At 50.4% G+C, this 144179-nt stretch overlaps 1 protein-coding gene across 6 annotated transcripts; it reads left to right on the top strand.

Moving 5' to 3' along the window:
- Nucleotides 1–47333: 47333 nt before the first annotated feature.
- On the top strand, nt 47334–143485 carry LOC140388218 (aminoacylase-1-like). 6 transcript variants are annotated; one of them, XM_072472021.1, is made up of 15 exons: nt 47334–47502; nt 67875–67992; nt 91155–91219; nt 92654–92758; nt 92852–92946; nt 101653–101729; nt 113618–113707; nt 114255–114311; nt 114655–114728; nt 115765–115814; nt 123483–123627; nt 136083–136151; nt 140313–140392; nt 142654–142714; nt 143036–143467. In XM_072472021.1, the coding sequence occupies exons 2-15, from the start codon at nt 67905–67907 to the stop codon at nt 143198–143200; spliced, it is 1221 nt and encodes a 406-aa protein (XP_072328122.1). In that variant the 5' UTR covers nt 47334–47502; nt 67875–67904; the 3' UTR covers nt 143201–143467. The 6 variants fall into 6 exon arrangements, with proteins under 6 accessions (XP_072328122.1, XP_072328119.1, XP_072328120.1 ...); XM_072472018.1 differs by lacking the exon at nt 47334–47502 and adding an exon at nt 59055–59536 and having other exon boundaries at nt 114255–114293; nt 143036–143485; XM_072472017.1 differs by lacking the exon at nt 47334–47502 and adding an exon at nt 59057–59536 and having other exon boundaries at nt 143036–143481.
- Nucleotides 143486–144179: the final 694 nt, after the last annotated feature.

The following is a 144179-nucleotide window of genomic DNA, read 5'->3' as shown; positions in this document are numbered from 1 at the left end:
CTCGATCGCTAAATTGCCCCTTCCCCAAAACGTTTCAGCCCTCCGGTCATTTTTAGGACTGGTTGGCTACTGCCGAAACCACATTGACGGTTTCGCCAGCAAGACAGCACCCCTCTCAGACCTCCTAAAGAAAGGAGCCCCCTGGGAGTGGCTTCCGCAGCATACGGATGCTGTGGAATCATTAAAACAGGCGCTCATAGCCGCCCCCGCACTACAAGTTCCAGACCCGCTTTCCCCTTACGCAATAGAGGTAGCGACCACAGACTGCACCCTTTCAACCGTGCTCCTGCAGGAACGGCACGACCAGCTAAGACCCGTGGCTTATGCCTCCCGGATTTTAGATGCTGTGGAGCAGGGGTTTTCAGCCTATGAGAGGCACCTGCTCGCAGTTTTCTGGGCAGTCCAGTACTTTTCATCCATTACCGGACTGAACCCCATCACCATTTTGACTGAGCACACCCCCACCCAACTTTTACTGGACAGACGACTTAAGGACGGTACCGTCAGCCAAATCAGCGCAGCTAGGTGGACCCTTCTCTTACAAGGACGGGTCATCACAGTAAAACGGACAAAGACCCACACATACTTAGAGGACAAAATTTATGTGATCCTTCATAAATCAGCCAACAGGGCACAAGCGGACAGCTGCAGACAGAACAGTGTATTCGGCTCTGGGGAAGTCGGCCCAGATCGATACCTGCAACCATTAGCAGCACATCAACCCAGACATCTGCAGTTTAATCGGCTATCCCCGGGAACAATTGCAACAAATTAGCAATTGAAAGCCGATCCAGACCTCTCGGCGCCAGCAGTGGCCGAGACAAAGAAAGGTGAACGACCACCCCCCGATCAAGGAATCACCCCATTATTGGAGCATATCGAAACCAAGTCCAATCACTTGGGACCAGGGTCAAGGTCCGCCCCGAGAGGCGGGAAGCCCCTGGGAACTATAAGAGTAAGGGGCCAAGTTCAGATCGGCCCTTCTCTCCCATCTTCTCCTGCTCGCAACCTGTGCAAGAACCATCGACAAGAAACCGTAAGTTTGACTCCAGCGATCGCTACCCGATAGAGACTCCTAGCCATCGACCTGTATCAGCCTTTGAATCCCGCAGGCCAGACCCAATTCGATAAGCCATTCGTTTCTCTGACCTGGTGGGCCATTCCCAAAGTTAAGTATTGGCCAGTAGTGATAGGTAGTAGTCTAGAAAGTAGAATTATTGTATAAGTATTTATTGCTGTATATAATAAATGACCATTGATTTTACTCTTACTAAACGGTGTGCTGTCTTATTAATCATAACTAGAGCTTGAACCACGTGGCGGTATCAGAAAGATACCTGGCGACTCGTGAGCAAAGGTGACAGAATTAGAGCTAATAAAACTAAGGCTAATAAGAGCAACATTTCCCAGCCCTTGAGTGGGGTGATTTGTGCAGCGGGAATATTCACTTATTTGCTTTTGTTTTAGATTCCAGTTTTCTCTTCACATAACAATAATAATAATCTTTATTAGTGTCACAAGTAGGCTTACATTAACACTGCATTGAAGTTATTGTGGAGGCTTCCGGGTGCGGCGATGACCATCTAAGTCGCACGTTTCGGCAGCTCCCGGTGGAACGGACTTTTGGGCTCTTAATAGGAGCCCCATCAGCAATTTTAACGGCAAATAACACTGTGTGGTAATCCAGAAGGGATTCCCCCCTGGACACGGATGGAAAAAAGAGAGGAAAGTAGCCGGATTGCGGTGGATCCTCTAGAGCAGCGGCCAGGCAGGCAGGCACAAAGCAAGATGGCGTCGGAAGGAGGCAGCTTAATATGGGGCCCTGACCAACAAGAGTTCCTGCGGCGTTGCGTAGATGAACTCAAAAAGGAGATGAAGAAGGAGCTGTTGGCCCCGATATTACAAGCGATTGAGGGGCTAAAGGAGGAGCAAAAGACCCAGGAACTTGAGCTTCGGGTCGTGAAGGCAAAGGCTGCTGAGAATGAGGACGACATACAGGGCCTGGTGGTGAAAACGGAGATCCACGAGGCACAACACAAAAGATGTGTGGAAAGGCTGGAGGTGCTGGAGAATAATGCGAGGAGGAAGAACCTAAGGATTCTTGGTCTTCCCGAAGGTGCAGAAGGGGCGGACGTCGGGGCATATGTGAGCACGATGCTGCACTCGTTAATGGGATCGGAGGCCACGATGGGTCCGCTGGAGGTGGAGGGAGCCTATCGGGTTATGGCGCGAAGACCAAGGGCTGGAGAAATACCTCGAGCAAGAGTGGTGAGATTTCTCCGATACAAGGACAGAGAGATGGTCCTCAGATGGGCAAAGAAAACTCGGAGCAGTAGGTGAGAGAACGCGGTGATCCGCGTATATCAAGATTGGAGTGCGGAGGTGGCGAGAAGGAGGGCAAGCTTTAATCGGGCCAAGGCGGTGTTGCTAAAAAGGAAGGTCAAATTCGGAATGCTGCAACCGGCAAGACTGTGGGTCACACATCTAGGGAAACACCACTACTTCGAAACGGCAGATGAGGCGTAGACATTTATTGTCGAGGAGAAGCTGGAGTGAGCAGGCCAGAAAAAGAACGTTTGGGACAAAAGTGGGGGCGGGGGTGAATATGTGGGATGAAGGGGGGAAAAGGGGGAAGAGATGACTTCCCAAGCTGTTAAACCTGCGACCCTGTAACTTCTCTCTCTTCCCCATGTCGTGGGGGAGAGGGTGAGGGAGGGTGAGGAGCTGAGGGCGCCGGCCATTGGGGGCGGGGCCAAAAGGGAAGCGCTTTGTTCCCGCGCTATGGTAATCATGGCGGGAACAGGGAAGCAGGAAGGAGGGGACCTCGCACAGTGTGAGCCGAGGTCACGGGGGGAAGCCGAGGTCGGCCAGAGTTTGCTGACTTCTGGGAGCAACATGGGGGGTGCAATTACGCTAGCTTGGGATCTAGCGGGGGGGGGAGGTGTTAACTGGGTTGCTGCTGCTGGGGAGAAGGGGGAGCTGGTATGGGGGGGGTGGTCGGGGCGGGGGGGCGCCGCCTGGGGGGGATACAGCTACGTGGGAACCGGGTGAGGAGCTGGATTGAAAAAGGAAATGGCTAGTCGTCAAGGGGGGGGGGTAAAGAGCCACCCAACCCGGTTGATCACGTGGAATGTGAGAGGGCTGAACGGGCTGATTAAGAGGGCACGGGTACTCGCACACCTAAAGAAACTTAAGGCAGATGTGGTTATGCTTCAGGAGACGCATCTGAAGCTGATAGACCAGGTTAGACTACGCAAAGGATGGGTGGGGCAGGTGTTTCATTCGGGGCTAGACGCAAAAAACAGGGGGGTGGCCATACTAGTGGGGAAGTGGGTAATGTTTGAGGCAAAGACTATAGTGGTGGATAGTGGGGGCAGATACGTGATGGTGAGTGGCAAACTGCAAGGGGAGGCGGTGGTTTTAGTGAACGTGTATGCCCCGAACTGGGATGATGCCAATTTTATGAGGCGTATGTTAGGACGAATCCCGGACCTAGAAGTGGGGAAGTTGGTAATGGGTGGAGACTTTAATGCGGTGCTGGACCCAGGGCTGAACAGATCGAGGTCCAGGACCGGAAGGAGGCCGGCTGCAGCTAGGGTGCTTAAGGATTTTATGGAGCAGATGGGAGGAGTAGATCCCTGGAGATTTAGTAGACCTAGGAGTAAGGAGTTTTCGCTTTTCTCCTATGTACACAAAGTATTTTCACGAATAGATTTTTTTGTTTTGGGAAGGGCACTGATCCCAAAGGTGACGGGGACGGAGTACACGGCTATAGCCATCTCGGATCATGCTCCACACTGGGTGGACCTGGAGATAGGGGAAGAAAAACAACAGCTTCCACCCTGGAGAATGGACATGGGATTATTGGCAGATGAGGGTGTGTGTTTAAGGGTGAGGGGGTGTATTGAAAGGTACTTGGAACTTAATGATAATGGGGAGGTACAGGTGGGAGTGGTCTGGGAGGCGCTGAAGGCAGTGGTTAGAGGGGAGCTGATATCTATTAGGGCACATAAAGGAAAGCAGGAGGGTAGGGAAAGGGAGCGGTTGTTGAAAGAACTTCTGAGGGTGGACAGACAATATGCGGAGGCACCGGAGGAGGGACTGTACAGGGAAAGGCAAAGGCTACATGTAGAATTTGATTTGTTGACTACGGGTAATGCAGAGGCACAATGGAGGAAGGCACAGGGTGTACAGTACGAATACGGGGAGAAGGCGAGTAGGTTGTTGGCCCACCAACTGAGGAAAAGGGGAGCAGCGAGGGAGATGGGGGGGTGAGAGATGAGGAGGGAGAGATGGAGCGGGGAGCAGAGAGAGTGAATGGAGTGTTCAAGGTATTTTACGAAAGACTATATGAAGCGCAGCCCCCGGACGGGAAGGAGAGAGTGATGTGCTTTCTGGATCAGCTGGAATTTCCTAAGGTGGAGGAGCAGGAGAGAGTGGGGCTGGGAGCACAGATTGAGACGGAGGAAGTAGTGAAAGGGATTGGGAGCATGCAGGCGGGGAAGGCCCCGGGACCAGACGGATTCCCAGTTGAATTCGATAAGAAATATTTGGACTTGCTGGCCCCGCTACTGATGAGAACCTTTAATGAGGCGAGGGAAAGGGGGCAGCTGCCCCTGACTATGTCAGAGGCAACAATATCGCTCCTCCTAAAGAAGGAAAAAGACCCGCTGCAATGCGGGTCATACAGGCCCATTTCCCTCCTGAATGTGGATGCTAAGATTCTGGCCAAGGTAATGGCAATGAGGATAGAGGATTGTGTCCCGGGGGTGGTCCATGAGGACCAAACTGGGTTTGTGAAGGGGAGACAGCTAAATACAAATATACGGAGGCTGCTAGGGGTAATGATGATGCCCCCACCAGACGGGGAAGCGGAGATAGTGGTGGCGATGGATGCCGAGAAAGCATTTGATAGAGTGGAGTGGGATTATTTGTGGGAGGTGTTGAGGAGATTTGGCTTTGGGGACGGGTATATCAGGTGGGTACAGTTGCTGTATAGGGCCCCCATGGCGAGCGTGGTCACGAATGGACGGGGGTCTGACTATTTTCGGCTCCATAGAGGGATGAGGCAGGGATGTCCTCTGTCCCCATTATTGTTTGCATTGGCGATTGAACCCCTGGCCATAGCACTGAGGGGTTCCAGGAAGTGGAGGGGAGTACTTAGGGGGGGAGAAGAACACCGGGTATCTCTGTATGCGGATGATTTGTTGCTATATGTGGCGGACCCGACGGAGGGGATGCCAGAGATAATGCGGATACTTGGGGAGTTTGGGGATTTTTCAGGGTATAAACTGAACATGGGGAAAAGTGAGTTATTTGTGGTGCATCCGGGGGAGCAGAGCAGAGAGATAGAGGATTTACCGTTGAGGAAGGTAACAAGGGACTTCCGGTACCTGGGGATCCAGATAGCCAAGAATTGGGGTACATTACAAAGGCTTAATTTAACACGGTTGGTGGAACAGATGGAGGAGGATTTCAAGAGATGGGACATGGTGTCCGTGTCATTGGCAGGTAGGGTGCAGGCGGTTAAAATGGTGGTCCTCCCGAGATTCCTTTTTGTGTTCCAGTGCCTCCCGGTGGTGATCACGAAGGCTTTTTTCAAAAGAATTGAGAAGAGCATTATGAGTTTTGTGTGGGCTGGGAAGACCCCGAGAGTGAGGCGGGGATTCTTGCAGCGTAGTAGGGACAGGGGGGGACTGGCACTACCGAGCCTAAGTGAGTACTACTGGGCCGCCAATATTTCAATGGTGTGTAAGTGGATGGGAGAAGGGGAGGGAGCGGCGTGGAAGAGATTGGAGAGGGCGTCCTGCAGGGGGACTAGCCTGCAAGCAATGGTGACGGCGCCGTTGCCGTTCTCACCAAAGAAATACACCACAAGCCCGGTGGTGGTGGCTACATTGAGAATTTGGGGGCAGTGGAGACGGCATAGGGGAGGGACGGGAGCTTTGGTGCGGTCCCCGATAAGTAACAATCATAGGTTCGTTCCGGGGAGAATGGATGGGGGATTTGGAGCATGGCAAAGAGCTGGGGTAGTACAACTAAGAGATCTATTTGTAGATGGGACGTTTGCGAGTCTGGGAGCGCTGACGGAGAAATATGGGTTGCCCCAAGGGAATGCATTTCGGTATATGCAATTGAGGGCTTTTGCGAGGCAACAGGTGAGGGAATTCCTGCAGCTCCCGACGCTGGAAGTGCAGGATAGAGTGATCTCAGAGACATGGGTGGGGGACGGTAAGGTGGCAGACATATACAGGGAGATGAGGGACGAGGGGGAGATCATGGTAGATGAGCTGAAAGGGAAATGGGAAGAAGAACTGGGGGAGGAGATTGAGGAGGGGCTGTGGGCTGATGCCTTACGTAGGGTAAACTCATCATCCTCGTGTGCCAGGCTAAGCCTGATACAATTTAAGGTGTTACACAGGCGCATATGACTGGAGCACGGCTTAGTAAATTTTTTTGGGTAGAGGATAGGTGTGCGAGATGCTCGAGAGGCCCAGCGAATCACACCCACATGTTCTGGTCATGCCCGGCACTACAGGGGTTCTGGGTGGGGGTGGCAAAGGTGCTTTCGAAGATGGTGGGGGTCCGGGTCGAACCAAGCTGGGGGTTGGCTATATTTGGGGTTGCAGAAGAGCCGGGAGTGCAGGAGGCGAGAGAGGCTGACGTGTTGGCCTTTGCGTCCCTTGTAGCCCGGCGCAGGATATTGTTAATGTGGAAGGAAGCCAAACCCCCGGATGTGGAGACCTGGATAAACGACATGGCAGGGTTTATAAAGTTAGAACGGATTAAGTTCGTGTTAAGGGGTTCGGCTCAGGGGTTCACCAGGCGGTGGCAACCGTTCGTCGACTACCTCACAGAAAGATAGAGGGAATGGAAAAGAAGTAGACAACAGCAGCAACCCAGGGGGGAGGGGGGGGGGTGGGGGGAGGGCGGGGGGGGGAATCGGACGGACTCTCAGGGATGTTATTGTATATGTATAGGTATTTGGTATATGTAATTGTATATTGGATTGTATTTTTGGAGAGTATTTATTTTGGACAAGGCAGTTGCCATTTAGTTTTGTTTTTGTTTTTGTTTATATATTACTTATTTATTTGTTTAAAACTGGCCACTGTTATTTATATTGCTTTATTGTTGTGTAAAAGAAACACTACGTATTGTTATGTTTGGCCAAAAAACTTGAATAAAATATATTTTATAAAAAAAAAGAAGTTATTGTGAAAAGCCCCCAGTTTCCACACTAAGGCACCCGTTCAGGTACATAGACGGATGATGCACTATCAATTACCACAAAGACGAGAGTAGTGGAATAATCGAGGTTTTACTGAGCAAAGATGTTGTGCCTCCTGTAGCTGGAACCAGAATGGCTGCAGCACCGGTGAGCACACACATTTATACGCCGCCTACTGGGCGGAGCCAGCAGGCAGGGATTTACCCATGTACCTCTACTATACGAGCAGTGCCGTAATACATGTAATATACTACTAGTGGTGACTACCACATTCACCCCCTGTTAAAAAAAGAGTCCAGCAGGGGTGGTGGAAAACAATACAAGTTAAGTCTGTCGGGGGTCTTGACCCTCCTCTGCGATCGCCTCAGTCCTGGTGGTGATGTGGGCGCCGACTTGGTCACCTGTGACTCCGGGAGCGTGTTGTCCTCGTCTTCGTCACCCCTGAGTGGAACCAGTGGGAGGATGGATCCTACTGGGGCGGGGGCTGCGGTGAGGTTCGCTGGAGGGAGGGTGAGTGGCGCAGGGGTGAATGAGGCAACCGGGAGGGGGGGGGGGGCGGTGTCAGGTCGGGGGTCGTGTGTGGGGATCCAGTGGGTGGCAGGTCCCGGAGGGAGACTGTGTCTTGGCGCCCGTCGGGGTGTGCCACGTAGGCGTACTGCGGGTTTGCGTGTAGGAAGTGGACTTTTTCGACCAAGGGGTCCGACTTATGGGCCCGCACATGCTTCCGAAGGAGGACGGGTCCAGGAACTGTCAGCCATGTTGGGAGCGAGACCCCTGAGGTGGACTTCCTGGGGAAGGAACACACGTTCGTGAGGGGTCTTGTTAGTCGCGGTGCAGAGGAGCGGCTGGAAGTAGAGCGTGTCGGGGAGGACCTCCTGCCAGGTGGGGACCGGGAGATCTTTAGACCGCAGGGCCAGCAGGACGGCCTTCCAGACCGTCCCGTTCTCCCTCTCCACCTGCCCGTTTCCCCGGGGGTTGTAGCTGGTCGTCCTGCTCGAGGAAATGCCCTGACTGAGCAGGTACTAACGCAGCGCATCGCTCATAAAAGAGGATCCCCGATCGCTGTGGATGTAGGCGGGGAAACCGAACAGAGTGAAGATGCTGTGAAGGGCTTTAATTATCGGGGCATGGGATGGCGAAAGGGAACCGGGAATACTCATCGACCACGTTCAGAAAGTACGTGTTGCAGTCGGTGGAGGGGAGGGGCCCTTTGAAGTCCATGCTGAGGCGCTCAAAGGGGCGGGGCCTTCACCAGGTGTGCTCAATCTGGCCGGTAGAAGTGCGGCTTGCACTCTGCGCAGACCTGGCAGTCTCTGGTGACGGTCCTGACCTCCTCAATGGAGTAGGGCAAGTTGTGGGCCTTGATGAAATGGAAGAACCGGGTGACCCCCGGGTGGCAGAGGTCATAGTGGAGAGCCCGGAGTTGGTCCACTTGTGCGCTGGCACATGTACCTCGGGAGAGGGCATCTGGGGGCTTGTTGAGTTTACCGGGGCGATACAAGATCTCGTAATTATAGGTGGAGAGCTCGATCCTCCACCTCAAGATCTTGTCATTTTTGATCTTGCCCCGCTGTGTATTATTAAACATAAAGGCGACCGACCGTTGGTCAGTGAGGAGAGTGAATCTCCTGCCGGCCAGGCAATGTCTCCAATGTCGCACAGCCTCCACTATGGCTTGGGCCTCCTTTTCGACAGAGGAGTGCCGAATTACGGAGGCATGGAGGATGCGGGAAAAGAAGGCCACGGACCTGCCTGCCTGGTTGAGATGGCGGCCAGAGCGACGTCCGACGCATCGTTCTTGACCTGGAAGGGGAGGGACGCGTCGACCGTGTGCATCGTGGCCTTGCCGATGTCTGCCTTGATACGGTTGAAGGCCTGGCGGGCCTCAGCCGTCAGGGGAAAAACTGTGGACTGAATGAGTGGGCGGGCCCTGTCCGCATAATTAGGGACCCACTGGGTATAGTAGGAAAAAAACCCCAGGCATCGTTTCAGGGCCTTGGGGCAGTGGGAGAGAGGGAGTTCCATGAGGGGGCGCATGAGGTCAGGGCCGGGCCCTAGAACTCCATTTTCCATGACATAGCCAAGGATGGCTAAGCATTTGGTGCGGAACACGCATTTCTCCTTATTGGTGAGATTAAGGAGTTTGGTGGTCTGGTGGAATTTTTGGAGGTTCGTGTCCTGGTCCTGCTGATCGTGGCCACAGATGGTGACGTTATCTAGGTACGGGAAGGTGGCCCACAGCCCGTACCGGTGAACCATTCAGTCCATCTCTCGCTGGAAGACTGAGACCCCATTAGTGACGCCGAAGGGAACCCTAAGGAAGTGATAGAGGCGGCCATCTGCTTCGAATGCAGTGTATTGACGGTCCTCCGGGCGGATGGGGAGCTGGTGGTAAGCGGACTTTAGGTTCACTGTGGAAAAGACTCGATACTGCGCAATCTGATTGATCATGTCAGACCATGTACCGATTGATGGTCTGACTGTAGTCAATGACCTCCATTCTTTACTGCTACCACTTGAGCTCTCCAGGGGCTGTTGCTGGCCTCAATGACCCCTTCCTGCAGAAGCCGTTGGACCTCCGACCTGATGAAGATCCTGTCCTGGGCACTGTACCGTCTGCTCCTAGTGGTGACGGGTTTGCAATCCGGGGTGAGGTTCACAAACAGGGAAGGTGAATCGATCTTAAGGGTCGTGAGGCCGCATACAGTGAGGGGGGGTAGGGGTCCACCGAATTTTCAGGTTAGGCTTTGGAGATGGCACTGAAAGTCCAGGCCGAGTAACAGGACGTAGAGCCGGAAGTTGCTGAACTCTACGCCTTGGACGGTGAGGGTCGCGATGCAGTACCCCTGGATTTCCACGGAATGGGATCCGGAGGCCAGGGAGATTTTCTGGGTGACAGGGTGTACCGGGAGGGAGCAGCGCCTTACCGTAGTGGGGTGGATGAAGCTCTCTGTGCTCCCGAAGTCAAAAAGGCAGGTCGTCTCGTGCCCATCGATCTTCACGGTCGCGAGGTTGCGGGGCCGGGACTGATCCAGGGTGATGGAGCCACGGAGCACACATGGTGGGTGGCATCAAAGATGATGGTGCCCACGGGCCGCACGTGTCTTACGGTGAAGAAGATGGTGGTGACCGTGGGTCGCACGTGGGGAGTGTAGGAATGCCGGGCCTGGAAACAGCGGCGACTGACCGAGCCTGGCAAACAGAAACAAAGTGTCCCTTCTTCCCACAGCCGTTGCAGGTCTCGCTCTGCGCCGGGCAGCGCTGCCTGAGGTGTTTGTTTGCCCGCAAAAATAGCACTTGGGCCCCCCAGAGTTGGCTGGCAGGCTTGCGGTGAGCTGGACTCGGCAGCTGGTGGGGCCCACGATGCCCACGAGGGTGCCGCGCGGTCGGGGGCGTAGGACTGGACATTACAGGAGGCCACTTCTAATGAGTTAGCGAGCTGCCTAGTTCCCACAAGATCAAGCGTGGCCCCTTCCAGTAGCCGCTGGCGGACGTACGCAGACTTCATGCCCGTAACGTAAGCGTCTCGAATTGAAAGTTCGGTGTGCTGGACTGCCGAAACTGCCTGGCAGTCACAGTTCCTACCTAGGATGTGCAGGGCCTGCCAGAAATCGTCCAGAGACTCCCCGGGGAGTTGCTGTCTCGTGGCCAGGAGGTGCCTGGCGTACACTTGATTGACTAGTCGAACGTAATGTCCCTTCAGGAGCTCCATTGCTTCGGAGGAAGTGGGCGCATCCCGGATGAGAGGAAAAGTGTCAGGGCTCACCCGTGAATAAAGGACTTGGAGCTTCTGCGCGTCCGAGGGTTCCTCAGCGGATCCTCAGAGGTAGCTTTCGAAGCAGGCTAGCCCGTGGTCAAAGGCGGACGTAGCGTTGGCTGCGTGAGGGCTCAGCTGCAGGCGATCAAGCTTTAAATTTTTTTTTAAATTTTAAAATAAATTTTAGAGTACCCAATTCATTTGTACGGGCAGTGCCGTAATACATGTAATATACTACTAGTGGTGACTACCACAGGGGAGAATTCAGAATGTCCAATTCACTGAACAAGCGCATCTTTCGGGACTTGTGGGAAAAAGTCCTCCAGAACACCCGGAGGAAACCCACGCAGACCCACGGGGAGAACGTGCGGACTCCACACAGACAATGACCCAAGCCAGGAATTCGAACCCGGGACCCTGGCGCAGTGCTAATGTGCTGCCACAGATCCAGTCAATTCCATTGTTTTTTCAGTAAATTGAGAGTACCCAATTCATTTTTTTCCGATTAAGGGGCAATTTAGTGTGGCCAATCCACCTACCCTGCACATCTTTGGGTTGTGGGGGTGAATTCCACGCAAACACGGGGAGAATGTGCAAACTCCACACGCCCACAGAGCCGGGATCGAAACTGGGACCTCGGCGCCGTGAGGCAACAGTGCTAACCACTGCGCCGCCGTGCTGCCCCGAATTCCACTTTATTCCGTAATCTATTGTAACTTGAACGTGATCTCTGAATAATTAGATTGATATTCCTTTCTCTATGACACTCCCCACTTGCAGATCATCTCACTCAATGTCATTCAAAATAACATTGTGCATGGACTTAAAATATTCTACAGCTCTCCAATCATCTGTATTCATCTTTTGGATACTCCTCACCAGGTTTCATTGCTACCAGGCCCTTACTTGTTACTTTCCAAATAATTTACCCTGTCACTTTATTTTTTCTCATTTTGACAGGTATTGGTTTGCTTGATTCTATCCCAATTATTTTAAAATCTGTTTCTCTATGGAATATGTGTCAGTGCTTTGATCAGTTAGTGGTGTTGTTTCACTCTATTGGCCCCATTAACCATTTCCTGCCATGATGTTTGTCAAGTAGTGTGCATGAAAGGGACCTGCTCTTTAATGCATAATGGCAAGGAGTTTCAAACCCTTGAAAGGGTATATTTTGAACTGGTTTCCTGCCGATTAATTACTTTACACGTAACTCATCTGCACACTTACACAGTGCCCAAATGTCATACCACACATTCTTGAACCTTTTGTGATCTTATCAAAATATCTCAAAGTCGTTGCTTATCTCTCCACGTATGGTATTGACGCCTTGGGTGGTGGCCAGCATATCAAACTGTTGTTCTCTTAAGTATAAGCATAAACAAAGACACAAGCATTACCAAGAGAAAGTATATCAATTTACTAGCCTCCTCTAGACTTTCCCCTTCATATCAATGCCACAGGACACACGGCACTGCGGCCGCCTCAGTGTCACCCCAGCCTGGGGCCACCCAATCACAGGACACACGGCACTGCGGCCGCTTCAGTGTCAGCCCAACCTGGGCCACCCAATCACAGGACACACGGCACTGCGGCCGCCTCAGTGTCACCCCAGCCTGGGGCCACCCAATCACAGGACACACGGCACTGCGGCCGCCTCAGTGTCACTCCAACCTGGGGCCACCCAATCACAGGACACACGGCACTGCGGCCACTTCAGTGTCACCCCAGCCTGGGGCCACCCAATCACAGGACACACGGCACTGCGGCCACTTCAGTGTCACCCTAACCTGGGGCCACCCAATCACAGGGCACATGGCACTGCGGCCACTTCAGTGTCACCCCAACCTGGGGCCACCCAATCACAGGACACACGGCACTGCGGCCGCTTCAGTGTCACCCCAACCTGGGGCCACCCAATCACAGGACACACGGCACTGCGGGCGCTTCAGTGTCACCCCAACCTGGGGCCACCCAATCACAGGACACACGGCACTGCGGCCCCTTCAGTGTCACCCCAACGTGGGGCCACCCATACACAGGACACACGGCACTGCGGCCCCTTCAGTGTCACCCCAACCTGGGGCCACCCAATCACAGGACACACGGCACTGCGGCCGCTTCAGTGTCACCCCAACCTGGGGCCACCCAATCACAGGACACACGGCACTGCGGCCGCTTCAGTGTCACCCCAACCTGGGCCACCCAATCACAGGACACACGGCACTGCGGCCGCTTCAGTGTTTAATCCCAACCTGGGGCCACCCAATCACAGAACACACGGCACTGCGGCCGCTTCAGTGTCACCCCAACCTGGGGCCACCCAATCACAGGACACACGGCACTGCGGCCCCTTCAGTGTCACCCCAACCTGGGGCCACCCAATCACAGGACACATGGCACTGCGGCCGCTTCAGTGTCAGCCCAACCTGGGCCACCCAATCACAGGGTACACGGCACTGCGGCCCCTTCAGTGTCAGCCCAACCTGGGCCACCCAATCACAGGGCACACGGCACTGCGGCCCCTTCAGTGTCAGCCCAACCTGGGCCACCCAATCACAGGACACACGGCACTGCAGCCGCTTCAGTGTCACCCCAATCTGGGCCACCCAATCACAGGACACACGGCACTGCGGCCCCTTCAGTGTCACTCCAACCTGGGGCCACCCAATCACAGGACACACGGCACTGCAGCCGCTTCAGTGTCACCCCAACCTGGGGCCACCCAATCACAGGGCACACGGCACTGCGGCCCCTTCAGTGTCACCCCAACCTGGGGCCACCCAATCACAGGACACACGGCACTGCGGCCCCTTCAGTGTTACCCCAACCTGGGGCCACCCAATCACAGGACACACGGCACTGCGGCCCCTTCAGTGTCACCCCAATCTGGGCCACCCAATCACAGGACACACGGCACTGCGGCCCCTTCAGTGTCACCCCAATCTGGGCCACCCAATCACAGGACACACGGCACTGCGGCCCCTTCAGTGTTACCCCAACCTGGGGCCACCCTATCACAGGACACACGGCACTGCGGCCACTTCAGTGTCACCCCAACCTGGGGCCACCCAATCACAGGACACACGGCACTGCGGCCGCTTCAGTGTCACCCCAACCTGGGCCACCCAATCACAGGGCACACGGCACTGCGGCCGCCTCAGTGTCACCCCAACCCGGGCCACCCAATCACAGGGCACACGGCACTGCGGCCGCTTCAGTGTCACTCCAACCTGGGGCCACCCAATCACAGGGCACACGGCACTGCGGCCACTTCAGTGTCACCCCAACCTGGGCCACCCAATCACAGGGCACACGGCACTGCGGCCGCCTCAGTGTCACCCCAACCCGGGCCACCCAATCACAGGGCACACGGCACTGCGGCCACTTCAGTGTCACCCCAACCTGGGCCACGCAATCACAGGCACACGGCACTGCGGCCGCTTCAGTGTTTAATCCCAACCTGGGGCCACCCAATCACAGGACACACGGCACTGCGGCCCCTTCAGTGTTACCCCAACCTGGGGTCACCCAATCACAGGACACACGGCACTGCGGCCCCTTCAGTGTTACCCCAACCTGGGGCCACCCAATCACAGGACACACGGCACTGCGGCCCCTTCAGTGTTACCCCAACCTGGGGCCACCCAATCACAGGACACACGGCACTGCGGCCCCTTCAGTGTTACCCCAACCTGGGGCCACCCAATCACAGGGCACACGGCACTGCGGCCGCTTCAGTGTTACCCCAACCTGGGCCACCCAATCACAGGGCACACGGCACTGCAGCCGCTTCAGTGTCAACCCAATCTGGGGCCACCCAATCACAGGGCACACGGCACTGCAGCCGCTTCAGTGTCACCCCAACCTGGGCCACCCAATCACAGGACACACGGCACTGCGGCCCCTTCAGTGTCACCCCAACCTGGGGCCACCCAATCACAGGACACACGGCACTGCGGCCCCTTCAGTGTCACCCCAACCTGGGGCCACCCAATCACAGGACACACGGCACTGCGGCCGCTTCAGTGTTTAATCCCAACCTGGGGCCACCCAATCACAGGACACACGGCACTGCGGCCGCTTCAGTGTCAGCCCAACCTGGGCCACCCAATCACAGGACACACGGCACTGCGGCTGCTTCAGTGTCACCCCAACCTGGGCCACCCAATCACAGGACACACGGCACTGCGGCCACTTCAGTGTCACCCCAACCTGGGGCCACCCAATCACAGGACACACGGCACTGTGGCCGCTTCAGTGTCACCCCAACCTGGGCCACCCAATCACAGGACACACGGCACTGTGGCCGCTTCAGTGTCACCCCAACCTGGGCCACGCAATAACAGGGCACACGGCACTGCGGCCACTTCAGTGTTACCCCAACCTGGGCCACCCAATCACAGGACACACGGCACTGCGGCCCCTTCAGTGTTACCCCAACCTGGGGCCACCCAATCACAGGACACACGGCACTGCGGCCCCTTCAGTGTCACCCCAACCTGGGCCACCCAATCACAGGACACACGGCACTGTGGCCGCTTCAGTGTCACCCCAACCTGGGCCACCCAATCACAGGACACACGGCACTGCGGCCGCTTCAGTGTCACCCCAACCTGGGCCACGCAATAACAGGGCACACGGCACTGCGGCCACTTCAGTGTTACCCCAACCTGGGCCACCCAATCACAGGACACACGGCACTGCGGCCGCCTCAGTGTCAGCCCAACCTGGGCCACCCAATCACAGGGCACACGGCACTGCGGCCACTTCAGTGTTTAATCCCAACCTGGGGCCACCCAATCGCAGGGCACACGGCACTGCGGCCGCTTCAGTGTTACCCCAACCTGGGGCCACCCAATCACAGGACACACGGCACTGCGGCCCCTTCAGTGTCACCACAACCTGGGGCCACCCAATCACAGGACACACGGTACTGCGGCCCCTTCAGTGTTACCCCAACCTGGGGCCACCCAATCACAGGGCACACGGCACTGCGGCCGCTGTAACTTCACCCCAACCTGGGGCGAACCAATCATAAGTCACACGGCACCATGGCCGCTACAGTGTCACCCCAACTGGGGGCCGCTCGCCCACTTCTCCTTCCTATTTTTCTTCAGCTACTGAAGGACATAATGGTCTTGCCCCCATCCTTCCTACTGGCCTCTTAGTCTCTTCCTCGTGTGCCGCCTTAACAGCGACTATCTGTTTGGAATATGCCTCACTCCGGATGTGGTTTTTCATCATAGCAGCAAGCACCACAACTGCCATTTCTGGTCTATTCTTACTCTGTCCTGACCACCAATCGTTTTATTCGGTCTCAGGTGATACTGGATTGCATCCTTTCTCCATCATTTGCTTCAGCAATTTTTTGTATTCTACCAACACGGTCTGTATTCTCCTGCCTTCAGCTCCCCACTTGGGATCCTTCATCCATTGCTGAGTCCTCTTCTTGGCTGACATCCCTCCATTGCGCTGCCCTTAATGTATTTTCTTATGCACAATGTTTTATTTACTCTGATACTGGTTTGGTGTGATACAAAAGTCTGACTTTGTTCCCCAGCCATTTTCCCTTTACTTTTTATGCGCGACTCATAACTCAGCGTTCCATATGTCTGGCGCTTCCTACTTTAAAAAAATTTGTTCCGATCGCTCAATTATGGATCCGGCTGCCTGATATGTGCTTCCTCTATCTACTGGGTGGTAAATAATAACATACTCACCCACCCAGGAGATGTATCATGTTGCTGGATTCCGGTGAGCGATCCTGCTCGGAGCGCCAATTATGTAGGGCTATTCAGAGGCTAAGTATTGAGCTGCCTTTCACGAGGGGGTCCCCCTCTTAATTAGAGCTCAGCTAACACCAAGACTCTTGGAGACAGCATCTCTAGTAAAGACACTCTTTATTTGCCAACATATAGTGGGAGAGCAATATGGATCAGATTGACTCTACCTTACATTGCTTTAGGTTCAATAATTTTACAATTTTCAAACATCAGTAGCCCTGCCTCAGCTGGACTTGATCCAATCATTGTGGCTATAGATTACATACATTGACCAATAAAATTGTTTTTTGGCAACCTGGGGCTGCCTGACTAGCTCACGCACCTGTGGGGCCTTACGCATGCTCTTCTGATATTTCGCAAACTTGGAGATGTAAGGTAGGACCTGCACTACAGGTTCGCCGGTAGCTCCTGCCGGCTGGCTCCGCCCAGGGAGAACTGTATAAATATGCATGACCTCCAATGCCCTGCCATTTCGCCAGCTGCAGCAGGAGGCCACGCATCTGACTGTAATAAAGCCACAGTTGTACCCAACTTTAGTCTTTGTGCAATTGATCGTGCATCAATTTATTACAGTCAGATTTTCCACAGAATGGATATCCGAATTAAGCCCGATCGCCTGTAGTTGGATCCGTACTCGCCCGACGCCAGGAAGGACTTTACTCACTGGCTAGCATGTTTTGAGGCTTACATCAACGCGGCGGACCCCGCGCCAACGGAGGCTCAGAAGATAAACGTCCTGTACTCCAGACTGAGCTCCAGCGTGTTCCCGTTGATCCAAAAGCGATGTGTACTCTACCACTTCCGTAGGGTCCCTCTCGGTGTCACAAAGAACACTACACACAGAAGGCGAACATGCTCTTCGCCAGGCATGTACTTGCCACCCGCTCGCAACTACCTGGTGAATCCATCGAAGACTTCTGGCGAGCCCTAATTCCACTTGTCAGGCCGTCACGGCCACCGAACACTCGAATCTCCTCATGCGCGATGCCTTCGTGACGGGGATTGTGTTGGACTGCATCCGAGAACGATTGCTGGAAGGGGCCACGCTCGAACTGGCGGAGATGAAAACCTTGGCGCTCTCCATGACGGTTGCATCCCGTAACGTACAATCGTACCTCTCCCGTCGCACTGCCCACCCCTTCTACCCCTTCCTACACCGTCCATACACGGCCTTCGAGGCGGACGGTCGCCTCTACCACTTCCGTAGGGTCCCTCTCGGTGTCACAAATGAGGTCTCGGTCTTCCAAAGAGAGATGGACCCGAATGGTCGACCAGTACGGTTTGCGGCCACCTTTCCGTACTTAGATAATGTCACCATCTGCGGCCATGACCAGCAGGACCACGATGCCAACCTCGATAAATTCCTCCGCACTGCCACTCTTCTCAACCTGACCTACAACAAAGAGAAGTGTGTGTTCAGCACGACCCGGTTAGCCATTCTCGGCTATATAGTCCAAAACGGACTTCTCGGGCCCGACCCCGACCGCATGCATCCCCTCATGGAACGTCCCCTCCCCCACTGCCCCAAGGCCCTCAAACGCTGCATGGGGTTCTTTTCCTACTACGCTCAGTGGGTCCCAAACTATGCGGACAAGACCCGCCAACTCATTCAGTCCACCCAATTCCCCCTTGCGGCTGAGGCACAACATGCTTTCGCCCGCATCAGAGCAGACATCGCCAAGGCCGGGATGCGCGCAGTGGACGAGTCACTGCCTTTCCAAGTAGAAAGCGACGCTTCAGACGTCGCCCTTGCCGCCACCCTAAACCAGGCAGGCAGACCCGTGGCATTCTTTTCCGGCACCCTTCATGCCTCTGAAATTCAACACTCATCCGTCGAGAAGGAGGTTCAAGCTATCGTTGAAGCTGTGCGGCATTGGAAGCATTACCTGGCCGGTAAGAGATTCACTCTCTTTATGGACCAACGGTCAGTAGTCTTCATGTTCAATAACACACAGCGGGGCAAGATCAAAAATGATAAAATCTTGCGGTGGAGAATCGAGCTCTCCACCTACAATTACGAGATCTTGTATCGCCCCGGTAAACTCAACGAGCCCCAGACGCCCTCTCCCGAGGTACATGTGCCAGCGCACAAGTGGACCAACTCCGGGCCCTACACGACAGCCTTTGTCACCCGGGGGTCACTCGATTGTACCATCTGGTCAAAGCTCGCAATCTGCCCTACTCCGTCGAGGAAGTAAGGACAGTCACCAGGGACTGCCAGGTCTGTGCGGAGTGCAAGCCGCACTTCTACCGGCCAGACCGTGCGTGCCTGGTGAAGGCTTCCCACCCCTTTGAATGCATCAGCGTGGATTTCAAAGGGCCCCTCTCCTCCACTGACCGTAACACGTATATTCTCAGTGTGGTCAATGAGTACTTCAGATTCCCCTTCGCCACCCCATGCCCCGATATGACGTCTGCCACCGTCATCAAGGCCCTCAGCACCATCTTCGCTCTGTTCGGTTTCCCCGCCTACATCCACAGTGACAGGGGATCCTCATTCATGAGCGATGAGCTGTGTCAGTTCCTGCTCAGCAGGTGTATAGCCTCCAGCAGGATGACCAGCTACAACCCCCGGGGAAACGGGCAAGTAGAGCGGGAGAATGGGACGGTTTGGAGGGCCGTCCATCTGGCCCTACGGTCCAGGAACTTCCCAGCCTCTCGCTGGCAGGAGGTCCTCCCTGACGCTCTGCAGTCCATCCGGTCATTATTGTGCACCGCCACTCATAACACACCCCACAAACGTGTTCTTACCTTCCCCAGGAAGTCCACATCCGGGGTGTCGCTCCCGACTTGGCTCGCTGCTCCAGGACAGGTCCTTCTCCGTAGGCACGTCCGACTCCACAAGGCGGACCCCTTGGTGGGCAGGGTTCACCTGCTCCACGCCAACCCTCAATATGCCTACGTTGAGTTCCCCGACGGCCTCAAAGATACTGTCTCACTCAGGGACCTGGCACCATCAGGTTCCACCCCAACACCCCCCCCCCCCCAACAATGCACCCCTCGCCCCCCTCCCCCACCTCGCCGCCAATATTGACCCCACCAGACCACCCCCCCTTCCCCTTTTCCGCACAAGAGGACGAAGAGGACTTCTACACGCTCCCGGAGTTCCCCGAGGACTGGCCAGCATCAGAAAATGTGGTGATCCACTGTAATAGGAGAGGTAAGGTAGGACCTGCACTACAGGTTCGCCGGTAGCTCCTGCCAGCTGGCTCCGCCCACAGAGAACTGTATAAATATGCATGACCTCCAGTGCCCTGCCATTTCACCAGCTGCAGCAGGAGGCCCTCGCATCTGACTGTAATAAAGCCACAGGTGTACCCAACTTTAGTCTTTGTGTAATTGATCGTGCATCATCCACTATCCTTGATGCTTTATATAAACAGCCCTCTTTATCTTACTTCTGTCTCTGAATGGTACCATTGTCTAATTAGTCAAGGTTGTTTGGAGCTGGGGAGAAGGATTATTTCTGCTGAGCTGAGTAGCCTGCATCCTGTGTGTGTCTGTTCTTCCCAGAAATGTGTTCAAATCTAGTTGGTTAAAGTCCCATCATGCCCTGCGTCAATTCACTATTACCAGTGCCCATACCCAGAAGTGTGTTGTCTGCTACTCAGGTTTATGTTTATCCCCTATTGATCCTGTCAGCCTTGTTCATTTAACAGTCTCAGTATGGAAGTGTATGTTGACTTACATAATACTGTCTTTAAACATTTATCAATCTAAGTATAGAGGTGTATGCTGAGTTATATACTGCTGTGTCTTTCTTACTTTAATCTAACGGTCTGTCCTCTAAGCTCCCTTTCAACAGCTATGCCCGTGTTCGCATCATGTGACCCCCACCCATCTTCCTGTGTCTGAAGCAAATTTGTATAACATTGACTTCAAGGCTTGGAACGTTCAGCTAGTCCTTCTGTGAATGATATGCAGACACGATGGGCTGAATGGCCTATTTCTGCACTGTAGGGATTCTAAGTTGTTTCATGAGGATTGATGTTAAACTTTTACCAAGGTTATTATTTCCTCTGGTACCACCAGCAGTGAAAACAAATGGACCAGACAACCAATGGTGTTTGGTGTATGGATGCTTCTCAAAGGAAAGGCTTTAGCGAATCGAGGAGCACAATCACAGACAACCAGTATATATTTGTATCCTGAATTGCTGGTTTCTAGGGGGTCCCACAATATCCATGCCTATCCCCCAAAATTTTGCGTCAATAACAGGTAAGGAATTTAAAGGAACACCGTGAGGCCTGCAAACCGGTTTTGTTTTCAGTTAAACTGTAGAACTGTTGCTGTACTTTTTAACATCAGTGTCAATGGATGGCCAGTAAAAATGTGCACTGAGTGGCACAGATCAGTCTTTCTCTGCCCCAAATGCCCTGCTCATGGAATCGTGTGCATCAAATGTAAGACAAGGGATCTACAGGTCTCGGGGATGACCATGCGGTTACTTTGGTTTCTGGCGTGGTATAAGATGTCTTTGGTGAGATTGTACTTGTCCTTACTGGCAAAATCTGGCTGACCTACAGGGGAACCATCAATCTCACACACACCTGCTCAGATAAAGAGGCTAAGGGTGGGTCTGACCTTTGTAATTATAAGGAACCTTTCTTAACTCCTTGTGTGATCCTTGTGTCCTTTTTAATCCCTATGTTGGTGGCTGTTTTTGCTGGCTGTTTTTAAAACTACAGACTTTTGGTTTTGAGCTGAAAACCAGCCGCAAGCTGCTATTTCAACTGGCCCAGGCACACCCCTTGAACCAGTGTGCTGTATGGCATAGTTCTGTGATGTCATCTTGATGGACTTGGCTAGCTGCGAATTGTCTCTTCTGGAAATTTGAGAGTTATTCCATTCTTGATCTTGATTGGCGGAGCCCCTCAGAAGTTTCTGGAACAGAAGGTAGTCTCCATTTTATCTCAGTTCTGTGAAAACCTAGGAAGCAGCAGGAGCTGATTTAAACAATCTCTCTGACAGCTAAGGTTGGTGATTTTAAAACATTCTACCCAGCCAGGCCTGTGAAGATTTAACTCCTGATTTAAATGTTGTAGGCAGTCTCTAGCCAGGTCTGTGAGAGCCTAACCTCTGTTTGGAAGACTGGGGAAGGCATGGTGTTGATAGCTCTCCCCTGAGATCTCTAGAAGTATGGAAGCAATGGCCTTTTACTTTCTCTTCATTAAAGTTGATCTTGATCTGCAGAAGACAAGCATTCCAGAAGCAGAGTGGACAAAAATCCTTCATTAAATTCTCAGGTAGAGAATTCTGTGAGAGTCTCAGTGAGACTGAGGTCAGTGAAGTGAAAGTGACTCTCCGGAGGAAATTCTACAGCCTGTGAGTTCTAATTGGAAACAGCCCAGACTTTATGCAGAAACTCACATCTGCAAATGGGCCATTAAAAGGCAATTAAAGCAACAATGGAACAATCAGATCCATCACATCATCTCCTAGACGAAATGGCACCAAGCCCTTGCTCGGAGCCCTCCCAGGATTGGCCACTGAGTGCCCACCCAAAATGTGATGTGGGAGCTCCTGATTGGATGTGACCGATCAGAGGGTGGAGCCCTAAGCAATTGATTGACAGTGACCCAGAAACTGCACACAAAAGGGGAGGGGAAAACTCAAGCCGATTAAAAGGCTGCGCAGACATCATTTCTTTCTTTTTGGACCGCTCTTGCGCCTGACATCTGACTGCTGCACAGCTACCGACACCAGCCAAGTTCAAGGGCCCGCGGCATCCATCGAAGGACGACAATCAAGCACAAACAACCTACCTGAGTTCCAGCCGACAGAAGTTAGGAAACAGATAAGGCCATATCTACCCTATACCTGCCGGTCATCTGGAAGTTAAGTTAAGGTCATTTAAGTGTGATAGTTATAGTCTTAGTATGCATGAATGCGTGATTACTTAAGTAAATAACCTTGGGTTTAATAAATGAACTCTGATTGAACTGAATTACTTGTGATTATTTGTCCACCATACGGGTTAAAACACACACTGTGGTTATAAAAGCGCAACATTTTCTGGCAACACTGGTGGAATTTGATTAGAAATAACTTTGTTACTCCGAAGGATCCCATAAAATTTATTAATTAGTTTAAAAGCAAAAACAGGGAAATCGCGGATTTTAAAGGTGCCCACCAGTCCAGTATAATACACCTTAGCAATTTCCCGACCCAGTATGGTAAAGCCTATCAGGACACACAACGTGCTGTCTCAATAAGAGAGGATGCCGAACATAAGGTCACTCAGCTAGAAACGAAATGTGCCAATTTACAGGCAGCTTTAAGAGTGCTACACCAGTGCACCAAGGAGCAGAGACAGGTTAGTGCTGACCATGTCAAAGTCAATATTTTCCCGCTTCTGTAGTAGAAAGATACAACACACTCGTTAAGACAGAATAACAAGCTTTATTTTCGAAAACAACTGCATGCAGTAATGGCTGAAACTTGAAGTCAGAGAGCAGTCAACAAAACTGCTCAGTCTTTCACAAGTTCCGCGCTTTCGCGGAGAATTAGCTCAATATTTATACATTATCTTTATCAAGATTATGTGATAACAGTATGGTCAGGCGTTTGATCGGAAATACAAACGGAAGCAAAGACCAGACCATGTTTGGTCATATCACTCATACCATTGTTTAGTCCTTGGAAGGAACACTGAAAAGTCAGAATAGACTTGTTTCTTCCTGAACTTATCTTTGTTTTAAATTCCTACGGCCCTGGGTTATGACGAGTTCATTTTATCAGGAGTTGCCGAGGTCCGGTGTTTTGGAATGGCTCGACCTGCGCTGATCTTTTCAAGTTATGCAGAGTTGGCCTACGGCCATACTAGTCTGAAAATGGTTGGGGCAGCATTCTTTACCTGGGCCTGGTGAGCTAGAATGAGTAGTTTCAGTCTTTCTTGTATTGTATCAAACCTTTTGACCAGTCTTCCCATTGACCAGTTTTCCCATCATGCCATTACTTAATTCGTACCATATCACAACCATACTAAATGCCAGCGAGAAACAAATAGACTCAAATCATTACTCTCAGTTCAAGAGGGCTTTATGTGTACCTTCGGGACAGTAGAAACAGAGGAAGAAGAGATGGCAGATTGGACAGAGTTATAAGAAAGTGCTAAAATGTATGTTATACAAACTGAGAGTCGAGAGCAGCCACCGCCACCCGCAATAATAAATGCACCAGCTGCACCCGCAGCACCGGTTGCACAGGTTACACCGGCTGCACCATACCAACCCCCAGTGAGTAGTGAGGCCGTCCCGGTGCCTATGAATCCGGTCACTACCGAAAGAAGGATAGGGAATGCCTTGGGTCCTGCTATCACCTACGCCACCCCGCTCACAGTGACCCAGCTGAGGGCCGCGTGTAATAAAATTACTACTTTTGAACACACTGCTTTTTCGAAGAGGTTCGACACAAACCACAGGTGTGAACTCCGTATTGGACAAATCATTGAGTTTTGGAAGTGTGCACAAACTGCATGCGAAACTAACAGGGCAGGATAGGGTAAACTCTGCAAATTTGCACGCAGATTCATAGGGATTTGGGCCAGAACATGGCGATAAGCCGTACCCGTTGTCCGATTGACACTCATCCCCTTGTTCTAAAATAAAAGAGAGGAAATGACGGCTCAATTGACAGAGGAAGATAAATTTGTCAGCATGGTAGCACAGTGGTTAGCACAATTGCTTCCCAGCGCCAGGGACCTGGGTTCAATTCCCGGCTTGGTTCACTCTCTGTGCGGAGTCTGCACGTTCTCCCCGTGTGTGCGTGGGTTTCCTCCGGGTGCTCCGGTTTCCTCCCACAGTCCAAAGATGTGCAGGTTAGGTGGATTGGCCATACTAAATTGCCCCTTGGTGTCCAAAATTGCCCCGAGGGTTGGTTGAGTGGGGTTACTGCGTTATGGGGATAGGGTGGTGTGGGCTTAGGTAGGGTGCTCTTTCCAAGAGCCGGTGCAGACTCGATGGGCTGAATGGCCTCCTTCTGCACTGTAATTTCTATGAAATTGAGATAGAAACAGAGGTAATTGATATGACAGAAAAGTGTCCTGTACGGGAGGATGTGTTAAGAAAATATTTAAAAGGGAAAGATTGGCCCCTATGGGCAAATTTCTGCGCGAACACCGAGTCAGGTCCTGGGAAGATAGGACAAACTTGGTGGGAAGATTTAAGTCAGGTATATAAAAAAGGTGTGCCGAAGTACAAAACGCCAATGGCTGTAGTGTGCTGCTTGGCGCAACTGCAAGGGACTGAGGAGGTCCGAAAGACTGTCTGCGGATAATTAATAGAGGGAGAAGAGGAAGTTAAGAAACTAAAAGAGGAACACCTGGGGAAAATAGCTGCCAAGGACAGGGAAATCGCGGATTTTAAAGGTGCCCACCAGTCCAGTATAATACACCTTAGCAGTTTCCAGACCCAGTATGGTAAAGCCTATCAGGACACACAACGTGCTGTCTCGATAAGAGAGGATGCCGAATATAAGGTCACTCAGCTAGAAACTAAATGTGCCAATTTACAGGCAGCTTCAAGAGCGCTACACCAGTGCACCAAGGAGCAGAGACAGGTTAGCGCTGACCATACTAAATGCTAGCGAGAAACAAATTGACTCAAATCATTACTCTCAGTTCAAGAGGGCTTATCTGTACCTTCGGGACAGTAGAAACAGAGGAAGAAGAGATGGCAGATTGGACAGAGTTATAAGAAAGTGCTAAAATGAATGTTATACAAACTGAGAGTCGAGAGCAGCCACCGCCACCCGCAATAATGAATGCACCAGCTGCACCCGCAGCACCGGTTGCACAGGTCACACCGGCTGCACCATACCAACCCCCAGTGAGTAGTGAGGCCGTCCCGGGGCCTATGAATCCGGTCACTACCGAAAGGATAGGGAATGCCTTGGGTCCTGCTATCACCTACGCCACCCCGCTCACAATGACCCAGCTGAGGGACGCGTGTAATAAAATTATTACTTTTGACCACACTGCTTTTTTGAAGAGGTTCTGCAGCAGAAGATCATGTACGGGTTAGATGAGAGAGAGGAGGTTAAATTGATAGTTAGGAGCCTTAGTCAATCTGTAAGACCAGCTTTACCATCGCCCCAAAATGTGGGAGGGGGTGCTAACCCCCAGTACGCCTACGTGGCGTACCCCGACGGCCGACAAGATACGGTTTCCCTATGGGACCTGGCCCCCGCTGCCATTCCAGCTGCCAGTCCCACCATCCCCTCCACCGCAGCACCTTACAGGAGGATCGGTCCTTCCGCCGGCCCCGCCTAGACCCTCCCACCCACCGACGCCCCCCCGCAGGCGCTCCCTTCCCAGGTCAACCGTTTTCCCCACCAGCGCCGTCTTGGGGTGCCGAAGCTGCCATGGAGATCGAAACCACGCTCCCGGAGTCACAGACGCCCGAGCCTCCACCGGAGTCACCACCGAAGCTCCGACGATTACAGAGGACGACCAGGGCCCCCGATCGACTGATTGCTTCATTTTAATTGTAATCTGTAAATATAAACCATCAAATGTACATAGCTATCAGACTTGTAAATAGTTACTAAACACTGTACGGAGGTATTACGGCACCTCCATAACTAATTATACCATGTTGCCATGTTTTGTAATTTCAGGCCACCACCCCAGCCGGACTCTTTTTTAACAGGTGGTGAATGTGGTATTATAGGTATTACGGTACCTGATAGGCTATAGCACCATTTGAGGAAACTGTATGCTTTCTATTGGTTAAAATGTACGATAGCTCCGCCCTGATAGGTGGGGTATAATAACCCGTGCCGCCCCAGCAGCCTTCATTCTGTACCTGAGCTGCTGGGGGAAACATCTAGCTTATTAACGCCTTCAGTTGGACTACAACCTTGTTTTAGTGGTCATTGATCGTGCATCATGTAGACAGAGGAAAGGGGAACATCCGACTGCCTTTGCCGGTCGCCTCTGGATACATTTTAAAGCAGTATTTGGGGAGTTAGAACATGCTGATTTAGATGCTGCTGATAACACCAAATGGGCCTGCACTTTAGTCTCACACGCCACTGAAGCAGATAAAAAGGCTCGTGTAAACTTTGACCCAGCAGAACAGACACACAATGAGGCATGGGTGCTTAGATGCTTATCTAGAGCATGGGAATGGTCACTGCAGGAACAAACACACTGGACTGGCCAAGAAGGTACCATGAACCCAGTAAGGGCTAGTCAGGGACCCAGATGGAGAAACGAGGTAAGAGGGGAAGTCCAACACCCAAGGGAACAATAGTCGAGAGAACCATACCCCAGGGAGCAATATCCAAGGGAACAATATCCAATAGAGCCTGTTCCACCTCACATGCCCCGGGGTCATATTGCAACTGTGGGCAGTCAGGACACTTCGCCCGAGATTGTAGGAGACCCCCACCACCATATACACGACCCCCGAGATAACCTGGACCACCGGCCCCACCAGCTAGACCAGCCCCCAGAAATGAAAGAGAACACCTCTTCATTTTTCTTTCTTTCTTCCACTCTTCTTCGGTCATACTATACCGACTCCATATGCTAGTTACACCCCAGGCCAAATGTGATTGCGACTAAGAAATATATAAAACTGGCCGCCCTAAAATTCAGCTTGTTAAGCCAAACCTCAACCAGACATGGTTGTGCTAAAGGTGGAGATGGGTCGAAGACAGTTTCCGACCACTCTAAGCCTCGGCCAGACAGGCTGTGAGAAAACGCATACTTAATTTTTTTTCCCCCCCGTGTCATGTTATTCACCCTGGGGTAACATGGACTGCAACAGGATGCAGATGAACGGTAAAGCATACACCAAACGTAGGCGTTGGTTCAATACGATTTATTGAACTTCTGTAACAATGCACACAGCTGGCTGTGGGTTGACACTCTACTACTCTAAGTGTACTAACTCTAACTTACTAGACCAGACTAGCTCTGATCCACGTGTAGAAGGTGCTGACTGATATATACACCCTGACTGTCACTACAGTTGTCACTCGTGTGTTTTATAGTTGGAAGCCCCCCTCTGGTGTTCTGTCTGGTGATTGGTTGTGTTCTGTTCTGTATGCTGATTGGCTAACCTGGGTGTCTGTCACTGCCTGTTTTTACCTCATGATGTGCATGGGTGCATATTATGACATCGCCCTTTTAAAAAAAAAATTGTTGGTTGCTTAGAGCATATACGTCATATTTACAGATATCACTATTTACAGCAAATGGTGAGTGAATGCACATGTACATGTAAGGTTCTAGCGTGCAGATGCACAACAATATGTACAAAGGATATATTTATAAGTCCAATCTCTGGGTCTGGCGTCGGATCCTTGTCGACCGCCTGAGAGGTGGAGGTGGGGACAACGGCGCCTTGACAGGCGGGATTGCAGCCAGATTGGTGGCCTCGTGGAACGAGGTGTCCGGAAAAGGCAGTACGACAGCTGGGAACGTGAGAGCCGGTGGTGGGCAGGCAAGTTTGCGTAGTGCCCTTCTGTTGCGCCTGACAATGGATCCATCAGCCATGCGAACCACGAACGACCTGGGAGCAGCCTGTCGAACAACAACAGCTGGAGCTGACCAGCCTCCACCAGGCAACTTGATGCGAACAGCATCTTCCAGAGAGAGCACTGTAAATTCTATGATAATCTATGATATCTATGGTTTGCACCACCTAATGTGAGGACGGTACATTATAGATGAACCCCAATAGAAGCATCCTATTTGGATGTAACAATCAAAGGGTAATATACAAAAAGCCCCAATGGGACCTCATAAGATTTCTATATTAGCACCACCAAAAAAGGGGATGGGAGGAATTTTCAAATGAAAGGTGTCCTGAAATTGGATGCTTAGCAAAAAGCCCTGAAAAAGGATTGGGAATTGGGCAAAAATGCCCCAGGACACTCACACAGGGTAACTTGGCCCTGTACAAAATCAGGACAGGACCTAAGCCAGCCCCAAATACCCCACCATCTATTTGTCCTGAAACCACCCCCGGACCCCGAAACAGATTGGTACTAAAACCCACAGGGAAAATCCTGTACAATAACATCCACCACGAATTGACCTGTGGTGATAGACATAGCTGGGACTCGACTACCAGAGTGGTGCTCCCGCCAAATAAAATGGCTATACCTCTACTTGACTCGCAGGCTACTAGGACGAAAGGCAGGGACAGGTGAGGAATAGGACAGAGTAAAGAGGGGACTGGTAGATGATGTAGTGACAGTAGACAAAACAGGGATCTCAACCACTAACCCCCCAAAATCGGCTTACTGGGATAGTAAACTTAGACTCCTGACCCGACAGGTCAAATAGACTCAATCCACAAACCCAATCACCAGGATGCTCAGGGAAAACTGACTACAAGGTAACTGCGTTAGGAGTACAGACCAAGATCATGACCCAAATCATAAAGGCAGAATTAGAGGACAAAGACAGGCAGCATAAGGACTCTTTGCACCGTGTATGGGCAGATGATTGAACGATTAAAACAGAACTTAGGACTTCTGGTGGCGGCCATGCGCGGGTAGGTCGTGTTTTCGGCAGCTCCCGCCACTAATGGACTAATGGGCCCTTTTAAGGAGCTTTGACGGCCCCTTTTCGATGCAAACCGGCGGGCAAACAGCGCTAGAAGACTCCCCACAGCAGTTTATGGAGGGGATCAGGAGCAGGACGGCCAAACAAACGACCAGCGAGAAGCAGCAGGAACGGGCGCGGGATCAGAAATGGCGGCTGGCTTGGATCAGGCAGCATGGGCCCAGTGGTCGCGGGAATAGCAGGAGTTTCTTAGAAGCCGCTTTGCTGACCTGAAAACGGAGATGCTGGCCCCAATGAAGGCCTCTATAGAGAAAATGGTTGAGACCCAGAAAATGCAGGAGAAGGCGATTGAGAAAAAGGTCTCGGATAACGAAGACGAGATACTGGGCCTGGCCGTCAGGGTAGAGGCACACAACGCCCTACACAGGAGGTGGCAGGAGAGGCTGGAAGACCTTGAAAACAGGTCCAGGAGGCAGAACCTGTGCATTCTGGGCATGCTTGAGGGTGCGGAGGGGTCGGACGCGAGCGCATTCGTGACCACATTATTGGGGTCCCTGATGGGGCCAGAAGCATTCCCTCGGCCTCTAGAACTGGATGGGGTGCACAGATTCTTTGCAAGGAAGCCCAAAACGAATGAACCGCCAAGGGCCATGGTGGTACGTTTCACCGTTTCTCAGATAAGGAACGAGTCCTGCGATGGGCTAAATATGAGCGGAGCAGCATGTGGGAGAACAGCGTAATCCGCATCTACCAGGACCTGGGAGCAGAACTGGCCAAGAGGCGAACTGGATTCAACCGTGCTAAGGCGGCCCTCCACAGCAAAGAGGCGAAGTTCAGGCTGCTGCATCCGGCGAGGCTGTGGGTCACGTATCAAGATCGCCACCATTACTTGATACATCGGATGAGGTGTGGAATTTTATCAAGCAAGAAAAGTTGGACTCGAACTAAAGGACAGCCACACTGGGACGTTACTCTGGTGGGGATGGTAATTGGCGAGTAGCCGGAGGCAACGACATTATGTTGTCTCCTCTTATTTTTGTTTGTTCCCTGTTTCTTCGGCCATGTTTTCGGCTTTTGTAGAACTCGGCCACAGAGGGAGGGGGGGGGGGGGGGGGGGGGCCCTACACGTGGGGCTGCTCTCCTGGCAGCTGGAGCCGTTTCTTTTGTGGGGCCGGGTTTGCGCCCGGGGTTTGTTGTTTGTTTCGCTGGGGGGAGGGGGCGGAAAATGTTCTTTGGGGGCCGTTGAAGCTGAGAAGTTGGGCTTTCCATAGGGGGGGAGGGGCCCACAAAATGAGGCGCCTGAGTAATCGGAGACAGAGGCGGGAGCGGCCAGCGTCAGCATAGGTCAGCTGACTCACGGAAGCATAATGGGGGGAGAGCCAGTGTCAAGACTTGGGGGTTTGGGATCACGGGGTTGCTGGGGGGAGGGGGGGGGGGGGGAGAGGGGGGAGGGGGGGATGGGGTGCTGCTTGGCTGACAGAAAAGGTGCCAACTTGAGGGAACAGAGGGAGAGTCGGGGGGGGGGCCTCCAGTGGGAGGGCTCAAGTAAGCGGGGGACGCGGGCTCGTGGCTGGCCGACAAAGGGAGATGGCTAATCGGCAGGGGAGGAGGGGCAGCTAGCCCCCATGCAGGCTGATTACGTGGAATATGTGGGGCCTGAATGGGCCGGTCAAGAGGGCTCGCGTGTTCTCGCACTTAAAGGGGCAAAAGGCAGACGTAGCCATGCTACAGGAGACGCACCTAAAACGTGCGGGCCAAACAAGATTGAGAAAAAGGTGGGTAGGCCAGGTGTTCCATTCGGGGCTGGATTCAAAGACCAGAGGGGAGCAATCCTGGTCAGCAAACGGGTGGCTTTTGAGGCAGGGAATACTGTGGCTGACAAGGGGGGCAGATACATAATGGTTAGTGGGAAGCTGCAGGGGTTCCGGGTGGTGCTAGTGAACGTTTACGCCCCGAACTGGGACAACGTGGTATTTATGAGACGCACGCTGGGTAACATTCCAGACTTAGACTCACACAATCTGATCATGGGGGGTGACTTCAACACAGTTATAGACCCTGTACTGGACCGGTCAAACCCCAGGTAGAACAAGCGACCAGCGGCAGCTAAAGAACATGACATACGAAGATCTCGACTGATGCCAGCCGGTCCGGCATTGGGGCGGTGCTCCTTCAACGGGACGACACTGCATCATGGGCCCCGGTCGCCTATGCCTCGCGGGCCATGACCCCCACAGAACAGCGCTATGCGCAGATTGAGAAGGAGTGCCTGGGTTTGTTAATCGGCATAGATAAGTTCCACGACTACGTGTATGGTCTCCCTCAGTTCACCGTGGAAACCGACCATCGCCCCTGGTCAGCATCATACAAAAGGCCCAGAAAGAGATGACCCCTCACCTCCAGCGCATTCTGCTCAAGCTCCGGAGGTACGACTTCCAACTGGTCTACACCCCGGGAAAGGACCTCATCATCGCGGATGCCCTATCCAGAGCAGTGAGCACACCGCCCGAATCGGGGGGGTTCGTATGTCAGGTCGAAGCGCATGTGGCCTTCACATCGGCCACTCTGCCAGCTAATGATGCAAGTCTGGCCCGTATTCGCCGGGAGACTGCGGCTGGCCCCCTTCTACAACGTGTGATGCGCCTCATGACGGGAGGGTGGCTCAAAGGACAGTGCCCACAATTCTACAATGTCCGGGACGACTTGGCCGTCATTGACGGCGTCCTCCTAAAGCTGGACCGGATTGTGATTCCACACAGCATGCACAGGTTGGTCCTCGAACAATTGCACGAAGGCCATCTCGGGGTTGAGAAGTGCAGGCGGAGGGCCCGAGAAGCTGTCTACTGGCCGGGCATCAGTGACGATATTGCCAACATGGTGCTCAACTGCCCCACCTGCCAAAGGTTTCAGCTGGCGCAACCCCCTGAGACGCTTCAGCCCCATGAGTTGGTAACGTCCCCCTGGGTGAAGGTGGGTGTGGACCTTTTTCATGCGCTCGGCAGGGACTACGTCATCATAATTGATTATTTTTCAAATTATTCAGAGGTCGTACGCCTGCACGATTTGACATTGTCAGCTGTCATCAGGGCATGCAAGGAAACCTTCGCTCGCCATGGCATTCCGCTTACCGTCATGTTGGACAATGGGCCCTGTTTTGCGAGACAAGAATGGTCTTCTTTTGCCGCTTCGTATGGCTTCACACACGTGACGTCCAGCCCTCTGCATCCCCAGTCAAATGGCAAGGCGGAAAAGGGAGTCCATATCGTGAAGCGGCTCCTCTGCAAGGCTGCTGATGCCGGATCGGATTTCTGTTTAGCCCTGCTGGCCTATCGCTCGGCCCCACTGTCCACTGGCCTCTCGCCAGCCCAGCTGTTGATGGGTCGCGCCCTCAGGACCACTGTACCGTCCATTCATGTTCCTTAACCCGGCCATGCTCAGGAACTGCAGAGGATGCGACAGCAGCGTGCTCAGCAGAAGGCGGCACATGACACTCGGGCAACTGATCTTCCTGCCTTGGCGCCTGGAGACAACGTCCGCATCCACTTACCAGAGAGTGGCTGGTCGGCGACTGCCGAAGTTCTCCGCCACGTGGCTCCCCGCTCGTTCCTGGTTCGCATGCCTGATGGCTCCATTCACCGGCGTAATCGCCGGGCTCGTCGGCTGCTTCCGCGCTCGCTACGTGATCATGCGCCGGTCCCACGCCTTCCTGTTATCCCTGATGTCGACTTTGTGGAGCTTCCTGCCACTATGCCTATTCCTCTATCGCCTGTGGCCAGGCCCATTCCTCAGCCGGTGGATCCTGACCCACCCTTGAGGCGGTCAACCCGAATTCGTCGCCCACCTAATAGACTGGACTTATGAGCCTGTTTGCACATTGGACTCACTGAATTGTTATGCAACAATGTTAATGTGTTTCTCTTTTTGTCGTTACAGGAGTTCGTTTTCGATATTTGATGATTGCACTTGTTTTGTTTGTGGTACAACCTCGTTGCTATGTTGCACCTGACACCTTCCTATGTGTATAGTTTAGCCTCATGTACATGTTGTAGATATTGCACACACATATTCAGCTGCACTCAGTACACACCAATATTTATTATCACATAGGCACATATTCTTGTAAAAAGGGGGATGTCATGATATTCAGATAAACATATCATGGTGCAAACACACATACACACTGATGGACAGATCAACGGACCAATCAACACACACGCAACATCACAGCCAATCACCAGTGAGAGCACACGCACTATAAAACGGGGAACACCACAGTTCCCGCGCATTCCAGCAGGAGACAGCTCAGGGCACAGAGCTCACAGCGTGCCACTCAGACATAGACCATGTGCTGAGTGCCTCTCTAAGATAGTGTTAGGGCTAGGTCCACAGGTTAACGGGCAAATTACGAACCACAGTCATAAGTTTACAGATGTTGTTATTAAGAGTAATAAAACAGAGTTGTACCATCTACAACCGTGTTGGTTCGTCTGTATAGCGGAAACACACAACACGACAGAACTGAGGGGATTCATGGAACAGGTGGGGAGCGTAGACCCGTGGAGATTCGCCCGACCGAGGGCAAAAAAGTTCTCTCTCTTTTCCCATGTCCGCAAAGTCTGCTCCCGCATAGATTTCTTTGTGATGAGCAGGGCGTTGATCCCCAGGGTGGAGGGGACAAAATACTCGGCCATTGCAGTCTCCGATCATGCTCCACACTGGGTGGATTTGCGTCTTGGGGGGGGAGAGAGGTCAACCCCCACTATGGAGGCTGGATGTGGGGCTGCTAGCAGACGACGAGGTTTGTGGGCGGATAAGGGGGAACATTAAAAATTACATGGAAACTAATGATACGGGGGAGGTAGCAGCGTCCATGGTGTGGGAGGTCCTGAAGGCAGTGTGTGTTCTGATATTAGGGGTTGTATGGCAGAACCTGCACTACAGGTTCACCTGGGCCCCTGCATGATAGCTTCGCCCAGGAGCCGGGTTATAAATATGCGTGGCCTCCAGCTCGCAGCCATTTCGCCAGCTGCTGTGGGAGGCCACACATCTGATACTAATAAAGCCTCAGTTTGGATTCAACTTCGTCTCCAGTCAAATTGATTGTGCCTCAATTTATTAGTATCAGATTCAGAAGACGGACCTCCGGATTAAACCAGATCGCCTGCAGCTGGATCCACACGCAAGCGACGCCAGAAAGGACTCCAGCACTGGCTAGCTTGTTTTGAAGCGTGTATCAACGTGGCGCCGACCCCTGTTCCAGAGGCTCAGAAGATTCAAATATTGTACTCCAGACTCAGCTCCAAAGTCTTCCCGCTGATCCAGGATGCGCCCAATTACGCTGATGCCATGACTCGACTCAAAGAAAATTATGAACAGAAGACGAACACACTCTTCGCCAGACACGCGCTCGCAACACGTACTCAACTACCTGGTGAATCAATCGAGGACTTCTGGAGGGCCCTGATCCCACTAGTTCAGGACTGTGACTGCCAGGACGTTACAACTAAGGAGCACTCAGATCTCCTTATGCGGGACGCTTTTGTAACTGGGATTGGGTCTGATGTTATCAGGCAGCGGCTCCTAGAAGGGGCCACGCGCGACCTCGCAGAGACTAAAACACTAGCGCTTTCCATGACGGTCGCCCTGCGCAATGTCCAGTCCTACGCCCCCAACCGCGCGGCCCACTCCTCCTACGCTTCATGGGCCCCACAGGCAGTGGGGGCACTACCCACCCAATACGCCTGTGCTACGCGCCAGCCAGTGATCTCCGTGGGGGCCCTGATGCTATTTTTGCGGCCAGCAAAGACACCCCCGCCAACGCTGCCCGGCCCGCGCTGCCCTTTGTAAGGTCTGCGGGAAGAAGGGCCACTATGCAGCGGTGTGCCAGACCCGCTCAGTGGCCGCGGTAGCCCCCACCCACCCCCGGTCACGGACAATGGGCGCCGCTATCCTCCTCTCCTCCCCAGGCCATGTGCGAGCAATGGGCGCCGCCATCTTCTCCCCCGCACAACACATGTGTTTCATGGGCGCCACCATCTTGCTCCACCCCCGCAACGTGCGTTTCATGGGCCATTTTGTAATCCCCAGGACCTCCGGGCGCCGCCATCTTGTCCACCCCGCAGCACATGGAGACCAACGGCATTTCAGGACCCCGACTCAGCGGCCGCCTCACTACCCGACGATCAACCACGGCTCGCATCCATGGCAATCGACCAGTCCAGTCCGCACACTCTGACCAACGCATCCACCAGCGTGAAAGTCAATGGCCATGTGTCCTCCTGGATTCCGGGAGCACCAAGAGCTTTGTACACCCGAATACGGTAAGGTGCTGCTCCCTTAAGGTACACCCTACACCCTACCAATCAAAGTATCTCCCTGGCCTCCGGATCCCATCGCGTAGCGATCCGGGGGTACTGCACGGTCACGCTCACAGTCCAAGGCGTAGAGTTCCACGGTGTTCGCCTCTACGTCCTCCCTAACCTCTGCGCTGCACTGATCCTCGGCCTGCACTTTCAGTGCAACCTCCAGAGCCTGGCCCTTAAATTTGGTGGTGGACCCTTACCACCCCTCACTGTGTGCGGCCTCGCGATCCTAAAGGTCGATCCTCCTTCCCTCTTTGCCAATCTAACTCCAGATTGCAAACCCGTCGCCACCAGGAGCAGACGGTACAGCACCCAGGATAAGGCCTTCATCAGGTCCGAGGTCCAGCGGTTGCTTCGGGAGGGAGTCATCGAGGCCAGCAACAGCCCCTGGAGAGCTCAATTGGTCGTGGTTAAGTCTGGGGAGAAAAAACGAATGGTCGTGGACTACAGCCAGACCATCAACAGGTACACTCAGCTCGACGCGTACCCCCTCCCACACATATCTGACATGGTTAACCAGATTGCACAGTACCGGGTCTTCTCAACGGTGGACCTGAAATCCACTTACCACCAGATCCCCATCCGTAAATCGGACCGGCCATACACCGCCTTCGAGGCAGACGGCCAGCTATATCACTTCCTTAGGGTCCTCTTCGGCGTCACCAATGGGGTTTCGGTCTTCCAAAGGGAGATGGACCGAATGGGCGACCGGTACGGCTTGCGGGCCACGTTTCCGTATCTAGACAATGTGACCATCTGCGGCCATGATCAGCAGGACCACGACGCCAACCTCGCTAAATTTCTCTGCACCACCACTCTCCTCAACCTCACGTATAACAAGGAGAAGTGTGTGTTCCGTACAAATCGCTTAGCCATCCTCGGCTACGTAGTCCAGAACGGAGTTCTGGGGCCCGATCCCGACCGCATGCGCCCCCTCATGGAGCTCCCCCTCCCCCACTGTCCCAAGGCCCTCAAACGCTGCCTAGGGTTCTTCTCGTATTACGCACAGTAGGTCCCAAACTATGCGGACAAGGCCCGCCCACTCATACAGTCCACTCATTTTCCCCTAACGGCTGAGACCCAACATGCTTTCGCCCGGATCAGAGCTGATAAATTGCCAAAGCTGGAAGGCACGCTGTAGACGAAACACTTCATTTCCAAGTAGGAAGCGACGCATCGGACGTCGCCCTTGCCACCACCCTCAACCAGGCAGGCAGGCCTGTGGCATTCTTTTCCCACACCCTCCATGCCTCCGAAATTCGGCATTCATCCGTCGAAAAGGAGGCCCAGGCTATCGTTGAGGCTCTGCGACATTGGAGGCATTACCTGGCCAGCAGGAGATTCACTCTCATCACTGACCAACGGTCGGTAGCCTTCATGTTCAACAACACACAGCGGGGCAAGATCAAAAATGATAAAATCTTGGTGGCGAATCGAGTTCTCCACCTATAATTACGAGATTAAGTATCGCCCTGGCAAACTCAACGAACCCCCAGACGCCCTATCCTGAGGTACATGTGCCAGAGCACAGGTAGACCGACTCCAGGCCCTGTATGACAGCCTTTGTCACCTATGGGTCACTCGGTTGTACCACTGCATTAAGGCACAAAGTTTGCCCTACTCCATCGAGGAAGTAAGGACGATCACCAAGGACTGCCAGGTCTGCAAGCCGCACCTCTACCGGCCGGACCGCGCGCACCTGGTGAAGGCCTCCCGCCCCTTTGAACGCCTCAGCGTGGATTTCAAAGGCCCCCTCCCCTCCTCCGATCGACACACATATTTCCTCAGTGTGGTCGATGAATACTCGCGGTTTTCCTTTGCCATCCCGTGCCCCGACATGATGTCTGCCACCGTCATTAAAGCCCTTAATTCTATCCTCACTCTGTTCGGCTTCCCCGCCTACATCCACAGTGACAGGGGATCCTCATTCATGAGTGATGAGCTACGCCAGTTCCTGCTCAGCAGGGGTATCGCCTCCAGCAGAACGACGAGCTACAACCCCCGGGAAAACGGACAGGTAGAAAGGGAGAATGGGACAGGATGGAGGGCCGTCCAGCTGGCCCTACGGTCCAGAAATCTCCCGTCCTCCCGCTGGCAAGAGGTCCTCCCTGATGCACTACATTCCATTCGCTCATTACTCTGCACTGCTACTAACAGTTCACCTCATGAACGTCTTTTTGCCTTCCCCAGGAAGTCCACATCCGGGGTATCGCTCCCAACTTGGCTCACAGCTCCGGGAACCGTGCTTCTCCGTAAACGTGTGCGGCTCCACAAGGCGGAGCCGTTGGTGGAAAGGGTGCACCTGCTCCACGCAAACCCACAGTACGCCTACGTGGCGTTCCCCGACGGGAGGATACCGTCTCCCTCAGGGACCTGGCACCAGCAGGTTCCACCCCCACACCACCCCCGTCGCCCCCCTCCCCACCCCCGCCGCTCCCATCACCCCCCCCAGGACCGTCCATCCTCCCCCTGCTTACCCCCGTTGATGAAGAGGATTTCGGCCGCTCCCGGAGTCAACTTCGACCATGACAGCACCACTTTGTCGATCTCAAAGGACTATCAAGGCGCCGGACCGGCTGAACCTCTGACCGGCCCGCCCGATGACCAGAGACATTTTTTTTACTGCTCTGTAAATATTAAAGATTGCTAATTGTATATAGTTATCCACCACCCCCGCCGGACTCAATTTTAACAGGGGGTGAATGTGGTAAACCACTGTGTTCTGATATTAGAGGTTGTACGGTAGAACCTGCACTACAGGTTCACCTGGGCCCCTGCATGCTAGCTCTGCCCAGGAGCTGGGTTATAAATATGCGTGGCCTCCAGCTCACAGCAGTTTCGCCAGCTGCTGTGGGAGGCCACACATCTGATACTAATAAAGCCTCAGTTTGGATTCAACTTCATCTCCAGTCAAATTGATCGTGCCTCAGGCAGTTATCAGAGGAGAGTTGATCTCTATCAGGTCTCATAGAGAGAAGAAAGTAAGAGTGGAGGGAGATAGGATAGTCGGGGAGATACTCAGAGTAGACAGGAGTTACGTGGAGACTCCCGAGAACGGGGCTACTGAAAGAGCGCCGGAGGCTGCAGGCGGAATTCGACCTGCTGACCACTGGGAAGGCAGTAGCACAGCTGAGGAAGGCCAAAGGGGCTGTCTACGAATACGGGGAGAAAGCGAGTAGAATGCCTGCGCACAAACTTCGCAAGAGGGAGGCGGCCAGGGAAATTGGGAAGTACGAGATAAGGAGGGCAACACGGTCATAGACCCAGAGGGGGTGAACAAAGTCTTTAGGGCTTTTTACGGTAAATTGTATGAGTCAGAGCCCCCGCTTTGGGGGGGGGGGGGGATGACGCAATTCATGGACCAACTGAGGTTCCCAAAGGTGGAAGAGGATCTGGTGGAGGGGCTGGGGGCCCCGATAGAGCTGGAGGAGATGGTAAAGAGTTTTGGGGACATGCAGTCGGGTTAAGCCCCAGGGCCGGACGGCTACCCTGTAAAATTCTACAAGAAATTTTCGGAACTGCTGTGCCCACTCCTGCTAAGGACCTTTAATGAGGCCAAAGAGAGAGGGACCCTCCCCCCTACTATGTCACAGGCTTCGATTTCGCTCATCCTCAAACGAGAGAAAGGTCCGCTACAGTGTGGATCTTATAGACCGATATCGCTCCTGAATGTAGATGCCAAACTGCTGGCCAAGATCTTAGCTGCTAGGATTGAGGACTGTGTCCCTGGGGTGATAGGGGAGGATCAGACAGGCTTCGTCAGGGGCAGGCAATTGAACTCCAATGTACGGAGGCTCCTAAACATCATCATGCTGCCCTCAGAGGGAGGGGAGGCAGAACTAGTGGCGGCAATGGACGCGGAGAAATGGGAGGACCTGTGGGAAGTGCTAATAAGGTTCGGATTCGGTGAGGGGTTCATAGGTTGGCTCCAGCTACTGTACGAGACCCTCGTGGCAAGTGTGTGCACGAACAGGGTGAGGTCGGAATACTTTAGGCTCCACCGGGGGACAAGGCAGGGGTGCCCCCTCTCCCCGTTATTATTCGCCATTGCGATAGAGCCGCTGGCTACAGCGCTGCGGACTTCAAAGAACTGGCTGGGGTTGGTTCGGGGGGGGGACGAGGAGCATTGGGTCTCGCTTTATGCGGATGATCTGCTCCTGTACATCTCAGACCACTAGAGGGGATGGGGGAGGTCATGCAGATTCTGAGGGACTTCGGCAATTTCTCGGGGTACAAAGTGAACGAGAAGAAAAGCGAGATGTTGGTGATCCAGGCTAAGGGGCAGGAAAAGGGACTGGGAGAGCTTCCGCTGGAGTTGGTCGAGAAGAGGTTTCGGTACCTAGGGATACAGGTGGCTCGAAAGTGGGATGCCCTCCACAAGCATAATCTATCTCAGCTGGTAGAGCAGATGGAGGGGGACATCAAAAGGTGGGACATGCTCCCGCTATCTCTAGCGGAGAGGGTGCAGACCGTTAAGATGACAGTTCTCCCCAAATTCCTGTTCGTCTTCCAGTGCCTTCCCGTCTTCATCCCTAAGTCCTTCTTTAAGCGGGTGAACAAGATCATCTCGGGATTTGTATGGGCAAATAAGACCCCACGAGTAAAGAGACTGTACCAAGAGCGCATTCGGCGGTGGGGAAGGGGGGGGGGGGCTGGCGCTGCCGAACCTTTGCAGCTACTATTGGGCGGCTAACATAGCCTTGATTAGGAAATGGGTATTGGGGGGAGGGGTCGACGTGGGAGTGGTTAGAGGCGGCCTCATGCAAAGGTACCAGCCTAGGGGCACTTGTAACGGCACCTCTGCCGTTCTCACCGGCGCGCTACTCCTCAAGTCCGGTGGTGGCGGTGACATTAAAGGTCTGGGGTCAGTGGAGAAGATACAGGGGGTGGAGGGAGCCTCAGTTTGGACCCCGATATGCAACAATCACAGATTTGTCCCGGCAAGATAGATGGAGGGTTTCAAAGCTGGCATAGGGCAGGCATTAAAAGAATGGGGGACCTGTTCATAACGGGACCTTTCCCAGCCTGAAAACGCTGATGGAGAAATTCAGTTTGCCCCCTGGAAACGCTTTCAGATACCTTCAGGTATGCGCCTTTCTCAAAAAACAGGTGGTGTCGTTTCCGCTGCTACCCCCACGCAGGATACAGGATAGGGTGGTCTCTGGCACCTGGGTAGGGGAGGGGAAGGTGTCGGACATCTACCAGGAACTTCAGGAGGCGGAGGAAGCCCCAGTGGTGGAACTTAAGGACAAATGGGAGGAGGAGCTGGGTGGGGAGCTGGATGCGGGCCTGTGGGCGGACGCCCTAAACAGGGTCAATTCCTCTTTTTCATGTGCCAGGCTTAGCTTAATCCAGGTTAAGGTAGTGCACCGGGCACACATGACGACAACAAGAATGAGCAAGTTCTTTGGGGTTGAGGATAAATGTGCGAGGTGTGCGGGAAGCCCAGCGAACCACGTCCATATGTTCTGGGCATGCCCGGCTCTTAAGGGATTCTGGCAGGGATTTGCTAAGGCAATGTCCAAGATCTTAGGCACGTGCGTGGTGCCGAGTCCAGAGATAGCGATCTTTGGTGTGTCAGTCGATCCGGGAGTGCAGGAAGCGAAAGAGGCCGACGTATTGGTCTTTGCCTCCCTAGTAGCCCGGAGTCGGATCCTTTTAATGTGGAGGGACTTGAAGCCCCCGAGCGTGGAGACCTGGGTGAGTGACATGGCTGGGTTTCTCAGTCTCGAGAAAATAAAGTTTGCCTTGAGTGGGTCCATGGCGGGGTTCTCTCGGAGGTGGCAGCCGTTCCTCCACTTTCTAGGAGAGCAGTAAAGGTCAGCAGCAGCAGCATCCCGGGGGGGGCGGGGGGAGGAGGAGGGGGGTAATCGTTACATTGTATTCCTTTCTTTGTACATATGGGTAACATTTTTTCTCTCTCTTTGTTCTGTTAATTGTTGGGTACGGTTATGCAAAAATTATGTTTTTTGACAAAAATTTGAATAAAATTAATTTTAAAAAAAAAGAGAGAATTTAGGTCAGGTCCATAGGGGACACGTTCCATCGTGGATCAACGATGAGCAGATGGAGCACTCATACGTAGGGAATAAACGTCCAAAATTATCTGGCTACCAGATGAGGCAATTGAGAAAGATGTGGTTCAATGATGACTGCAGAGGGACTCCCGGGAAAGCTGTAGGGATGATCTTAGAACTTCCCATCATCACAGATGAGTTGATTGGACTTTGGGTATTTGAGGTGGAGAACATAGGGATAATTCACGACGGCGTCTGGTTAGGACATGATGGGACATTACCACACGCAGTGGAGATGGACGGGAGGCTCATAGGCACCACTCTAGATAAATGTTAGCAAACTGACACAATAATTGCATGCCCCTACCCAGTCTATTTGAACGAGCATGCTATCTGTGGCTTCCGATCAAACATGACTTTAAATTGCCCGGGAACAATAAGCAACATTTAGACACATAAAGCAAAGCCAGACTCTTCGGCACCAGCAGGAGCCTACACAAAAGGAGGTGAACGAGCACCTCAAGACCGCCCATCGATCAGGGAACCGCTCCAGCATTGGAGAAAATCGAACCAAGCGATTGGGACAAAGTCCAATCACTTGGGACCAGGTACAGGGTCCGCCCCGAAAGGGGGGAAGCCCCTGGGGACTATAAGAATTGAGCCTCAAGTTCAAGTCGCTCTCTTCTCCAGCTCTTCACTCTTCAGCAGCTCCTCTTCAGCTCTTCTTCCTGCCCGGGTCACCCAGCAACAATGAACCAACATTGACCGTGACCGTAGCAGTGAAGATCGAACTCGTAAGTTTTAATTCAACGCTCGCTACGAGATAGGCGCTCCTAGCTACCAATCTGTACCAACTTCGAATCCCGCAGACTCAGAACCCGAACGAAAGGCCATTTGTTTCCCTGACCTGGTGGGCCAGTTCAAAGTTAAGTATAGGCCTGTTAGTTGTAGAAGTAGCTTAGACGTAGAATTTGTACATGAGTAGTGATTACTGTGTACAATAAATGTGCTTTGATTTAAACCTTACTAATCGGTGTATTGGATTATTGATCATTACTCGGACTTGAACCACGTCGCGGTATCATAAAGATACCTGGCGACTCGAGAGCAAAGGTAACAAAACAGAGCAATTGAACTAAGGCAACGTTAGCAACAACTTTAACCTGGTGTTGTAAGACTTCTTACTGTGCTCACCCCAGTCCAATGCCGGCATCTCCACATCATGTATTTGATAATGAATTAGGTAATATTATGTAATGTATTTTGGTTAGAGTAGAGTATGGCCTTGATTGACTGACAGGTGACTGGGGATTGTAAATGAAAATATGGAAAGATGTGTCATTTGAAACATGGAAGTCTGGCAATATCTGGTCTGAGAGAAACATGAGAGGATACAGGGAAAGATCCCACGAAGGGTTAACAGTAGCTGCAAAGAGCAGGATTATAAAATGCAGATAGCCTTGGTCAAACAGGCTTAACAAACAAAACAAACAGGATTTTTGTATGAAGCTAAAAACAATGGCTCCCACCTTCATTGAAATTAGCTATTTCAGTAAGCAGCTGGAAAGGAAAGGATGAGGTTCAGTTGAATTTGGTGACAATTCTAGGTGTGAAATTCTGCTAATACCAAGTAAATTAAAGAAAACTGGAGACTATCAGTCTACGAGAAACATAATTTAAAGCTAAAATCAAAGTCAAAATTATGAGCTGAGGACACAATTGGAAAATAAAACTATAGAAATGACAGGAATTAAAAGTAACACCTCTTGAAACCAAAGCATTTTTGAATATCACAAAGGAACTTTGGACATCACAAAGGAAACAATGTAATCAGACACCTGAGAGGTGAGGTCATGTCAAAATGAATACTTAGTTGTATTAGAATGTTTAGATCAAAGATACTTTTTACAATCAAAGTGGAATAAAAGTTACTTGACAATAAAGTCATAAAAACTTAATAACTGTTAGAAAGAGAATATAAACCCAGAGACCAGAGCAGGAACTACCAGAACTCAGAGAGAAGCAGCGAGGCGGAGAAGCAGAGAAGGAACAAGCAGCTCAGAGTCAGATTACAGTCAGCTCAGCCATGGGAAAGAGACAGGGCATAGCAGCCGAGCTAAAACAGCTAATACGTCTAAGGAAAACCAGAATTTAAAGAGGAGGCAGAGTCAGCTCAGAGACAGCCAGCAGAGTCAGCTCTCATAGCTCGGTACATGGGAAAGATAGGACATAGCAACTGAGCAGAACTACATCTAAAGAAGACCAGGGGCGAAATTCTCCGGAAACGGCGCGATGTCCGCCGACTGGCGCCCAAAACGGCGCCGATCAGATGGGCATCGCGCCGCCCCAAAGGTGCGGAATGCTCCGCATCTTTGGGGGCCGAGCCCCAACATTCAGGGGCTAGGCCGACGCCGGAGGAATTTCCGCCCCGCCAGCTGGCGGAAACGGCCTTTGGTGCCCCGCCAGCTGGCGCGGAAATGACATCTCTGGGCGGCGCAAGCGCGGGGGCGTCAGCGGCCGCTGACAGCATTCCCACGCATGCGCAGTGGAGGGAGTCTCTTCTGCCTCCGTCATGGTGGAGACCGTGGCGGAGGCGGAAGGGAAAGAGTGTCCCCACGGCACAGGCCCGCCCGCGGATCGGTGGGCCCCGATTGCGGGCCAGGCCACCATGGGGGCACCCCCCGGGGCCAGATCGGCTGCGCCCCCCCCCAGGACCCCGGAGCCCGCCCGCGCCGCCTTGTCCCGCCGGTAAGGTAGGTGGTTTAATTTACGCCGGCGGGACAGGCAATTTATCGGCGGGACTTCGGCCCATCCGGGCCGGAGAATCGAGCGGGGGGCCCGCCAACCGGCGGGGCGCGATTCCCGCCCCCGCCGAATATCCGGTGCCGGAGACTTCGGCGACCGGCGGGGGCGGGATTCACGCCAGCGGGGGGTCGGAGAATGTCGCCCCAGATTTTAAAAAGAAGATGGATTGTCAAGTTGGGCCTGAAGGTCCCTTCAACCAACCAGAAGGATCCAGAAGCAAGATCTTTTACCTTCTGTAAAGACAGTGATTGCAGCTTTTAAAATAAAAAATATAATAATAAAATAACTTAATTTAACCTGAAATAGTGGTTATTCCAAAGTCTACTTTACTTACTTAGCAATGCGGGACCCAGGATCGATGCTACTAAGTGGTAAGTAGATTAAATCTTCGGTGAAGGTTTGGGTTATACCGGGGGATAACTTGAAAACATTGTTTGACCTGAAAAGCACCTACCGAAGCCTGCATCGGAGTCATGGAGTGAGAATCCCTGTTCTCCATTTAGAATGTCGGCCCTTTTTGGTATAGGGGGACTTCTAAGAATATTGGTGAGTTTTCAACAACATGGCGCCCAACGTTTAATTAAAACCATGTTAAGTACGCCTAGTGGGTTGCTTTATTTTCTACATGGCACCTGACGTGTTAACACCGTGTTAATTACGCCCAGCCTGTTGTTTTGCTTTCTCCATGGCACCCAGCATGGAGGACTAGAATATTAGAAGTTTCTAGGTAAAGCGAGGCTAGAATATTAGAAGTTTCTAGCTGAGCAGAATGGGGGCTAGAGTAGGGGCTAGAATATTAGAAGTTTCTAGATCCCAAGAAACGGTTGGAATATTAGAAGTTTCTAACCGGCACAAAGGCTAGAATATTAGAAGTTTCTGGTCGATGTGCGAGTCAGACTTTACCTGCCGTGTTTAGTCTGGAAAGTCATATGTGATTGGCTTTTGTAAGGATATTCTGTGAATCGAGGGGACTAAAACTCAGGTTGGGTGTGAAAATCAGCAGACTAGAAGATGCTGACCCTGAGAAAAAGTCTGCAAGACATCTTGGTGACAGCACTAAAAATCATGCATCCATTACTGGTAAAAGGAGGCCAAAAAATAAATCAGATTGTGAGGAGACAGCCTAGAGGAATAGGGACGCCTAGAATCTTTAGAGACCAATAACCAATCGACCCTTAACTAAAACGGGAAGATAGTGCCTTAGTTAGCCTTGGATGGGGCCCAGAAAGGGTACTTATCCTTAATTTCAGATTGCAACTGAAAGGGACAACCAGGAACAGAATTTAGAATTCCAAAAAATGGCAATTAGAATAATCCTCTTGCTCTGAAACATGGTCAAGAGAGTTGAAGCAATGAAACAGAGTGGAAGAAATTAACAGAGGCAAAAAACTCCTGCATAAGTAAGACTTATCAGCACAGAGGGGGTCTCAATTTTTGTTAAGAGTAACTAAAACCCTACTGAATAGAGGTCCAAGATCTCAGTGGATGAATGAGTGTGTGTATGTTTAATAAGGAGTTGTGAATTTCCTTTGGTGTTTGTATTTTTAAAAAATGTTGTATTTTGCAAAACCGAGTTTCACATCAATTGGAAGTTATAAATGGCAGGTAGAAATGTGATCAGTATTATGAGGTGGTAAATCAGTATGTTCAGAGCTAAATTCAGAGTTTGTACTGGGCAGCAGTCAGCTGTGTGCAGGAAATCACTTTGATACTAATGCGTTGAAATTGACACTGCATAGCTCCGCAGGGTCCTAGTGCCTGACAACCACAAGAACGTCACTAGCAAACAAAATAATGATGTTTAGAATGTTAAATACATTGAAGAAGGAGCTTTGGAGAATAAAGATATTGGACCAACAGTTAAATTAAGAAAATTACTTGCAGTATAAGGAAATGAGAATCTGATGGCAGGAAAAGATTTGGTAAAAATAGATGCAGGTAAAAAATTAAGGTATTAAAACATTTGATAATACAGAGGAAGTTTGGGTGAAGCTACCAACTAAGACTGCAGGGAGAATAATCAGTGAAGCTGTAAAAGGTAAAGATAAGATTATTCAGAATCTGGGTAAACATACAGTTGAATTAGAGAAGCAGGGTGTCTGGAGTAAAAGAAATTGTATCACAATTAAAACACATGACCCGATTGGTGGGAAGTCAGTGAATTAAGACCCCGTTAGCAGCATTGATAGGACAGATGATAAAGTTAAAATGTCATGTTTGGAACTTACCTTCATAAAAATCCGGTCGTAATCAAAATAGAGTAATTAAAGTAAATGCAGTAGCAATATCAGGAATGTATCAGGGTAAGGTTTCGACCAGATTGGATCGCTGAGTGAGCAAAAGAGGAGGCGTTTGAGATGCTTCGAATCTCACTCAGGGGTGCAATGACAGAAGGAGGAGGCTAAACAGGCCTCAATTGTATGATGTACATAAATGATAAGGAAAATAAACCAGTTCCGCAAAGAGTGATGGGAAATGTGGTCAAGCTTGGGACACAGACAAGCTGCAGATTGTATATTTAAAGCTGCAGCCCAGACTTTATGCAGAAACTCACACCTGCAAATGGGCCATTAAAAGGCAATTAAAGCAACAATGGGACAATCAGATCCATTACATCATCTCCCAGACGAAGTGGCACCAAGTCCTTGCTCGGAGCCCTCCCAGGACTGGCCACTGAGTGCCACCCCAAAGGTTATGTGGCAGCCCCTGATTGGATGTGACCAATCAGAGGGTGGAGCCCTGAGCAATTGATTGACAGTGACCCAGAAACCAGCCACAAAAGGGGTGGGGAAAACTCAAGCCGGTTAAAAGGTTCTTTTTCTTTCTCTTTTGGACCGGCTCTTGCCCCTGACATCCGACTGCAGCACAGCTACCGACACCAGCCAAGTTCAAGGGCCCGCGATATCCATCGAAGGACGACAATCAAGAACAGACAACCTACCTGAGTTCCAGCCACCAGAAGTTAGGAAACAGATAAGGCCATATCTACCCTATACCTGCCGGTCATCTGGAAGTTAAGCTAAGGTTGTTAAGTGTGATAGCTATAGTCTTAGTGTGCATGAACTCGTGATTACTTAAGTAAATAACCTTGCATTTAATAAATGAACTCTGATTAAAGTGAAATACTTGTGTGATTATTTTGTCCACCATACGGGTTAAAACACATACTGTGGTTATAAAAGAGCAACAATGTGAACTTTGAAATCAGTCAGTGATTGTGAATTCAGTTAATGTGTGGGAACGCAGTCAGTGTGTGTGAACTCAGCCAGTGAGTGTGAACTCTGAACTCAGTCAGTGAGTGTAAACTCAGTGTGCGTACTTAGCTAGTGAGTGTGTACTCAGTCAGTGTGTGGGAATGCAGTCAGTGTGTGTGAACTCAGTGTGTGATTTCAGTCAGTGAGTGTGAACTCTGAACTCAGTTAGCGACCGTGAACTGTCAGTGAATGCGAACTCAGTGTGTGAACTCAGTGGGTGAGTGTGAACGTTGTGTGAACTCAGTCAGTGAGCGTGAACTCTGTCATTCAATGAGTGTGAACTGAGTCAGTGAGTGTGAACATTGTGTGAACTCAGTCAGTGAGTGTGAACTCTGAACTCAGTCAGTGAGTGTGACCTCTGAACTCAGTTTGTGAGCGTGAACTCTGTCAGTGACTTTGAACTGTCAATGAGTGCGAACTCAGTGTGTGAACTCAGTCAGTGATTGTGAACTCTGTCAGTGAGTGTGAACTCAGTCAGTGTGTGTGAACCCTGTCAATGAGTGTGAACTCTGTCAATGAGTGTGACCTCAGTCAGTCAGTGAGTGTGACCTCAGTCAGTCAGTGAGTGTGAACTCACATCAGTGAGTGTGAACTCAGGTCAGTAATTGTGTGGACTCAGTCAGTCAGCATGGATTCCAGTCAGTGTGTGTGAACCCAGTGAGTGTGAACTCAGTCACTGAGTGTGAACTCTGTGTGAACTCAGTCAATGTGTGTGAACACTATAAGTGCGTATGAACTCTGAGTGTGAACTCTGAACTGTTGGTGAGTGTGAACTCTGAACTGTTAGTGTGAACTCTGAACTCAGTCAGTGAGTGTGAACTCTGAACTCAGTCAGTGAATGTGAACTCTATGTGTGAACAGTCAGTGTGTGTGAACTCAGTGAGTGTGAACTCTGAACTCAGTCAATGAGTGTGAACTGTGTCAGCCAGTGAGTAAGAACTCAGTGAGTGTGAACTCAGTCAGTGAGAGTCTCTGAACTCAGTGAGTATGAACATTGTGTGAACTCAGCCAGTGGACTTCCGGTGGTGGCCATGTAGTGAATGGTCACACATTTAGCAGCTCTCGCCTCTAGTGCTCTTTTAACAGCTTTTAAGCTGGATTTTTGCGGGAATTTCTCAACATGGTTGATAAAAGTGACAGGAGAAAGAGGCGACCCCCAATTTATGGAACCGTGCCCAAAAAATAGTCGGAAAAGAAGAAATCAAAAGATGGATAGAAACAAAACTCAGAAAACAGCGGGTTCAATGACAACGAGGCAAAGTTCGGCCGCGTCTGCCCAATGGACGATGGACCAGTTGGTCGAATACTTGGATGGGAAGTTCGCCCAGCATCGCAAGGAGTGTGCTGAGGACCTGATCCAGGCAGTGGCCTCGATCAAGGGGGTGGTCGACTGGGTGGAGGAGAAAGTGAAGACTCAGCGGCAGGAGATTCAAAAGCTGCAGGAGCAGGCGACGGAACGAGAGGAGGAGTCCACAGCGATGGCAATGAACATTGACATTCTACAGGAGCGCAGAAGCAGCTGTTGGAGAAGGTGGAAGACCTGGAAAATCGTTCTCACAGGCAGAATATCCGGATCGTCGGTCTGCCAGAGGGAAAGGAGGGATCAGATGTTGGTGCGTATGTGGGGAAGATGCTGGAGAAGCTGATGGGGGAAGTTTCGTTCCCCAAGCCGTTGGAGGTGGACCGGGCCCAAAGGGCTCTTGTGCGTAAGCCCCAGGGGCGTGAGCACGCGAGGACAATTGTGGTACGGCTGCATCGGTTCCTGGATAAGGAACATATTATGAAGTGGGCTAGGCAGACAAAACGGTGCACCTGGGAAGAGTCCGAGATCCGGGTGTATCAGGATTAGGGAGCAGAGCATGCAAAGAGGAGGGCGAGTTTTAATAAAGTCAAGGCGGCCCTGTATGCGAAAGACATAAAATTTGGACTGCTCTACCTGGCCCATCTCTGAGTGACCTACGAGAACCGGGAGCTATACTTTTGGCTCGCCGGAAGAGGTGGAGGTCTCTATGAAGGACAATAACTTGGTGGATGCAGAAGGACTTTAAAACCTAAGGTGTGGTGGACTGAGTTTTTTATAAGAAAAGGGGGGGGGGGGGGAGTTTTGTGCAGTTCTTTCTTTCTCTGTCTGGAAAAATCTCAGCCTTTCAATTCTGGAATTTAAGTTGCGGATTTTGATTTGTTGTTGTATGTGCCGAATTGCAGTGAGAAGGGTTTTGAGTTGCTTTGTTTTTTCTCTTCTGTTGGAAAAAAAGATGGTTGAGTTTCTGCATACATAATTTTTTTCCTACCCCGTTTGATGTCTCTTCTATTGTTTTGGTTCTGTTTGAAGGTGATGGGGTAGATAGGATTCTGTTAAGGGAGGTGGGGGGGGGGGGGGGGGGGAGGCTCTGCGCCTGGGCCTTGGGGGATTGCTTTCTGTGTTTGATGTCATTGTGTTGAGAACTTATGTTAAGAGGGGGGGGCAGGAGATCCGGCAGGTTGTAGAATGCTAGGTGCCGGGGGAGCGAGCTGCTAGGCTAGCTGGATAGCTAGTTCATGGCAGCAAAGTGGCGGGAGAGCTGAGGAGAGATGGAGTAGGGGGGGGGAGGGGCAGTAGCTGCCGAGGGGCGGACCAAGGGAGGTGCGGGGCATGGGCTAAGGGCTGGCCTAGGAAAGGTCATGGCTAATCGACAGGGGATTTGATTTGATTTATTATTGTCACATGTATTGGTATATAGTTTCTTGCATGCTGTACAAACAATGCATGCCGTACATAGGGAAGGAAGGAGAGACTGCAGAATATAATGTTACAGTTATAGCAAGGTGTAAATAAAAGATCAACTTAATACGAGGTAGGTCCATTCAAAAGTCCGATGGCAGTAGGGAAGAAGCTGTTCTTGAGTCGGTTGGTAAGTGACCTCAAACTTTGGTATCTTTTTCCTGACGGAAGAAGGTGGAAGAGAGTATGTCCGGGGTGCGTGGGGTCCTTAATTATGCTGGCTGCCTTTCCGAGGCAGTGGGAATTGTAGACAGACTCCATGGATGGGAGGCTGGTTTGCGTGATGGGCTGGGCTACATTCACGAACTTTTGCAATTTCCTGCGGTCTTGGGCAGAGCAGGCTCCATACCAAGCTGTGATACAACCAGAAAGAATGCTTTCTATGGTACATCTGTAGAAGTTGGAGAGTGTCGTAGGTGACATGCCAAATTTCCTTAGTCTTCTGAGAAAGTAGAGTTAGTGGTGGGCTTTCTCAACTATAGTGTCGGCATGGGGGGACCAGGCCAGGTTGTTGGTGATCTGTACACCAAAAAACTTGAAGCTCTCGACCCTTTCTATTTCGTTCCCATTGATGTAGACAGAGGTATGTTCTCCACACTCTTCCTGAAGTCGATGACAATCTCCTTCGTTTTGTTGACATTGAGGGAGAGATTATTGTCGTTGCACCAGTTCACCAGATTCTCTATCTCATTCCTGTACTCTGTCTCGTCATTGTTTGAAATCCGACCCACTGCGGTGGTGTCATCAGCAAATTTAAAAATCGAGTTGGAGGTGAATTTGGCCACACAGTTATAGGTGTACAAAGAGTATAGTAGGGGGCTGAGGACACAGCCTTGTGGGGCACCGGTGTTGGGGATGATCGTGGAGGAAGTGTTGTTGCCTATCTTTACTGATTGTGGCCTGTGGGTTAGAAAGTTCAGGATCCAGTCGCAGAGGGAGGAGCCGAGGCCAAGGCCACAGAGTTTGGAGATGAGTTTCGTAGGAATAATGGTGTTGAAGGCTGAGCTGTAGTCGATAAATAGGAGTCTGACATAGATGTCTTTGTTATCAAGGTGTTCCAGGGTAGAGTGCAGGGCCATGGAGATGGTGTCTGCTGTGGACCTGTTGCAGCGGTAGGCGAACTGTAGTGGATCAAGGCAATCCGGGAGGCTGGAGTTGATTTGTGCCATGACTAACCTTTCGAAGCACTTCATGATGATGGATGTCAGAGCCATTGGACGATAGTCATTAAGGCACGCTGCTTGGCTTTTATTTGGTGCAGGGATGATGGTCATCTTCTTGAAGCAGATAGGGACCTGAGATTGTTGTAAAGAGAGGTTGAGGATGTCTGCGAATACCCCCGCCAGCTGATCCGCGCAAGACCTGAGTGCCTGTCCGGGAACCCCATCCGGGCCAGTGGGTTGACCTTCGAGAAGTCTGCTCTGACATCTGCAATGGTGATCTCAGATACAAGTTCATCCGAGGCTTCTGGGGTGGAGGGCTTGCTTTCGCTGACCTCTTGCTCAAAGCGTGCATAGAATGCGTTGAGCTCATCAGGGAGGGGTGGATTGGAGCCGGAGATTTTGCATGCCTTTATCTTGTAACCCGTTCTGTCTTGCAGAACTTGTCATAGTTGGCGGGGCTTCATGTGGCTAGCCTGGGACTTGAGCTTGGTCCGGTACTATAGATAGAACACTACAGCGCAGTACAGTCCCTTCGGCCCTCGATGTTGCGCCTGTCTTTTGCCACCTTTGATGGATCTCCTTAGATCATATCTGGCTTCCTTGGAGAGGTCAGGGTCGCGTGACTTGAATGCCTCAGACCTAGACTTCAGCAAGCAGTGGATATCCCTGTTCATCCAGGGTTTCCGGTTAGGAAACTCGCGGATTTGTTTCTTTGGCACACAGTCTTCTACACACTTACTAATGAAGTCAGTTACTGTAGTGGTGTACTCGTTCAGGCTGGTCGCAGAGTTTTTAAATACTGACCTGTCCACTGACTCTAAGCAGTCCTGTAGGAGATCATCCGATTCCTCAGACCAACATTGCACAACAAGATTGCACCCCCCACCCCCCGTAACCAGACTGGTTACGTGGAATGTTCGTGGAATGAATGGGCCGGTCAAATGAGCCCGTGTGTTCGCACTCCTGAGACTGTTAAAAGCGGATGTGGCCATGCTACAGGAGACACACTTGAAGCTGGGAGACCAATTCAGATTGAAGAAGGGATGGGTCGGACAGGTGTTTCATTCGGGACTGGTCTTTAAAATAAGTGGGGTGGCCATCTTGATTAACAAGAGGGTGGCATTTGAGGTGGGGTGGATAGAGGCAGACCTGGGGGTCGATTTATTATGGTCAGTGGGAAGCTGGAGGGAATGGCGGTGGTGCTGGTAAATATATACGCCCCAAACTGGGATGATGTCGCATTTGTTAGGAAGGTGCTGGGAAAGATCCCAGACCTGGACTCGCACCGGCTGGTTATGGGGGGTGACTTCAACATGGTCCTGGATCTGAGACTGGACTGGTCAAGTTCTAGGTCAGGGAAAGTATCAGCAATGACGAAGGAGTTGCGGGGGTTCATGGAACGCATGGGAGGGGTGGATCCGTGGAGATTTGGGAGGCCAAGGAATATTCATTTTACTCCCATGTGCACAGGTATACTCCAGGATAGATTTCTTTGCACTGGATAAAACACTGTTAGCGGGGGTGGAGGACACGGAGTGCTCAGCAATCGGGCAAGCACGGGAAAGTCTCAGCGGCCACAGTGGAGATTAGATGCCGGGCTGCTAGCGGACGATAAGATCGTGAGCGAGTGAGGGAGGCCATCCAGGGGTAGACAAAAAACAATGATACGGGGGAGACTGCGGCGGGAGTGGTTTGGGAGACATTGAAGGCAGTTATCAGAGAGGAATTTATTTTGAATCGAGCCCATAGGGAGAAAACCAAGCGGGCGGAGCTGGAGAGATTGGTAGGAGAAACCTTACAGGTGGACAGGAGGTATGCGGAGTCTCCGAATGAGGAGCTCCTGAGGGAGCGTCAGAGACTCCAAATGGAATTTGGGATCCTTTCCACAGGTAAGGCGGAGGGACAGCTGACGAGGGCAAAAGGGGCAATATAGGAATATGGGGAGAAAGCTAGCAGGATGATTTGATTTGATTTGATTTATTATTGTCACATGTATTAGTATACAGTGAAAAGTATTGGTTCTTGCATGCTGGACAAACAATGCATACCGTACATAGGGAAGGAAGGAGAGACTGCAGAATATAATGTTACAGTTATAGCAAGGTGTAGAGAAAAGATCGACTTAATACGAGGTAGGTCCATTCAAACGTCTGGTGGCAGCAGGGAAGAAGCTGTTCTTGAGTCGGTTGGTAAGTGACCTCAAACTTTGGTATCTTTTTCCTGACAGAAGAAGGTGGAAGAGAGTATGTCCGGGGTGCGTGGGGTCCTTAATTATGCTGGCTGCCTTTCTGAGGCAGCGGGAATTATAGGTAGAGTCAATGGATGGGAGGCTGGTTTGCGTGAAGGGCTGGGCTACATTCACAACCTTTTGTAGTTTCCTGTGTCTTGGGCAGAGCAGGCTCCATACCAAACAGTGATACAACCAGAAGGAATGCTTTCTATGGTGCATCTGTAGAAGTTGGTGAGGGTCGTAGCTGACGCGCCATATTTCCTTAGTCTTCTGAGAAAGTAGAGTCATTGGTGGGCTTTCTTAACTATAGTGTCGGCATGGGGGGACCAGGACAGGCTGTTGGTGATCTGGACACCTAAAACCTTGAAGCTCTCGACCCTTTCTACTTCATTCCCATCGATGTAAACAGGGGCATGTTCTCCACTAAGCTTCCTGAAGTCGATGACAATGTCCTTCGTTTTGTTGACATTGAGGGAGAGATTATTGTCGTCGCACCAGTTCACGAGATTCTCCATCTCATTCCTGTACTCTGTCTCGTCATTGTTTGAAATCCGACCCACTACGGTGGTGTCATCAGCAAATTTGAAAATCGAGTTGGAGGGGAATTTGGCCACACAGTCAAAGAGTATAGTAGGGGGCTGAGGACACAGCTTTGTGGGGCACTGGTGTTGAGGATGATCGTGGAGGAGGTGTTGTTGCCTATCTTTACTGATTGTGGCCTGTGGGTTAGAAAGTTCAGGATCCAGTTGCAGAGGGAGGAGCCGAAACCAAGGCCACGGAGTTTGGAGATGAGTTTCGTAGGAATCATGGTGTTGAAGGCTGAGCTGTAGTCGATTAAATAGGAGTCTGACATAGATGTCTTTGTTATCTAGGTGTTCCAGGGTAGAGTGCAGGGCCATGGAGATGGCGTCTGCTGTGGACCTGTTGCAGTGGTAGGCGAACTGTAGTGGATCAAGGCAATCCGGGAGGCTGGAGTTGATTCATGCCATGACTAACCTTTCGAAGCACTTCATGATGATGGATGTCAGAGCCACTGGATGATAGTCATTAAGGCACGCTGCTTGACTTTCTTTTGGTACAGGGATGATGGTCGTCTTCTTGATGCAGATAGGGACCTGAGATTGTTGTGAAGAGAGGTTGAAGATGTCTGCGAATACCCCCGCCAGCTGATCCGCGCAAGACCTGAGTGCTCGTCCGGGTACCCCATCCGGGCCAGTGACTTTCCATGGGTTGGCCTTCGAGAAGGGTGTGTAATCACCGTCTGCAGTGGTGATCTCAGATACAAGTTCATCCGTGGCTTCTGGGGTGGAGGGCACGCTCTCGCTGACCTCTTGCTCAAAGCGGGCATAGATTTTGTTGAGCTCATCAGGGAGGTGTGCGTTGGAGTCGACGATTTTACATGCCTTCATCTTCTAGCTTGTTATGTCTTGCAGACCTTGCCATAGACGGCGGGGATCCGTGTGACTAGCCTGGGGCCCGATCTTGGTCCTGTACTGTCTTTTGGCATCTTTGATGGATTTCTTTGGATCATATCTCGCTTTCTTGTAGAGGTCAGGGTCGCCTGACTTGAACGCCTCAGACCTAGACTTCAGGAAGCAGTGGATGGCACATCAGCTGAGGAAGCAGGAGGCGGTGGGAGAAATAAGGAAAATAAAGGATATGAGAGGGAAGGTTGTGATAGACCCAGGGGCGATTAATGACGTCTCCGTGAATTTTATAGTCGGTTATATGAGTCGGAACCCCCAGCCGGGGAGGAGGGTGTGAATCAATTCCTAAAGAGGCTAGAGTTCCCGAAGGTAGATGAGGTGCTGGTGGAAGGCCTGGGGGGTGGGGTGGGGGGGGGGCAATTTGGCTCAGGGAGTGTAGGAATTCTTAATTGAAAGAATCTTAACTCCTGGCTGGCTCGCCAATTTTTGAGAATCTTTAATTTGAAGGGATCTTAACCTGCTGAACTACGCCAAGTTTGGGGGAAGCTTAGTTGATGAATCAAAGTCCTGGCGCAATACGACAAGTTGTAAGATTTGTAATATTTCTGGACTATGCCAAGTTGTTGGATTCCTAGTATTATTCGACTGTGTAAAGTTGAAGGAATTTATATAATTTCTGATAGTTGGTTACCAGTAGCACTTTGCGAATACTGGGACTCAGCAGAAACTTCAGTTAATACTTCTCAGGTGCCAAAAAATAATTGTTTTATTTGTAGTTGCTTGATTACAATTTGAAAGTCATTTAAAAGGCAATTCGAAGCTTTCAGAGAATTACAGACATTATCTTTTTTGCTTAGGCAGACAGCTCGAAAGTAACTTATAAAAGGTCAAAGTCTGGCAATGAAACATGAAGAGAGAGAGATAGCTAATCTTCAGCTAAACTCAAAAACTCAAAGTCAAAAGTACACTACATCACTGACACAAACTAACAGACTGACAGAATCAAAGACAGAACCCCCAAAAGACAAAAACCTAAACTAACAGAAAGACTATTAAGGACAAAACTGACTAAACTAACAGAAAGACAACACAACACAAAGACACTACAGAAAGACTCTGAGAATTAAAGACAGTAATTAAGGACAGACAACACCAAAATGGCGGGCGGAAACTTTTCAGTTATACACTTTCATATCTGTCTTAAATCATCTAATCACACCCCAATATAATCCTAATTGGTTTGGGTTAGACTCAAACACATTTGATTTGATGGCAAGCCGTCCATCTTCAATGTGCAACATTAGCTTTTCTGACTTAGCTGTTATCTGCATTGTGAACAATGGAGCCTTCATGTTGCTATGGTATTCAGTCCTTGTCCTTGACAATTAGCACAAGCAGTGTCAAATTGTCTTGCAACTGTGCTGTTTTAATGTCACACTGACTTTGAAAATATGCATTTGCCAGAACAACGGACCTCAGTAAAAGTGAATTATGCTGTATAAATGGGTATTTAAAACTGGGGCTTAATATTTATGCTTAAACAGCTATCTTTTACCTATACTAGTTGTATTCGAAACACCTGGCTTCTACAGGGAGGTGATAGATGGACTGGGGGTGATGCAATCGGGTAACGCCCCAGGACCTGACGGATTCCCAGTGGAATTTTAGAAAACATTCTCTGGGTTACTTGGGCCGCTCCTGGTTCAGGCTTTTAATGAGTCTTGGGAGCTGGGAGTACTCCCCCAACGCTATCACAGGCATCAATTTCTCTCATCCTGAAGCGAGATAAGGACCCGGAGAACTGTGGATAATGCAGGCCAATTTCAATGCTGAACGTTGATGCTAAATTGTTGGCAAAGATCTTGACCACTCGAATAGAGGATTGCGTCCCAGAGGTAATCGTGGAAGAACAGACGGGATTTGTGAAGGGCAGGCACCTGACGTCCAATATTAGACGGCTTCTTAATGTTATAATGATGCCAGCGGAGGGGCTTCACAGCTCCAGGGTCCCAGGTTCGATTCCGGCTTGGGTCACTGTCTGTGCGGAGTCTGCACATCCTCCCCGTGTCTGCGTGGGTTTCCTCTGGGTGCTCCGGTTTCCTCCCACAGTCCAAAGATGTGCAGGTTAGGTGGATTGGCCATGATAAGGGGCAGCCCTTAGGGTGTGGAGGCAATGGAGGCAACACATGAGATTGGAGGGGGTGTCAGTGTGGTCATCGATTTGTAACAATCACTGGTTTGCCCCGGGGGGGGGGGGGGGGGGGCTGGATGGGGATATAAGGGATGGCGGCGGGCAGGGATTGAGAGATTTGGGGACCTATTCATTCAGGAGGGTTTCCCGACCTTGGAGGCATTAGAGGAGGAGTTTGAGTTGCCGGGCGGGAACGGGTTTCGGTACCTCCAGTACGGGATTTTGTCTGGAGGCAGGTTCCTGGCTTCCCTCACCTCCCCCTGAGGGGGTTAAAGATAAAGTGATGTCAAAAACAGAGGTTGGAGAGGGGAGGGTCTCGGAGATATACAAGGAGTTGATGGAGTGGGAAGGGATCCCTACAGGGAGGTGACGAGGAAGTGGGAAGAGGAGCTGGGTGGAGAGATAGAATTCGAGCTGTGGGAAAAAGCCCTGAAGAGAGTCAATTCATCCTCGTCGTGTGCCAGACTTAGCTTGATCCAGTTCAAGGTGATCCACAGGGCCCACATGACGGTAGCCCAGATGAGCAGGTTCTTTGAGGAGGTGGAGGACAGATGTGGGCAGCGTGGGGGTAGCCGGCAAACCATGTACATATGTTTTGGGCTTGTCCGAAATTGAGGGAATTCTGGCAGGGATTTACAGACGTTATGTCAGAGGTTCTGGAAGGAAGGGTAACTCAGAGTCCAGAATTGGCAATATATGGGGTATCGGAAGGGGGCCAAGGGAGGGGGAGGGAGGCCGATGCTCTGGCCTTCTCCTCCCTGGTGTTCCGGAGATGGATTTTGCTGGGATGGAGGGACCCGGAGCCCCCGAAGTCAGGAGTGTGGGTCAGCGATATGGCAGGGTTTCTCAGTCTGGAGAAAATTAAATTTGCTTTGAGAGGATCAATTCAAGGGTTCGCCCTGAGATGGCAGCTGTTCATAGACTACTTCAAGGAAAATTGAACGTCAGCAGTAAGGGGGGCGGGGGTGGGGGGAAACAGGAGGCATGGCAATGTTACAACGGGACAGAGAATATAGTTTGCGGCAGCTAGGGAATAGAGCAGGGGGAGTAGGGGGTGTTGTTCTGTAGGTTTTTTTTTCTTTCTTTACGTGTGTCAGCCTGTGTGGTTGTTTAAGGGATGTTAATGTGTTAAACTGTGAAAAGTACAAATGCTTCAATAAAATATTTTCCAAAAAAACTCAACCTGTGAGTGTGAACTCATGTCAGTGTGTGTGCTCCAGAGTTGAGAGATTGGTTTATAAGGAGAGACTGAGTAGACTGGGACTATACTTATTGGAATTTAGAAGAATAAATAGGAACATATAAAATTATGAAGGGATAGTTAAGATAGAAGCAGGAAGGTTGTTTCCACTGGCTGATGAACCTGGAACTAGGGGGCATAGCCTCAAAAAACGAGGGAGCATATTTAGGACCGTTTTGAGGAGGAACCTCTTCACCCAAAGGGTTGTGAATCTATGGAAATTTCTGCCCAATAAAGCAGCTGTTTTTAAGAATGAGTAGCCTCCGAAAGCTAGTGACATCAAAACAAACCTGTTGGACTTTAACCTGGTGTTGTAAGACTTCTTACTGTGCGCACCCCAGTCCAACGCCGACATCTCCACAGAATGTTTTTAATGCAAAGATGGATAGATTTTTGAAGTCAGCGAGGGTGAACTCAGTCGCGCCTGGTTTAGTTTCTCTGCACTCTGGCCAGTGGCAGGGAGATTATTGTGGAGTTTGGCATGAGTTTGCTGCTTCAGATCCAAACAGCCGCTCTGATCATTGCTCCTCAGTTAAACTTGCCCCTTGGCCGGCAGTCACCTCCGAGCAGTCAGCAAGAGAGCCGGCCCGGAGCCCGCGGAGAGCCCGAGACAGCGACCCGGAGCCCGCGGAGAGCCCGAGACAGCGACCCGGAGCGGAGAGCCCGAGACAGCGACCCGGAGCCCGCGGAGAGCCCGAGACAGCGACCCGGAGCCCGCGGAGAGCCCGAGACAGCGACCCGGAGCCCGCGGAGAGACCGGCCAGGGGAGAGCGGCCCGAGATCCCGGACAAGGTGACTGTGGAGGTTGCAGGCGGGTTAATTCCGGGCCGGTCTTCGGCTCCTCCCCGCCTCGGATTCGGGATCAGAGCAACAGCGAGGCCTAATGGAGAGAGTGTGTGTGTGAGAAAGGGAGTGATGGAGAGAATAAAATAGAGAGAGAAATAGTGTGGGAGAGAGTGGGTGAGAGAAATGGAGTGTGTAAGAGAGAAATAAAGATCGAGAAATAGAGAGACAGAGAAATCGAGTGTGGGAGTGAGAGCGAGAAGTAGAGAGAGGGTATGAAAGAGAAATAGTGTGTGGGAGGGGAGTAAAAGTGTGAGAGATAGAGAAAGTACGAGAGAGATAAAGTGTGGGAGAGAAATAAAGATTGAGAAATAGAGTGGCACAGAGACATATAGAGAAAGATTGTGCGTGTGAGAGAAATAAAGATTGAGAAATAGAGTGTGGGACAGAGAAATATATAGAGTAGTGAGAGGGAAGTTGTGAGAGAAGTAGAGAGATAAAATAGGAAATTGAGTGAGAGATTTAGAGAGAGAAATAGTAAATAGAGTATGAGAGTGAAATAGATGGGGAGTGAAAATAGGAAATAGAGGGAGAGAAATAGAGAGAAAAAGGGTGGGAAATAGAGAGAATTAGGCAACGAAATAAAGAGAGGAAATTAGGGAGAGATAAATACAAAGGGAGAGCTAAATAGAGGGAGAGAAAAAGAGGGAGTGAGAAAAATAAATGGAGAGTTATCCATGTTCGTGTACGTCATTACCTATATTCCTGTGTCTTTGTGTACCTGTGTGTCACTGTGATCCTATGTGTGAGTGGAGTGTTCTGTGTGTTGCTGTGTCTTGTCTGTTGCCATATGTTCATGTGTTACTTCAGTTCCTGGAGCAGGACACAGGCTGCAGGGTTGCTGGGAGAGGTGAGTGCATATTTAAAAGAGACTTCAGTTCCTGGAGCAGGATGCAGGGTTGCTGGGAGAGGCGAGTGCATATTTAAAAGAGACTTCATTTCCTGGAGCAGGCCACAGGCTGCAGGGTTGCTGGGAGAGGTGAGTGCATATTTAAAAGAGACTTCAGTTCCTGGAGCAGGCCACAGGCTGCAGGGTTGCTGGGAGAGGTGAGTGCATATTTAAAAGAGACTTCATTTCCTGCAGCAGGCCACAGGCTGCAGGGTTGCTGGGAGAGGTGAGTGCATATTTAAAAGAGCTTAGTTTACAGGTCGAGTGGCAGTTGGAGACTTCACTTCCTGGAGCGGGCCTATTGGCTCATTGGAAATCAGGCAGGGTACAAAAGGTGTGGCAGGAGTGCCTTTAGACACGGAGTGCTGATTGGAACAGAGTGCATCTGAGGTTAGGTGAGTGCTGATTGGAACAGAGTGCATCTGAGTTTAGGTGAGTGCTGATTGGAACAGAGTGCATCTGAGTTTAGGTGAGTGCTGATTGGAACAGAGTGCATCTGAGTTTGGGTGAGTGGCGAGAGAGGGCAGTGTTTTTGTTGGTGTTCGGGTTTATCCTTGAGGTTCTATAACATTTAAAAAAAAAAAATTATTTAAATGAATTAACTAGTTGAATATGGCTGGACAGGTGATGTGCTGTTGCTGTATGATGATGGAACTGGTGGATCCCATTGAGACCGTCAGTGACCACATCTGCAGCAAGTGTTGGCTGCTCGAGGAACTTCGGCTCAGAATTGATGAGCTGGAGACCGAGCTGCACACACTGTGGCACATCGGGGAGGGGGAAAATTACCTGGACGCTTTGTTTCAGGAGGCAGTCACACCCGGTAGAATAAGTACTGTTAATTCGGTCAGTGATCAGGGACAGAGTGGTGTAACTGCAAGGGAGGCAGGTAGGGGGATCCTGAGTTTAGGAGTTGAGGAGCCTCAGCCCTTGACCTTGTCCAACAGGTATGAGGTACTTGCTCCCTGTGTGGATGAGGAAGAGGGCTGTAGGGAGGATGCGTTGACTGACCACTGCATCATGGTACAGGAAGCCATTCAAGAGGGGGGAGCAAAAAGACAAGTGGTAGTTGTAGGGGATTCTATAATTAGGGGGATTGATGGCATCCTTTGTAAGCCAGATCGTGAGTCCCGCATGGTATGTTGCCTGCCCGGTGCCAGGGTGAGGGACCTCTCTGATCGGCTTGAAAGGATTTTGGAGAGGGAGGGGGAGGATCCAGTTGTTGTGGTCCACGTTGGGACTAACAACATAGGTAAGACTAGGAAAGAGGACCTGTTTTGGGATTATCAAACACTAGGGACTAAATTAACAAACAGGTCCTCCAGGGTTATAATCTCTGGATTACTACCCAAGCCACGTGCCAATTGGCATAGGGTTGAGAAAATTAGGGAAGTTAACACGTGGCTAAAGGAGTGGTGCGGGAAAGAGGGATTCCAATTTCATGGGGCATTGGCATCAGTACTGGGGCAGGAGGGACCTGTACCGTTGGGACGGTCTTCACCTGAACCATTCTTGGACCAGTGTTCTAGCGAATAGGATAAATAGGTTGGTCACAAGGACTTTAAACTAGCAAGTTGGGGGGAAGGGAAGGGTAAAGCTATGGACAGTATAATGGTTAATGGAGAGCAAGGCAGCAGGTTACGTGACAGGTTATTATGTAGAGATATGGGTTCAAAGACAAGGAAAATTAAGAGAAAGGGTAAGAGGAAAAATAATTTGTGAAAAGTTACTGATCAAGGTGTTAGGATTCATAACAAGGACATAAATAACAGCACAAGTGTACTTTACCTGAATGCTCGTAGTATACGGAATAAGGTGAATGAGTTGATGGCGCAAATCATCGTGAATGACTATGATTTAGTGGCCATTACTGAAACATGGTTAAAAGATGGTCACGACTGGGAGTTAAATATCCAAGGGTATCAGACTATACGAAAGGATAGAATGGACGGTAAGGGCGGTGGTGTAGCTTTGTTGTTTAAGGATGGCATCCGGGCAATAGTAAGGGATGATATTGGTGCTATGGAGGACAAGGTTGAATGAATTTGGGTGGAAATCAGGAATAGTAAGGCGAAAAGGTCACTGATAGGAGTAGTCTATAGGCCACCAAATAGTAACAGGATGGTAGGGCAGGCAATAAGCAAAGAAATAACGGATGCATGTAGAAATGGTACAGCGGTTATCATGGGAGATTTTAATCTGCATGTCGATTGGTTTAACCAGGTTGGTAAAGGCAGCCTTGAGGAGGAGTTTATAGAATGTGCCCGGGATAATTTCCTGGAACAGTATGTAATGGAACCTACAAGGGAACAAGCGGTCCTAGATCTGGTCCTGTGTAATGAGGCAGGATTGATTAATGATCTCATAGTTCGGATCGTCTTGGAAGGAGCGACCACAATATGGTGGAATTTAAAATACAGTTGGAGGATGACAAGGTAAAATCAAACACAAGTGTTTTGTGCTTAAACAAAGGCGATTACAATGGGATGAGAGAAGAACTAGCTAAGGTAGACTGGGAGCAAAGACTTCATGGTGAAACAGTTGAGGAACAGTGGATGTCCTTCCGAGCGATCTTTCACAGTGTTCAGAAAAGGTTCATACCGACAAAAAAGAAAGACGGTAGAAAGGGGAAAAATCGACCGTGGATATCTAAGGAGGTGAGGGAGAGTATCAAATTGAAGGAAAAAACATACAAAGTGGCAAAAATTAGTGGGAGACTAGAGGACTGGGAAGTCTTTAGGGGACAACAGAAAGCTACTAAAAAAGCTATAAAGAAGAGTAAGGTAGACTATGAAAGTAAACTTGCTCAGAACATAAAAGCAGATAGTAAAAGCTTCTCCAAATAATAAAAGGGGCAGCACGGTAGCATTGTGGATCGCACAATTGCTTCACAGCTCCAGGGTCCCAGGTTTGATTCCGGCTTGGGTCACTGTCTGTGCGGAGTCTGCACGTCCTCCCCGTGTGTGCGTGGGTTTCCTCCGGGTGCTCCGGTTTCCTCCCACAGTCCAAAGATGTGCAGGTTAGGTGGATTGGCCATGATAAATTGCCCTTGGTGTCAAAATTGCCCTTAGTGTTGGGTGGGGTTACTGGGTTATGGGGATAGGGTGGAGGTGTTGACTTTGGGTAGGGTGCTCTTTCCAAGAGCCGTTGCAGACTCGATGGGCCGAATGGCCTCCTTCTGCACTGTAAATTCTATGATCTATGATAAGACAAAAAAGAGTGGCTAAGGTAAATATTGGTCCTTTGGAAGATGAGAAGGGAGATTTAATAATAGGAGACGGGGAAATGGCTGAGGAGCTGAACAGGTTTTTTGGGTCAGTCTTCACAGTGGAAGACACAAATAACATGCCAGTGACTGATGGAAATAAAGATATGATAGGTGAGGACCTTGAGATGATTGTAATCACTAAGGAGGCAGTATTGGAGAAGCTAATGGGGCTAAAGGTAGACAAGTCTCCTGGCCCTGATGGGATGCATCCCAGAGTGTTAAAAGAGATGGCTAGGGAAATTGTAAACGCACTAGTGATAATTTATCAAAATTCACTAGACTCTGGGGTGGTCCCAGAGGATTGGAAAGTACAAAACGTGACACTGTTTAAAAAAGGAGGTCGGCAGAAAGCGGGTAATTATAGGCTGGTAAGCTTAACTTCGGTTGTAGGGAAAATGCTGGAATCTATCATTAAGGAGGAAATAGCGGGGCACCTGGAGGGAAATTGTCCCATTGGGCAGACGCAACATGGGTTCACAAAGGGTAGGTCGTGTCTGACTGATTTGGTAGAATTTTTTGAGGATGTTACCAGTGCAGTAGATAACGGGGAGCCAATGGATGTGGTATATCTGGATTTCCAGAAAGCTTTTGACAAGGTGCCACACAAAAGGTTGCTGCATAAACTAAAGATGCATGGCATTGAGGGTAAAGTGGTAGCATGGGTAGAGGATTGTTTAACTAACAGAAAGCAAAGAGTGGGGATAAATGGGTGTTTCTCTGGTTGGCAACCTGTAACTAGTGGGGTCCCTCAAGGATCAGTGTTGGGCCCGCAGTTGTTCACAATTTACATAGATGATTTGGAGTTGGGGACCAAGTGCAATGTGGCAAAGTTTGCAGACGACACTAAGATGAGTGGTAAAGCAAAAAGTGCAGAGGATACCGGAAGTCTGCAGAAGGATTTGGATAGGTTAGGTGAATGGGCTAGGGTCTGGCAGATTGAATTCAATGTTGCCAAGTGTGAGGCTATCCATTTTGGGAGGAATAACAGCAGAATGGATTATTATTTAAACGGTCAGATGTTAAAACATGCTGCTGTGCAGAGGGACCTGGGTGTGCTGGTGCACGAGTCGCAAAACGTTGGTGTGCAGGTGCAACAAGTGATTAAAAAGGCTAATCGAGTTTTGTCTTTCATTGCTAGAGGGATGGAGTTCAAGACTAGGGAGGTTATGCTGCAATTGTATAAGGTGTTGGTGAGGCCGCATCTGGAGTATTGTGTTCAGTTTTGGTCTCCTTACCTGAGAAAGGACATATTGGCACTGGAGGGAGTGCAGAGGAGATTCACTAGGTTGATCCCAAAATTGAGGGGATTAGATTATGACGAGAGGTTGAGTAGACTGGGACTGTACTCATTGGAGTTTAGAAGGATGCGGGGGGATCTTATAGAAACATATAAAATTATGAAGGGAATAGATAGGATAGATGTGGGCAGGTTGTTTCCACTGGTCGGGGAAAGCAGAACTAGGAGGCATAGCCTCAAAATAAGGGGAAGTAGATTTAGGACCGAGTTTAGGAGGAACTTCTTCACCCAAAGGGTTGTGAATCTCTGGAATTCCTTGCCCAGTGAAGCAGTTGAGGCTCCTTCTTTAAACGTTTTTAAGAAAAAGATAGATACCTTTCTAAAGAATAAAGGGATTCGGGGGTATGGTGTATGTACCAGAGAGTGGAGCTGAGTCCACAAAGATCAGCCATGATCTCATTGAATGGCGGAGCAGGCTTGAGGGGCCAGATATCCTACTCCTGTTCCTAGTTCTTATGTTACCATCTGAGTCCCTGTGTCACCATGTTTTCCTGTGTGTCATTCCAAATATGCCTTTGTTGCTATGTGTCCCTGTGTGTCACTGCCTGTTTTCCTGTGTTGCTATGTGTCCCTGTGTGTCACTGCCTGTGTCATAGAATCATAGAATTTATAGTGCAGAAGGAGGCCATTTGGCCCATCGAGTCTGCACCAGCCCTTGGAAAGAGCGCCCTACTTAAGCCCATGCCTCCACCCTATCCCCGCAAACCAATAACCCCACCGAACCTTTTAGACACTAAGGGGCAATTTAGCATGGCCAATCCACCTAACCTGCACATCTTTGGACTGTGCGAGGTACCTGGAGCACTCGGAGGAAACCCACGCACACACTGGGAGAAAGTGCAAACTCCACACACAGTCATCCGAGGCCGGAATTGATCCCTAGAGCTGTGACGCAGCAGTGTTAACCACTGTGCCAACATGCCGCCCCTCCTGCAGTGATGTCACGGGACTGAGGTGCCCGATCTCCAACACCCACAATCACCCTCTGCTGGACAGGACCCCAGTCTGCTGAGAGATTTCTCCCTGATTCCCATTGACTCAAATTTTGATAGGTTCCCTAATGCCGTACTCGGACCTTAATGTCAAGGGCAGTCACACTCACTGCACAGCTCTTTTGTCCAGGCTGTAATGAATCAGGAGCTGAATTCCTCTGTTGGAACCCAGACTGAGCGCCACTGAGTGGGTTATTGCTGAGTAGGTTCTGCCTCATAGCATTCCATCACTTTATGGATGATTCCGTTTAACATGTTGATAGAGTCTAGTTGTAATCAAAGTTTTATTCATATAGCTGCTAGGTGAATGCATATAGCTAAGAGGCAAAAATATTAAAAGTGTTTTGACTGTGGGACACCAGTCATTGTCTCATATAATAAATTAACCATTGTATTCCAGTGTATTCAGGACTAAGAATGTATTGTTCTCTGTCTAATCAATTCTTAAGGTCTCTGCATAGCTGTGTAACATAGCCAAGTGTGAGAAAACATATCCAGTAATTTTCATAATATTGGGCACGCAGACACTAAGCTAGTTTTGATAGGCACCAGTCAATCTTAAGTAATGTCCAATGTTTGATTAACAAATCATCCTCTAAGTAACAGACATTCATTTGAACAAACACGGAGGTCTCAGCTGAGAATTAGAAGCCAATGAAAGTAAATGATGGGTTAAACCAGAGATAAGAATTCCCTTAAAAGTAGGACCTCATGGTTGAGGTCTTTGTTCCTGAATTCTTGAATCATCTATCTGTTTGTTTGTGTTAAAGTGATTTCCTTTTGTGCTTATGCTTTTTGCCATGTACTTGACTTTTTAATGTATTGTTTGATATTTTGTTTCTAAGTTTTTTTTAAAAATTTTTTTATTCAGTTCTTATTCAAGTGAGTAATTAACAATAATAAAGACCTATTTTTGACACATCCCACCAATCGGACTACCAATTCTGTATGTCCCTATACATGTCCTGCTACTTGACATACAAAGACAATGTTCCACTCGGCGGGGGGGGGGGGGGGGAGGATGGGTCTCGGGGGCTGTTGGGGCTGGGTTTTGGAGGGGGATGGGACTGGGTCTTGGAGAGCGGGGACGGATGGGTCTTTGCGGGGACAGATGGGTCTTTGGGGGGACGGTTGGGTCTTTGGGGGGACGGATGGGTCCTTGGGGGGACGGATGGGTCCTTGGGGGGACGGATGGGTCTTGGGGGGGGGGGGGGGGCGGAGGCATCTGGGGCACGGGCGGTGCAGATAGGTCCCCGGGTAGCGGAGCGGATGGTTCTCGGGGGCAGTGGGGGGATGGGTATCGGCGGAGGGGAACGGATGGGGGGCGAGGGGGTGGATAGGTCTCGGGGAGGGGCATGGGTCTTGTGGGGGGGGGGGGGGGGCACCTGTATCCTGGGTGACACCTGTATCCTGGGTGACTTGGAGTTCCCTGGGCAGCTTTCACACAGGCCCTCCCCACTCCCTGATGCGCGGCACCCATTCGGCCGCTCTCACAAACCCGGCTCCTCCATCAGGCGCTCCGTCCCTGTTTCGCCATGTGTTCCCCTGTATTATTCCCCATGTTCCTGTGCTGCTATGTATTCCTGTTTGTCACCGCCTGTGTTCTGTGTTGCTAAAGATTCCTGTGTGTCACTGCTTGTTTTCCTGTGTTTCTATGTGTTCTTGTGTGTCACTGCCTGCGTCCTATGTTGCTATGTAGTCCTATGTTCCACTGCTGTGTTCTGCGTTATGCTATGTTCCCATGTGTCTTTTCCCTTGTTCCTGTGTGTTGCTACCCGTGTTATCAGCAGTGCCTGTGACTATAGCAATGATTTTCTCCAAATCTGCTGTGTCTCACACAGAGTGACGTACTTGCACAGCATTTCCACAGCATGGGTGGACTGCAAGAAGATCAGCCGGCTGTCCGGTTGTTCCGGGAGTACCTGAGAATCAGAACTGTACACCCTCAGCCAGACTATGGTAAGCTGGATGGAAATTGAGACTCTGAACTCAGACCTAACCTGCGGGACATACCTTCAACTTGTAGATGCTCACACACACCAGCTTACATATGCTATTTGTTCGGCCAAATGTTTCTCTTTTTTTCTTGCTAACTTTGTTTCTACTGCTCAAGAGTGGGGGGGGGGGAGAGGGGAGATGTTAATGTTGGACAAAGATAGTTTCTATTGTTGTGGCCCACTACAAGCATCACGCATTTCTAGGATTGGTGGAGCACAGGCAGGTCAGAGTGAAGGGCCTTTCATAAAACAGTGAACCACAATGTGGCATTTTTCTACACGGGCCAACTACCACATGAGTAAGTTTGTAAGTTGGTGGGGAATTTCAGGGGGGACGGTGGTTATATTGTGTCCATTCACAATAAGGGGCTCCTTTCTCTTGGGACCCTTACGGCAGACATAGTCTTCCACCCCAACAGCCCCTATGTCAGTGGTAACTCCCTGTCCAGACTGACAGTGCTTAATGTCTACTTTAGCTTCAGCTGTTAAGCGGAAACCTTATCTGCCTTCGTAACTGAACATGAAACATCCTGCGGGGGACTCTTTGAATTAGAGTTGGGAAGTTCTATCCTGGCCAGTATTTATCCTTGACCCAACACGATCAAAGATAATGAGAGAAAACGCTGGAAATCCTCTGCCGGTCTGGCAGCACACGTGAGAGAGAACCTCATCTAATGCAGTATAGATTTGTTTATCTCGGGGCTGTTTTCCTTGGAGAAGAGAAGGTACCGAGGAGATTTAATCGAAAACCATGAGGGGTCTGGACAGAGTAGATTGGGAGAAACTGTTCCTGTTGGTGCGAGAGTGGAGACCCAGAGGACGCTGATTAAAGGCAATTAGAAAAAGAACCAGAGGCTTCATGCAGCGAGTGGTTGGGATCTGAAATGTCCTGCCTGAGACTGTGGTGGAGGCAGATTCCATATTGGCTTTCCAAAGGAAATCGGATGATTATCTGACGAGAAAGATTTTGCAGGGCTCCAGGGAAAGGTGGGGGGATTGGGATTGGGTGAGTTGCTCTTGCCAAGAGTCAGCACACAGGATGGGCTGAATGGCCTCCTGTACTGTCACCATTGGATGATTCAAGAAATGATCAGTTCCGTCTTCCTGCATTAAATTAAGCAGTGACATTTCAAAAGTAATTCATTGGTGTGCATGTACACTGGTACCTTAAGGTAGCAGGGTAGGTAGATACAGTGTTTTAAAAGTGTTACCACACCCTGGACTAGTGAGCGGTCAATTCCAGCCCCAGTTGACCCGGAGTTGCAACACAATTGAAATTAACAATTCAATCTTAGAAAAAACCTGAAGCCTTTGGCCCTTGGCTGCCCAATAACTACAGTCACTAGATTTGTAAAGTTAAGCACAATTAATTTTTATTAATAACAGTAACTATAATTAAATAGGCAGCAAATACAACTGGTTAACTATTATCAAATTCCTAAGCACCCCCCACCTCTTTAACTCACCCCACTCTCTACAAACATAGAAGGGAAAGAGGGGAAGTAAAAGAAAAAAGATAAAAGGCTCTGCTTCAGATGGATGTCTTCAGTACACCTTTCTTCCAACTTAGGCCTTCAGTTGGAGGTTTTTGCTTCCAGTCTGTAATGGTTTTTACTGTAGATTCATTCAGGTCTCAAAACTTTTTAAAAGTAAATTTAGAGTACCCAATTTTTTTTTTTCTAATTAAGGGGCAATTTAGCGTAGCCAATCCACCTAACCTGCACATTTTTGGTTTGTGGGGGTGAAACCTACGCAGACATGGGGAGAATGCAAACTCCACATGGACAGTGACCCAGGGCCGGGATTCGAATCTGGGTCCTCAGCACCGCAGTCCCAGTGCTAAGCACTGTGCCACATGCCGCCCCAGGTCTCAAAACTTCTGTGCAGGTTCACAAAACAACAGGTAGGCAGCATTTCTGGAGAAAAAGAGAGTGAGGTAGACAGAGAGAAAGAGACAGCTTCTTCTAGCATGGTAGCACAGTGGTTAGCACAGTTGCTTCACAGCTCCAGGGTCCCAGATTCGAGTCCCAGCTTGGGTCATTGTCTGTGTGGAGTCTGCACGTTCTCCCCGTGTCTGCGTGGGTTTCCTCCGGGTTTCCGGTTTCCTCCCACAGTCCAAAGATGTTCAGGTTAGGTGCATTGGCCATGCTAAATTGCCCTTCGTGTACAAAAGATTGGGTGGGGTTACTGGGTTACGGGGATAGGGTGGAGGTGTGGGCTTAGGTAGGGTGCTCTTTCCAAGGGCCGGTGCAGACTCGATGGGCCAAATGGCCTCCTTCTGCACTGTAAATTCTATGATTCTATCAGCGTCCAGGTCCCGACTCTCCCTTTCTGGGTCCTTTGAAAACTATTCCTCTCGAGTAAGATCGAGTTACTGCCTGTCGCCAGGCAGAAAACGGTCTTCGGCCAATTCATTGGCCACCAGCCAAACCAAATCCCTCCGATCACTCGGATACAAGAAAGTCTGAGTTCACAAGCTAATTCTCCAATAGCAGTGTACTATTTTGCAACTTTTGAGTTCCACATTTCCACTGTTCAACTTAAAGGTACATGTCCATTAAATATCGATGGATAAAAATGATAATCACAATGTAAAAGCAATGGGAAATAAGGGAAACAACAGGAAAGGCCTTCACACAAGGCCTATGGTGGACTTACCTTTATTAGCCGAGGCATAGAGTGGTGGTTGAGCAGGGTGGTTATGCTGGAACTGTATAAAATGTTGGTTCGGCCACAGCTAGAGTATTGTGTTCAGTTTTGGAACCCACATTACAGGAGGGATGTGATAGCACTGGAAAGGGTGCAGAGGAGATTTACCAGGATGTTGCCTGGGCTGGAGAGTGTTAGCTATGAAGAGAGAATAGATAGACTGGGTGGTTTTCCTTGAAGCGGAGGAGATTGAGATATATCAAATTATGAGGGGAATAGAGAGTGTAGATAGGGAAAATGTTTCTCTTTGGTGAGGGGATCTATGGCCAGGTGGCATAGATTTAAGGTAAGGGGAAGGAGATTTAGAGGAGATGTAAAGAAAAACATTTTCACCCAGCGGGTGGTGGGATTCTCGAACTCACTGCCTGAAAGGGTGGGGAAGGCAGAGGCCCTCACAACATTTTAGAAATATTTCGATGTGCACTTGCGATCTCAGGGCAAAGAAGGCTATGGGCCAACCCCATCCAAATGCTTCCAGCCAAGTGCTGGAAGATGGGATTAGAATAGTTAGGTGGTTGTTTTTGAGACCGGCGCAGACACGATAAGCCGAAGGACCTTTTCTGTGCTGTGGACCTCTATGACTTTGAGGTGCCATTGTGCAGCTGGGTGTGTGCAAAGTTCAACAGAAATGCAAATTCTTCCTCCCCCTTTCCTTTAATCTGATGTGTGATGATGTAGGAAGACACAGACCAATCTATTCGCCGACTAGGAACCATACTGTACAAAACTTTGGTAAGGCCACATTTGGAGTACTGTGTACAGTTCTGGTCGCCTCATTTTAGGAAGGATGTGGAAGCTTTGGAAAAGGTGCAAAGAAGATTTACCAGGATGTTGCCTGGAATGGAGAGTAGGTCTTACGAGGAAAGGTTGAGGGTGCTAGGCCTTTTCTCATTAGAACGGAGAAGGATGAGGGGCGACTTGATAGAGGTTTATAAGATGATCAGGGGAATAGATAGAGTAGACAGTCAGAGACTTTTTCCCCGGGTGGAACAAACCATTACAAGGGGACATAAATTTAAGGTGAAAGGTGGAAGATATAGGAGGGATATCAGAGGTAGGTTCTTTACCCAGAGAGTAGTGGGGGCATGGAATGCACTGCCTGTGGAAGTAGTTGAGTCGGAAACATTAGGGACCTTCAAGCAGCTATTGGATAGGTACATGGATTACGGTTAAATGATATAGTGTAGATTTATTTGTTCTCAAGGGCAGCACGGTAGCATTGTGGATAGCACAATTGCTTCACAGCTCCAGGGTCCCAGGTTCGATTCCGGCTTGGGTCACTGACTGTGCGGAGTCTGCACGTCCTCCCCGTGTCTGCGTGGGTTTCCTCCGGGTGCTCCGGTTTCCTCCCACAATCCAAAGATGTGCAGGTTAGGTGAATTGGCCAATGATAAATTGCCCTTAATGTCCAAATTGACCTTGGTGTTGGGTGAAGGTGTTGAGTTTGGGTAGGGTGCTCTTTCCAAGAGCCGGTGCGGACTCAAAGGGCCGAGTGGCCTCCTTCTGCACTGTAAATTCAATGATAATCTATGATTAATCTAGGACAAAGGTTCGGCACAACATCGTGGGCCGAAGGGCCTGTTCTGTGCTGTATTTTCTATGTTCTATGTTCTATGTACTCCATGACTGGGCCTCCGCAACTCTATGGGGTAGAGAATTCCAAAGATTTACCACCTGTCTGAATGAAGAAATTCCTCCTCAATCCTAATTGGCCTATTTGGAGACTGTGTCCCTGGTTCAAGGTTCCCTGGCCATCCTTCCTACATCTCGCCTGTCGAGCCCTGTGAGAACTGTGGTAGTGTAGTGGTTATGTCAGTGGACTAACAATCTAGAGAATGTGGGCGGCACAGTGCTTAGTACTGCTGCCTCACAGCGTCAGGGACCCGGGGTCAATTCCGGCCTTGGGTGACTGTGAAGTTTGCACATTCTCCTCGTGTCTGCATGGGTCTCCTCCAGGTGCTCCAGTTTCCTCCCACAGCCCAAAGATGTGCAAGTTAGGTGGATTGTCCGTGCTTAATTGTCCCTTAGTCCAAAGATGTGTAGGTTCGGTTATGGGGATAGGACAGGGAGTGGGCCCAGGTGGGATACTCTTATAAAGGGTCCATGTAGACCCGATGGGCTGAATGGCTTCCTTCTGCACTGTAGAATGGACCATGGACCCCACCAGTTTGAGAATGTTGAATTCAGGTTGGAAAAACCTGGAGCTGGGATCAGTAAAAGTGACCATAAAGCTATTGGCTCATCATAAAAACCAAACTGGATTCATTCACGCCCTTCAGGGGAGATGAGAGATTCTTGGTCTTCCTGAAGGTGCGGAGGGAGCGGACGTCGGGGCATATGTGTGCACTCGTTAATGGGAGCGGAGGCCCCGGCGGGTCCGCTGGAGGTGGAGGGAGCATATCGAGTGATGGCGCGAGGACTGAGAGCAGGAGAAATTCCTAGAGCCATAGTGGTGAGATTCCTCCGTTTTAAGGATAGAGAGATGGTCCTTAGATGGGCAAAGAAAACTCGGAGCAGTAAGTGGGAGAACGCGGTGATCCGCGTATATCAAGACTGGAGTGCGGAGGTGGCGAGAAGGAGGGCGAGCTTTAATCGGGCCAAGGCGGTGCTTCACAAAAAGAAGATAAAATTCGGAATGCTGCAACCGGCAAGACTGTGGGTCACATATCAAGGGAGGCACCACTACTTTGAGACGGCGGATGAGGCGTGGACTTTTATCGTGGAAGAAAAATTGGAATGAGCGGGTTATTAAAAAAAGAACGTTTGAAACAAAGTGGTGGGGCAAGTATGGGGGGGCGAAGAGGGGGGTAAAAAGGGGGGAAAGAGGAGTTTTATGTTATTAATCCTGCGATGTGGTAACTTTTCTCTCTTCCACAGGAGGTGGTGGGGGGAGGAAAGGAGGTGGAGGAGATGGGGCGTTGGCCATTGGGGGCGGGGCCAAGGGGGAAGCGCGGGCTCGGTTCCCGCGCTATGATAATCATGGCGGGAATAGGGAAGCAGGAAGGAGGGGGCGTCGCACGGTGCGAGCCGAGGTCACGGGGGGAAGCCGAGGTCGGCCAGAGTTTGCTGACTTCTGGGAGCAACATGGGGGGTGTAACTACGCTAGTGGGGGATCTAGCGGGGGGGGGAATTATTGGGCTGCTGCTGCTGGGGAGAGGGGGGAGCTGGCATGGGGTGGGATGGGCGGGGGGGCACCGCCTGGGGGGGACACAGCTGCGTGGGAACCGGGTGAGGAGCTAGAAAAAGGGGATGGCTAATCGACAAGGGGGGGGGGTAAAAAGCCCCCCAACCCGGCTGATCACGTGGAACGTGAGAGGGCTGAACGGGCCGATAAAGAGGGCACGGGTACTCGCACACCTTAAGAAACTTAAGGCAGACGTGGTTATGTTACAGGAAACGCACTTGAAACTGATAGACCAGGTGAGACTACGCAAAGGTTGGGTGGGGCAGGTGTTCCATTCGGGGCTAGATGCGAAAAACAGGGGGGTGGCTATATTGGTGGGGAAGCGGGTAATGTTTGAGGCAAAGACTATAGTGGCGGATAGCGGGGGCAGATACGTGATGGTGAGTGGCAAACTACAGGGGGAGACGGTGGTTTTGGTAAACGTATATGCCCCGAACTGGGATGATGCCAATTTTATGAGGCGTATACTAGGACGCATCCCGGACCTAGAGGTGGGAAAGTTGGTAATGGGGGGAGATTTCAATACGGTGTTGGAACCAGGGCTGGACAGGTCGAGGTCCAGGACTGGAAGGAGGCCGGCAGCAGCCAAAGTGCTTAAAGATTTTATCGAGCAGATGGGAGGAGTAGACCCGTGGAGATTTAGCAGACCTAGGAGTAAGGAGTTTTCGTTTTTCTCCTATGTCCACAAAGTCTATTCGCGAATAGACTTTTTTGTTTTGGGAAGGGCGTTGATCCCGAAGGTGAGGGGAACGGAGTATACGGCTATAGCCATTTCGGATCACGCTCCACATTGGGTGGACTTGGAGATAGGGGAGGAAACAGAAGGGCGCCCACCCTGGAGAATGGACATGGGACTAATGGCAGATGAGGGGGTGTGTCTAAGGGTGAGGGGGTGCATTGAAAAGTACTTGGAACTCAATGATAATGGGGAGGTCCAGGTGGGAGTGGTCTGGGAGGCGTTGAAGGCAGTGGTTAGAGGGGAGCTGATATCAATAAGGGCACATAAAGGAAAGCAGGAGAGTAGGGAACGGGAGCGGTTGCTGCAAGAACTTCTGAGGGTGGATAGGCAATATGCGGAGGCACCGGAGGAGGGACTGTACAGGGAAAGGCAAAGGCTACACGTAGAATTTGACTTGCTGACAACGGGTACTGCAGAGGCACAGTGGAAGAAGGCACAGGGTGTACAGTACGAATATGGGGAGAAGACGAGCAGGTTGCTGGCCCACCAATTGAGGAAAAGGGGAGCAGCGAGGGAAATAGGGGGAGTGAGGGATGAGGAAGGAGAGATGGAGCGGGGAGAGTGAATGGATTGTTCAAGGCATTTTATAAAAAATTATACGAAGCTCAACCCCCGGATGGGAGGGAGAGAATGATGGGCTTTCTGGACCGGCTGGAATTTCCCAAGGTGGAGGAGCAGGAAAGGGTGGGACTGGGAACACAGATTGAAATAGAGGAAGTAGTGAAAGGAATTAGGAGCATGCAGGCGGGGAAGGCTCCGGGACCGGATGGATTCCCAGTTGAATTTTACAGGAAATATGTGGACTTGCTCGCCCCGCTACTGATGAGGACCTTTAATGAGGCAAAGGAAAGGGGACAGCTGCCCCCGACTATGTCTGAGGCAACGATATCGCTTCTCCTAAAGAAGGAAAAGGACCCGCTGCAATGCGGGTCCTATAGACCTATTTCCCTCCTAAATGTAGACGCTAAGATTCTGGCCAAGGTAATGGCAATGAGGATAGAGGATTGTGTCCCGAGGGTGGTCCATGAGGACCAAACTGGGTTTGTGAAGGGGAGACAGCTGAATACGAATATACGGAGGCTGCTAGGGGTAATGATGATGCCCCCACCAGAGGGGGAAGCGGAGATAGTGGTGGCGATGGATGCCGAGAAAGCATTTGATAGAGTGGAGTGGGATTATCTGTGGGAGGTGCTGAGGAGATTTGGTTTTGGAGATGAGTATGTTGGATGGGTGCAGCTGTTGTATAGGGCCCCAGTGGCGAGTGTGGTCACGAATGGACGGGGATCTGCATACTTTCGGCTCCATAGAGGGACAAGGCAGGGATGCCCTCTGTCCCCATTATTGTTTGCACTGGCGATTGAGCCCCTGGCAATAGCATTGAGGGGTTCCAAGAAGTGGAGGGGAGTACTTAGAGGAGGAGAAGAACACCGGGTATCTCTGTATGCGGATGATTTGTTGTTATATGTAGCGGACCCGGCGGAGGGGATGCCAGAGATAATGCGGACACTTCGGGAGTTTGGAGAATTCTCAGGATATAAACTGAACATGGGGAAAAATGAGTTGTTTGTGGTGCATCCAGGGGAGCAGAGCAGAGAAATAGAGGACTTTCCGCTGAGGAAGGTAACAAGGGACTTTCGTTACTTGGGGATCCAGATAGCCAAGAATTGGGGTACATTGCATAGGTTAAATTTAACGCGATTGGTGGAACAAATGGAGGAGGACTTCAAGAGATGGGACATGGTATCCCTGTCACTGGCAGGGAGGGTGCAGGCGGTTAAAGTGGTAGTCCTCCCGAGATTCCTCTTTGTGTTTCAGTGCCTCCCGGTGGTGATCACGAAGGCTTTTTTCAAAAGGATCGAAAAGAGTATCATGAGTTTTGTGTGGGCCGGGAAGACCCCGAGATTGAGGAAGGGATTTTTACAGCGTAGTAGGGATAGGGGGGGGCTGGCACTACCGAGCCTAAGTGAGTACTACTGGGCCGCCAACATCTCAATGGTGAGTAAGTGGATGGGAGAAGAGGAGGGAGCGGCGCGGAAGAGATTGGAGAGGGCGTCCTGTAGGGGGACTAGCCTACAAGCTATGGTGACGGCCCCATTGCCGTTCTCACCGAAGAAATACACCACAAGCCCGGTGGTGGTGGCGACTTTGAAAATTTGGGGACAGTGGAGACGGCATAGGGGAAAGACGGGAGCCTTGGTGGGGTCCCCAATAAGAAATAACCATAGGTTTGCCCCGGGGAGAATGGACGGGGGATTTGGAATATGGCAAAGAGCAGGAGTAACGCAACTGAAAGATCTGTTTGTGGATGGGAAGTTCGCAAGTCTGGGAGCGCTGACCGAGAAATATGGGTTGCCCCAAGGGAATGCATTCCGGTATATGCAACTGAGGGCTTTTGCGAGGCAACAGGTGAGGGAATTCCCGCAGCTCCCGACGCATGAGGTGCAGGACAGAATGATCTCAAAGACATGGGTGGGGGACGGTAAGGTGTCAGATATATATAGGGAAATGAGGGACGAGGGGGAGATTATGGTAGATGAGCTGAAAGGGAAATGGGAAGAAGAGCTGGGGGAGGAGATTGAGGAGGGGCTGTGGGCGGATGCCCTAAGTAGGGTAAACTCATCGTCCTCGTGTGCCAGGCTAAGCCTGATTCAATTTAAGGTGTTACACAGGGCGCATATGACTGGAGCACGGCTCAGTAAATTTTTTGGGGTAGAGGATAGGTGTGCGAGATGCTCGAGAAGCCCAGCGAATCACACCCACATGTTCTGGTCATGTCCGGCACTACAGCGGTTCTGGGTGGGGGTGACAAAGATGCTTTCGAAAGTAGTGGGGGTCCAGGTCGAACCAAGCTGGGGGTTGGCTATATTTGGGGTTGCACAAGAGCCGGGAGTGCAGGAGGCGAGAGAGACCGATGTTGCGGCCTTTGTGTCCCTAATAGCCCGGCGCAGGATACTGTTGATGTGGAAGGAAGCCAAGCCCCCGGGGGTGGAGACCTGGATAAATGACATGGCAAGGTTTATAAAGCTGGAACGGATTAAGTTCGTCCTAAGGGGATCGGCTCAAGGGTTCACCAGGCGGTGGCAACCGTTCGTCGAATACCTCACAGAAAGATAGAGGGAATGGAAAAGAAGGCAGCAGCAGCAGCCCAGGGGTGGGGGAGGGGGGGGGGGGGGGAGGAACCAGAAGGACTCTCAGGGTTGTTAATATAAATGTATAATATGTATAGGTCGTTGCTATAAATAATTGTATATTGGACTGTTAAATCATATTTTTGGAGAGTGTTTATCTGAGACATGGCAGTTGCCATTTAGTTTTAGTTTTAGTTTTTGTTATATATTATTTATTCTTTGTTTATAAAACAGGTCATTGTTATTTATACTGTTATATTATTGTGTAAAGGATACACAATGTACTGTGATGGTTGACCAAAAATTTTGAATAAAATATTTAAAAAAAAAAAAGATGTGAACAGGTCGCAATGGTTGGCACGTATCTGTTGCTCTCGATTAGAAGAACTATTCCGATTAACAACTGACAATGCTGGGAATACTCAGCAGGTCAGTGCAGCATTCCATGGGGGTGGAAATCGAGTTAAATACTTCAGGTCCCGATCAACTGGTCCCGATCAACTGGGAGCTTTGAGATCATCATATGGCGGCTATGATCCAAAAACTATTGCCGATTTAACAGTTCATCGTCAATACAGAGGGGTCAGGGGAAAATAAGGAGAGCAAGGTAGGGGTGTTTAAATTGTAAAACAGTGAATGACAGGAGGCAGTGATCATTGGACAGAAAACTAAATAACAATTGGGTCCAGCAGTGATATAAATGGTGACAGCAGAATAGCAAAAAGAAAGGGAGCATTGGAGGATAAGGGTTTCGTAACCTGAGAAGAAGGACAGATGAACATTGGGGTGTGGGCCATTGCTGTCTGTGCACCGTTAGGGCATTCACTTCCCAGATAACAGCCCATCCCACTGTCCGTGTACCAATAGGGATCCCCATCCCACTGTCCGTGTACCAATAGGGATCCCCATCCCACTGTCCCTGTACTGATTGGGATTCTCATCCCACTGTCCCTGTACTGATAGGGATCCCCATCCCACTGTCCGTGTACTGATAGGGATTCTCATCCCACTGTCCCTGTACTGATAGGGATTCTCATCCCACTGTCCCTGTCCTGATAGGGATCCCAATCCCACTGTCCGTGTACTGATTGGGGTCCCCATCCCACTGTCCGTGTACTGATTGGGGTCCCCATCCCACTGTCCATGTACTGATTGGGGTCCCCATCCCACTGTCCGTGTACCGATAGGGATTCCCATCCCACTATCCCTGTACTGATGGGGATCCCCATCCCACTGTCCCTGTACTGATAGGGATCCCCATGCCACTGCCCGTTTACCGACAGGGATTCCCATCCCACTGTCCATGCACGAATAGGGATCCTTATCTCACTTTCCGTATCCAGATAAGGATCCCCATCCCACTGTCCGTGTACTGATGGGGTTCTCCATCCCACTGTCCGGGTGCCGGTAGGGAATCCCCATCCCATTGCGTGTGTTCCGAATAGGCAATCCCCATCCCACTGTCCGTGTGCCAATAGGGAATCCCCATCCCACTGCGTGTGTACTGATAGGGATCCCAATCCTACTGCCTGTGTACTGATAGGGAATCCGCATCCCACTCAGTGCACCGAAAGCAGGTCCCACCATCTCAGTTTGTGTGTACCGAGGCTGCACCATTGGCGATGCTGCCTTGAGTGAGAAGTTGAAGTGAGGCCCAACATTCCTCTCAGGTGATGTAACTGATCCCATGACAGGGCGACAGAGTAGCACAGTGGTTAGCACTATTGCTTCACAGCACCAGGATATGAGGTACGATTCCCGGCTTGGGTCACTGTCTGTGTGGAGTCTGCACGTTCACCCTGTGTCTGCGTGGGTTTCTTCCGGGTGCTCCGGTTTCCTCCCACAAGTCCCGAAAGAAGTGCTTGTTAGGTGAATTGGACAATCTGAATTCCCCCTCTGTGTAAGAACATAAGAACATAAGAACTAGGAGCAGGAGTAGGCCATCTGGCCCCTCGAGCCTGCTCCGCCATTCAATGAGATCATGGCTGATCTTTTGTGGACTCTGCTCCACTTTCCGGCCTGAACACCATAACCCTTAATTCCTTTATTCTTCAAAAAACTATCTCTTTATCTTAAAAACATTTAATGAAGGAGCCTCAACTGCTTCACGAGGCAAGGAATTCCATAGATTCACAACCCTTTGGGTGAAGAAGTTCCTCCTAAACTCAGTCCTAAACCTACTTCACTTTATTTTGAGGCTATGAATGATGAAATGAAAATGGAAATCGCTTATTGTCACAAGTAGGCTTCAAATGAAGTTACTGTGAAAAGCCCCTAGTCGCCACATTCCGGCACCTGTTTGGGGAGGCTATTACGGGAATTGAACCGTGCTGCTGGCCTGCCTTGGTCTGCTTTCAATGCCAGCTATTTAGCCCTGTGCTAAACAGCCTCTAAACTATGCCCCCTACTTCTGCTTTCACCCGCCAGTGGAAACAACCTGCCCCCATCTATCCTATCTATTCCCTTCATAATCTTATATGTTTCTATAAGATCCCCCCCTCATCCTTCTAAATTCCAACGAGTACAGTCCCAGTCTACTCAACCTCTCCTCGTAATCCAACCCCTTCAACTCTGGAATTAACCTAGTGAATCTCCTCTGCACACCCTCCAGTGCCAGTACGTCCTTTCTCGGGTAAGGAGACCAAAACTGAACACAATAATCCAGGTGTGGTCTCACTAACACCTTATACAATTGCAGCATAACCTCCCTAGTCTTAAACTCCATCCCTCTAGCAATGAAGGACAAAATTCCATTCGCCTTCTTGATCACCTGTTGCACCTGTAAACCAACTTTTTTGCGACTCATGCACGAGCACACCCAGGTCTCTCTGCACAGCAGCATGTTTTAATATTTTATCATTTAAATAATAATCCCTTTTGCTGTTATTCCTACCAAAACGGATAACCTCACACTTGTCAACATTGTATTCCATCTGCCAGACCCTAGCCCATTCACTTAACCTATCCAAATCTTTCTGCAGACTTCTGGTATCCTCTACACTTTTTGCTTTACCACTCATCTTAGTGTCATCTGCAAACTTGGACACATTGCCCTTGGTCCCCAACTCCAAATCATCTATGTAAATTGTGAACAATTGTGGGCCCAACACTGATCCCCGAGGGACACCACTAGCTACTGATTGCCAACCAGAGAAACACCCATTAATCCCCACTCTTTGCTTTCTATCAATTAACCAATCCTCTATCCATGCTACTACTTTCCCCTTAATGCCACGCATCTTTATCTTATGCAGCAACCTTTTGTGTGACACCTTGTCAAAAGCTTTCTGGAAATCCAGATATACCACATCCATTGGCTCCCCGTTATCTACCGCTCTGGTAATGTCCTCAAAAAATTCCACTAAATTAGTTAGGCACGACCTGCCCTTTATGAACCCATGCTGCGTCTGCCCAATGGGACAATTTCCATCCAGATGCCTCGCTATTTCTTCCTTGATGATAGATTCCAGCATCTTCCCTACTACCGAAGTTAAGCTCACTAGCCTATAATTACCCGCTTTCTGCCTACCTCCTTTTTTAACAGTGGTGTCACGTTTGCTAATTTCCAATCCGCCGGGACCACCCCAGAGTCTCGTGAATTTTGGTAAATTATCACTAGTGCATTTGCAATTTCCCTAGCAATCTCTTTTAGCACTCTGGGATGCATTCCATCACGGCCAGGAGACTTGTCTACCTTTAGCCCCATTAGCTTGCCCATCACTACCTCCTTAGTGATAACAATCATCTCAAGGTCCTCACCTGTCATAGCCTCATTTCTATCAGTCACTGCCATGTTATTTGTGTCTTCCACTGTGAAGACCGACCCAAAAAACCTGTTCAGTTCCTCAGCGATTTCCTCATCTCCCATTATTAAATCTCCCTTCTCATCCTCTAAAGGACCAATATTTACCTTAGCCACTCTTTTTTGTTTTATATATTTGTAGAAACTTTTACTATCTGTTTTTATATTCTGAGCAAGTTTACTCTCATAATCTATCTTACTCTTCTTTATAGCTTTTATAGTAGCTTTCTGTTGCCCCCTAAAGATTCCCCAGTCCTCTAGTCTCCCACTAATCTTTGCCACTTTGTATGCTTTTTCCTTCAATTTGATACTCTCCCTTATTTCCTTAGATATCCGCGGTCGATTTTCCCTCTTTCTACCGTCCTTCCTTTTTATTGGTGTACCCGAACAGGATCCGGAATGTGATGACTAGGGGCTTTTCACAGTAACTTCATTGCAGTGTTAATGCCTACTTGTGACAATAAAGATTATTATTATTATTATTTGAGGTCGAGGAAAAGGGTTCACATTGGTGACCTCTCTGCCATTTATCAGTCAACCAACATCAGTAACATGGATTGTCTGACTATTTCTGAAAATCAGTAGGTCAGGCTGCAGAGAGAGGAAGGACAGGTTAATACTTTCGGCCAGTCAAACTTTGCTTTAGAATGGAGCTATATAAATACCGGACTTGTCTTGTTCTTGACTCTTATACTGATTTGAATTGCTAACTGGTGACCTAAATGACTCTGCTGTGTATATTTCACACTGAAGCAGTCACTAGATGTTGCAGGAGGAATTTTACACTTTTCTGCAAACAGTAAATTGGTTGTGATTGCAGAAGGGTTAAGAGACTGAGTGTGACATTTGGCTTGTAAACCAGTGGAGAGAGGGAATAATAATGGGAAGCGACAGGACACGGCGAGAGAGGGATTACAAGAGGGTCTGGACACTTGGAAAGAGGGAATAACAAGGGAGAGGGTCAGGACCCTGGGAGAGGGGATATAATAGGGAGTGGATCAGGACACTGGGAGAAAGGGAATAACGGAGAGCAGGTTTGGACACTGGTCGAGGGAGAATAACGGAGAGAGGGTCAGGACTCTGGGAGAGAGAGAATAACAAGGGATAGGATCAGGACACTGGGATCGAGGGAATAATGGGAAAAGGATCAGGGCACTGGGAGAGAGGGGATAATGGAGAGAGGATCAGATAACTGGGAGAGATAGAATAACAGGGGAGAAGGTCAGGACATTGGGAGAAAGGGATTAACAAGGGAGAGGGTCAGGGCACAGCGAGAGAAAGAATAATGGGGAGAGAATCAGGACACTGGGAGAGCAGTAATAACAGGGCAGCATGCTGCCTCATTGCGTCAAGGTCCCAGGTTTGATCCCGGTTCTGGGTCACTATGTGTGGAGTTTGCACATTCTTCCCGTGTTTGCGTGGGTTTCGCCCCCACAACCCAAAGATGTGCAGGATAGGTGGATTGGCGATGCTAAATTGCCCTTTAATTGAAAAAAATGAATTGGGTACTCTAAATTTATTTTTAAAAAAGGAATAACAGAGAGACGGAATAACGGAGAGGGGGTCAGGAGTCTGGGAGAGAGAGAATAACAAGAGAGAGGGTCGGCACTGCGAGAAGGAATAATAGGAAAGGGGCAGGACATGGGAAGAGACGGAGTAACAAGGGCGAGGATCAGGACATGGAAAAAAAGGGAATAACATCGATAGGGTCAGGACACTGGGAAAGAGGGAATAACAAGGGAGAGCATCAGGACACTGGGAGAGAAGGCTTAATGGAGAGAGGGCAAAACAGAGAGCGGGAATAACGGAGAGGGGATCAGGTCACTGGGAGATGGGGAATAACGGAGAGAATATCAGGACACTGGAAGAGCGGGAATAATGGAGAGATGGTCAAGATACTGGGAGAGCGAGAATAACGGGAGAGGATCAGGACTTTGGGAGAGAGGAAATATCGGAGAGAGGATCAGGACACTGGGATAAAGGGAGTATCGGAGAGAGGATCAGGACACTGGGATAAAGTGAGTACCGGGAGAGGATCTGGACATTGGGAGACAGGGAATAACAGGGGAGAGGGTCAGCATACTGGAAGAGAGGGAATACTGGAGTAAGGATCGAGGCACTAGGAGAGAGGGAATAAAGGAGAGAGGATCAGGACACTGGGAGAGAGAGAATAACAAGGGAGAGGATCAGGACCCTGGAGGAGAGGGAATAATGGAGAGAGGGACATAGAAACATAGACAATAGAAGCAGGAGGAGGCCATTCGGTCCTTCGAGCCTGCTCCGCCATTCATTATGATCATGGCTGATCATCAAGTTCAATACCCTGATCCTGCTTTCCCCCCACATTCCTTGATCCCTTTAGCCCCAATAACTATATCTAATTCCTTCTGGAAATTACATAATGTTTTGTCCCCAATTACTTTCTGTGGTAGCGAATTCTACAGATTCACCACTCTCTGGGTGAAGGAATTTCTCTTCACCTCAGTTCTAAAATGTTTACCCCTTATCCTCAAACTATGACCCCTAGTTCTGGACTCCCTCACCTTCGGAAACATTCTTTCTGAATCTACCCTGTCTAATCCTGTTAGAATTTTGTAAGTTTCTATGAGATTCCGTCTTACTCTTCCAAATTCCAATGAATATAATCCTACCCGACTAAGTCTCTCATATGACAGTCCCGCCACCCAGGAATCAGCCTGGTAAATCTTCGCTGCACTCCCTCCATAGCAAGAACATCCTTCCTCAGATAAGGACACCAAAACTGCACACAATCCTCCAGGTATGGTCTCACCAGTGCTTACGAAAAACAGTTTACAATCACCCTTTAAACAATGCTAATCAATACAATGACACAATAATGCTTAACTGGGTGGCACAGTAGTCAGCATTGTTGCTTCACAGCACCAGGGTCCCAGGTTTGATGCCTGGCTTGGGTCACTGAGCGGAATCTGCATGTTCGCCATGTGTCTGCATGGCTCCCGGGTGCTCCGGTTTCCTCCCACAAGTCCTGACAGACGTACTTATTAGGTGAATTGGACATTCTGAATTCTCCCTCTGTGTACCCGAACAGGCGCCGGAATGTGGCGATCAGGGGATTTTCACAGTAATTTCATTGCAGTGTTAATGTAAGCCTACTTGTGACACCAATAAAGATTATTATTATTAACTGCTATCTTTACTTCCATCAAAACAACAGAACCATCTCAGATCCCAATCCACTTTTAAATACAGTTAGCACTTGCTAACCGAGCTGTCTGGATATTCCAGTTTTAGAAAAATAGATCTTTTGACTGTTTTAAAGAACGACACCCTACCACGTCAAAATAATGCAGGATCTCTAGAATCATAGAATCCTGACAGTGCAGTAGGAAACCATTTGGCTCATTGAGTCTAAACCAACCCTCAGAAAGATCATCCTACCTATGTCCATTCCTCTGCCGTATGCTTACTCCCCTTCCCTATCCCTGTAACCCCATAACCCCAGATGAAGTCTTCAGAAATTGCTTTCATAGCTACCTTCTAGCTCCTAACAACTATTTGGAAAGAAACGGCTAGTCCCTAAGACCATAAGATACAGTTGCAGAAATAGTCTATTCGGCCTATTGAGTCTACTCCACCATTATGGCTGATCTGTTTCTCACCCCCATTCTCCTGCCTTCTTCCCGTAACCCCTGAACCCCTTATTAATCATGAACCTATCCAGCTCTGTCTTAAAGACACTCAGTGATTTGGCCTCCACAGCCTTCTGTGGCAATGAATTCCATAGATTCAGCACTCTCTGGCTGAAGAAATTCCTCCTCATCTGAGTTTTAAAGGATTGTCCGTTCAGTCTGAGGCTGCGCCCTTGGGTTCTAGTCTCTCCTACTATTGGAAAAATCGCTATCTTAGCCTCTCTGTAGTCTGTAGTTTCAATGAGATCCCTCCTCATCCTTCTAAACTCCATCGAGTACAGACCCAGAGTTCTCAACCGCTTCTCATATGGCAAGTCCTTCATTCCTGGGATGATTCTTGTGAACCTCCTCTGGACCCCCTCAAAGGTCAGCACATCCTTCCTTAGATGCGGGGCCCAGAACTGCTCACAATATTCCAAATGGGGTCTGACCAGAGTCTTGTACAGCTTCAGCAGTACATCCCTGCTCTTGTATTCTAGCCCTCTTGATATGAATGCTAACATTGCATTTACCTTTAACTGCCAACTGAACCTGCGTATTAACCTTTAGAGTATCTGCACAAGGACTCCTCAATCCATTTGTGCTTCAGATTTCCTAATCCTTTTCCCATTTAGAAAATAGTCTATGCCTCTATTCTTCCTTGCATAACCTCACACTTCTCCACACTGTATCCCATCTACCACTTCATTGCCCAGTCTCCTAGCCTGTCCACTATCCATCTGCAGCCTCCTTGCTTCCTCAATACTACCTGTCCCTCTACATATCTTTGTATCATCTGTAACCTTAGCAACAAGCCCTCAGTTCCTTCTTCCAGATCATTAATGTATATTGTGAAAAGCTGTGGTCTCAACACTGACCCCTGCGGAACACCACTAGTCACTGGCTGCCATACTGAAAAAGACCCTCTTCTACCCACTGTCAACCTTCTGCCAGTCAGCCAATCCTCTATCCATGCCAGTACCTTGCCCTGAACACCATGGGCTCTTATCGTATTTATCAGCCTTCTGTATGGCACCTTGTCAAAGGGCTTCTGGAAATCCAACTAGATCACGTCCACTAGTTCGGTGCCTCCTCAAAGAATTCTAACAGATTTGTCAGGCCTTCTACAGACAGATCATTAAACTGTATCGAGAGCAGATGCTTGATTTTTGTTGAAATCCCAGTCTAAAACTGAAACATCAACATCTGACTGTTTCAGCCCTTGGTTCCTCCCATTAACAACAGGGGGCAGCACGGTAGCATTGTGGATAGCACAATTGCTTCACAGCTCCAGTGTCCCAGGTTCGATTCCGGCTTGGGTCAGTGTCTGTGCGGAGTCTGCACATCCTCCCCGTGTGTGCGTGGCTTTCCTCCGGGTGCTCCGGTTTCCTCCCACAGTCCAAAGATGTGCACGTTAGTTGGATTGGCCATGATAAATTGCCCTTAGTGTCCAAAATTGCCCTTAGTGTTGGGTGGGGTTACTGGGTTATGGGGATAGGGTGGAGGTGTTGACCTTGGGTAGGGTGCTCTTTCCAAGAGCCTGTGCAGACTCGATGGGCTGAATGGCCTCCTTCTGCACTGTAAATTCTATGAAATTCTATGAACATCATCTTACTAACTAACCATTATACCCATAATGAACAACTCCACAGGGAACCCGCTTAATCCAAACAGAAATTGGTTAGCCCAAACTTTTATGATGCTTTAATTGTACCTTGGCTCCAAAAAGCCTAGATGTCTTCCAAACCAGGATTCTTTAAAAACATGACTGCAGCAATCATAACCGCCCCCGCCCCCACAAGCCCCCTTAATAATGTGCAAATTCTTTAAAAAAAAATTTTTAAAAAAAAATTTTAGAGTACCCTATTCATTTTTCCAATTAAGGGGCAATTTAGCGTGGCCAATCCACCTACCCTGCACATCTTTGGGTTGTGGGGGCGAAACCCATGCAAACACGGGGAGAATGTGCAAACTCCACACGGACAGTGACCCAGAGCCGGGATCGAATCTGGGACCTTGGCGCCGTGAGGCAGCAGCACTAACCACTGCGCCACCGTGCTGCCCTATAATGTGCAAATTCTGATGCCTTGGGGTCCAGCTATGGTTCTGGTAATCACTACATTACCCCCAAGGTCAATATAAGCGTCCTTAGGTGTGGTGCTCAGAACTGCTCAGTAACTCCATGTGTGGTCTAACCAGTTCTGAAAAAGAATCATATTGGACTTTGAAACGTTAATTCTATTTCTCTGTCCACAGCTGCTGCCAGACTTGCTGAATCTTTGCAGTATTTTCTGTTTTTAATTTAGACCTCCAGCACCTAGAGTAATTTGCTATGATAATCGTGGTCTAACCAAGACTTTGTGTAGCTGAAACAGGGCTTATGTGCCCCCTGTATTCTATTCCTCTAGATATTAAGGCCAGCATTCCATTTGCCTTTCTGATTTTCTGCTTGTCTTTTTGAATGTCCACTGTTCCTAGCATTTCACCACTTTGAAAGAATCCTATCTTATCCCGTTTCGGTCCAAAGAGGGTGACCTCACATTTGCCACAGTTTTACCCAGTCACATAGTATATTAAATTCTCTATTTTATGCTTCCATCTGCCTGTTTTTGTCATTGGAAAATTTGGATTTGTGGTTTTCCATCCATCATCCAAGTCATGAATGAATACAGTGGATAGTTGAGGCCCTGACACAGATTCCAGTGGGACAGAATGAGTTACACCCTGATAATTAGAGTCTTTGCTCATTATCCCGCCTCGTATTCTGAGCCAGGTTAATAATTTGCTTCCAATTCCTTGAGCTTCTATAATCCCTTTACTTCACTTGTTTTCTTTTTCAATTCCTTTCTGGACCTTCTGTATTGTGCTTCATTCTCAGTTGGATTATCCACCTGACATCAGTCATATATCCTTTTCCTGTTCCATTTTACTGTCTATCTTGCTTGTCATCCAAGGGGTCTGGACTTGTTTGCCACATCCTTCCCTTTTTGGGGAATCCCCAAGCTGTCTCCCCTTTAAAGTCAGCTCATTTTTCCGTTACAGTTTTGCCTGATAATGAATTCACAACATTTATCGAACATAATTCATCTTTCTCAAAAAGTGATAAAATGTTACTCATTAAAGCGAGGATTCTGGGTCCAGTAGCATTGTGGCTATATTACTGGACCTGTAATTCAGAGACCCGGACATTTTCTCAGTATCCAGTCCATCAAAGCCTTTCATAACTTTAATTATTTGCCTTTAAAAAAAAAAACAATTTGGTTACTCCTACCCTTTTTTCAAAAGAGAGTCAGCATGTCGATGCTTTCCCGATGTGTATACCCACACATTGTAAATCCTCTTTTCCCCCATCCCCAATGCTTCTGTATTAGAATCATAGAATCGCTACAGTGCAGAAGGAGGCCATTCAGCACATTGAGTCTACACCGACTCTCCGAAAGAGTACCCTACCTAGGCAGGGTTATCCCCATAACCCTGTCACCCCACCTAACCTTCGGACACTTAAGAGCAATTTATCATGACCAACCCATCTAACCTGCACACCTTTGGACAGTGGGAGGTGTGGTGTTATTCACCCTGGGGTAACACGGACTGCAACTGGATGCAGTTGTACTTTAAAGTAGACACCAAACTTTGATGTAAGTTCAATGCACTCTATTGAACTTGCTGAGCAGTGCACACAGCTTGCTGTGGGTTGACACTCTACTAATCTAGCGTACTAACTATAACTAACTAGACCAGACTAGCTCTGAGCCACGTGTAGAAGGTGCTAACTGATATATACACCCTGACTGTCACTACAGCTGTCACCAGTGGAAAGAGGCAGAGTGCTGATGCCTCGTGTGTTTTATCATGGGAAACCCCCCTCTAGTGCTCTGCCTGGTGATTGGTTGTGTTCTGTCCTGTGTGTTGATTGGCTGTACTGGGTGTCTGTCACTGCCTGTCTGTATCTCATTGTGTGCATGACAGGAGGAAATCGGAGCACCTGGAGGAAAGCCACGCAGACAGGGGGAGAACGTACAAGCTCCTTAGGCCTTCCACCTCCCCAACCAAACCTCTCCTCTGCACCCTTTAAGACATTCTTTAAAACCTATTTCTTTGACCAACCTTCTGGATTGGCAGAGCTAAAAGTGCCCCTTTAGGTGTCTAAAGATGTGCAGGTTAAGGGGTTACGGGGATATCCTCCTTCTACACTGTAGGGATTCTATGGATCTGGCCTAATATCACTTTATGTGGGTTTGATGTCAACCATAATGTGAAGTGCCATGATCTCAATTGCTACAAGTTATCTTTATACCAGGCCTTTAGTATGTCTCAAGGTGCTTCTTACTTACTTGGACTTAGTTCCTCTTATCCCATGTGGGATAATGGGCAGCATGACACCTCCACCAGCCCCAGTCCATTACAATCAGCCCAGCACAGCAGTGCAAAGAATGAAGCTGAAGCTTTTTCATCTTTGGCCAGAAGTACCAAGTGGATGGTCCATCTCGGCCTCCTCCAGAGTTATGCAGCATCCACATGATATCAAGGAATGGTTGAAGGCACTAGACACTGAAAAGGCTATGGGGCCTGGAAAACTCAACTCCAGGCCACATTACAACTTTGGTTCAGATATGGACAAACAAGCTGAACTCCAGAGGTGAGGTGAGAATGACTGTCCTTGCTATCAAGGCAGCATTTGACCGAGTATGGTATTAAGGAGCTCTAGCAAAAATTTAAATCAATGGGCATCAGGGGGAAAGATCTCCACTGGTTGGAGTAGTACCTAGCCTGAAAGATGATGGTTGTGGTTGTTGGGGGTCAGTCATTCCAGTCCCAGAACATCATTGCAGGAGTTCCTCAGGATAGTTTGTTGCTCCAGATCTCTGTCTCCTGTTCTGTCTGTACAGCCCGAACTGTAATGGGACCTCTTCCCCAATTCATGGGTCATGTTCCTATTTGATCTAAAATTAAGCCTAGTGGCTACTACTAGTCACCAAGGAACTTTGTGTCTTTTTCCGCTCTTTGCTACCACTTGTATACATCCAATCAAATTAAATTAAGGGATAGTAACAGGCCTTCTGGTCCACTGAGCCTGTCCCAGTCAATCATGCCAACATACAGATACTTCCCAGTCCACCCGGAAACATGGGATCTTCCGGGGGAGGTAGTGAAGCAAATTAAGAACCCAGGCCAATTAGGGGGAATATTCCGAATATTCCTCTTCCACCCCCTCAGGCTGTCACAAGCAATCTCGGAGACCACTCTGGCTTGATTCATATTGGAGGATACTGAACGTGTTCAATGTGATTTCCACCCAGTCAGAAACTAGTTCGCCTCTCGCTGGAAAGAATATGGTGAATTAGAGGCCACTCCTACAGACAGCAACCTGTTCCAGAGGTTCAGGATTCTCTGGGAAAGGAACCACCTCCTAATATCGAACCTTGCTTTGCCTTTGTATGATTTAGCTGAAACAATTGGTCCAGGTAAACATAGTTCCTTTGTAATTTTATAAACTTGGATCAATTTGCTCCTGGAGTGACACTTTTGTAGAGTGCAATATCCTTATTTCTTTGAGCCTTTTTGGGGTCACTAAGAAGTTTTCAGCCATGAATTAGTCTTATCACTCTTCTCTGCACCTTTCCAAAGCCTCACTATTGCTTACCATGTGAAGACATGAAAACTGGACACAGTATTCTGACGCCGATCCAAGGTCATGTACAAGGACAAAATGGTATGTTTTGTTTTCTAGTGAATTGTCATGTGAAGGTTAATATACAAGAACACCCAGATCTTGCTCTTTCACCACTGGTTTGAATTCTTTCCTCTCATCTTTGTGCCATTCCTCCAGTTTGGAGGGTAACAATGTTATAAAAATACTCGGTCTGTCCGTGGATGTTTCAGGGCTCACAATGCCTGTGTTTTTTTTTCAGATGGTGCAGTTAAGTTCCTGGAGAGGTTGAGTGTGGAACTGGGCCTTCCCTGTAAGAAGATTGAGGTGAGAAATCGGCGCAGTATTGCAACAGATATCTAACAAAGAACCTGGACTTTGCTCATTCCATGAAGTGTGGGGAAGGAAATAGGAGATGTAGGAATAGTGGGAGGCACAACTCTCCCATTTTAAAGACTTATAATTGAGGTCCCTGAAGCAGGTTGCTTCATTTGGGGGGATGTACTTGGCAAGGTGGTCTTGGTGCGCATGTCCACCTGACATTGCTGTGTCACCAAGGGTGCATGGCAACGCCACCATCTTTCACCTCCGAGTCGCTCACCATCCTGACTTGGAAATATATCGTCTGTTCCTTCACTGTCATGGGATCAAAAACCTTGAACTCCTTCACGAACATCACGATGGGTGTACCTACACCATGCAGACTACACTAAAATCCTTCACACCCATCATCACGAGCCTTGCTGTCCGACATTGACCCAATAAAGAATTCTCATCTCTGTGTTCAAATTCAATTGAATATCTACAGTGCAGAAGGAGGCCACTCGACCCATCGAGTCTGCACCAACCATCAGTGACTGGGCCTTCCACTGACGAGGTCTCCATTTTCTCCCGAAACCTCTTCGCCCATCTCTCCTCCACTGAGGCGGTGACGCAGTGGTATTGTAATTGAAGTAGTAATGCAGAATCCCAGGGTAATGCTCTGGGTACCTGGGTTCGAATCGCACCAGAGCAGATGGCAAAATTTTAATTCAATAAAAATCTGGATTTTAAAGTCTAATGATGATCATGAAACCATTGTTGATTGTCGTAAAAATCTGGTTTGCTAATGCCCTTTGGGGAAGGAAATCTGTCTTCCTTCCCCGGTCTGGCCTAAGTGTGAACCCAGGCCCACAGCACAGGGGTTGCCTCTTAAAATGCCCCCTGAAGTGGCCTAAAAAGCCACTCAGTCCAAGGGTAATAAATCATATAAGAAGGCCACTCGGCCCATTGACTCTGCACTGACCCTTCTAAAGGGCATCCTGCCAATGTCCACACCCCTTTCACCCCGCCCTATCCCCATAACCCCATAACCTGACCTGGACACTAAAGGGCAATTTATCATGGTCAACCCACCTAACCTGCTCATCTTTGAACTGCAGGAAGAAACTGGAGCACCTGGAGGAAGCCCACACAGACACTGGGAGAACGTACAAACTCCACACAGCCACCCAAGGCCGGAATCGAACTTGGGTCCCTGGTGCCGCGAGGCAGCAGTGCTAACCACTGTGCTGGCCCATTAAAAGTAAAAAAAAACAAACACATTGAAACCCATTTCTTTAGCTCAACCTTCGTTTGCCTCTACTAATGAATTTTTGTCACAATTTCTGCTTCCGCTTGGGCAGGTGCTTTGTGACTATGTCACAGACACTGTAGAATTGTCAGTTGTTTTGAATGCAGAATGGATTGGGCGGAGAGCTGAAACTTCATCTTTTTGACTAGGTTCACCCAGGACGTACAATTGTCATCATTACCTGGGAGGGGACGGACCCCAAGCTGAAATCTATTCTCCTCAACTCCCACACAGATGTGGTACCAGTCTTCGAGGTAGGATCTGCAGAGGAGAGCAGTGGGAATGTTGGGGATGTGGGTTGGAATTCCGCTGGTGGTACTGGGCTCACTCCATTTTTCTGTGTGCAGGAGCACTGGAAACACGATCCATTTGAAGCGGTGAAGGACCAACAGGGAAATATTTATGGCCGAGGGGCACAGGACATGAAGTGTGTTACCATTCAGTGAGTTCATCGACTGGCTGCGAAGGATCTGGCATTAGTTCCCTGTCCGTGCTGAATTAGCTCATTTCAGCAAGGTCAGAGATATGGGCACTCTGACTCCAATGATTATTTTAGATTCCAGTCAAAGTGTGTCCTGGGAGTGTTAGATGGGCAGTGTAGAGGGAGCTTTACTCTGTATCTAACCCTGTGCTGTACCTGTCCTGGGTGTGTTTAATGGGGACAGTGTAGAGGGAGCTTTACTCTGTATCTAACCCCGTGCTGTACCTGTCCAGGGAGTGTTTGGGAAACTATAGAGGGAGTTTACTCTGTATCTAACCCTGTGCTGTACCTGCCCTGGGAGTGTTTGATGGGGACAGTGTCGAGGGAGCTTTACTCTGTAACTCGCCCCATGCTGTAACTGTCTGGGAGTGTTTGAAGGGGACAGTGTAGAGGGAGCTTTACTCTGTATCTAACCCTGTGCTAAACTTGCTCTGGGAATATTTGATGCGGACAGCGTAGAGGGAGCTTTACTCTGCATCTAACTTTGTGCTGTACCTGTCCTGGAAGTGTTTGATGAGAACAGTATAGAGGGAGCTTTACTCTGTATCTAACCCTGTGCTGTACCTATCCTGGCAGTGTTTGATGGAGACAGTGTACAGGGAGCTTTACATTGTATCAAACCCCTTGCCGTACATATCCTGGGAATGTTTGATGGTAAGAATGTAGGAAGCTTTATTCTGTATCTAACCCTGTGCTTGTACACTGGAGCTTTACTCTGTGTCTAACCCTGTGCAGTATCTCTCCTGTGAGTGTTTGATGGGGACAGTGTAGAGGGAGCTTTGCTCTGTATCTATCCCCGTGCTGTATTTGTCCTGGGAGTGTTTAATGGGGACAGTGTAGAGGGAGCTTTACTCTATATCTAACCCCGTGCTTATCTGTCTGATGCTCGATCAATAACTCCAGAAGCGAGATTGGAGACAATTGAAGGCTTTAGTGCACTAGATTTTCCCCCAGGCACAGAAGGCAGCTGCTGGGGCGACACGGGTTCTTGCACTCCGCCTTACTGGGCGCAACCAACAGGCAGGCTAAACCAATGAAAACAGTACATTCTACACCAATGGTCTTACAGCATTACAGTGTACCATAATACCTCTAATACCGACTACCACATTCATCCCCTGTTTAAAAAAAAGAGTCCGGCGGGGGTGGTGGCCTCGCATTATACAGTGGTAGAGGTTAAGGTTATGGAGGTACCTGGTATACATCAGCACAGTGGTTTTGCCTCGTTACATCGCAACTATTTACAAAATTTATTTACATTCAGAATGAAGCAATTAGTCGATCGGGGGCCCTGGTCGTCCTCTGCGATCGTCGTAGCTTCAGTGGTGATGCAGGCGGCGGCTCGGGCATCTGTGACTCCGGGAGCGTGGCTTTGGCTTCTTCGGCAGCTTCATCACCCCGAGACGGGACCGGTGGGAGGACCGATCCACCTGGGAAGGGGGCGGCTGTGGGGTGCGCCGGTGGGAGGGAGGATGGGACTGGTGGTGGGGGTGGGGGTGGGGATCCAGCGGGCGCCAGGTCCTGGAGGGAGACTGTAACCTGTCGGCTGTCGGGGTACGCCACGTATGCGTACTGAGGGTTAACGTGGAGGAGATGGACCCTCTCGACCAATGGGTCCGACTTGTGTGCCCGCACGTGTTTGCGGAGCAGGATGGGTCCAGGAGCTGCCAGCCAGGTTGGGAGCGAGGTCCCGGGGGACGACTTCCTAGGGAAGACGAGGAGATGTTCGTGAGGTGTTTGGTTGGTCGTGGTACACAGCAGTGACTGGATGGAGTGGAGGGCATCCGGGAGGACCTCCTGCCAGCTGGAGACTGGGAGATTCCTGGACCGTAGGGCCAGCAGGACGGTCTTCCAGACAGTTCCGTTCTCCCTCTCCACCTGCCCGTTTCCCTGGGGGTTGTAACTGGTCGTCCTGCTTGAGGCAATGCCCTTGCTGAGCAGGAATTGACGCAGTTCGTCGCTCATAAAGGAGGACCCCCTATCGCTGTGTATGTAGGCGGGGAAACCGAACAGCGTAAAGATACTGTGGAGGGCTTTTATGACGGTGGCTGCGGTCATGTCGGGGCAGGGAATGGCGAATGGGAACCGGGAGTACTCGTCAATTATGTTCAGGAAGTACGTGTTGCGGTCGGTGGAGGGGAGGGGCCCTTTGAAGTCCATACTGAGGCGCTCAAAGGGACGGGAAGCCTTTTATCAGGTGGCTTTCTCTGGCCTGTAGAAGGCGGCTTGCACTCCGCGCAGATTTGGCAGTTCCTGGTGGCTGTCCTGACCTCCTCGATGGAGTAGGGCAGGTTGAGGGTCTCAATGAAATGGAAGAATCGAGTGACCCCTGTGGTGAATGTAAATGCAGTTCATTCACCAGTTATGTTCTATGTTATTACCCCTGTGGGTTTTACCTGTGGGCCATTGTATGGCTTCACCCACTGGGGGGGGGGGGGGGGGGGGGGTGTTGGAGCATGTACCGGCTCTGCCCCTGGCCCCGCCCCTTTGAAGGAGTATAAGAGTAGCTTGCCTGTGGGACTGTCCTCAGTATGTACCAGTCGCAGGCAGGCAAAGTTGATAGTTAATTAAAACCACTGTTTTACTCCAACACGAGTCCTTGAGTGAATTGATGGTTGCATCAATTTAATTAACTTTCTGAACAAAAACGATTATGGAGTCAGCCCTCAAACCTGACAGACTGGAGCTCGATCCACAGGCCGCGGAGGCGAAGGAAATCTTTTCACACTGGCTGCGGTGTTTCAAGGCCTACCTTGCCGTGTCGTCGACGCCATCCGTCACGGACGAACAAAAATTGAGTCTCCTCCACGCACGGGTGAGTCACCGCATTTCTGTGCAACTCAAAGAGGTCACCTCATATACCGCCACATTCGCAATCCTCAAGCGCATCTACGTGCGGCCTGTGAACGAGGTCTATGTGCGCCATATTCTCACTACTCAACGCCAGCGCCCCGGGGAGTCACACGACAACTATCTGCGCGACCTCAAAGCCCTCGCGCGCAACTGCAACTATCAGGCCGTTACGGCCACTCAGCACATGGAGCTCGCCGTCCGAGACGTCTTCGTTGCGGGGGTCAGATCAAATTACTTGCGGCAGCGACTGCTCGAGAAAGGGGCCCAGGACCTGGACGAGACGGTGAAACTGGCGACTTCACTGGAGGTCGCTTTCCAGAGCCTCACTGCATTTCCGGCCGAACACTCGACCCCCTCGTGGGCTCCCGACCAGAGACTACCCAAGGCCTATGCTGCGCGCCCGCCCACTCATCATGGGGGGTTGCCTTGTTATTTTTGCGGCCAGCCTCAACACCCTCGACAGCACTGCCCGGCCCACAACGCGCACTGCAACAGTTGCGGCCGAAAAGGGCACTTCGCCAAGGCCTGCCTCGCCAGGCCTAAGCACGCGAACTCTCAGACCCGGACTACCGACTCTCGGGCCCGCAGACCTCGCAATGTGGCAGCTTGCCTGCCGACTACGACTCCGCACAGCACGTGCGACTCATGGGGGCCGCCATTTTGGCCATTCTCCCCCACGTGGCCGGCCATGTGCGATCCATGGGGGCTGCCATCTTGGACGCCATCTTCCTCGACGCTCGCCACGCTTGATCAATGGGGGCCGCCATCTTGGACGCCATGTGCTACGCCGCTCGACGCGTACGATCTGCTCGGATATTCACCGGGGGGCCGCCCCAGCATAGCCGACCACGCCGCCGGTTACCCTCAACTCAGCACAGTCAACTTGGACCAGTCGCGACCCAAGCACCTCAAGAGCTCAATTAAGGCCGTCCGGATTAACGGGTACGAGACACCTTGCCTGTTCGACTCCGGGAGCACCATGAGTTTCATCCACCCGGATCTGATAAGCCGTTGCTCGCTCCCGATATTCCCGGCACAACAAACAATTTCCCTTGCCTCCGGGTCACACTTGGTACAAATCCGAGGGTGCACTACGGTAACCTTAGTGGTACAGGGCGCTGAGTACACTAATTTCCAGCTGTACGTGCTCCCAGACCTCTGCGGCCCCCTCCTTTTCAGGGCTCGATTTTCAATGTAATCTCACGAGCCTGACGCTTAGCTTTGGCGGACCCCTGCCCCCACTCACTGTGTGCAGCCGAGCCACTCTGAAAGTCGACCCTCCTTCCCTCTTCGCTAATCTCACCGCTGATTGCAAGCCAGTAGCCACTCGCAGCAGGCAATATAGCATGCAGGACAGAATATTTATTAGGTCTGAAGTCCTGCGTCTCTTGCGGGAAGGAGTCATAGAGGCCAGCAATAGCCCCTGGAGAGCTCAGGTGGTGGTGGTCAAAACCGGGGAGAAGCTCCTGATGGTGGTTGATTACAGCCAGACCATTAACCGGTTAATGCAACTTGATGAGTACCCCCTTCCCCGGATTGCAGACATAGTCAATCAGATCGCTCACTACCGCGTGTTCTCCACGGTGCATCTGAAGTCTGCATACCACCAGCTCCCAATCTGTCCGGAGGATCGCCACTACACGGCGTTTGAGGCAGCCGACCGCCTTTTTCATTTCCTACGGGTCCCTTTTGGCGTCACGAACGGGGTTTCGGTGTTCCAACGAGCAATGGACTGAATGGTGGACCAGTACGGGCTGCGGGCCACGTTTCCGTACTTGGACAACATCTGCCATCTGCAGCCATGATCAGCAGGACCACGCGCCGACCACGCGCCAACCACCACCGATTTCACCAAACCACCCAAAAACTTAATGTCACCTATAATAAGGAGAAATGCATTTTCCGCACCACCAGGCTAGCCATCCTCGGCTACGCCATGGAAAACGGAGTCCTAGGGCCCAACCCTGACCGTCTGCACTCCCTCTTGCAACTCCCTCTCCCTCACAGTCCCAAGGCCCTCTAGAGGTGCCTTGGATTTTTTTCCTGCTACGCCCAGTGGGTCCCCCAGTATGTGGACAAAGCCCGCCCACTATTTAAGGCCACCCTTTTCCCTCTGGCAGCCGAGGCCCGCCAGGCCTTCAACTGCATCAAGGCGGACATCGCCAAAGCCGCGATGCGCGCAGTGGATGAGTCCGTCCCCTTTCAGGTGGAGAGCGACGCATCAGAGGTCGCTCTCGCCGCCACTCTCAATCAAGCAGGCAGACCGGTTGCGTTTTTTTCACGCACCCTCACCGCCTCTGAACTTCGACACTCCTCGGTTGAAAATGAGGCTCAAGCCATCGTGGAAGCCGTGCGGCACTGGAGGCACTACCTCGCTGGTAGGAGGTTTACCCTCGTCACCGACCAATGATCGGTTGCCTTCATGTTCGACAATACTTAGCGGGGCAAAATCAAGAACGATAAGATCTTGAGGTGGAGAATCGAACTCTCCACCTATAATTACGATATAGTATATCATCCTGGGAAGCTCAACGAGTCCCCAGATGCTCTGTCCCGCGGCACATGCGCCAGTGCGCAAGAGGACCGACTACGGGCTATCCACGACGACCTCTGCCACCCAGGGGTCACCCGGCTCGCCCATTATATCAAGGCCCGCAACCTGCCCTACTCCACCGAGGAGGTCAAAGCTGTAACTAGGGACTGCCAAATCTGTGCGGAGTGTAAACCGCACTTCTATCGACCAGATAAGGCCCACCTGGTGAAAGCGTCCCGGCCCTTTGAACGCCTCAGTATCAATTTCAGAGGGCCCTCCCCTCGAATAATCACAATACCTACTTTCTCAATATTATTGATGAGTTTTCCCGTTTGCCATCCTGTGCCCCGATATGACCACTCCCACTGTTATCAGAGCCCTGCACAGTGTCTTCACCCTGTTTGGTTTCCCCAACTACGTCCACAGCATCAGGGGCTCGTCGTTCGTGAGCGACGAACCGCGTCAGTACCTGCTCAGTAAAGGCATCGCCTCGAGCAGGACTACCAGTTATAACCCCCGGGGAAACGGACAGGTGGAGAGGGAGAACGCGACGATCTGGAAGACCGTCCTACTGACCCTACGGTCCAGGAATCTCCCAGTTTCCCACTGCCAGGAAGTCCTCCCCGATGCGCTCCATGCTATTAGGTCCCTCCTTTGCACGACCACAAACCAGACTCCTCATGACCGCTTGTTTATTTTCCCTAGGGGAGCTACCTCAGGGGCCTCGCTCCCACCCTGGTTGATGTCACCGGGTCCAGTTCTCCTCCGGAAACATGTTCGGACCCAAAAGACCGATCCCCTGGTAGAGAGGGTCCAGCTCCTGCACTCAAACCCGCATTATGCATATGTTGAGCACCCCGATGGTCGACAGGATACCGTCTCCCTCCGAGACCTTGCGCCCGCAGGTTCCGCCACCACAACGTCCACAATACCCCCCGCGCTGTACCCCGCTCTTTCTCCCATGCCCAGCACCCCCGCGCCCATTTGGCTCCCGCGCTCCCTTCCACCCGGCACACCATTCCGCAGGAATGAAGCTCAGGAAGAGCCGCTCCTGGAGTCCACCCCTGGGGCTGCACCGGACCCACTTCCCCAGCCACCTGAAGCGGCTGCAACACCAGTGCTTCGGCGGTCGCAGTGTACGATCCGGACTGGCTGAACTTGTGACCCATCACCCCCGCCGGACTTTATTTTTTTACAGGGGATGAATGTGGTGAATGTAAATACAGTTAATTCACCAGTTATGTTCTATGTTATTAACCCTGTGGGTTTTATCTGTGGGCCATTGTATGGCTTCTTCCACAGGGGGAGATGTTGGAGCATGTACGGGCTCCGCCCATGGCTCCACCCATGGCTCCGCCCCTTTGAAGGAGCATAAGAGTAGCTTGCCTGTGGGTCTGTCCTCAGTATGTATCAGTCGCAGGCAAGCAAAGTTGATAGTTAATTAAAACCACTCTTTTACTCCGACACGAGTCCTTGAGTGAATTGATGGTCGCACCACTCCCCGGGTGGCAGAGGTCCTTGTGGAGGGCTCGGAGGCGGTCCACTTGTGCGTTGGCACATGATAGGGCATCAGGAGGCTCGATTAGATTCCCGGGACAATACAACATCTCATAGTTGTAGGTGGAGAGTTCGATCCTCTACCGTAAGATCTTGTCGTTCTTTATCTTGCCCCGCTGAGCATTATCGAACATGAAGGCCACTGACCGTTGGTCAGTGAGGAGAGTGAATCTCCTGCCGGCCAGGTAATGCTTCCAATGCCGCACAGCTTCTACTGTGGCCTGGGCCTCCATTTCAACTGAGGAATGGTGGATTTCTGAAGCGTGGAGGGTGCGTGAGAAGAAGGCCACGGGTCTGCCCGCTTGGTTGAGGGTGGCTGCCAGAGCTACGTCGGACGCATCGCTCTCGACATGGAAGGGGAGGGACTTGTCAATGGCGTGCATCGTGGCCTTTGCGATGTCCGCTTTGATGCGGCTGAAGGCCTGGTGGGCCTCTGTTGACAGGGGAAAAACAGTGGATTGGATCAGCGGGCGGGCCTTGTCCGCATAGTTGGGGACCCACTGGGCATATTAAGAGAAAAGTCCCAGGCAGCGTTTCAGGGCCTTGGAGCAGTGGGAGGGGGAACTCCATGAGGGGGCACATGTGTTCAGGGTCTGGGCCTATAAATCCATCATGCACTACGTAACCGAGGATGGCTAGACGGTTGGTGCTGAACACGCATTTATCCTTGTTATATGTGAGATTAAGGATTTTTGCGGTATGGAGGAATTTTCGGAGGTTGGTGGCGTGGTCCTGCTGGTCGTGGCCGCAGATGGTGACATTGTCGAGGTATGGAAACGTGGCCCGCAAACCGTACCGGTCAACCATTCGGTCCAACTCTCGTTGGAAGACCGAGACTCCATTTGTGACACCGAAGGGACCCCTTAGGAAGTGGTAGAGCCGCACATCTGGGGAGCTGGTGGTAGGCGGACTAAAGATTCACCGTGGAAAAGACCTTGTATTGTGCGATCCTGTTGACCAGATTGGATATGCGGGGGAGAGGGTACGCGTCAAGCTGCGCATACCTGTTGATGGTCTGGCTATAATCGATGACCATCCTATGCTTCTCCCCGGTCTTTACAACCACTACTTGAGTTCTCCAGGGACTGTTGCTAGCCTCAATGACACCTTCCCTCAGTAATCGCTGGACCTCCGACCTAATAAAGGTCCGGTCCTGGGCACTGTACCGTTTGCTCCTGGTGGCGACAGGTTTGCAATCCGGGGTGAGGTTCGCAAACAGGGAAGGTAGATCGACCTTGAGGGTCGCGAGGCTGCAGACAGTGAGGAGGGGTATAGGGCCGCCGAATTTAAAGGTTAAGCTTTGGAGGTTGCATTGAAAATCTAACCCTAGGAGTGTGGCAGCGCAGAGGTGGGGAAGGACGTAGTGCCGGTAATTTTTAAACTCCATTCCCTGGACCATGAGGTTCGCTACGCAGAACCCCTTGATCTCCACTGAATGAGACCCGGAGGCCAGAGAGATTTTTTGGTTAACTGGGTGAACGGGGAGAGAACAGCGCCTTACCGTGTTGGGGTGTATGAAGCTCTCCGTGCTCCCAGAGTCGATCAGACATGGTCGCTGTTGCAGTCCAGAGTGTTCGGGCCGAGACTGGCCCAGGGTCATCGAGGCTAGTCGTGGCAGAAGAGGGTGAGAAACTGTACTGTTTATCGTGGCATGTATGCACTGATGCCAGGAACTGGTTATAAATATTTTGATTGCAGAAGTATTTCTCTTTGGTCTCTTTCAGATACATTGAAGCCATTCGGAAGTTGAAATCAGAAGGGAAACGATTTCCTCGGACAATTCACTTGTCATTTGTTCCTGGTAAGTATGAAAAGGGTTTGAGTTTCCCCTGGGTAAGGAGGCAGTTGTATTGGCTGTTGGCACAGTGACTGTCCCGAATTCCTTTATCTGCAGTGCTTGTGACAAAAATGGTGCCTTCTATGTAATCTTTTTTGATTGGCAGCAGCCTGTTTAATCCAGTAATTGGAAAAATGGTAGAGTGGGACCAAAAAGTCTAGAGAATCGTGGATGTCAAAGGATATACAGGATTGGATAAGGAATAAAAGAGAAGTTTATGGCAGATACAGGAGGGTCAAAACAATGGATGCAGGGGGTACTTAAAAAATAAATGAGGTGAGCGAAGAGGGGGCATCAAAAAAAAATACTAGCGGGCAAAATAAAGGAAAATCCCAAGTTGTCTCAAAAATACATTCAGGGCAGGAGGGTAACCAGGGAAAGAATAGGGCCTATTCGAGACTAAAGTGGCAACCTGTGTGTTGAGGCGGAAGACGCAAGTGTGGTATTAAATTAGTATTTTGATCTGTGTTCGCTATGGAGAAGGGCGCTGTAGGCATAGGAAGCAGGAATTAGGACTGTGATACAATTGAACGGATTAACATTGAGAGGAAGGGGGTGTTAGCAGCTCTAGCTAGTTTAAAAGTGGATAAATCTCCAGGCCCAGATGAGATGTATCCCAGGCTGCTATGTGAGGCAGAGAGGATTGCAGGGGCTCTGACATTAATTTTCAAATCTTCTCTGGCCACAGAAGAGGTGTCAGAGGACTGGAAGCCAGCTAATATGGCGCCATTATTCAATAAGGGAGGAACCAGGAAATTACAGACCAGTGTGTCTAACATCAGTGGTCGGGAAATTATTGGAAAACACTCTGAAGGACAGAGTTAATCTGTACTTGGGGAGGCAAGGATAGTTAGCATGGCATTATCATGCGAGACCATGTCCAACAAACTTGATTGAATTTTTCAAGGAGGTGTGTAGATGAAGACAGTGCATTGATATAGTCTACATCAGTGTTTTTCAAACTTTTTTCTGGGGACCCATTTTTACCAGCCAGCCGACCTTCGCGACCCACGCCGGCCGACCTTCGCGACCCACGCTGGCCGACCTTCGCGACCCACGCCGGCCGACCTTCGCGACCCACTCCGGCCGACCTTCGCGACCCACGCCGGCCGACCTTCGCGACCCACGCCGGCCGACCTTCGCGACCCACTCCGGCCGACCTTCGCGACCCACGCCGGCCGACCTTCGCGACCCACGCCGGCCGACCTTCGCGACCCACGCCGGCCGACCTTCGCGACCCACGCCGGCCGACCTTCGCGACCCACGCCGGCCGACCTTCGCGACCCACGCCGGCCGACCTTCGCGACCCACGCCGGCCGACCTTCGCGACCCACGCCGGCCGACCTTCGCGACCCACGCCGGCCGACCTTCGCGACCCACGCCGGCCGACCTTCGCGACCCACGCCGGCCGACCTTCGCGACCCACGCCGGCCGACCTTCGCGACCCACCGTTTTCTCTTACCTTATTTGCTGCTGACAAAAATGGAGGAAATGGGTTTGGGTCCCTTTGGCCCTCGTACACGCTCCTCCAATGGAACCTATTGGATGGAGGTGAAGCCTTCCTGTGTCAGAAAGTTTGGAGTCTCAATTTGGCCAAAGTTCTGCATTTTTTCCCTGTAAAACTTTAGCAAATAAAACCCCCTCGAACTTGTAAAAAAAAATAACATGAATAAAATAAATGATAAAAATAAAATGAATAAACCGCCCCCCCGACCTTGTAAAAAAAAAAAAAAAGCTGCGACAGTTTATAAAAAAAATGCAGCTGCACTGCGGTTGCCTGTCCGATCATCGGCGCGTATGCGCGTAGTTTTGCGCATGCGTGCTGATCTGGCACGCATGCGCAGTGCGGCCGCATTTTGTTTACGTGTTCGCGGCCATTTTGAAGGCGGCTTGCAGCCAGCGTTTTTAACAGCCGGCTGATTTGCGCGATCGGGAGCGCCGCAACGGACGGCTCCGCGACCCTCCCGACTCCCGCCCGCGACCCACCCGCGGGTCGCGCCCCCATGTTTGACTATGCCTGGTCTACATGAACTTCAATAAGGCTTTTGACAAGGCCCCGCATGGGAGACTGATCAAGAAGCACGCGCTCATGGGGTCCAGGGCAGTTTGGCAAATTGAAAATGAAAATCGCTTATTGTCACAAGTAGGCTTCAAATGAAGTTACTGTGAAAAGCCCCTAGTCGCCACATTCCGGCGCATGTTCAGGGAGGCTGGTACGGGAATTGAACCGTGCTGCTGGCCTGCCTCGGTCTGCTTTAAAAGCCAGCTATTTAGCCCAGTGCTAAACTAGCCCCTATTGGATCCAAAAGTGGCTTTGTGGCAGGAGGCAGAGGGTGATGGTGGAAGGCTGTTTTTGTGACTGGAAGCCTGTGTGTAGTGGTGTACCGCAGGGATTGGTGCTGGGTCCCTTGCTGTTTGTAATGTATATTAAATATATAGACGGGAATGTGGGTGCTATGATCAGTAAGTTTGCAGATGATGCAAAAATTGGTTGTGTGGTAAATGGTGAGAAGGAAAGCCTTAGATTACAGGATTATATAAATGGGCTGGCCAGATTGGCAGAATAGTGGTAAATGGAATTTAGCCATGAAAAGTGAGGTGATGCATTTTGGGAAGACCATGGAAATTCACAATGAATGGTGGGACTTTAGGAAATACAGAGGATCAGAAGGACCTTGGGGTGCATGTCCAAAGATCCCTGAAGGCAGCAGGACAGGTAGATAAGGTGGTTAAGAAGGCATATGGGAGACATGCCTTTATTAACCGGGGCATAGAATATCAGAGCAGGGAGGTTATGATGGGGCTGTATAAAACCCTGGTTAGGCCACAGCTGTCATACTGTGTGCAGTTATGGTCGCCACACTATAGGAAGGACGTGGTTACACTAGACAGGTTGCAAAGGAGATTTACCAGGATGTTGCCAGAGCTGGAGCGTTTCAGCTTAGAAGACAGGTTGGTTAGGCTTGGGTTGTTTTCCTTAGAGCGGAGGAGGCTGAGAAGGGACCTGATTCAGATGTACAAACTTCTGAGGCACATGGATAGGGTAGATAGGAAGAAACATTGCCCCATAGCAGAGTGGTCAATGACTGGGGGCAAAGATTTAAGGTAAGGGGCAGGAGATTTGGAGGGGATTTGAGGTAGAACCTTTTCATCCAGAGAGGGTTGAAATCTGGGGCCCACTGCCTGAAAGGGTGTCTCACAATCCCGGGCCAGTCTCCAACTGTGGCTAGGATACTGGACAGAAACCCCAATATTTTATTTTAATTTTGTAAGACTTCAAGGAAAGTATACCTCGCTTCAGGAGTGATTTCACACAGAATACGGATATGGTATTTTAAAACAAACTTTATTACGAACACGGTTTAAAAATATCTTTAACATCACACCAGAAAATAGCTTACAATTACCCTTTAAACAATGCTAATCGATACAGTGCCACAATAACCTAAATTGCTATCTTTATTTCCACTCAAACAACAAAACCATCGCAGATTAGATCACAATCCACTTTTAAATACAATTAACACTCGGGAATACTCGCTGTACAGAGATGTCTTGGAGAAAGAGAGATTTTTGAGACTGCTTAAAGAAAGAGACATGACACCCTGTCAGAATAAAGCAGAATCTCTGGCTGTGTTTTTTCAGAAACTTTCTCGGCTCACCTTCCAGACTGCTTCAACTCGTTTCCTCCCATTAACCCCATCCTGTTGCCAAACTGAACACAATGACCGGGATTCTCCTTTCCGGGGACTAAGTCCCCACGCCGCCGGGAAAACCGGCGCCAATGACTCCGGCGCCAACGACTCCGGCATCAACGGGCCCCCAAGGTGAGGAATTCTCACCTGTCTCGGGGCTAGGTTGACGGCGGAGGGGTTGGCGCCGCACCAGCCGGCGGCAAAAGGCCGGTGTGATCTCGCGCATGCGCGGAACCGCCGGCGTGTTTTGGTGCATGCGCGGGGGGGTTCACTTCTCTGCGCCAGCCATGGCAGAGCTCTACAGGGGCCGGCGCGGAAGGATGAATTGCCCCAATGGTACAGGCCCGCCTGCTGATCGGTGGGCCCCGATCGCGGGCCAAACCACCGTGGGGCCCCCTTCCGGGGTCACATGCCCCCCCCCCCCCCCCCCCCCCCCTCGAGGACTGCCCCAGCCGACTTACCTGCCAGGTCCCGCCGTGTGGGACCATACGTAAGCCATGCCTGCGGGACAGGCCAAAAACGGATGGCCACTTGGCCCGTCGGGGCCTGGAAAATTGCCGGGGGGGGGGGGGGGGGCTGCCAACTGCATCCGACCGCCCGAAAAACGGCAGCGGGGTGTGCTTCGCGCCCCCCCCCCCCAGGGATTCCCCGACCCGGCGAAAGTCGGAGAATCCCACCCAATGTCTCTAATTGTCTACTCCTCTGGGAGCTCTCTTAATATCAAAAAAATTCCGTTAGCCCAAACTTTTATGATTCGTTAATTGCACCTCTGGCTCCAAAAAGCCGAGCTGTCTTGCAAACCAGGAATTTTAAAAACACTACTGCAGCAGTCATACGCCCACTAACTCTGGCTTTTCACCTTTACTGCACCAAATACATAAAATATAATGGGCTGGATTCTCCGCTGTCGGGATTCTCTGTTGCTCCGACAGCGCACCCATGCACGGGGATTTCCTGACGGCGTGGGACTGCCCACAATGGGAAACCCCATTGGCCGGCTGGCGAGACGGAGAATCCTGCCACAAGCAGGGGCGTGCCTCACCAAAAAACTGGTGCGGCAGGGCGGAGAATTTCAACATATCTGAAATTCCCACATTCACCACAGGTAGTAAAAGCAGGAACCCTCACAACATTTAAGAAGCATTTAGATGAGCAGTTGAAATGCTATAGCACACAAGGCTACGGACAAAGTGCTGGAAAATGGGATTAGAATAGAGAGGTGCTTGGTGGCCGGCACAGAAACGATGGACCAAAGGGCCTCTTTCTGTGGTGTAAATCTCCATGTCTATGACTCTAAATAGCCATGAATTCATAGCTCCTTTCATGAGTACAGGATGTCCAAAAATGGCAGTGAATACACTGTCGTAATGTAGGAAACATGGGAGCACATCTGTTCCACAGCAAGTTTCCTCACATAATGAAATGCATCATCCATTTATTGCTCACTTTGAAAGACAGCTGTTGCCCAGAACTCTCTGCTCAGCTTAACTAGACCACATATGGCTTGGGTGTTTTGGGTGGGTGTGCAGGCAAATGTGCTCAAGGAATTGACAAGCCACAGTTCAACAACAAATTTGCATTTATAATACAGCCAACTGTCCCAAGGCACTTCTCAGAAGCCCTATTACGTATTTTTAAAATTTGATTTTCTTTTCATGTACTTAATGATCTGTTGCGCTGCTCCCAGAAAAAGCTGTACCTCGGTACACGTGACAATAAACAAAATCCAAATTCATGAGTGTTATCAGATGTAATTAGACTTGGACATGTGTGACTGAGCTGCCAAAGGAGATATTAAGACAGGTGACCAAAGGCTTTCATAGAATTTACAGTGCAGAAGGAGGCCATTCGGCCCATCGAGTCTGCACCGGCTCTTAGAAAGAGCACCCCACCCAAGGTCCACACCTCCACCCTATCCCCATAACCCAGAAACCCCACCCAACACTAAGTGAAATTTTGGACACTATGGGCAATTTAGCATGGCCAATCCACCTAACCCGCACATCTTTAGACTGTGGGAGGAAACCGGAGCACCCGGAGGAAACCCAAGCACACACGGGGAGGAGGTCCAGACTCCGCACAGACTGTGACCCAAGCCGGAATCGAACCTGGGACCCTGGAGCTGTGAAGCAATTGTGCGATCCACAATGCTACCGTCCTGCCCTGATGTGCAAGAGACCAGAGGCATGCAATGATCTCAGAGGGTCATGTATTTCGAATATAAACAAGGTGAGATTATTGGTTCCAATATGTGCAAAATGGGACATAGAACTGTCACATAGAAAGGACTAGTCGGGGATAGTCAGCATGGATTTGTGAAAAGAAGTTCTTGTCTCACAAATTTGATTGAATTTTTTGACGAAGTGACAAGAAGGGTTGATGAAGGTAGTGCAGTGGATGTGGTGTACATGGATTGTAGCAAGGTGTTTGACAAAGTCCCACATGGCAGATTAGTCAAAAAAGTACAAGTCCATGGGATTCAGGGCAATGTGAGAAACTGGATAAAAAGTTGGTTTAGTAACAGGAAACAAGGGGTAAGGTCGATGGCTACCTTTGCAAATGGAAAGTTGTTTCAAGTGGTGTTCCACAGGGCTCAGTGTTCGCACCCTCACTATTGGTGTTATATATTAACGATTTGGATGTGAACGTGGGGAGCACGATTGGGAAATTTGCAGACAACGCAAAGATTGGCCGAGTGGTAGACAGTGTAGAGCATAGCTATAATCTCCAAAATGATATAGATGAGTTGATGAAGTGGGCGATAAAGCGGCAGATGGAATTTAACACCGAGAACTGTGAGGTCATGCATTTAGGAAAGTCAAACAGTTACAGGGAGCACACAATAAATGGGGTAGATGAAGTGCGTGATCTTGGCATACAAGTACACAGGTCCCTAAAAGCAGCAGTACAAGTTTGTAAATAAAGCATATGGAATGCTCTGCCTCATTGGCAGAGGTATAGAATATAAAAGTAAGGATATAATGTTGGAATTGTATAAAACACTGTTGGGGCCACAGCTGGAGTATTGTGTGCAATTCTGGTCACCACATTACAGGAAGGAGCTTATTGCTCTGGAGAGAGTGCAGAAGAGGTTTACAAGAATGTTGCCAGGGCTAGAAAAGTGTAGCTACGAGGAGAGATTGGATAGGTTGGGGTTATTGTCCTTGGAACAAAGAAAGTTGAGGTGTGACAATGGAAATGAACAAAATGAAGAGGGGAAGAGATAGTGGACAGGATAAAATTGTTTCCCTTTGTGGAGAATTCTAGAACCAGGGGATATAGATTCAAGATAAATGGCAGAAGGTGTAGAGGGGGACATGAGGAAGCACGTTTTACGCAGAGTGTAGTGGGAGCCTGGAATTCGCTGCCCGAGTTGGTGGTGGAGGCCGAGACCCGAAACTCTTCCAAGAAGTACCTGGATCTGCACCTTAAGTGCTGCAAGCTACAGGGCTATGGACTGGGTGCAGGAAAATGGGATTAGAAAGGGCATCTGCGTGTCCTCGGGCTGGTATGGACAAGATTGGCCGAATGGCCTTCTTCTGTGCTGTAACTTTTCTATGGTATTATGGGGAGGCGCTGACTGACTGAAATCCAAGAAATGTAGAAAACCTGAATTATTTAAGTAGATTTTTAAAATCAGCGAGATCAAGATGATAAGGTTGGAAAATGGAAGACATTAAGGATAACTTGGAATTTAAAGGTTAGCTTGTCCGCTAAGTCTACTTGTTCGGGTTTAGATGGAGTTTTGACATTGTGAAGGATTATTATTATTATGAGGCTCATCGCTTTTGAAGATAGCCGCAAGGTGTGAAAACTCATTTAAAAAGACAGAGGGCAGAGCATTCGAAAGCAGAAGCTCTCTCTCTTGCTCTTTCTCTCACTCTCTCTCTCTTGCCGGAGCAGCTTCATAGAATCATTGAATTTACAGTGCAGAAAGGAGGTCATTTGTCATTTGGCCCATTGAGTCTGTAACAGCCCTTGGAAAGAGCACCCTCCTTAAGCCTACACTTCCACCTATCCCCGTAACCCAGTAACCCCACCTAACCTTTTTGGACACGAAGGGCAATTTAGGATGAGCAAGTGTTTCCTGCGAAAACCAAAAAGTATTTAATTTCTTGCTCGCTGCCTCGAATGTGATGCAACTTGGTTTTTCTTTTTGCAGCTTACTCTCCCTTCTGCCCTGAACGTTTTTTTTAAACAAACAATTTTATTGAGGTATTTTTTGGCATTGTAAACAGTTACAGATAACAGAAATGTGCAAACATCAATATAAAACCAATACTTCAATCAAACCATACTGCACATGCCCGCTCCTCTCCCCTAGACACTACCCGCCTATTTATCCCTCCTACTCTACTCTAATCTTCCCCGCCGCCCCTGCTGATGTTCACTCTCCCGCAAAGAAGTCGATGAATGGTTGCCACCTTTGGGCGAACCCCAGTACAGATCCCCTCAAGGCGAACTTAATTCTTTCCATACCCAGAAAACTTGACATGTCCGAAAGCCATAGTTCGGTCTTCGGGGGTTTTGAGTCCCTCCATGCCAGCAGTATTCGCCGCCGGGCTATTAGGGAAGCAAAGGCCAGAACATCTGCCTCTTTCTCCCCCTGGACTCCCGGGTCTTCCAAAACCCCGAAAATTGCCACCCCTGGACTCATCACCACCCTTGTTTTCAGCACCCAGGACATAACCCCCACAAATCCCTCCCAGTACCCCCTAAGCTTAGGACATGCCCAAAACATGTGAACATGGTTCGCTGGTCCTCCCGCGCATCTAGCGCACTAGTCCTCTACCCCAAAGAATTTGCCCATCCGAGCTACCGTCATGTGGGCCCGGTGAACGACCTTAAATTGAATCAGGCCGAGCCTGGCACATATTGCGGTTGAGTTTACCCTACTCAGAGCTTCCGCCCAAAGTCCGTCCTCCATCTCCCCGCCAAACTCCTCCTCCCATTTGAGTTTCAGTTCCTCCTTCTGGGACTCTTTCCCCCTTCATGAGCACCTTGTAGATATCTGAGACTCTACCCTCTCCTCCTCCTCCTCTAGAGACTATTCTGTCCTGGATCCCTATTGGCGGGAGGCGTGGGAAGGATGGGACCTGTCTGTGTACAAAGTCCCACACCTGTAAGTACCTAAAGTCATTTCTCCTTACCAGCCCAAATTTCTGCTCCAAGCCCCTCAAACTCTCAAAGCTCCCCTCCAGGAACATATCGCTCACCCTCCCCACCCCCACCCGTCGCCATGTTCGAAACCCTCCATCCATGTTCCCAGGGGCAAATCGATGGTTATCACATATTGGAGCCCAGACAGACGCCCCCCCCCACATGCCTCCTCCACTGGCCCCATATCCGCAGGGCTGCTCTCACTACCGGGCTGGTGGAGTACCTGGCTGGCGACAGCGGTAGGGGAGCTGTGACCAGGGCTGCCAAACTGGTGCCCCTGCACAAAGCCACCTCCACTCACTCCTAGATAGACCCCGTACCCACCATCCACTTCCTTATCATGGCTATGTTAGCCGCCCAGTAGTAGTTGATCAGACTCGGCAATGCCAGTCCCCCCTTGCTGCAGCTCCTTTCAAGCATCGCCTTCTTCACCCGCGAGGATTTTGCCGCCCAGACAAAGCTCATGATGATTTTGCCAGTCCTTTTGAAGAAGGACCATGGGATAAAGATCGGGAGGCACTGGAAGACGAACAGAAATCTAGGGAGGATTGTCATCTTTACAGTCTGCACCCTCCCCGCCAGTGACAGCGGGAGTGCATCCCATCTCCAAAACTCCCTCTTCATTTGTCTGAACTTTTTTTTTTAGTGTATCTTTGCACCCACACTGTTTTTCGCCCTGTGGGGAATAGTGGGGGAAGTGATGGAAGAGTTCCAGAGCTGATTATCAACTCAGTGAACCACGGTATGAACGCTCCTTCTGTGGTCAACAAGTCCTGGCATTGGACTTAACCCGGAGCTTCAGGTCCAGAGGTACCCTGAAGGGAAGTGATCTGTCCCCGTGACTGAGTGAGTAACAGTACCACCTCTCAGAAGGTCAAGCACCACCAAAGCAGTTCAGAGTTGTCTGATTAGAAGGTGAGCTGAGAAGCCTCTTTTTAAGAAATGCAGTCCGGTGTTTCTGCATGGTTCTGACAGGAGTCAGATCTCTCTTTCTCAAAGACCATCTCTGTACAGCAGGTATTCCTATGTGTTAATGATATTTAAAGTGGATTGAGAGTTGAGATTTTTTGATGTTCGATTTGGATAAAAAAATAGCAGTTAAGGGTTACTGTATTCACTGTGTTGAGTAGCAATGTTTAAGGGGTAATTATAAGCTATTTTCCAGTGTGATGTTAAAGATATTTTAATATTGTGTTAGTAATAAAGTTTGTTTTAATATACCGTATCCCTATTTCGTTATGAAGAGTGGGTGGAAAAATGGAGTGGACCCCAAGATTGTATTGAATGGTGGAAGGTCGATGGGCCGAATGGTCTATTCCTCTAATTTCTTGTGTTCCTATAGGCAGCTTAAAGGCAACATTCAGCCTGACTACAGAAGTTTGATCACAAAAACCTAGGTTAACACCCCCCCCCCCAATGAAATACTCAGGGAATGCTGCACTGTTGGAAAACCTTTTTCAGATAGTATAGGATTGTTTTATTCATAGTTTTATTCATATAGCTGCTCGTTGAATGCATGTAGTTAAGAAGTAAATATATTAAAAGAGTCTTGACTGGGAATCCAGTCATTGTCTCACATAATGAATTAACGATTGCATTCCAGTGTATTCAGACTAAGAATGTATTGTACTGTGTCTAATCAACTAATCGGTTCTAGCAAGGTCTCCAACAAGCTGCGTAACATGGAAAGTGTGAGAAACATATCCAGTAATTTTCCAAAGATTGCACACGCAGACGCTGAGTTTTGAAAGGCACCAGTCAATCTTAAGTAATGTCCAATGTTTGATTAACAAGTTACCTCTAAGGAACAGACATTCATTTGAACAAACCAGGAGGTCTCAGCTGAGAATTAGAAGCCAATGAACGTAAATGAAGGGTTAAACCAAAGATAAGAATTCCCTTAAAAATAGAACCTCGCGGTCGAGGTCTTTCTTCCTGAATTCTTGAATCATCTATCTGTTTGTTTGTGTTAAAGTAATTTCCTTTTGTGCTTTATGCTTTTTGCCATGTGCTTGACTTTTTAATGTATTGTTTGATATTTTGTTTCTAAATTTTTACCCCGTTCTTATTGAAGTCTATTCAAGTGAGTAATTAATAATAGTAAAGCCACCAACCAGACTACCGATTCTCATGGAGGGTAAAATAAAGGACAGCACTGTGGCACAGTGGTTAGCACTGCTGCCTCACGGCGCCGAGGTCCCAGGTTCGATCCCGGCATTAGGTCACTGTCCGTGTGGAGTTTGCACATTCATAGATTATCATAGAATTTACAGTGCAGAAGGAGGCCATTCGGCCCATCGAGTCTGCACCGGCTCTTGGAAAGAGCACCCTACCCAAGGTCAACACCTCCACCCTATCCCCATAACCCAGTAACCTCACCCAACACTCAGGGCAATTTTGGACACTAAGGGCAATTTATCATGGCCAATCCACCTAACCTGCACATCTTTGGACTGTGGGAGGAGACCGGAGCACCCGGAGGAAACCCATGCACACACGGGGAGGACGTGCAGACTCCGCACAGACCTGGGACCCTGGAGCTGTGAAGCAATTTTGCTATCCACAGTGCTACCTCCCGTGTTTGCGTGGGTTTCGCCTCCACAACCCAAAGATGTGCAGGTTAGGTGGATTGACCATGCTAAATTGCCCCTTAATTGGAAAAAATGAATTGGGTACTCTAAATTTATTTTTAAAAAAGAAGGTAATATAAGAGTCCCACGGATAGGATGTTAAACCAAGTCCTTTACCTTCTCAATCCTCCCTTCCACTCTATTGCTGACCTTGTTGCACTAGCTCTCTGAAGTGGACGCAGGGCAAGGGGAGATGGGTGCAGGGGAAGTGGGAGCAGGGGAGGTGGGTAAGGGGGAGATGGGCGAGGGGAAGGTGGCTGCAGGGTGAGGGGGAGGTAGGCACGGAGTAGGTGGGCGCAGCAGTCTTGCCAAATATGAAGTGGCCAATCTTCTATTGCTGTGTCTGAAGCGATTTTCTGTGATGCAGATGAAGAAATTGGGGGTCAGAATGGGATGGCAACGTTTGTTAAACAGGAGGAGTTCAGGGCATTGAACATCGGCTTTGGTCTTGATGAAGGTAGGACCTCTTTCTTCTCCATTTTTCTGCCTGTCTTCCGTTATTTCTTTTTTTTGCTTTCTCGTGTGTTAAGAAGGTGCCAGGACCAGCATCTAGACAAGATCTCCTTGTGCCCAATCCTGTGCCAGTATCAGAGAGAGAGGGGTGCCCTGCTGTCTGTGTGTTGTCCTTTGTGGAGAAGCACCAGGTGACGACTTTGGCAGAGTGGTGATTGATTTGCCCACTTAAGAAGCGGCTGCAAGGTGATTTCTATCCTGGAGTGATGGATTGGCGCCCCCACCCCCCCACCCCCAACACGATCTCCCCCTCTTCCACCCCCTTCAGGTGTCGGCTACTTGCTAACGCTGGGCTGTGATCAAGAATGGACTCCTCCTGTGATTTTCATCTCCTGAGTCCCCAGATCAGACTGTAGCTTGATTGACTTAGTGTGCAGTAACCGGCTCATCTGTTTCTGCTCTTACCTGAGATATCAGGGCTGATATTAACTGTGAAGTTCTCTCCTTCTGGCCATGAATACGATTGCTAATATTCCCCATTGTGTCCCCAGGTCTGGCTAACCCCAGCAATGGCTACACGGTGTACTACGGTGAGAGGAACGTGTGGTGTAAGTACTTCAAATTTCATGGGTGCAAACAGATGTGCAGTGCCTCTTGAGAGGTTGTGGGTGGGGTAACATTGGGGATAGATAAGAAGCGTTATTCTGTGCCTAACCCCATGCTATATCTGTCCTGGGAGTGTTTGGTGGGGACAGTGTAGAGGGAGCTCTGCTCTGTATCTAATTCTGTGTTGTACCTGCCTTGGGAATGTTTGATGGGGAAGTTGCCAGCGGATGACTGGAAAAGAAGAGAATCCTCTTCCCAGTACTGACCTCCTGGGAGTTGGGGTGGATGAGTGAAGGGGTGAGAATGCTGAAATAACCCTATCCTAAATCACATGTGTCTCTCTAGGGGTTACAGTCCGGTGCCCGGGGAGTCCAGGACATGGATCCCGCTTCATAGAGAACAATGCAGCTGAAAAGCTGGTAAATGTTGAATTTTAGTGACACTCTCCCCAGTCTCTCCGCGTTACTGAATCCCACAACTCCTATTCCAGTAACAAATCTGCCCAATCCAGAACCCTAGGCCACCCCCCTCGAATCCGTGGCCCCCCCTCCCCCGAACCCGTGGCCCACCCTTACCCACACCCTTACCCTCACCCTTACCCTCACCCTTGGCCTCCCCCTGCCCTGCACCACCAGCACTCCCTACCCCACACGCTACCCCCCCCTCACCTAGCACCCCTGGCAACCCCCACTGCCCCTCGAATCCTGGCTCCCACCTCCCCCACACCCCTGGTGCTCCCTCCCCCACACCCCTGGTGCTCCCTCCCCCGCACACCTGTCTCCCGCTTACCTGCACCCAGGCACCCCTCCCTTACCCCTCCCCCTTCCCTCGAACGCCTGGCTCTCCCCACTCCTGAACGTCTGGCCTCCCCTGCCCCCTGTATCTCTGGTATCACCTCTCCCCCGTATGCCTGGCCCCCTCTCCCCTGCACCCCTGGCATACCCTCAAATCCTTTCCCCCTCCCCCAAATGCCTAGCCCCCATTCCCTCGCACCACTGACACCCCCCACTCACTCGCACCTATGGCCCAACCTCACCCCCTCACTGTTGGTGCCCCCCGACACCCTACTCTCCCCCGCACCTGCGGCACCCCTCCACTGCACCCCTGGCCTCCCTCTCCCACACCCCTGGCCCACTCCCCCACCACCGCACCCATGGCCCCCTCCCTCCTCCCCCCTGAACTCTTGGCCCCTCCCTCCCACCTTCCTCCCCTCCCCACTCCCTGTCCCCACCTCCCCTGCTCCCCCTCTGTCCCGCATCCCTGGCCCCATGCCTACTCCCCTACTCTCCTGGCCACCTCTTTCCGCTCCCCTCCTGCCCCGCATCTCTGATCTAATCATTGTTGCTTGGCATCAAACAGCATTGCCATTCCCCGGTGAGGATTGGGAAGTTAACGCTGAGGAAATTTAACTTACAGCCTCATTAATTTTTTCGTTTTTTAAAAAAAATATTTCAGCGCAGAGTTCTCAATTCATTCCTGGACTTCAGAGAGAAGGAGAAGACGAGGTGAGGTTCCGTTGTGTCTCCGGTTATGTCATCTTTGGGTTGGTGCCATTTTCTTGACTGGATTGTTGGAGCTACTTCTGAGCACTCACTCCAGACGCACCCCCCCCCCCCCCCCCCCCCCCCCATGGTCTGACCTGAAACTGCAGTACTGAGGGAATTCTGAACCATTATAGTAGATGGTGACTGACATGATTGTCTGTTTCGTCATCTATGTCATTAATTCATTGTTACGGTACCGGACCAGACCCCAATTTATACCAGGAAGCTGGCCGAGAAACCCAAACAATTTTTCAATTTGAGAACTGTGAGGAAAGGATACTTCACCCTCAGGAGTGATTCCAGTGAAACAAACATTATTAACCCAGGATTAACCCTATTGACAACCAAGGCGAAAACAGATTTTCCATAGAATCCCTACAGTGCAGAAGGAGGCCATTTGGCCCCTCGAGCCCACTCCCCCGGCCTATCCACGTAACCCAATCTAATCTACAGATCCCTGGACACTAAGGGGAAATTTAGCATGGCCAATCTTCCTAACCTGCACAGAGGGCCAGGACGGTGGGAGGGAACTGGAGCATCTGGAGGAAACCCGCAGACAGGGAGAGAATGTGCAAATTCCAAACAGACGGTCACTCAAAGCCAGAGTTGAATCTGGGTCTCTGGCGCTGTGAGGCAACAATGCTAACCACTGCCACCCCTCAATTAACAGTTAAACAGTTCTTAAAAAAAATAAAGAGAGGTCTTTGAGCTAACTTTTCCACCTACTCCTAAACTTTCAGTTAAGCAAAATTCACACATACAGGTCAAATGCCACTTATTTATAGTATTACGATCCCAGACCAGACCCCAAGAGTGGCTAGGCTACTGGACTGAAACCCCAATATTTTAATTTATTTGAAAGATAGTGCAGAAAGAATGATTCGCTCCAGGCGTGATTGCATGGAAAAATAGGGCTTTGGTATTTTTAAAACAAAACTTTATTATAACTACAATATTAAACTTATTAACTTCACACCCAAAAAAGAACAGCTTCCAATTTACACCTTAAACACTACTACACAATTTCCCATGAAACGTACAGATCTCAATCTATCTTACCGTGGAAGAATTGTGGACTCCGCATCGGACAGATGAGAATTCAACTCCTCTCTCCATAGTTTCTCCACCAGCTGCCTCTCTAAAGCTTTTCAAAATGTCTCTCTGCCTTCCTTGGCTCTACCCAGCAATGACCTCATCTCCCCAAGCTGAAAAATAACATCTGTGCAGGCTACAAAGCAAATTAACTCCCCAGGGACTTCCCCAGGCAAATTATTATGCATTATCCCAGACTTAAAAACACATTCCTTTGTCAATTTCACCTGCTGGCTGCTAAAACCACCCAGGCCCTGCAGAACAGATTTCTGATAAAAACATACATTCTAATCCCAGGCTTTTAAGCCTTAAATTGCTCACTACATTTATTATCCAAGTTTCCAAACATCTTCAAATCGTCACCTCCCCTCTAAAAACAAAAATGAACCAGCATTTTTCTAAAGCCCTTTTAACGTTGAACATTTCTTAAGATTATATACAACTTATATTCTACACCTACTTCTTCAAGAAGGGGAGTAGAGACAACCCCGGCAACTATAGACCGGTGAGCCTCATGTCTGTTGTGGGTAAAGTCTTGGAGGGGATTATAAGAGACAAGATTTATAATCATCTAGATAGGAATAATACGATTAGGGATAGTCAGCATGGCTTTGTGAAGGGTAGGTCATGCCTCACAAACCTTATCGAGTTCTTTGAGAAGGTGACTGAACAGGTAGACGAGGGTAGAGCAGTTGATGTGGTATATATGGATTTCAGTAAAGCGTTTGATAAGGTTCCCCACGGTAGGCTATTGCAGAAAATACGGAGGCTGGGGATTGAGGGTGATTTAGAGATGTGGATCAGAAATTGGCTAGCTGAAAGAAGACAGAGGGTGGTAGTTGATGGGAAATGTTCAGAATGGAGTTCAGTTACAAGTGGCGTACCACAAGGATCTGTTCTGGGGCCGTTGCTGTTTGTCAGTTTTATAGATGACCTAGAGGAGGGCGCAGAAGGGTGGGTGAGTAAATTTGCAGACGACACTAAAGTCGGTGGTGTTGTCAACAGTGCGGAAGGATGTTGCAGGTTACAGAGGGACATAGATAAGCTGCAGAGCTGGGCTGAGAGGTGGCAAATGGTGTTTAATGTAGAGAAGTGTGAGGTGATTCACTTTGCAAGGAATAACAGGAATGCGGAATATTTGGCTAATGGTAAAATTCTTGGAAGTGTGGATGAGCAGAGGGATCTCGGTGTCCATGTACATAGATCCCTGAAAGTTGCCACCAAGGTTGATAGGGTTGTGAAGAAGGCCTATGGAGTGTTGGCCTTTATTGGTGGAGAGATTGAGTTCCGGAGTCATGAGGTCATGTTGCAGCTGTACAAAACTCTGGTACGACCGCATTTGGAGTATTGCGTACAGTTCTGGTCACCTCATTATAGGAAGGACGTGGCAGCTTTGGAACGGGTGCAGAGGAGATTTACCAGGATGTTGCCTGGTATGGAGGGAAAATCTTATGAGGAAAGGCTGATGGACTTGAGGTTGTTTTCGTTGGAGAGAAGAAGGTTAAGAGGAGACTTAATAGAGGCATACAAAATGATCAGGGGGTTAGATTGGGTGGACAGTGAGAGCCTTCTCCCGCGGATGGAAATGGCTGGCACGAGGGGACATAGCTTTAAACTGAGGGGTAATAGATATAGGACAGAGGTCAGAGGTAGGTTCTTTACGCAGAGTGGTGAGGCCGTGGAATGCCCTACCTGCAACAGTAGTGAACTCACCAACATTGAGGGCATTTAAAAGTTTATTGGATAAGCATATGTATGATAATGGCATAGTGTAGGTTAGATGGCTTTTGTTTTGGTGCAACATCGTGGGCCGAAGGGCCTGTACTGCGCTGTTATGTTCTATGGGTCCACAACCCCCATCTGTTCCATGAATGCTCCCAATTCCCGAGCCATGCCCGTCTTTTGCACCATTCTGGGGTTTGATCAGTCCATCAATGAGTCCTGCACACAGTAAAAGTCCCTCCATGTTCAGTTGGTGTGTCGCTGTCCGGGATTTCAGCCACGGTCTTTATGAAATCTGTGTCATCTCAGTTCGGTGCGTACACGTTTACCAAGACTACCGGTGCCCTGTCCAGGACACCGCTGACCATGACGTACTGTCCTCCTTCGTCCATAACCGTCCTTGTCACCATAAACTTTGTCCTCTTGCTAATCAGTATGGCTACCCCCTATCCCTCGTCCCGTACCATGAGTGGTAGGTCTGTCTACCCGCAGTCGGTCCTTTTCCCTCGGGTGCGTCTCTTGGAGGAAGACTGTCGGCTTTCAAACTTCTCAAGTGTGTCTTGACATTCCAGGTGATAATACTGGTGGGGGATTTCTGTTTTTTCCCCCCCCCCTTCCTGCGGGATCAACCATATTTACTTGGTGGACGCGCCCCTGTGCTTCGGGGTTTCCCTTTGCCCAGGGACCCACTAAAGTGGCTGCTTGTGGTGTCATCTCTTTCCCTCAACCTGCAACTTACCTGCTGAAGCCAATCACAAACCAACCCTTTCTTATCCCTTATGTCCCCCCCCCCCCCCCTGCTGCCTACCTTCCCCCCCTTCCCTGTGTCCCTCCTTCCCTATTTCCCCCTTTGCACTCTCCCTCCCTGCCTCTGGGTCCCCCCCCCCCCCCTGCCAGATGCTCCCTCTGTGCCGGGAGGTTCGCTGCGGCCCCCCCCCCCCCCCCTTCTCATACTTCCTGAGCTAGCTTTCCCCAGCTAGTGTGGTGGTGCCCCTCCTGGGGCTGATCTTACCTCTTTCTTCAGCCCACTAGATTGTTGTTCTCCTGTGCTCCGCTGTCCCTGCCCTTTGCTGTGTTTTAACATTTTTGTTGTTCAGAGTGAGGCAGAACTGTCCCGCGCAAACATGGTTTAAGTCTTTCATTGTTCTTTTTCTTTCTCCCCTTTTTCCTTCCTCTGTTTCGCCCTCAGCGCTGTCTCTCCTGCCCCTTGTCCGAAGTCGCCTGCCTCTGCAGGGGTATTGAAATAATATTCTTTCATTTGGATTGTGACGCATAGCCTGGCTGGAAACAACATTCCAAACTTCACTCCACTCCTGTCCAGGGCCAACTTTGCCTGGTTGAATTCGGCCCTGCGCTTTGCCTGGTCTGCCCCAATGCCCTGGTAGACTTGGATTCTGTGTCCTTCCCAGTTGCTCGCCTTTGTCTTCTGAGCCCGACATAGGATCTTCTCCCGGTCCCGATACCGATGCAATTTGGCAATTATTGCCCTTGGCTGCTCCCCCGTTTTGGACTTCAGTCGGAGTGATCTGTGTGTCCTATCAATCTCCGGCGGTTTGGCGAAGCTGTCCTTCCCGACCAGGTTGCCCAGCAACTGGGCCACATAGTCTGTCGGGCCCCTGCCCATGATCCCTCTGGCAGGCCCATGATCCGTATATTCTGATGCCAGGACCGGTTCTCCTAGTCCTCAACCTTCCCCTTTAGGCTCCCCTGGGTTGTCACCAACCTTTCAATCTCGGCCTCCAGAGCAACAATCCTGTTGCTCTGGTCTGTCGATGCTTTTTCAAGCTCCAGGATTGTCTTCTCTTGAGTTTCCAGCTTCTTCCCCACACCATCGATCGTCGACTGCATGGTGACCAGTGCCTCTGTCACAGCCACCTTGACTGCCACCTGGATCTCCACCTTTATTGCCTCCCTCTTTGGCAACAGATCCTTGATCAGGAACATCTTCCATCCATCTCCAGGTTGGGGGGGGGGGGTGGGGGGGGTGGGAGGGGGGGCACGAGACCATTGTTCGAGTCATCGGTCTCCCTAGGCTGCCCGTAATCACCGGGAACAGAAGAAAACTGGAGGGGGATCACCGAACATACTCTCCTGACCGTAGCTTAGGAGTGGGCTTGGACGTGGTTGGCGGCCCAGAGGAAAGGGAAGTCACCAGGGTGGAGATCGGCCATGGGGCAAGGAAGTGAGACCCCACTGAGTTGTGGTCCCCATGCCACGTGTGTCAACCCCCCCCCCCCCAATACCACTCCCACATCATCCTCACCCCCCACCCCCGCACCACCCTCACCCCCACTACCACCACACCCCGGCCCGCGGTTTAATCATGCGCCTTGTCTTGCAAGATCTGCTGGTGATGGGGCGGGTCCTTCTGGTGTGCCCCGCCCCAGCCATTGCCACAGCCTGACCACCCCCCCCCTCACAGTTGTCCCCAACACCATCCAAAGGGCCTCATTTCACACATCCTCATCTAGGGTGGGTCCCAACATCTCCTCCCATTTCATCTTCACCTGATCAAGCGGTACAGGTTCCGATGAAATGGTCCACCCTTAGATATTCAAGATCCCCCCCCCCCGTCAAACCCTCGCCAGCCGTAAGATTTCATCCATCAGGGATGGCTGCGGTGCTGAAGGGAAAACAGGTTTGCTAACTTTAGTGGATTGAGCCTGTATGGATGTTGTTTGATGGGAATAGCATTTCCTATATCTACATCATGCATAATTACTTTTGTCCTTCCCAATGTATTCCCACATACAGCTCTATTTGACTGTAATAACTTTAAAAAAACGTTTTATTGAAGACATTTTCAATATAAACATAACCAAGTAATATACAAGTCAACCGCGGCAACAGGAAATAAATCCCTCCCTCCCTGCACTCCCCCCAACAACCCCCCCCCTCCCCCCCATTCACCTCACTGCCACACCAACATCTGCCCTCCTTTTCCAGTTTTTCACCCCAGCCCCCCACGCAAACGAAAAACAAAACTCCCGCTGACAACTCAATACCCCTTAACCAAGTCGATGAACAGTTTCCACCTCGAGATGAACTCCTTCTCCGGACCTCGAATGGAGAGCTTGATCTTTTTCGAATGCAGGAACTCTGCCAAATCGCTGACCCGTGCCCCTGCACTCAGCGGCACTCAGTGGCACTGAGTGTTTGGAACCAGTGTTGACAACGCTTTGGGTTGGAAGGCATGTCTGTGTGGCCGCTGATTTGCAATTATCATCGGTTTGCGCCTGCGGGGTTGGATGCGAGGTTCATGATCAGCCATGATCTCATTAAATGGCGGAGCAGGCTTGTGGGGCCAGATGGCCTACTCCTGTTCCTAGTTCTTATGCTCTTATGTTCCAGGGAGTCCCTCCAGCACACCAATAGCCGTCTTCGCTCTATCAGGGAGGCAGAGGCCAACAAGTCAGCCTCCCTCCCCACTGTACTCCCGGATCCTCCAACACTCCAAATATCACCACCTCCGGATCCGGACCTATCTCTACTCCCAGAGTTTTGACATTTTGTCCGAAAATCCCTTCCAAAACCCCCTCGACCTCGGACACCCTAAAACCTATGCACGTGGTTCACCGGCCTCCCCTGCACACCACCCGCACCCATCCTCCACCTTGGGAAAGAACCAACTTATCCTGAACACTGTCATGTGGGCCCTTTGCGGCACCTTAAATTGAATAAGGCCTAGTCTTGCACAAGATGAGGATGCATTCACCCTCCTCAGAGTTTCACTCCATACCCCTGGCCCCAATGCCCCACCCAACCCCTCCTCCCACTTACACCTAACCTCCTCCACGGGAGAATTCTTCTTCTTCATCAAATCCCCATACATGTCTGCAACCTTGCCCTCCCCTATTTCATCCTCGGACAGATGCTTATCCTGCAACACCGGGGAAAGCAGAATCGGAAACAAGGGCTCATCCTTCCTCAACCTGCAGATACCTGAACCCATTCCCCTTCGGCAACTGATATGTGTCCCCCCCCCCGTCCCCCCCATCTCCTCCAGGCCTGCAAACTTCCCTCCCACAATCAAATCCCTAAAATAATGTATCCCCACACCTATCGCCACCCCTGGAACCTCGCATCCAACTCCGCCGGCGCAAACCGATGATAATTGCAAATCAGCGGCCACACAGACCTGCCTTCCAACCCAAAGTGTTGTCAACACTGGTTCCAAATGCCCCCACCAGGCTCGTGGAGTAACTGACCGGCTAGAATAGAAGGGGCGCCAACAACAGTGCCTTAAGCCTTATCCCCTTACACAAGGCCGCCTCCATCCACCCCCAAACTGACTGCTCCTCCACCATGCATTTCCCAACCATTACAAGCACGGTTGATAATGTACTGATCAACATTGAGACCACTCTTGGAGACTGATGCAGAGCAAAATCCCATCAATGCTGGAAATCATCATAAAAACAGGAAACTGTGGAAATGCTCAGCCAGTCGGCCGTGGCAGTGTCTGTGGAGAGAAAGTGAATTGGCTGCTTCAGTGAGCTTTCGTCAGAATGTTTCCAGTGCTTCCTGTTTTTAACCTCTGGAGTAAAGGTGTGTCCTTTTTGGCCAGCCATTCCCATAGAGGACAGAGTTACGGTGGGGCGAGCTCAGAGCAGAGTGACCAGGGTGGCTCTCAGTCTTGGGTGACCGAGATGAGGTGGAAAATCTAAAAGGGTGAAATCATGGCAGCACCTGTAAAATAACGAAAGGTACGGATGGGGTGGAGACATCTGAGACAACAAACACGGGTTTCGAGAACACAGGTACAGGGCAGTAACTCAGCCGCAGCTATAACCATGCTCTTGGTCTATGTTTTAGATTGAATCTGAGTGCGTGCCTGACTCTGGGAGATGTCACCACTGTCAATCTGACCTTCTTACAAGGCGGTGTGGCCCATAATGTAGTCCCCAAGGAGCTAATGGCCAGCTTTGATATCCGGATCCCCCCAACTGTGGACCTTAAGGTATGACTGGGTCTGTTTTTTTGGTTTTGTTGTTCTCGGTTATATCAGTACAGGGAGATATGTGTCATATATCAGTAAAGGGAGATATCAGACCGTAAGACATGGGAGCAGAATTAAGCCATTCGGTCCATGGAGTCTGTTCCGCAATTTGATCATGGCCGATATTTTTCTCATACCCAGTCTTCTGCCTTCTACCCGTAACGTGATCCCCTTATTAATCAAGAACCTATCTATCGCTGTCTTAAAGACACTCTGATTTGGCCTTCGCAGCCTTCTGTGGCAATGAGTTCCACAAATTCACCACCCTCTGTCTGAAGAAATTCCTCCTCATCTCTGTTTTAAAGGATCGTCCCTTCAGTTTGGGGCTCTGCTCTCAGGTTCTAGTCTCTCGTATTGGTGGAATCATCCTCTCCACGTTCACTCTATCCAGGACTCTCAGTATTCTGTAAGTTTGAATGAGATTCCCCCTTCATCCTGCTAAACTCCATCGCGTACAGACCCAGAGTCCTCAACCACTCCACATATGACAAGCCCTTCATTCCATCTCGAATATCAGTAAAGGGGGATGTGTGTCAGCCATTGATAAAAGGAGTCATGTATCAATCTCTCCATTGGCTCCATTTCTCTCTCTAGAAATTAAGCTAGTCGGTTTGTAACTTTGCTGTCACATTTGATCCTGTGATGGGCTACTGACCTCATATTTATACTGTCACTTGTTATGGGCCAGGGTTTAGAGAACTCCAAAATGTATCATGGAGTTCACCTGACCCACAACTTTTAATAGATTGTGGTATGGGGGGAGCACACGGCCCACTCTACAGGTGTGGTACAGCAGAAATGGAAAAGTATTTTTTACAGCAAAGCAATGTTTATTCTATGAACTCAATTTAAACTTTTAAAAACATACAGTGAACATCTTAGCAACCATCAATTCAAATACAACCACCAAAGACCACAACACTAAGTAAACCTTTAAGCTTTCCTTTTTAACATCCATATGACTTAAAAACAAAACCTTTATCAGAAGCACATCAGGTTAAAGTCACTACTGTTATTAGTTTTAAATCACCAGGATCGATTTACAGTCTTTAGATTACAGAAAGAGACTCTAATACACCTTCTAGCTGTGACCAAAACTATCCAGCTCTGAAAACGAAACTAAAACACACCCTGCAGCAAACAGCCTAAGACGAAAGTAAAAAGCTGACAGGCAGCCCAGCTACACCCACACCTTGACATCACTGATAAACAGCCGTTTCTTAAAGGTACATTTCTTAAACACCCATTTCTTAAAGGTACTCTCACATGACACACTAAGACCACCTGTTTCTTCCTCAGTAATATCTCTCGACTTCACTCCTGTCTCAGCTCATCAGTTGCTGAAGCCCTCATTTGTGCCTTTGTTACCTCTAGTCTTGAACATTCACAACATTTACAGTGCAGAAGGAGGCCATTCGGCCCATTGAGTCTGCACCGGCCCTTGGAAAGAGCACCCTACTTAAGCCCACACCTCCACCCCATCCCTGTAAACCCCACCCAACCTTTTGGACGCTAAGGGGCAATTTATCATGACCAATCCACCTAACCTGTAGATCTTTAGACAGTGGGAGGAAACTGAAGCACCCGGAGGAAACCCACGCACACACGGGAAGAAAGTGCAAACTCCACACAGAGTTGGCTGGAATTGAACCTGGGTCCCAGGCACTGTGAGACAGCAGTGCTAACCACTGTGCCACCATGCCGCCCTATCCAACGTGTAGCTGACTGGTCAGTGACGTTCTACCCTCTGTATCCTTCAGTTCATCCAAAACGCTGTGTTCGCATCTTAACTCGCACCGTGTCCTGTTTCCCATTATCCTTGTGCTCACCGACCTATATTAGCTTCCAGTCAGGCAATATCTTGATGATTCTAAACTTCTCCTTGTCAAACTGTAGCCACCTGGGTTGGCCACTTCCCGACTTAAAATGGAGAACAGCAAAGGCTGAAGGGAAATTCAGCCAACACAGGCAAAAACTAGCAGGTGCAAGTTTACTGTGTATTAGACTCTGCAAAAGCTCAGACAGCATCGATACAAGCAGTCATCTGCATAGTAATGTAGCAGCCATCTACATAGTAATGAGCGATTCCCACGAACAATCGAAACATTTGAGGTAAACAAGGCCAAGCCAGACTCCTCGGTGCCAGCAGGAGCCAACACAAAAGAGGTTAACGGACACCTAAAGACCGCCCATCGATCAGGAAACCGCTCCAGTATTGGAGAAATCGAACCAAGCGATTGGAACAAAGTCCAATCACTTGAAACCAGGTACGGGGCCAGCCCCAAAAGGCGGGTATGCCCCTGGGGACTATAAAGTAAAGCCCCCAAGTTCAAATCGTCCTTCTTGACAGGGTCACTCAGCAACGCGAAGCAACCCTTGACAGTGACCTGTCTGGCGGCCTCCAAAAACATAAGTTTCAAGTCAACGCTCGCTACGAGATAGGCGCTCCTAGCTACCAGTCCATACCAGCTTTTGAATCCCGCAGACTCAGAACCCGAACGAAAGGCCATTTGTTCCCCTGGCCTGGTGGGCCAGTCCGAAGCTAAGTATCGGCCTGTTAGTGATAGAAATAGCTCAGAAAGTAGAGTTTATGCATGAGTAGCGATTTACTGTGTATAGTAAATGTGCTTTGATTTGAATCTTACTAATTGGTGTATTAAGTTATTGATCATTACTTGAACTTGAACCTCGTGGCAGTATCATCAAGATACCTGGCGACTCTAGAGCAAAGGTTATAAAACAGAGCCAATTGAACCAACCAAAAGTTAGCAACAAAACCCCTACATTATTTTTTTTGAAAATCTTTTTATTAGCATTTCCCATATTTATAAACAGTTGTTATTTATATACATTACATTTTTCTTGCCTGCGTTAATTTGCTTTATTTTACAGAGAGGTTTTGTCCTTCATTTGGCTAACTGTACGTACATTTTGCTGCCCTCTGGATCGGCCGATGATACCCCCCCCCCTCAGCCCCACCCCTCCATTGGTTTCAGCACCCTTCCGTTTCTCTTTTGGCCCCCCCCCCCCGGGTTGCGCAGTTTCCCCTGGCTTACTCCTCGATGCCGGCATCGAACAGGTTTTGGAACAGGCCGATGAACCGCCCCCAAGTATCCAGGAAGCCTTCCTCTGACCCTCGGATGGCGTGCTTAATCTTCTCCAGGTGGAGAAATTCCGAGTGGTCAGCGAGCCAGTCTGCAGCTTTGGGTGACGCTGCCGATCGCCAGCCGAGCAGGATTCTCCAGCGTGCGATTAGGGAAGTGAAAGCAGGAGCGTTGGCCACCTTCCCCATGTGTAGCTCTGGCTGCTCCGATACCCTGAAGATTCTCACTATTGGGAATGGCTTCACCCTCACCCCCACAACCTTGGACATTGCCTCGGAGAAGGCTGTCCAGAGCCCAGCAAGCTTGGGGCAAGCCCTAATCATATGGGTGTGGTTGGCCGGGCACCTTTGGCACCGCTCACATTTGTCCTGCTCATTCGGGTTCTGGTCAGGTGCGCTCTGTGCACCACTTTGAGCTGCATTAGGCTTAGCCTTGCGCAGGAGGAGGTGGAGTTCACCCTGCTCCGTGCTTCTCTCCAGAGTTCCCATCCTACCACCGTCCCCAGTTCGTCCTCCTATTTTTGTCTGGTCCCATCCAGTGGTGTTCGGGCTCTGTCCAGTAGCTGTCTGTATATTTTCCCACATAGCCCCCCCCTTTTCGCTGCTTGTGCCTATCAGTCCTCTAGCCGTGTGCTTTCTGGGGCCCCGGGGTTCCCTACTGTCTCTTTGCGGAGGAAGTGCTTTATTTGGAGGTGTCTCAATTCCTGTCCTCTTGCTGGTTTCCACTTCCTCGTCAGTTCGTCCAGTGTCGCCAGTCTGCGCCCTACGTAGAAGTCCCCGACCGTCAGTCTGCCCACGTCCCGCCTCCATCTTTTGAAGGTGGTCTAGCAAGGCTGGGGGGAATCTGTGATTGCTGCAGATAGGGGCCATAAGGGACATTTTGGTTATCCCGAAGTGCTGTCTCAATTGGATCAACGTTCTCAGCGTGACCGCTACCACTGGGCTCGTTGTGTACCTTGTTGAGGAGGATGGGAGTGCTGCTGTGGCCTGGGCCCGGAGGGTAGTTCCTTTACAGGATGCCTCCTCCATTTGTACCCAATCTGTGTCGGGTTATTGACCCATCCCCTCACTTTTTCTGCCGTTGCTGCCCAGTGGTAGTGTTGCATGTTCGGTAGAGCCAGGCCCCCTCTGACTTTCCCTCTTTGCAGTGTCGGTTTGGGAATTCTCGGGTTCTTGCTCTTCTCCTCCCCCCCCCCCCCCCCCCCCCCCAAATGCCTTGATTAGCCTGTCTATGTTTTGGAAAAAGGCCTTGGGGATGAAGATCGGGATGGATCTAAACAGGAAGAGGACCTTTGGCAGTATGTTCATCTTGGTCGTCTGCACTCTTCCCGCCAGGGAGAGTGGGAGTGAGCCCCACCGTTGAAGGTCTTTCTTACTTCCTCCACCAGGCTGGTCAGGTTCCACTTGTGGATCTGGGTCCAGTCTCTGGCTATTTGGATCCCCAGGTAACGGAATCTGTTCTGGGCTGTTTTGAACGGGAGCCCCTTCAGCTCCGTCCCTCCCCCTTTTGGGTTCACTGGGAATGTCTCGCTTTTGCCCAGGTTAAGCTTGTAGCCTGAGAAGGTTCCAAACTCTTTCAGTATTTGCAGTATTGCCGTCAGTCCCTCCTGTGGCTTCGAGACATAGAGGAGCAGGTCATCTGCATAGAGTGAGACTCTGTGCTCTGTCTCCTCTCCGGATACCCATCCAGCTTTTTGAGTCCCGCAGGTCTATCACCAGGGGTTCGATCGCTAGCACGAACAAGAGTGGGGACAGGGGGCAGCCTTGTCATGTTCCTCGCTGTAGCTGGAAGTATTCAGAGCTGGTGGTGTTAGTTCGGACATTCGCTTTGGGGGCGTTGTACAGGAGCCTCACCCAGGCGGTGAACCCCCCCTCCTAGCCCAAACCGTTCCAGTACCTCGAGGAGGTAGCTCCATTCGACTCTGTCAAAAGCCTTTTCTGCGTCCAGAGAGACGATCACCTCTGGTGTTCTCTCCCCAGAGGGGGTCATTATTATGTTCAGCAGCCGCCTGATGTTCGCTGTGAGCTGCCTACCCTTGACAAAGCCCGTTTGGTCCTCTGCGACCACCTCTGGTACGCAGCTGTCCAACCTTTTGGCCAGGACCTTTGCAAGTATTTTCACATCCACGTTCAGCAGTGAAATGGGTCTGTATGATCCACATTCCGTCAGGTCTTTATCTTTTTTGGGTATTAGTGAGATTGTGACCTGCACTAGCGTTGGGGGCAGGGTGCCCCCTGTCAGTGAGTCTGCGAACATGTCCCTTATGTCATGAGAATGTCACTTTAAGAAATGTTTGGCTGCTCATGTTGCTGCAGTGATGTCAGAGTGTGGGTGGAGCTGAGCTCTGGTTCTGCTTTTTAGTTTCACTTTGAGAAAAGCTTGGGTGTGTCTGTCTTTTTGGTTTCGTTTTACGGTGTGTTGCAGCTGAAGTCAGAAAAAGCAGCTCTACTGCTGTTCTCACTGCCATGAAAGACTATCTCCGAATCCTTTGGTGATTTAAAACTAATAACTGCTTGCAGTAATGACTTTAACCTAATGTGCTCCTGTTTAAAGGTTTGTTAAGTCTTCTGGGTGAAAAGGACAGCATACAGATTACTTAGTGTTGTATTCTTTGGGGGGTGTATTTGAATTAATGGTTGCTAAGATGTTCACTGTTTGTTTTAGAAAGGTTAACTTGAGTTCATAGAATAAACATTGTTTTGCTTTAAAAAATACTTTCCATTGAGACTTCCGGGTGCGGCGATGACCAGCTAAGTCGCACGTTTCGGCACCTCCCGTTGAAACGGACTTTTGGGCTCTTATTAGGAGCCCCAAAGGCAATTTTTAACGGCCAAAATCATTGTGCGGTGAAATAGGAGGGAATCCCCCCGGATAAATATGGATAAAGGAGAGGATAGCGGCCGGATTGCAGTGGATCCACTGGAGCAGCGGCAAGGAAGGGAAGCTCGAAGCAAGATGGCGTTGGAAGGTGGCTGTTTGGTATGGGGCCCGGAGCAACAAGAGTTCCTGCGGCGCTGTGTGGAAGAGCTGAAGAAGGAGGTGATGGCCCCGATGCTACAGGCGATTGAAGGGCTAAAGGAGAAGCAGAGGACCCAGGAGTTGGAGCTTCGGGTTGTGAAGGCAAAGGCTGCTGAAAATGAGGATGAAATACAGGGCCTGGTGTTAAGGACAGAGACGCACGAGGCACAGCACAAAAGGTGTGTGGAGAGGTTGGAAGCCCTGGAGAATAACTCGAGGAGGAAGAATTTAAGAGTCTTGGGTCTTCCCGAAGGCACAGAGGGGGCAGACGTCGGGGCATATGTGAGCACGATGCTTCACTCGCTAATGGGATCGGAGGCCCCGACGGGCCCTTTGGAGGTGGAGGGAGCTTATCGAGTTCTGGCGCGAAGACCAAAGGCAGGAGAAATACCTCGAGCCATAGTGGTGAGGTTTCACCGCTACAATGACAGAGAGATGGTTCTAAGATGGGCGAAGAAAACTCGGAGCTGCAGGTGGGAGAACGCGGTGATCCGCGTGTACCAGGATTGGAGTGCGGAGGTGGCGAGAAGGAGGGCAAGTTTCAACCGGGCCAAGGCGGTGCTCCACAAAAAGAAGGTTAAATTTGGAATGTTGCAGCCGGCGAGACTGTGGGTCACACACCAAGGGAAGCACCACTACTTTGAGACGGCAGAAGAGGCGTGGACATTCATTGTGGACGAGAAGCTGGAATAGTCTGGCGAGAGAAAAAGCTTCTGTAATAAAGTGGTGGGGTGATTATGTGGACGAGGAAGGGGAAGGGGGGGGAATTTTTTCAATTTTGTAACTTTTCTCTTTTCCCCTCGTGTGGTGTGGGGGGGGGGGGGGGAGTATGGGGAACTGTGGGTGCCGGTGGGAAGGAAAGGGGAAGGAGAAGGGAACTGCGCCATCAGGGGCGGGGTCGAGTGGGAAACGCGGGCTTTGCTCCCCCGCTATGGTAATTGTGGCGGGAACGGGGACGCAGGAAGGAGGGGGCCTCGCACAATGAGGGGCCGAGGACAAACGGGGGAAGCTGAGGTCAGCCAGAGTTTGCTGACTTCTGGGAGCAACATGGGGGGTGCAACTACGCTAGAAAGGGATCTAGCGGAGGGGGGGGGATAACTGGGTTGCTGCTGCTAAGGGGAAGGGGGAGCTGTTATGGAGCGGGGTGGTCGGGACGGGAGAGCACCGTCGGTGGGATATACGGGTACGTGGGAACCGGGTGAGGAGCTGGGTTAGAAAAGGAAATGGCTAGTCGTCAAGGGGTGGGGGGGGGGGGGGGGGGGCGGCGTGGGGGGGTAAAGAGCCCCCCAACCCGGTTGATCACGTGGAACGTGAGAGGGCTGAATGGGCCGATTAAAAGGGCACGGGTACTCGCACACCTAAAGAACTTAAAGGCAGATGTGGTCATGTTGCAGGAGACGCACCTGAAACTGGCAGATCAGGTCAGACTACGTAAAGGATGGGTGGGGCAGGTGTTCCATTCGGGCTTAGATGCGAAGAATAGGGGGGTGGCTATTCTAGTGGGGAAACGGGTACTGTTTGAGGCAAAGACCATAGTGGCGGACAGTGGGGGTAGATACGTGATGGTGAGTGGCCGATTGCAAGGGGAGGTGGTGGTTCTGGTGAACGTATACGCCCCGAACTGGGATGATGTAAACTTCATGAAGCGTATGCTGGGGCGTATCCCGGACCTGGAGGCGGGAAAGCTGGTAATGGAGGGAGACTTCAATACATTGCCTGATCCAGGGCTGGACCGGTCTAGGTCTAAGACAGGGAGGAGGCCGGCAGCGGCCAAGGTGCTTAAGGACTTCATGGAGCAGATGGGAGGAGTAGACCCCTGGAGATTTATTAGGCCTAGGAGTAAGGAGTTTTCATTTTCTCCCATGTTCACAAGGTGTATCCACGGATAGACTTTTTTGTCCTGGGAAGGGCACTGATTCCGAAGGTGACAGGGACGGAGTATACGGCCATAACCATTTCGGACCACGCTCCACATTGGGTAGATCTGGGGGTAGGAGAGGAAAAGGAGCAGCACCCACTCTGGAGATTGGATATGGGGTTGTTGTCGGATGAGGGGGTATGTCTAAGGGTGAGGGGGTGTATCAAAAGGTACCTGGAGCTTAATGATATCAGAGAGGTCCAGGTGGGAGTGGTCTGGGAGGCGCTGAAGTCGGTGGTCAGAGGGGAGCTGATATCCATAAGGGTACATAAAGGGAAGCAAGAGAGCAAAGAAAGGGAGCGACTGTTGAGAGAACGTCTGAGAGTAGACAGGCAATATGCAGAGGCTCCGGAGGAAGGACTGTACAGGGAAAGACAAAGGCTACATATGGAATTTGACCTGCTGACCACGGGCAAGGCAGAAGCACAGTGGAGGAGGGCACAGGGAGTACAGTATGAGTATGGAGAGAAGGTGAGCCGGTTCCTGGCCCAACAACTGAGGAAGAGGGGAGCGGCGAGGGAGATAGGTGGGGTGAGGGATGAGGAAGGTGAGATGGAACGGGGAGCGGAGAGGGTGAACGGGGTGTTTAAGGCATTCTACGAGAGGCTGTATAAGGCTCAGCCCCCGGAAGGGAAGGAGGGAATGATGCATTTCCTAGATCGGCTGGAATTCCCGAAGGTGGAGGAGCAGGAGAGGGCGGGACTGGGAGCACAGATTGAGATGGAGGAGGTGGTAAAGGGGATTGGGAGCATGCAGGCGGGGAAGGCCCCGGGACCGGATGGGTTCCCGGTGGAATTTTATAGGAAATACATGGACCTACTGGCCCCGCTTTTGACGAGAACCTTTAATGAGGCCAGGGAAAGGGGGAAGTTGCCCCCGACTATGTCGGAGGCGACGATACCGTTACTCTTAAAGAAGGAAAAAGACCCGCTGCAGTGCGGGTCTTACAGGCCTATTTCCCTCCTGAATGTGGATGCTAAGCTCCTGGCCAAGGTGATGGCGACAAGGATAGAGGATTGTGTCCCAGGGGTGGTCCACGAGGATCAAACTGGGTTCGTTAAGGGGAGACAGCTGAACACGAATATACGGAGGCTGCTAGGGGTGATGATGATGCCCCCACCAGAGGGGGAGGCGGAGATAGTGGTGGCGATGGACGCTGAGAAAGCATTTGACAGAGTGGAGTGGGACTACCTATGGGAAGTGTTGAGGAGATTTGGTTTTGGAGAGGGGTTTATTGAATGGGTACAGCTGCTATCTAGGGCCCCGGTGGCAAGTGTGATCACGAACAAGCAGAGGTCCGACTACTTCCGTCTTTATAGAGGGACAAGACAGGGGTGTCCCCTGTCTCCCTTACTGTTTGCATTGGCAATTGAGCCGCTGGCCATAGCACTGAGGGGCTCTAGGAAGTGGAGGGGAGTACTCAGGGGAGGAGAAGAACACCGGGTATCATTGTATGCAGATGATTTATTGCTGTATGTTGCGGACCCAGTGGAGGGGATGCCTGAGATAATGTGGACACTCAGGGAGTTTGGGGAATTTTCGGGGTACAAATTGAATATGGGGAAGAGTGAGTTGTTTGTGGTGCATCCGGGGGAGCAGAGCAGAGCAGGGGAATAGATGATTTACCGCTGAGGAGGGTAACAAGAGATTTCCAGTACTTAGGGATCCAGATAGCCAGGAACTGGGGAACCCTACATAGGCTTAAGTTAACACGATTGGTGGAACAGATGGAGAAGGATTTTAGGAGATGGGACATGGTGTCCCTGTCACTGGTGGGCAAGGTGCAGGCGGTCAAAATGGTAGTCCTCCCGAGATTTCTTTTTGTGTTCCAGTGCCTCCCGGTGATGGTTACGAGGGCTTTTTTCAAAAAATTGAGAAGAGTGTTATGAGCTTTGTGTGGGCTGGGAAGACCCCGAGAGTGAGGGGGGGGGGGGCGGGTTTGCAGCGTAGCAGGGATGGGGGGGACTGGCACTGCCGAGCTTAAGTGATTATTATTGGGCCGCCAATATCTCAATGGTGTGTAAGTGGATGGGAGAAGGGGAGGGAGCGGCGCGGAAGAGACTGGAAATGGCGTCCTGCAAAGGAACCAGCCTACAAGCATTGGCGACGGCGCCATTGCCGTTCTCCCCGAAGAAATACACCACAAGCCCGGTGGTGGTGGCAACGCTGAAAATTTGGGGGCAGTGGAGACGGCATAAGGGAATGACGGGTGCCTCGGTGCGGTCCCCGATAAGGAATAATCATAGGTTTGTCCCGGGGAGAATAGATGGGGGATTTAGAATATGGCAGAGAGCAGGGATTGTGCAACTGAGGGATCTGTTCCTAGTCTGGACGTTTGCGAGTCTGGGAGCGCTGACGGAAAAATACGGGTTGCCCCAGGGGAATGCATTTTGGTATATGCAATTGAGGGCTTTTGTGAGGCAACAGGTGAGGGAATTTCCGCAGCTCCCGACGCAGGAGATTCAGGATAGAGTGATTTCGGGAACATGGGTGGGGGATGATAGGGTGTCAGATATATACAGGGAAATGAGAGACGAGGGGGAGATCATGGTGGATGAGCTGAAGGGAAAATGGGAAGAAGAGCTGGGGGAAGAGATCGAAGAGGGGCTGTGGGCAGATGCCCTACGCAGGGTAAACTCTTCGTCCTCGTGTGCCAGGCTTAGCCTGATACAATTCAAGGTCTTGCACAGGGCGCACATGACCGGAGCAAGGCTCAGTAAATTTTTCGGGGTAGAGGATAGGTGCGGGAGATGCGCGAGAAGCCCAGCGAACCACACCCACATGTTTTGGTCATGCTCGGCACTGCATGGGTTCTGGGTGGGGGTGGCAAATGTGCTTTCGAAGGTGGGTGGGGGTCCAGGTCGAGCCAAGCTGAGGGTTGGCTATATTTGGGGTTGCAGAAGAGCCGGGAGTGCAGGAGGCGAGAGAGGCTGATGTTTTGGCCTTTGCGTCCCTAGTAGCCCGGCGAAGGATATTGTTAATGTGGAAGGAAGCTAAACCCCCGGGCGTGGAGGCCTGGATAAATGACATGGCAGGGTTTATAAAACTGGAACGGATAAAGTTCACACTAAGAGGCTCGGCTCAAGGGTTCACCAGGCGGTGGCAACCGTTCATTGACTATCTCGCAGAACGATAAAGGAAATGGGAAAGTAGCAGCAGCAACCCGGGGGGGGGGGGGGGGGGGGGGGGAGGAGGCTCGGGTGGGTCCTCAGGGGTGTTTTTGTATGGATATTTTTACTTGGACATGTATATTGGCTTGTTTGACTTTATTATCTGGGAGAGTTAATATTTTGTTATGGCAGTTGCCATTTAGTTTATATATTATTTATTTATTTGTTAAAAACGGTCACTATTATTTATATTGTTTTATTGTTGTAAAAGGGAAAGATTTTTGTACTGTTTTGTTTGGCCGAAAAAAATTTGAATAAAATATATTTTAAAAAACTTTCCATTTCTGCTGTACCACACCTGTAGAGTGGGCCGTGTGCTCCCCATACCACAATCTATTAAAAGTTGTGGGTCAGGTGACCTCCATGATACACTTTGGGGTACTCTCAACCCTGACCCATAACACTTGGGTGTGGGGCCAGGACTGGTGCGAATTTGTTGTAGACGTTCGCCGGAACCCGTCGGGTCCCAGTGCCTTCCCCGCCTGCTTGGAGCTGATGCTCTCCATGATTTCTCCCAGGTCTATTGGTGCTTCCAGCTCCCCCCACCACTGGCAGTTCCAGTCTTTCTAGGAACTGTTTTATTCCCGCATCCCCGTCGGGGCGCTCGGATGAGTGGATTCTCGGGTAGAAGGTCTCGAATGCCCGATTGATCTCCTTTGGCTCTGTTACCAGTCTGCCTTTGCTATCCTTAACCTGGGTTATTTTCCTCGTGGCTGCCTGCTTTCTAAGCTGGTGAGCCAATAGGCGGCCAGCCTGGTCTCCGTGTTCGTAGAAGGTCCCCCGTGCCTGGCGGAATTGGTACACTGCTTTTCTCGTGGTCAAACCCCTACATGTCCTTGCTCCTCCCGATCTCTGCAACCTCCAACCCCATAACCCTCCGGGATATCTGCTCACCTCGAATTCTGGACTGTTGCCCATTCCCAATTGTGATTGCTCCACCATTCGTGGTCATGTCTTCCTGCTCCTTGGCCTCAAGCTGTGGAATTCCCTGCTGAGACATCCCTCTCCACCTGCTTCTCCATTTACACATCTCTCTGACTTGGCGGCGTGCTCTGTTTTACAGTGTTAGTGAAAGAGCCTTGGGACGTTTAATTCATTCAGTGGTGCTTTATGAATATAAGTTGTTGTTTCCTATATCAGCAATGGGAGGTGTGTCTTAGACAGTATGTCGGCTAATACAGCCCATGTGACTTTGTCTTGTTTCAGGCATTCGAGGATCAAATTAAGGCGTGGTGTCAGGACGCAGGTGATGGAGTTGAGTACGAGTTTAACCAGGTGATAAGTGATAAATAAATCTTCTGCATAGTTTATTCTGCAGTTCGTTCACAGCGTATTGGCAAAAATCCAAAGTATGAAATGTCCCAGCTCCCAGTAAAACAGGATGATAATCTTGTTTGAGCAGATTAGATTCTCCCAGCATCGGCAGCCTTTATGAGCTTACAGTGTGGACAGACACTCGCTGTGTGGACACTGTGTGTGTGTACTGGACACTCGCTGTGTGGATACAGTCTGTGTGGACTGGACACTCGCTGTGTGGATACAGTGTGTGTGGACTGGACACTCGCTGTGTGGACAATGTGTGTGCGGACTGGACACTCGCTGTGTCGACACAGTGCGTGCAGACTGGACACTCGCTGTGTGGACACAGTGTGTGCGGACTGGACACTCGCTGTGTGGACACAGTGTGTGCGGACTGGACACTCGCTGTGTGGACACAGTGTGTGCGGACTGGACACTCGCTGTGTCGACACTGTGTGGACTGGACACTCGCTGTGTCAACACAGTGCGTGCAGACTGGATACACGCTGTGTGGACTGGACACTCGCTGTGTGGACACTGTGTGTGTGGACTGGACACTCGCTGTGTGGACACTGTGTGTGTGGACTGGACACTCGCTGTGTCGACACTGTGTGGACTGGACACTCGCTGTGTCGACACAGTGCGTGCAGACTGGACACTCGCTGTGTGGACACAGTGTGTGCGGACTGGACACTCGCTGTGTGGACACTGTGTGCGGACTGGACACTCGCTGTGTGGACACAGTGTGTGCGGACTGGACACTCGCTGTGTGAACACTGTGTGCGGACTGGACACTCGCTGTGTGGACACAGTGTGTGCGGACTGGACACTCGCTGTGTGGACACTGTGTGCGGACTGGACACTCGCTGTGTCGACACAGTGTGTGCGGACTGGACACTCGCTGTGTGGACACTGTGTGCGGACTGGACACTCGCTGTGTAGACACTGTGTGCGGACTGGACACTCACTGTGTAGACACTGTGTGCGGACTGGACACTCGTTGTGTAGACACTGTGTGTGTGTGGACTGGACACTCGCTGTGTGGACACAGTGTGTGCAGACTGGACACTCGCTGTGTGGACACTGTGTGTGTGGACTGGTCACTCGCTGTGTCGACACTGTGTGTGTGGACTGGATACTCGCTGTGTGGACACAGTGTGTGTGGACTGGACACTCGCTGTGTCGACACTGTGTACGGACTGGACACTCGCTGTGTCGACACTGTGTACGGACTGGACACTCGCTGTGTGGACACTGTGTGCGGACTGGACACTCGCTGTGTGGACACAGTGTGTGCGGACTGGACACTCGCTGTGTGGACACAGTGTGTGCGGACTGGACACTCGCTGTGTGGACACAGTGTGTGCGGACTGGACACTCGCTGTGTGGACACTGTGTGCGGACTGGACACTCGCTGTGTGGACACTGTGTGCGGACTGGACACTCGTTGTGTAGACACTGTGTGTGTGTGGACTAGACACTCGCTGTGTGGACACGGTGTGTGTGGACTGGACACTCACTGTGGACACTGTGGACTGGAAACTCGCTGTGTGGACACAATGTGTGTGGACTGGACACTCGCTGTGTCGATACAGTGTGCGCGGACTGGACACTCGCTGTATGGACTGGACACTCACTGTGTGTGGACTGGATACTCACTGTGTGGACACAGTGTGGACTGGACACTCGCTGTGTGGACAAAGTGTCTGCGGACTGGACACTCACTATGTGAACACAGTGGACTGGACACTCGCTGTGTGGACACAGTGTGTGCGGACTGGACACTCGCTGTGTGGACACAATGTGTGTGGACTGGACACTCGCTGTGTGGACACAATGTGTGTGGACTGGACACTCGCTGTGTGGACACAGTGTGTGTGGACTGAACACTCGCCGTGTGGACAGTGTGTGCGGACTGGACACTCGCTGTGTGGACACAGTATGTGCGGACTGGACACTCGCTGTGTGGACACAGTATGTGTGGACTGAACACTCGCCGTGTGGACAGTGTGTGCGGACTGGACACTCGCTGTGTGGACACAGTATGTGCGGACTGGACACTCGCTGTGTGGACACTGTGTGTGTGGACTGAACACTCGCCGTGTGGACAGTGTGTGCGGACTGGACACTCGCTGTGTGGACACAGTATGTGCAGACTGGACACTCGCTGTGTGGACACAGTATGTGCGGACTGGACAGTCGCTGTGTGGACACAGTATGTGCGGACTGGACAGTCGCTGTGTGGACACAGTGTGTGCGACTGAACACTTGCTGTGTGTACACCGTGTGTACGGACTGGACACTCGCTGTGTGAACAGGGAACTGTGTATCCTGGGTTCTTGATGGGAGTTGTATCTCCCGGATTATTGATGGGGCAGTATGTACTGGGTTATTGATGGGAGTTGTGTATACTGCAGTATTGACAGGAGTTGCATATACTGCGCTGGTGATGGGAGTTGTGTGTACTGCGTTAGTGATGGAAGTTGTGTATGTGTCGTTAGTGATGGCAGTTGTGTATACTGCTGCATTGATGGGAGTTCCGTCTACTGGGTTATTGGTGGGAGCAGTGTGTACTGGGCTATTGATGGAGGGGTTGTGTTTTGTGGGTTATTGATGGGAGTTGTTTATACTGGGTTAATGAGGGGAGCAGTGTTTATTGGGTTAATGAGGGGAGCAGTGTTTATTGGGTTATTGATGGGAGTTGTGTATACTGCGGTATTGATGGAGGTTGCGTGTACTGTGTTATTGATGAGAGTTGCGTATCCTTGGTCATTGATCGGATTTGTGTATACCGTGGTAGTGATGGGATTTGTGTATACTGGGTTATTGATGGGAGCAGTGTGTACTGATGGGGGTTATGTATACTGCAATATTGATACCGTGCTGTCGTGGAGGCAGCACGGTAGCACAGTGGTTATAACAGTTGCTTCACATGGCAGCACGGTGGTACAGTGAATAGCTCACAGCGCCAAGGTCCCAGGTTCGATCCCGGCCCTGGGTCACTGTCCATGTGGAGTTTGCACATCCTCCACGTGTTTGCGTGGGTTTCGCCCCCACAACCCAAAGGTGTGGGCTTAAGTGAGGTGCTCTTTCCAAGGGTCGGTGCAGACTCGATGAGCCAAATGGCTTCCTTCTGTACTGTAAATTATGATTCTATGATAGGAGTTGTATATACTGGGTTATTGAAGGGAGTTGTTTATACTGGGTTATTGATGGGAGTTGTTTATACTGGGTTATTGATGGGAGTTGTTTATACTGGGTTATTGATGGGAGTTGTGTATACTGGTTATTGATGGGAGTGGTTTATACTGGGTTATTGATGGGAGTTGTGTATACTGCAGTATTGATGGAGTTGGGTATACCTGCTTATTGTTAGGAGCAGTGTGTACTAGGCTATCGATGGGAGTTGTGTGTACTGGGTTATTGATGGGAGTTGTGTGTACTGGGTTATTGATGGGAGTTGTGTATACTGGGTTATTGATAGGAGTAGTGTGTACTGGGTTATTGATGGGAGTTGTGTATACTGGGTTATTGATAGGAGTAGTGTGTACTGGGTTATTGATGGGAGTTGTGTGTACTGGGTTATTGATGGGAGTTGTGTATACTGGGTTATTGATAGGAGTTGTATGTACTGAGTTATTGATGGGAGTTGTGAATACTGCAATATTGATGGGGAGCAGTGCTACTGGGCTATTTAAGGGAGTTGTGTGTACCGTTTTTTTGTTGGGAGTTGTGTATACTGGATTATTAATGGGAGCAGTGTGTACTGGGTTATTGATGGGAGTTGTGTATACTGGATTATTGATGGGAGTTGTGTGTACCGTTTTTTTGTTGGGAGTTGTGTGTACTGGGTTATTGATGGGAGTTGTGTATACTGGATTAATGATCGGAGTTGCGTATACTGGATTATTGATGGGAGTGGTGTAATAAAATTGCATTTTTAATTTAAAATTTTAATTAAATTAATGGGGGATCTCTATACTGCGCTATTGATGGGAGTTGAGTATATCGGGTTATTGATGGGAGTTGTGTATACCGCGGTGGGCATTCATGGCAGTTGTGTATACAGCGGTATTGATACGAGTTTTGTATACTGCCTATTGACAGGAATATTCACAGTTCTCAATTTACCTGCAGAAAGGCATGGACCAGACAGTGACATCAATTGAGAAGTCTGACCCCTGGTGGAACTCATTCATCAGCACCTGCCAGAAATTGTGAGTAGTGACATTTCCGTTGCTGAGACCTGTGGAAACTGTTCACTAGAGAGGGCGGCACGGTAGCACAGTTGTTAGCACTGTTGCTTCACAGCTCCAGGGTCCCAGGTTCGATTCCCGCTTGGGTCACTGTCTGTGCGGAGTCAGCATGTTCTCCCCATGTCTGCATGGGTTTTCTCCGGGTGCTCCGGTTTCCTCCCATAAGTCCCGAAAGACGTGCTTGTTAGGTAAATTGGACGTTCTTAATTCTCCCTCTGTACCCGAACAGGCGCTGGAATGTTGTGACTAGGGGCTTTTCACAGTAACTTCATTACAGTTACCGTAATAGAACATAGAATTTACAGTGCAGAAGGAGGCCATTCGGCCCATCGACTCTGCACCGGGTCTTGGAAAGAGCACCCGACCCAAGGTCCACACCTCCACCCTATCCCCATAACCCAGTAACCCCACCCAACACTAAGGGCAATTTTGGACACTAAGGGCAATTTTAGCATGGCCAATCCATGTAATGTAAGCCTACTTGTGACAATATTAAAGATTATTATAGATCAGTTACTGAACAGGGTTTACCAGATTGGAGGATATTAAAGATTGAGGAGAATGACTGCACACTGATTGCTGTTGGACTGAGTTACAGTGAGGGTCTATGTAGAGACTGTGTTACAGTGAGGGACCGTGTACTGACAGCTGCAGGACTGTGTTACAGTGAGGGACTGTGTAGTTATTGCTATGGGACTGTTTTACAGTGAGGGACTGTGTACTTACTGCTGTGGGACTGTGTTAGAAGAGTGTACTGTGTACTGACTGCTATGGGACTTTGTTACAGCGAGGGACTATGTATTGACTGCTGTGGGACTGTGTTGCAGTGAGGGACTGTGTACTTGACTGCTGTGTGACTTGCTGTAGGAAGCAAGTGTGTACTGACTGCTGTGGGACTGTGTTATAGTGACAGACTGTGTATGGACTACTGTGGAACTGATTACAATGACGAACTGTGTACTGACTGCTGTGGACTGTGTTGCAGTGAAGGACAGTATACTGACTGCACTGGGATGGTGTTTAAATGCCAGACTGTGTACGGACTACTATGGGACTGTTTTACAATGACTGATTGTGTACTGATTGCCATAAGACTGTATTACACTGAGGGACTGCTTACTAATTGTGGTACTGTGATAGCGTGACTACTGTGGAACTGTTGCAATGAGTGACTGTGTACTAACTGCTGTGGGACTGTGTTACATTGAGGGCCTGTGTACTGACTGCTGTGGGACTGTGTTACGGTGACAGACTGTGTACAGACTACTGTGGGACTGTTATACAGTAAGGAACTGCGTACTGACTGCTGTGGGTTGTGGTACAGTGACAGATTGTGTATGACTGCTGTGGACTGTATCACAATGAGGGACCGTGTTCTGACTGCTGTGGGACTGTATTTCAATGAGGGACCGTGTTCTGACTGCTGTGGGACTGTGTTTCAATGAGGGACTGTGTACTGACTGCTATGGGACTGTGTTACAACGACAGACTGTTTTACAATGACGAACTGTGTACTGATTGCTGTGGACTGTGTTACAGTGAGGGACTGTGTACTGACTGTTGTGGGATAGGGTTACAGCGAGGGACTGTGTACTGACTGCTGTGGGACTGTGTTATAGTGAGGGACTGTGCACTGACTACTCGGGAACTGTATTACAGTGAGGGACTATTTACTGACTTGTGGGACTGTCTTCCAGTGAGGGACTCTGCACTGACTGCTGTGTGACTTGTTATAGAAAGTGAATGTGTACTGACTGCTGTGGGGCTCTGTTGTAGTGATAGTCTGTACTTATTGTTGTGGGACTGTGTTGCAGTGAGGGACTGTTTACAGACTACTATGGGACTGTGTTACAATGACAGACTGTGTACAGACTATCAAGGGACTGTGTTACAATGACAGACTGTGTACTGACTGCTGTGGGACTGTGTTGCAGCAAGGGACTTCTACTGACTATTGTGGGTCTGTGTTACAGTGAAGGATGGTGCACTGCCTGCTGTGGGGCTGTGTTACAATGAGGGCCTGTGTTCTGACTGCTGTGGACTGTGTTGCAGTGAGGGCCTGTGTATTGACTACTGTGGGACTGTATTACCATGAGGACCTGTGTACTGACTGCTGTGAGACTGTTATAGTCAGGGTCTGTATACTGAATTCCGTGGAATTGTGTTAATTTATGGTGCTACGGGAGGGGTGTGTACCTGCCTCATTGTGCTGTGTTTTTCAGGAACATGAATCTGGAATGTGAGATCTTCCCGGCTGCCACTGATAGCCGCTTCATTCGCGCTGTGAGTGTCTGAATCCTAACATGGGGCCTGTCCGAATGCCTCTCAACCTGACCAGAGAGGGGTGGTGTTTCTGGGCATGTATCTGTTGAGGGGCAGGGAGCTGCGGATTATGCTTGGCGATGTTTGTCAAGGTGGAGCAGTTTATGGGGCAGCTTTGTCGGGTTAAGGAAGGTGTTTAGTCGAGTATTTGTGGTTTTAGTGTGTTTGTGAGTGTGTGGGACGTTTGGGATTATTGTTGGGATGAGGAAAATGTTTGGGGGTTGTTGTGGCTTGGTTTATCTTGCTGTTATGTCCGTGACACACTCCTCTCTCCTTCCACAGATGGGTTACCCTGCTATCGGATTCTCACCCATGAACCAGACTCCTATCCTGCTGCACGATCATAATGAGTTCCTGAACGAGAGAGTCTTTTTGAACGGCATCGAGATCTACGCCAGCCTGATCCCCGCTCTCGCCGCAGTTCCACCCCTGGAAGGGGAGACCTGAGAGTGCAGGGCTCGGAAGCTCATCCCTCACCTCCACCCCTTCCTCTCTCCTCAAGATCCCCTGCACCATTCCTCTCCCCGACACCGCCCCCCTCCTCTTCCCCCCCCTCCTCTCCCCAGACCCTTCCCATCCACACCTCCCCGACAACCCTCCTCCACAATTCCCACACTCTTCCTAAAACTCCATCCTGTCCTTCTTACACACACTCGCATTGCACACGCTGTCCTTCACACCCCCTGCCTCCCTCCCTCCCTCACTCCCCTTTCCCCTCCCTCGCACCCCTTTCCCCTCCCTCACACCCCCACTCCCCTTCCCCACACCCCCACTCCCCTCTCCCACTCCCATTTCCCTCCCTCACACCCCTTTCCCCTCCCTCACACCCCCACTCCCCTTCCCCACACCCCCATTCCCCTCCCTCACACCCCCATTCCCCTCCCTCACTCCCCTTCCCCACTCCCCTGTCCTCTCCCTCACACCCCTTTCCTCTCCTTCACACCCCTCTCCCCTCCCTCACACCCCCATTCCCTCCCTCACACCCCCACTCCCCTTCCCCACTCCCCTTCCCCACTCTCCTCCCCCACTCTCCTCCCCCACTCTCCTCCCCCACTCCCTTTCCCCACTCCCCTCCCACCCCCCACTCCGCCACTCTCCTCCCCCACTCCCCTTCCTCAGACCCCCACTCCCCTTCCCCAGTCCCCCAGTCCGCCACTCCCCCCCCCCCACTCCGCCACTCCCCCCCCACTCCGCCACTCCCCTCCCCACTCCTCTCCCCCACTCCCCTCCCCCACTCCCCTTCCCCAGACCCCTTCCCAGACCCCCACTCCCCTTCCCCACTGCCCCACTCCCCTTCCCCACTGCCCCACTCCCCTTCCCCACTGCCCCACTCCCCTTCCCCACTGCCCCACTCCCCTTCCCCACTGCCCCACTCCCCCTTCCCCACTCCCCTTCCCCACTCCCCCTTCCCCACTCCCCCTTCCCC

Source organism: Scyliorhinus torazame, chromosome 13, assembly GCF_047496885.1.
Source record: "Scyliorhinus torazame isolate Kashiwa2021f chromosome 13, sScyTor2.1, whole genome shotgun sequence".
NCBI classification, from domain to species: domain Eukaryota; kingdom Metazoa; phylum Chordata; class Chondrichthyes; order Carcharhiniformes; family Scyliorhinidae; genus Scyliorhinus; species Scyliorhinus torazame.
This window is presented reverse-complemented; position numbering and strand designations above follow the sequence as displayed.

Coding starts and splice junctions, on each gene's coding strand:
- LOC140388218 (XM_072472017.1), top strand. CDS start 59,126: ATGGATAGATTTTTGAAGTCAGCGAGGGTGAACTCAGTCGCGCCTGGT. Junction 67,993..91,154: donor ACACCCTCAGCCAGACTATG/GTAAGCTGGATG, acceptor TTTTTTTTTCAG/ATGGTGCAGTTAAGTTCCTG. Junction 136,152..140,312: donor TTGAGTACGAGTTTAACCAG/GTGATAAGTGAT, acceptor ATTTACCTGCAG/AAAGGCATGGACCAGACAGT.